Source organism: Podarcis cretensis (genome assembly GCF_951804945.1).
Source record: "Podarcis cretensis genome assembly, chromosome: 1".
NCBI classification, from domain to species: domain Eukaryota; kingdom Metazoa; phylum Chordata; class Lepidosauria; order Squamata; family Lacertidae; genus Podarcis; species Podarcis cretensis.
The window spans coordinates 61785345-61900566 of NC_137170.1; the positions used below are offsets into that span (position 1 = coordinate 61785345).

The 115222-nt window shown below is 41.8% G+C and overlaps 1 protein-coding gene across 1 annotated transcript; it reads left to right on the forward strand.

Annotated features, from left to right (window-relative positions):
• The first annotated feature begins 27579 nt into the window (after positions 1–27579).
• On the forward strand, positions 27580–92007 carry PRMT3 (protein arginine methyltransferase 3). Its single transcript, XM_079968051.1, has 16 exons — positions 27580–28139; positions 28228–28357; positions 29538–29620; positions 30448–30497; positions 31555–31657; positions 31975–32128; positions 35572–35701; positions 41642–41707; positions 45938–46059; positions 47986–48085; positions 55459–55537; positions 66379–66566; positions 70653–70739; positions 79332–79382; positions 79560–79647; positions 90973–92007. Exons 1-16 carry the CDS (start codon positions 28112–28114, stop codon positions 91080–91082), a joined length of 1569 nt encoding a protein of 522 aa, XP_079824177.1. The 5' UTR covers positions 27580–28111; the 3' UTR covers positions 91083–92007.
• Positions 92008–115222: the final 23215 nt, after the last annotated feature.

Here is a 115222-nt window from a genome sequence, read left to right on the forward strand (position 1 = left end):
CAGTCACAGCATTGTCTGATACTCCACTGCAGCCCCTATGAACATAGCCTTTCCGTATTCATGACTGGTACAATCCAGACTTGATCGCTGCTGTAGGCTGTCTGTGGATTTGCCCTTCTAACTATTCAGAAACTTCTGGTGGTTCAGAATATGGCAGTCAGATTATTGAGTGTCAGTGATTGCTGGCTAGGACCGGTGGGAGCTGTCACCGACAACATATGGAGGGCAGCACGTTAGGTAACTCTGTGCTAGCTCCTGTTCTAAACACACATATAACCAGGATAAAAGCCATTGAACTCCGGCGGGGGGGGGGGGGGTCCAAACCAAAGTATTGGATACTAAACACACAGCTGAGGGCAAACAACACATTTAAAACACATCCAATGCACATTTACAGCACACAACTTCTCCCCAAAAGTTATGATAACTGTAGTTTTTTAAGGATGCTGGGAATTTGTAACTTTCTGAAGGGGAAGCTGTGGTTCCCAGGATTCTTTAGGGGAAATCATGTGCTTTAAATGTCTGTTGGATGTGCTTTAAATGTATGGAGTGGGGGGGGGGATGAACAAAATTGAAAGTAGGATAAAGTGTATAAAGTTTAAAACATTTTTCTTGCTTTTTCTTGGGGTTTATTTAATCTTACCTTTAGCTATGAAAGGCAGAAAATGAAGTAGTATTCCTAGTGCAATGCAGTCGTGCTAATTAGAATTATAAAGTACAGAGCAAACTATGTCCACAAGCTTACAGTCAAAATTTTGCTGAAATGTATGCTCTAACTCTTTACATTAAGAACTTTATGTTTAAACTCGGTAAGTTTTGTATATCACAGTACCATAAATAGTCAGATTTGGCTTTGGGTTTTCTGACTGACCAAGTTTTACTACCAACATTACTGGAGTTGTATTGTTGATTGTAAGGGGGAAACAATGTTGTAATTTTTTCAATCATTCAGTCTTACAGCTGTACAAATAGCATAGGAATGTGTATTCTTTTCCCTCTTGGCCTTAAAATTATGCATGCCCAGCAAATGCTCGTAACAATTGCTTCTTAAGTCACTGAAATTTAAAACCATTCAGTTTCCCTGTAAAGAGCTCCCGGCGCCTTTTGATGTGAAACTTGGATAAGCTTAAATGTGGAGAACTAATAAAATAATAAAAAGACCCCAGAGGTGTTTATAGATTTCAATTATCTCTTGCTTTTCTATCCCAGGCCTGGACTAGGTCGGAATGTGTTGCTCTCTCAAGTACTACTTGAGTCTAGGCTGCATTTTTATGCTGGCTGGTTTCACATTCTCCTAGGCTGCTTCTTTGTAGCTGAATCGCCTTAGTGGGGTTAGTGTACAGAGGTGCTAAGGACTCCCCTAGACAAAGCAGGCATGCTTCACAAAAGCAAAGGAGCAAAAGGAAACAAAATTGAATCTCTAGCACCCAGCTCCTGAGCAAACAGACAAAACTAATGGATCCCCTCTTGCTCCTCCCATCCAATTACTGTGATCCAGTAGAGAGAATATGGCAACATCAGTTCACACAAATTCTAATGCTCTTAATCCCTTCCATACATATAAACCTCACATTCACCAACATTACTTCATTACCAAGCCACCCAGGCAGACTGAGTGTCGGAATGGACCCACCAGCTGCAAAAACCTGCCTCCTTCAGGTTTTAATCAGCTAATGAGGGATATGCAAATGACAAGCTTATGGGATTATGGCTTGTCTAACAGCAGTCCTCCCCACAGTGATACAGTACTAATACAGGTGTTAGTAAACTGGTTATTCGGCCCCAACTAATTTAGGTCCATTCATGCTGCGATTGTGCTTGCGGCCTTGTCATTTGTACCAATGTTTGCAGGCCCAGTGGGAGCTCTGTTAGTACTGTGATGGGTCCGACATGAACTCCTGGTTGTCAGATATGATGTTAATAAATCCTATTGGTTTGGTATTTATGATGTTTCTTTATGGCCCCCTGCCTCCTTTGCTTTGCCTGAACCAGTCCATGGGAAATAGCCATGGATCAGCCAAAGGGGAATTTAATTAAATGTTACTTACCATTTATATGGACTTTTCACATACTTCGTTGGGTAAAGGGTGAACCTTAGCAATAACTCATTTAACCTCCATTTTCTCTTGGCCACAAGGAGCCAGTTGTCTGAGAAGGGGAATATAGTTAAAGTGGCAACACTAAGGAGAAGAAATGTAAAGCAGCATTGGGTTAAAGAGGAATAACTAATTTAAAAAATGAGCAGCACTTTTGTAATACAACTTGGGCTGTTGATATCAATTGCAGAGCACAGCTATCATTCATTTTGTTTCCTTAAAAAAGTTGGTGGCAGTGCTTTATGGCACAGCTGTTTAAAAAACGACAACACTGGGAAATCATTGTGGAAAACACCAAAAAATTAGATGTCAGAGGAAGAAATCTAGAAAGGCATACAATATAGTATGAAAGTATGGACTGTTGTCCTTCAAGTCTCATATATCACAACTTGGACAAAATAGAATGAGGTGAAAGAGGGATGTTTGGTGATCAGTAGGCTAACTGCTTAAGTCTGCAACCCTCAGTGTAAGTCCACTGAAACATTAGCCTGTTGAAATATTTGTTCATTTGCTTATTTTTTAAGATTACTTAAACCCTGCACTTCAACCATAGAGGTCTTTAGAATCAATAAAAATAAAATAAAAGCAAAAAAGACTTTTCCGTCATTAAAAATAAAAGTAGCATCAAGAAAACCAGCACAAATTACAGATTAAACAGAATAACTAAAGAAACAGCAGATATCAAACTAGAAAAGGGTACTCATATTAGTGCAACACATTTTCATATCTGATATTGGAAACAGCTGATAATCCCCTACAAACTGGCAAAAAACTGAGTTAATTTCCTGGTGTATACAATTAATACATGTAACAGTATAGATGACTCATAGAAAGGTTAGTGGTTGAAATCTATGGTGAGGAGAGGTAAAAACACAAGGGTATGTGAACAAGAAAACTTGTATATTTTATAAAATAGAATACTTGGTCCCTTCAAATGTTAATCACTTAAAGGCCTCCACCCTATCACAGGGACAGTGAAGCATCACCTCTATTGCTAACTGAGTGGCTCCTAACTATGTCCCAACCAATGTCCACATGAAGCCTATGTATGTGGACCTCTATCAGAGCCGGAACTCTTTGTTCATAACTGGGAAAATTAGTACTTCACATTATTTTCCAGTGCAGCAAATAATTCCAATGAAAACCAGAGAACCTTTGGTTCTGCAGTTGCAGGACACCTCAATACATCCAAATGCTGACTTTGAACGCTGTTGCTGATTTTGTCTCATTGAACTCAAGAGGAATTATTTCCAAGTAGGCATGCATAAGATTGCACCATTAGGCATCTAACTTGCTTAGGTATAGTTGAGAAGAACAATTGTTATTGTTGTAAAGTAAAAAGTATGTGTTCTAAGCTACAGTTTAAGCAATGAGTTGAAATGGCAGAAAGGGAGAGTTACCTTTAGAAAACCTTGAGGTCAAATCAGACAACTAGCATACTTATTGTATGCCTTTCCCTAACAGAATCCCACATGCTGGTATAAAGGGTCAAAGGTTAACTACTGGCTAACTCTGAGGGCAAGGTATTATTCAAAATTAGGTCCTTAAAACATTTGCTGGAGGACTTATCTGTTAGCCTTGTTTGGAGTCAGTATGTTTGCCAACAGGGAAAGTATTTAGAAAGGGTAGGGGATGGGAGGAATTTGCAGAAGAGCATTCTACAGTCTCTTGTCACTGTAACAACTTAAAGGCACCAGTAGTTTGGGATCTTCTTCCTAAAAAACAAACAAACAAACAAACAAACAAACAAACAAAAACCACCACAGCAGTGCAATCCTAGACATGCCATCTCAGAAATGAATTCCATTAGGTTCAATAAAATTTGCTCCCAGGTAAGTTCATATACAGTTGCAGTCTTAAGGAGTAGGATTCCCTGTAAACAAAGTTTTAAAGGAAGTTTTCTGTTCTGCTTAATATTTTCTGAGCTTTAATAAAATAAGGGGTGGAAGGCATCTTCCATTAATAAAATCAGGAACTGAGAAGCAAGACCCAGAGCCGACAGGGCTGCTACAGCCTAGCTGTGAGGGACCATTGCTGCCCAAGTGTCTGAACAACTAAAAGGATGTAGGCAGTAGGGTGTTGCCTAATAGCCTTATGCTTGGCTATTAAGCTTGGCTATAGAAGCCAGATCAAGGAAATGGGCTTCCTACCAGTTACCATGAATTGGAATTGGGCACCCCAGCTGGAGTACTTAACTTTACCCTATTAGTCTTTATGCTTCTTAAAGGTAAAAGGTAAAGGTACCCCTGCCCATACGGGCCAGTCTTGACAGACTCTGGGGTTGTGCGCCCATCTCACTTAAGAGGCCAGGGGCCAGCGCTGTCCGGAGACACTTCCGGGTCACGTGGCCAGCGTGACATCGCTGCTCTGGCGAGCCAGAGTCGCACACGGAAACGCCGTTTACCTTCCCGCTGGTAAGCGGTCCCTATTTATCTACTTGCACTTTGAGGTGCTTTCGAACTGCTAGGTTGGCAGGCGCTGGGACCGAGCAGCGGGAGCACACCCCGCCGCAGGGATTCGAACCGCCGACCTTTCGATCGGCAAGTCCTAGGCACTGAGGCTTTAACCCACAGCGCCACCTGCGTCCCACAGCACCACCTGCGTCCCACAGCTTCTTGCATACCTGCAAATGGTAACCAGATTTCACTAATTAGCCTTTTTGTAAGCTTATTGTGCAATTTATGCTTTAGTATGCTTTATGCAGCTTAGTCCTGTGCTTTATGCTATGAGCTGGCTATGTGCATTTTGTGCTAATTCCTGCTGTATATGAAAAAAAGTGTGTGAATAAAGCCGAAGACATTTTGCCGCCTGAGGCAAACTATAGAATGCACCCCACTATCATGCCTCACTCCTTCAAAAAAAGAGGGGCTTGTCACATGCACTCAAGCGCGTGGGAAGAAAAGTCAGTGGCGTCCTACTACACTGGTCAACAACAAATTTGTTGTCTGCGTTTTTTCAGCTGATTTAGAACGAATCTGATGCGCTGAATCCAAAAATCACATTGGTTTTGCTCAATCAGGTCAAGTTTTTGAGTTATGGCCACATGTCATTTTTTAACATTTTTGTTCACATGTACGCTTGTGTGGAGCATTTTAGAAGAAGTTGGTGGGGGTAAAATGCCATGTCGAATAATTGTTTTGATTGGAAATGATTATTTTAATGACAAGAAGTATTCAGGTCCGATAGTTCTGGGTGATTATGTCGAAAAGGGATCAGTTTGAAATCATAAAACCTCGAAATCTTCCATAAATTGGTGCGGCAAAGCATAAAGTTGGGGGATCAAAACCCCTGGCTCACTCGAGTACACTGAAGGAGAACTATGTTCTGGAGAATATTGGTTATGATCAGCATAAGTGGTTTATTTGTGTTGACCTGAAGATGGTGAACTTTTTGTTGGAACAACAGTCTGGCTTCACCAAGTACCCATGTTTTCTGTGCATGTGGGATAGTAGGGACCGTGCTCAGCATTACATGAAGAAGGACTGGCCTGAATTGGTGCCTTGCAGAAAAAGGAACGTCATCAACGACCCTCTGGTGGACAGAGACAGAATACTCTTCCCACCGCTGCACATCAAGCTCGGCTTAATCAAGCAGTTCACCAAGGCTCTGGACAAGGATGGTGACTGCTTCACTTACTTGTGCCAGGCTTTTCCAGGATTGACCATGGAGAAGTTGAAAGCTGGCATCTTTGACGGTCCTCAGATCCGTCAGCTCATCAGAGATCCAGAGATCGGAAACTCAGTGAACGAAGTGGAACTGGAAGCGTGGAAGGCATTTGTTCTGGTAGTGAAGAACTTCCTTGGCAACAATAAGGCCAGAAACTATGCAGAACTTGTCAACAACATGCTGACTGCTTTCAGAAACCTGGGCTGCAACATGAGCGTCAAGATGCACTACCTATTTTCACATATGGACCGGTTTCCTGAGAACCTGGGTTCAATGAGTGACGAGCAGGGGGAGAGATTCCATCAGGACATGAAAGAGAATGGAGACCAGGTATCAGGGTTGCTGGGACGCAGTCATGATGGCTGACTACTGTTGGACTCTGAAGAGAGACTTCCCTGCAGCTGAGCATTCCAGGAGTTCCAAGAAACGGAAGTTCAAGCCCTGAAGTTTGAAAAATGGTGAAGCAACATGCAATTTACGTGCACTTACCTTTATCAATGCTCACCATTCAGTTTACAGTAATCAATGTTTCTATCAGGTAATCAATATATGTTGTTGGAAAAACATTTTTTTCTCTTAAAAACATATTTAGGATGATATGTGTTGACAAAAGTCAGCTGATAATGCCACAAAAATGTAATTGATTTTGTCACAAGATCTGATTTTTTTCAAATCAACATAGCACAAAAACCTGACCTGATGGAGAGTAACGGATGCCATTTCCTGATTCAGCAGTGCAAAAATACCCTAAATCAGTTGTAGAAATCTAGACAGCATTCAAAAAGTAAAAAATTGTTGCCCAGTGCTATGCATGCACTTACTTGGCTTATTTATTTGTCGTTTAGGACATGGGTAGGCAAACTAAGGCCTGGGGGCCGGATCCGGCCCAATCACCTTCTAAATCTGGCCCGCGGACGGTCTGGAAGTCAGCGTGTTTTTGTTAAATTCCTGCTCCATGATTGCAGTCATGGGTTTGCTGTCTTTCACATGACGGTATATGTTTTGACTCCACAAAGTGGGAAGTGATGGAGACAGGATGTTTGTGTTACTGTGTTCCATGCTGTCTGATGCTAGAGAGAGAGGGAACCATGTTGCAGTGCTCCATGTGTGTTTATATGTAAATAAAGTAGATTAGCCAAAATGCTGAGGTCTGTCATGCAAGTTGTGAAGACTCTGCGGATCCCTAAGCGTGCCGGTGTCTGTTGGCATCGGTCACTGTGATGTTCGGGCTGAAGAAAGCTTTTGAAGCTCCTGAACGATCGACCGGGGGGGAGAGAACATGCCAGTCATGCATGTGTCTCTGCCAGGGTCCTACTCGAGTGTAGGCTGAGTTCGTAACAGTTGTTACATGAGTAGAATGTGTCCTTTTATTTAAAATGCATCTCTGGGTTATTTGTGGGGCATAAGAATTCATTCTTTTCTTCTTCTTTCAAAATATAGTGCGGCCCCCCAACAAGGTCTGAGGGACAGTGGACTGACCCCCTGCTGAAAAAGTTTGCTGACCCCTGGTTTAGGAGAATGCACCACCAGCTCCACACACACACACCCATAGCCATAAATGCCCTCTTGGTTTACTGACCTAAATGCAATACGCCACACAATCGTGAGAAAGGGAGGGCAAGCGAGCACGAAAGCAAGACTAAGACACACAAAGCGAAGCTGTTCACCTCCACTCGATACATTCTGAGCAATAGTAACAGCAAAAAGTAGGGAAACCTGCTTATTCCCCCCTCTTTCTGGAACGTGTCACTTCCTTCACCTCTTTAAACCCCTAAGGAGAACCAAGAATGCAACCACACATTTACAACTAGGTTTCTTTGGATGTAAATCCCTGTCCCCCAGTGAGAAGGTCTTACTTCTACATCAGTGTGTGCAGCCAAACTTGGAAGCAAAACTCACTTTCTAAATAAATTCATACAGCACGATTAGCCCTCAGGAACTGCTTAGCCCGACTTCACTAGCCCATTTGCAAAGAGCGCTGCTTTGTTTTCCTGGCAGCGGCAGCGGCAGAGGTAGTGTATGTGTGTGATGGGGCAGAGAACTGGAGAAGAAACATAAAGGGCAGCCCAAGTGGAATCTCTGCAGCACTCCTCCAAGGTACTGTGGAAAATTAAGAATGTTGCCTCATAGCTGCCTACTCCTGCCATTAGGGAAGAGAGGCAGAACCAAGGGCACTTTGTCAAGGGCTCTCTCAGACCTGGAGCCAGCCCTGACTAGGCCTCAAAAACATCCTCTAGTGCAGCATGAGTAGCTACTTTTCAAGGAACAAAGGTGAGAAAGCCAGTGTGTGCACGCATTCACTTGTGTGAGCCTAAATGGGGTCTTTGGACTGGAGCCACAGAGTGCCAGTCAGGAATGCTTTTAACGTAACGTTGTAAGCATATGAAAAGTTTTGGAATTCGAACCTAAGCAGTCAGTGAAGTCTCTGAACAGAAGATAATAGGAAGCTTTTAAAAGGCAAACAGGATTCGAGGACTGACTAAACAGAGATAAATTGATCTGATCTTAACAAATAATTTAAGCTTTTCATCCTTCTTCTTTTTGCAATTATATTTTGCTTCCTAGAAAACAACTTCTATGGCAACAAGAGATCCTCTAAAGTACTTATTTCTGAAGAATCAAAACAAAGCTAGAACATAGAAAATGGAGTTTTAAAAAGTACACTTGAGGTTGGGATATACAAACCAACGCGCAGATGTTGCTCACTAGTGAACATTGGGATAGGGTTGTTCATACATAAGTAACATATATTTGGGATCAGTGTTATGTCCTATATTTCACATGAGCAGCACACAGCATAATTAGGAAAGACCTGTCAAATTTTTGATTTATTGATCTTGCTGTCAGCTGCATTGCAACCATTCCTTACTCCTGATCACATATTAAACTGGTGAATAAACAAAACACTATGGCTGCAATCTTTTGCTCACTTACATGGAAGTAAGTTGTGTTTAATTTAGGGGGATGTACTTCTGTGTAAACATGCTTAGGATTGTGCTGTAAGCTTTACTCAGTTTGCTGCTTCCAGAATGTACCTTCTTTTCCCCAAATTTTGAAATAAAATATGTTCAGATTTGCTTTTTAATGTTTTACAGTCATTTTGATGGGTTTAACAACTATAACCAACCATCTCTAGTCAGGGACAGGAGTGAGAATATAGAATTACACTTGCTCTTTCGGGGGGCGGATCCAAAAATCTATTTCAAAGTGACACATCATTATAAATAAAAGTATAACTATTCAGCCTAATCCTCAGCATCATCACTCAGAAGGAAATCCCAATGAGTTAAATGAAATTTGCTCTGCAGTAAGTGTGCTTATGATTGCTTATGATTACCTAAAAATGACTCCCAAAAACCCACTAGTTCAGGAGCCTCTTTAATTTGCCAAAATGAATAAACCATTCATGTGTGTTTGTTTTTTACAGAATCCGACCTCTGCCAATCACCATAAAACACGAATAGGAGGATTTCTAATATTTTTTTCAGTAATGAACAATTCTTCAACCTTTATATACACTGCCTTGTCAAAGCCAAATTACTATGTTAAGTAAGCAAATATATATCCATGTAATATTTTACATTTTATTAATATCCCATGGTCTCTAGTGCACCTTTGGTCGTTATCTGGAGGAAGATGGGTTTGAAATGAAAGGAAATAAATAAAAAATATCCAAATGGAAATACTGTTGCTCCTCAGAACGAACAGTTAAATAACAATTTATGTCATGTGCAGGAGTTGTAACCCGTCTCTCATTTCTCTCCACCTCTCTCCATAAACAAGAAGCTGGAAAATCTCTTCTCCCAATTCCCTTCTCTAAGTCCTAAGCTACTCAAATTGGGCATTTGTGACTACCTTCTAAGAAGATTATCAAGCCAGATGACCTCAAACAGCAGTGGCACCAATTAGCCACCATTCAATATTAATAAACAGTATGATGATAACAAATAAAAAGATTGATTCTTCAGATGCAGGAATCATTTTAATTAATTTAATCCTTGCTGAAAGATCAGCTGTGCACAGTGCTGCTTGCCAGCAGGCACCATTTGTCCCTACCTCTCCCCATCACCTAAAGCCAGCGAATATGATCAGTAGCCAGCACTTAGGGAACAATAAGAAACAGATTGTACTGTCAGGCTTCATTAAAGATCATCATTAGTATTCCAATTTGGAAACAGTCAATCTATCCCAACCTTTTAGCCATTCTTTGGGGTTGCTTTTGTGGAGTTTGGTTCAGCTGCTGAACGTAAAAGGTGGCGGGGGCGGAGAATACCACCAGCCCGAGATTTAGAGAGAAGGATGGATCTCCTTGATGCCTGTCAGTCAAAAGCTTAAAGGTAAAACTCTGGGGATAGAAATATTATGCAAGTGTTTTTTAAACGATATCATGTGCAGCTGCTTGTCACTGTGAGAGATTGTACGGGCAATGAAATTTTTCTTAAACAAACCCTTAATGATTACGTGTGGGAATGGAATTGACATGGGTGATGCTTTCTTTTATTCCACTGCTGAGTTCTTTCAGGGCTGGAGAGCCTGAGGTAGGCTGTGTGTATTTCATTTTGGTCTCCCAGCAATTGGCATTTTGAGTAAACTTTGAGAGGGAAAGAGAGAGAGCACAACTTGTGGTCAGAGGCAGTGCATGAAAAATGGGATGGCAAATCCTGATCCAATCAAAAATCTGTGGAGGGAGCTGAAGGTTCGAGTAGCTACATATCAGCCTCGAAATCTTACTGACTTGGAGAGGATCTGCAAAGAGGAGTGGGACAAAATACCTCCTGAGATGTGTGCAAACCTGGTGGCCACCTACAAGAAACGTCTGACCTCTGTAATTGCCAACAGGGGTTTTGCCACCAAGTACTAAGTCATCTTTTGCAAAGGGATCAAATACTTCTTTCACTCATTATAATGCACATCAATCATTGACTTTTCTCTTCTGGGTTTCTGGGGGTTTTCCTGTTGTTATTCTGTCTCTCACAGCTACAATAAACCTACCATTAAAATTATGGACTGGTCATTTCTTCATCAGAGGGTAAACGGGCAAATTTAGCAGGGGATCAAATACTTTCCCCCCTCACTGTAACTATTTTCAAGGACAACAATAAATATTAGATGAAAGGTAAATACTGGAAGCAAAGATGGTATTTTACTGCAATCCTGAGCTGTGTGCACCCCAAATATCTAAATTAAGGTAGCAATACTTACTTTGAACACAGACTTCTGAGTAAACATCTATAAGATTGTGCTGTAAGGGTAACACTCTGGGAAGCGAATAAAGGTTTGTTTCCTCCATGATTCACAAATTAGACCAGGGCAAGGTGAAGAAAATGTGTTGGATACAAATGGGACAAGTTAGTTATACTTAGATCCCATTGATTTCACTGAAAATTTAGTGCAGCTATCTTAACCTTGATCCAACCCAATAATAGGCATAAACCCACTTTTTATTCTTAAAAAAGAGAAATATATATGTATTGGTGGGACTCAGAGAAATACCAGTGGAATAAATTCTGGTGGAAGCGCTATTCTGTGAACTGTTATAGAAGATCTATTGAAAGACTTAGTGCAAGTGTGCATCACAAAATGTTTTGTGAGAGATTGTGCAAGGCCTTGTACTAACAGAAGACCATCACTGGATTTTCATTTTCTTCCCTCGAACAAGGAACCTGCAGTAATTCAGCAAGAGTCTTTCTGTTCATGGAATATATGTTCCGCTTACAGGACAGATCCGGAGTCAACCCATATGTAAACACATGTAAACACACACACAAGTATGCAAAAGATACTTGTCATTACCACTTTACATTTTGATTTTAATATTTTCACTGTTGTGCTAACATTATTGTAAGTCGTCTTGGAATTGTTAACAGAATGCATTTTTAATAATAATAATAATAATAATAATAATAATAATAATAATAATGATGATGATGATGATATTGCAAAGTATATAAGCAGTTTAAGCAGCTTTCTTAATTTTTTTAATCTTTTGCCATTTGCATTGATAACTGACTTTGAATATAAGGAGATCATTATTTAGTTTAAAGGCACTTGTGATGAAAATTAACCTGAGTTGGAAAAGTTGTTCTGTCTTTGAATTCTGGAAGGAGCTCCAGCTGATGATAGCCAGCTGTAAGACCAAGGCTGGATAAGCCCCACTGAAATCTGCAATGATGTCATCTGCAGTAGAAGTAATCTCTCTCTCTGGCTCAATTAAGGAGGTGCATGTCAACACAAATCTGGATTTTGCCTGGCTGCATAGCCTTTGGACCATTACTGTTGGGGAGAGCCAAGGGTAGGACCTTCTACTTGCTCAACAATGCCAAGCTCTTCTTGATACAGTGGTACCTTAGTTTATGAACTTAATCTATTCCAGAAGTCCATTCTTAAACCAAAGCGTTCTTAAACCAAGGTGTGCTTTACCATAGCAGCAGGGGACTCAATTTGCACTCAACAGAAAGCGGAACATGTTCTGCTTCCAAGGCAAGGTTCACAAACCAAAACACCTACTTCTGGGTTTGTAGCGTTCTTAATCCAAGTTGTTCATAAACTAAGCTGTTCTTAAACCAAGGTACCACTGTATTTTAATTTTTCTTCGATTTTCTGACATGGATGGGAATATGTCTGGGTGGTAGGCTCACTGGCTTAACAGTGTCAACAATGTGAAGTTTAATTGCTTTAAAAAAAAAGCTTTTCAATTCCTTGACACATTTTCCTTCATGAGTTTAGAGGGTTTGAGTCATCTGTCAACGGTCTGCTTAGGCCAGAGCATTCTGGAATCCTGGTCTGGATAAAGGAATGGATCTGCCATACACATTAGAACAGGGCTGCTCAGCTACAAAAGAGGACTGATTTTATTCCATTGGCTTCTGTGAAAAACACACTTGTTTGCAAATAAACACGACTGGGATCAGACTATGCGGCTAATAAACACAATTAGCCACATTGCCTTGAATCTAGGTATGTTTATTGCAATTCTTTCTTCTTTCTTTGGCTATCACTCCTAGCCGAGTAAGATTGTCTTCCATAAACATGGTTTTAACAATGAGTCCATGACTGTGGAGGCCAATTCTGGACCCACACGTCCTTCCACAGTGGGGACATTGGTTCCCGGGTAGGAGTTGATCATGGTGTGGATTTACCAAGCGTGCCTTCCTCTTAGCACGTTTCTCCCTTGTGTTCTGAATTTGAGTGTCTTCAAAGTCCATGACACCTTTGGTAAAGGCTGTTCTCCAACAGGAGCGCTCAGCCAGTGGTTCCCAGTTGTCGTTTATACTACTTTTTTTTTTAAGATTTGCCTTGAGACAGTCTTTAAACCTCTTTTGTTGACCACCAGCATTACGCTTTCCATTTTTAAGTTCGGAATAGAGTGGTTGCTTTGGAAGACAATAATCAGGCATCCACACAACATGACCAGTCCAACGAAGTTGATGTTGAAGAATCATTGCTTCAACACTGATGATCTTTGCTTCTTCCAGTACACTGATATTAGTTTGCCTGTCTTCCCAAGTGATGTGTAAGATTTTTTCGGAGACACTGTTGATGGAATCTTTTGAAAAGTTATTGCAATTAGCCCCACTGGCTTCAATGGTACTTAAGCTGCAGTCCTATGCATACTTACCTGGGATGCACATAAGCTCCACTGAAGACTCTCTTCCAAGTAAACGTGCATAGAATTGCACTGTTACTTCTTAATATGTTCACATAACTTTGAAGTCAAACTCAGACTACTTCTTCATTACTTGCTGTACGAAAAGGGTTCCATTAGGAGGCAGGAATTCTGCACAGCTACTCAGAAAGTTCATTTAAGTAAAAAAAAGGGGGGGGCAAAAATATAAATTTTCCTGTGTGTGAAATTGTGCTTTTCTGCCCTTCTAAGAGACGTTTTAAATTTTTGTTTTTGTAAAAAGCAGCAGGGATGCATTGGGAAGATCAGACAAAAGATCAGCAGAACATTACTGAGCTGAAAAGACAATGTAAAGTTTCAAGTCAGTAATTTCAAGACGCCTTATACGCAATACTTTTTTCTCTTTAGAAAAGGTTTGTCAGTTTCATTCAATGTAACTAAGACTGATGCCCTAATCCTAAATAGGTTTACTTAGAAGTAGGTACCATTGGTTCGGTGGGACTTACTTTTGAGTTGGAGCAACGAGGCTGTATTCTGAGACTTTTCTGAGAAAGAGTCCTTCCAGTTATAGTTGAAAATATATTTTCTCAGGTTAGAACTGCACTGCCCTCTTGTGCTTCTAATTGGAAATTGCAGGCAAACAATACTAAAGTGGAGTGCTACCATTTAAGAAGCGCAGGACTGCATCAGACTAAATTCTACTCAGAGCTCAGCAGACCCATTAAAATTCAGTAAGTTATGTCCAATAATTTTAGCTGGACTACTGTGAGTATGCCTAACGTTGGACACAACCCATGGCTTTGGAGCAGAGGGTGGTTCAAGACTGAAGTTCATTGTCGAATCTGTGCTGCTCATGCAAGCATGTTTCTCATGGCATGCACATGATGACATCATCATCAAAACGTCAGCTTGTATTTTTTTTAACATATAAATATGCAATAAGTAAAAATAATCAATGACACTTCCACAGTCACTGCTGGTGAGGAAGCTGATTTTTTGGCCATGGATGCTTTAGTTGAGATTCCTGCATTGCAGGGAGTTGGGCTAGATGAACCTCAGGGTCCCTTCCAACTCTAGAATTCTATGATTCTATGGTGGGCAGTTTGTAATGTATTTAGTAATGTTTTGGCGGGTGGTCTCTATTGCTAAACCCCTACCTGCATTTGCTCCTCACCTGAGCAAAAGATGGCCATTTCCCCCTCCTGGCAGCTCAAGAAATATGAGCATATCTATTTCCACCAATTCCTGTGTGCTGAAGGCATATCAGAATCTCAGCAACCCAGTATGGAAGAACTGCGCTCTCAAGATTTCCCCACAGTACATGCAAGAGATTACCTTGAAGGTGGTAATTACAGTACGTAGATCAAGGTTTTGTTTTGTTTTTTTAAAAAAATAATTAGGAAACTTGTGCAAGACCTTTTTATTACTCTTGTGCCAGTCTTTTACAAGTAAATATTCCTATTACATAATAATTCAGGGGCTCAGGAGCAGAAGCACAGGGAAGAGGGGAGATGGAGAGCGAAGGGGAAGAATCTGAGGGCAGCGTAGAAGAAGATGACAGTGGCCCGAGAGATTCCATGAGCCTCTCCAGCGAATCGGAAGATTCACAGAAGGGGGCGCCAGTGGCCAGGGCAAGGGGATTCCCAAGGGGGACACTCCAGGAGCAAGGGGCCAGCAGGGACTCCCAGAGTAGCAGTTGGAAATCAGGACCAGCTTCCCCACCAGAGCATAGTGGGGGGGAAGAGTCCCAGGTATCGAGGGCAGAGGATTCCACACCAGGGAGTGAAGATAAGTCAGGGGTGGCCACGCCTCCGTCGGAGAGCCAGACAACGGAGGGGAGGTCAGATCCGGGCAGTATCCCGGAAGAGGGAAGCAGTGACAGAAGCAGTGTGACGGTCAGGAGGAAGGTCACTGGGTTGGCGCGAGAGGCAAGTTCAAATGTACAGGAGCGCGGGACAGCAGAGAATGAGGATTGGGAACCGGGTCCTAAAGCCCGCCGGAGACAGGGGGAGGAGTCAGCCGACTCAGCGTCGGAAGAGTCCAGAAAGGGGAAAGCCCCGGCGGGCAGGAGGACCCAGAGGAGGAGAGAACAACGGAAAAGGTGGAGCAGGGCTAGGATCTTAAACTGGTGTCAGAGGGGAGGAGATTCAGATGGGACTTCGCCGGTCTAGGGTTTAAGACGTAGGGCTGCGCGCTGCGGCTTTGGAATGGAAGTTGAACTTCAATAAAGACTTTTGTACATAACGACGATCGGGCGTTGGTCCTCTGTGAGCTGGGACCTAGGGGCAGCTCTGACACTTGTGCAAGACCTTTTTATTACTCTTGTGCCAGTCTTTTACAAGTAAATATTCCTATTACATAATAATTCAGTTTTTAAAAAATAAAAATGGACTTGGATATGTGCATGCATGCCCAGAATGGAAATAGAGAGAGTGAAGGAAGAATGGCCGAGGGAAAGGACAAAAGAACATAATGCAGATACTTTTCATCAAGTTCTGCCCACTGGTGTTTACAGCAAGCAGTAGAAGATCAACAACTATCCATGACTGAACAAAAAAGGGGAATGGGGAGAAGCTAATGTGCTAAATGTGCACACAGAAAAATCAGAGCAGAATGACCCATTTGTGTTTTTAGGCCCCCATCTGGAAGCACCCATACAATGCTAAGTTTCTAAACAGAGAGGTGCTGCGGCTGAAGCCATGCCAGGAATCTTAAATATGATGAAACAGGCTGTGGCACAGGCTTAGATTCTATTCCAGCTACTCATCTCTAGAGTTGAAACAATTCTGGAATTAAGTCCCAGGTTCCTGAACACTGGAACAAATTAAGTCTTTGGGATATCCATCCTTGTAACAGGATCACAATCTTTGGAAATAAATCTATTTCTATTTGGTCGGGTTTTTGTGGTTGCTGGATGAATCATTCCTAAGTTTCAGAGAACTAAAAAGGACCTTCCTCTTAAATCATGAGCAAGACTCTACAAGAAAAGTATTAGGATCCAAGTAATTCAAGAGCTTTATAGGTTATTTGCAACACCTTGAATTCAGACCGGAAGCACATTGGAAGCCAGTACAGTGGTACTTCAGTTTACGAACTTAATCTGTTCTGGAACTCCGTTCTTAAACCAAAACAGTTCTTAGACCAAGGCACGCTTTCCCTAATTGAGGCCTCCCGCCTCTGGTGCCCTTCCACTGTTCAGCTTCTGTTCTTAGGTCAAGGTAAAGTTCGCTAACCGGAACACTACTTCTGGTTTTGTGGAGTTCTTAAACCGACTAATTCGTAAACAGGGCTGTTCTTAAACCGAGGTACCACTGTACAGTTCTTTCAGAGCAGGTTTAGTATGGTACCAACCAGTGACTCCTCTCAAGGACAGAGTAAGGATGGGGAAGAAGTTTGATACACAGGCATTGTCCTGGCCATCCCACTCAGAATGTCTGCCTCTGAAGGATCCCAGCAGCCCTTATTGAAAAAGGTGACACAAGGAGGGAGGAGGTAGAGAAGCTGCTGCTAGTGCTGACACTGCTAATGCGATAGTGAGACACATGGCCAATGGAGCTCATTTCGTTGAGGGAGCTGAGGTGGTTTCAATCCAGCACCTCATGGGCCCGGACCCAATGCAGCTTGTTCCTTTCTCCGCTTTTCAACATCACAATGTATCACTATATTGTGGTGTTTGGCTGGTGATACATCGCGATGTTGAAAAACTGGTATTTCCCAGCCCTAGTAAAGGTAAAGGTGACCCCTGACCATTAGGTTCAGTCGTGGCCGACTCTGGGGTTGCGGCACTCATCTTGCTTTATTGGCCGAGGGAGCTGGCATACAGCTTCCAGGTCATGTGGCCAGCATGACTAAGACGCTTCTGGCAAACAAAGCAGTGCACAGAAACGCTGTTTACCTTCCCGCCAGAGCGGTACCTATTTATCTACTTGCACTTTGACGTGCTTTCAAACTGCTAGGTTGGCAGGAGCAGGGACCGAGCAATGGGAGCTCACCTCAGTCGCAGGGATTCAAACCGCCGACCTTCTGATCAGCAAGTCCTAGGTTCTGTGGTTTAACCCACAGCGCCACCTGTGTCCCCTTTTCCCAGCCCTAGTCCTTTTCAAAATATTATAGGACTGTGATCCTATAGACACTAATTTGGATCTTAAGCTGCTTCTGTGTGGTGACTAGAATTGGGGGCAACTTCCACTACGTGAGAATCTTATGTCAAATTCCCAACAAAATGGAGCTGGGTGTCATCTGCATAACAGTGGCACTATGTTACAAAAACAAGTTCAGGTATCTTAGTTTCTTATTTTTCCCAACACAAACACAACTTTTCTGTTAGAGCAATTTTTTAAATGTGAAATCAACATATTAACTTTATTTGACCTATTTATACCTATTGCTGTCCATGGAGTGCAGGCCAGTTCTGTGTCCAGGGCAGCTGTTTACCAGCTCCACTTGCTACGCTGGCTGAGACCCTACCTGCCCACAGATTGTCTCGCCAGAGTGGTGCATGCTCTGGTTATCTCCTGCTTGGACAACTGCAGTGTGCTCTATGTGGGGCTACCTTAGAAGGTGACCCGGAAACTGCAACTAATCCAGAATGAGGCAGCTAGAATGGTGACTGGGAGTGGCCGCCTGGACCATATAACACTGGTCCTAAAGGATATTCATTGGCTCCTAGTGTGTTTTCAAGCACAATTCAAAGTGCTGGTGCTGACCTTTAAAGCCCTAAATGATCTCAGTTCAGTATACTTGAAGGAACATCTCTACCACCATCACTCAGCCCAGACACTGAGCTCCTCCAAGGGTCTTCTGTTGGTTCCCTCACTGCAATAAGCGAAGTAACAGGAAACCAAGCAGAGGGCCTTCTCGGTAGTGGCACCCTCCCTGTTGAATGCCCTCCCTTCAGATGTCAAGGAGATAAAGAATTACACAACTTTTAGAAGACATCGGAAGGCAGCCCTGTATTGGGAAGTTTTTAATGTTTGATGCTTTATTATGTTTTATATATTCTGTAAGCCACCCAAAGTGGCTTAGGACACCCAGCCAGATGGGTGGGCTAGAAATAATAAAAATGTTGTTGTTGTTGTTGCTGCTGCTGCTGGTGGTGGTTGGCTTGAAAACTAGTTATGCCTTGTGCAGCTCTAACTGCTTTGCATTTAACATGTGCCTCAGAGCACAAGGAAGCAGGTGGAAAGAATGGAAAGAGCTGTGCTGTGCAGGGACTGGCCACAAATTGCAGGGAAGTGTGCCTAAAAGAAGCTGCCAGTGGATAAGCTGCATCTCTACTAGGAGTACTCATAGCACTGGGTAGATACCCATGTTCCCATAAGACCACAGACTTGAAAAAAGATTATTTAGGCTGCAATTCAAACCTCCCGCTACCCACTGCTAGTGGGCCTTTGTGGAATAGAGGGGTCACCACCACATCTGCAGTCCTGCTGTGAACAGTGGCCAGGGAAGACAGTTGAGTGCAGTAAGACTGTAGCACCAACCAGGCCTAATGCTGTCACACAACAGCAGTGACACCAGCTTGAGATCCAAAGGACCCTGGGCTCACCCAGCCCTGCCTCCAGAATGCCCCGTGTTTGGGATTTCCACTGTCTACCAAGAAGCTCAGTGGGTGGAAACAGGAGTGCCACACTGATGAGAAGCCAGCCTAGCAGAGAGAGCTGTGTGGAAGGACATCTCCGCCCAGTTCAACCCCCCTCCAGTCCAGGACAAGGGGGTTTGGATTTCACTACCTAGCTGCAATCCAAGACTCACTTGTTTCAGAGAAAGCCCCAAGGAAGTCAATGGGAGTTACTTCTGAGCAGACATGTACAAGATTGCACCACTGACACAAGTATCTGGCCTAAACTAGTTTTGGATTATATCCTGTTTGTTTATACAGCTTCCTGTTACAATGTACACGAGCTCAGGTTTTATGCACTGCTCAACTTTGCCTTAGTGTTTCTCATTCTAACATTGAAAAAGAACTACGGTAGTAGCCAGATAATTTGCTGCCCCTGAAAACTGTCCTGAAGTAAGCAACATATGAAATTGCCTCATACTACCCAGCTCATCATGTTTCTAAAAGTTTTTGGACCCTTCCAAACCACTCCAAACTCTACCTGGAGACCTTTTGTTTTCAGAGCATGTTCTCCACCACTGAGCTATGGACCACCCCTGGCCATTGATGATGCCGTTATTCTAAATCTCTTTTTTTACATAATTTACCCTGTGACATTGAAGAGTTCTGGAGTAATCTCTCATGTTCACCTTGTTCCATTTATTGGTTTGTGCATTGGTTAAGTATAGCCAATATTTGAATATAGTTGATGTTTGAGTTCACTGTTTCTAACTATGTATTTTTTACACCTCCACATATAAAACTTGTTTTCAAAATGAATCTATAGTATAACAGACTTTCCATTTGCATTAATGGTAAGGATCATTTTGATGCTTCAGACCCCTTTAAGATAAATATGGAACTTTTCTCCAATTAGAAAGCCTTGCAAATAGAATCCTACTTTGCTGGCACTTGAAAAGACGGTGAGTTTGTATCAAAAGCCCTCCTTGCATTTGTTAAATCTTTGCTCCCATATCATGATATTCTATCTTCAAAGAAGTTACTTTTTCTGGTGCTCATTGGCAAAATGCAGCAATAAAGGGCAGCCTACCTTTCGTATTTGAAGCTTTCCTTTCCAGCTACAATGATCTGGGCATCGCATGGTGAGGAAAGAGAACAGAGGAAATAAACCAGCAGAAATTTAGCATCTTAAAAGAACAAATGTTTATAATCAGTTTGAGTGCTCAGTGGATTTGTGAAATTGTTTGGGATTAACAGGCTATTGATAGCTCATAAAACAATATTTAGCTTTGTCTGGGGAACAGCAGTGGAGAAAGGTGTGGGCACCTTGTCAAACGGGACCCATTGAGGAAGGATGATGGGTTAAGTGTGGGGGTCGACGTGGCAGCGTGGGTGCCCATTCTTCAAGGAGAGCTTGTCAGTTGTTAGTAAGACTAATGAAAAGAAGGACGCCAGCATCTGATGGCTGGGGTAGTATTGATGCAAGTTAGCTGACTAATCAGATTGAAAAAGTCCCATGGTATTTATGTCACTTTAATTTGCCTCAAACAATTGAAGACGACAGCACTCTATTAAGGAAAGCTTGATCCAGAACTAAAGCTAAATAAATTAGGGTCTCAGTTTAATCAAATTATCCTTTTACTGGCCTTGGATTAACTCAGAAAGACAGCGTCGGTCTAGGGACTTTTGATTGGCTGGCTAATTTTTAAGAAGCCAATATGAAGAATGAGAGATTTTACACACAACTACTACATATAATACTTCAAACAGTCCCCTCCTTTTTCTTTTAAAAACTGGAAATAATGCATGTGTAAAGAGAATTAGTATTTTTGTAAGGAAGAGAGAGGCTTCAGCTTTTTCTAAAGTATAATTTGCTTGAATTAATTCAATTTAGTTGAATTAAATAAGCTTAAGCTATAGCTTTCCCCACTTTTTGTAAGGAGCTGTTGCTTTCCCATTAAGGCAACAGGAATTCAGCAATTAATATAAAATGTATCCAGACTGCCACAATCCCAAGACTGTAACAAAAGTCTGGTGAAACTTGTTCTTCTCTTTACAGAAGGCTCTTTTACATTTAAAATGTAGTATGATTAAGAAAACAAAAAGTAACCACAAGAGATCAAAACTAAATGTTGTTGGTGTTTTCATAGTTCCTTTTACTGTAAGTTTTGCTTTAACATGATCAATTCATTCTGGGTTTTAAGAGCCATGCTTGCTAGATACTACAGTGACAGTGCAATCCTATACACCTCTAGTCAGAACTACCCTCCACTGAGATCCATGGGTCCTGCACTCATTTAAATTTATATAGGGTTGCAGTTCAATCCATCATTTATATAGAGTTCACTATCTGAGATATTATTTCTATGCCCATATGCCTATATAACACACTACAATATTCAGGAGACAGGGAAGAAAAGTCTCAAAGTAGCAATAAAGGTTAGATGTGAATTGCTCCACAGTCAACCCCAGGGCAATGGATAGCACCTATAATTAGACATTAAAACTAACTCAAAATGCTAAAACAAGTTAATAACTGCAAACCTCCAAAAATATATATTACACCATGAATATGAATTTGGAATACTATAGCAAACAACAAAACATTTGGCACAACTAATCAACTGCAAAAGAGAACCCAATCAATCTACACAAATCAACAGGCAGAGAATTAACACTTGTCTTCTCAGCACTACAGAACCAGTATCCACTAGGAACTTGATTATCACTGTTGGAACTGGTGCTGCACTCCCGCCCCCAGCAAGTAATGGAAGAAAAATTATTGGCTAGCAGGGGTGAGTGACATTTCAGAATAGGATCCAGGCACCTTCTCCATCCTTCCTTCAACCTCTCCCTTCTCAAAGAGATGGGAGTGCAATGTACTCAAATGCACACAACTATTGTGATTCTCCCATTTCTTCTCTGTGATTAATATGAACTCTGTGCTGGTTTGAAATGTAGGTAAATTCCTAGAATGTAATTGTGTATGGGGTGTTAGGAGAGGGGTAGTATGTCTAGCAGGAGACATGTCATGCTCCTTCTGGGGTAGTTTGTCCACCTTTGGTCCCCACCCTGCACTCAGCTCTCACCTGTGACTCCTAGAAGCTGTCAGCATGCAACAGCGGCCACCCTGAGAACAGCTTTGACTGGTCAGTTAAACCAGGTGTAAGTAGCCGATGGGTCTCAAACCCTTGGTGCATTAGGGACTTCCCCTGCATGTGAAGACAGGCTCCAGGGGATTGAGAGGATGAGACCAATAGTGGACCCAACAGTCAAGAAGGCAGTTTCTGCACATGCTGTAGAGAGGGAAGTGAGGGGCAGATGGGACTTGTCAACCTGGGAAGGTAGCCCATCTAAGAGAAGGAAAACTCTGATCCTATACCTCTGCTGCTTTCTGGGATATCTTTGGGAGAAGAAAAGGCTACAGAGTAAACCCTACAAAAATCTGGAGTGGACTCCCTAAGATGGTTGGATGGCGTATTGAACACCTCCTTTCTGCAACTCCCGAAGCCTAGCTGGTGCCAAACATATTGCTCTGCTTTCCTTTGGACCATACCAGCGAGGTTGAGAGTGGGATCTTAGCAGACCAGAACCTCCATACCCACTGCCCAGGCTTGCACCCAGGGAGGTCACTTCAGTACTGCTAACACAGTGATTTGGCTTCACCCCTGGAGATGTACTCCATTGTCTCTTGAGACATAAGGATACCATCAACAACAAACCCTGTGATGACAATGGCAGGATAATCACATTCTTGCATACTTGCAACACAATTCCTCAACTGGACAGGCCACCACTGTGGCAGGAAAGTTTATTTTCTAACACAGACATCAGAACCACCAACACCCCGGTACTGAGAGGGAGAAACTGGGGAGTACACAATGAAATAGCATCTGGATTGATAACACTTCTTTTTAATCACTCACCACCAACCCACAATAAAAACCTAGTTACCATCTGTAAGTACTATCCCTGTTTCCTTTGTCTCTCCACAGACAAGCAGGCATTCAATAAACACAGGAGAAAAGATTCTTTCTGCTCACCACCAATAGAGCCTACATAAATAAATACCAAATCAACACATTAACAATAGTGTTATAGAAATCTACAGCTGTTACTTCACTGTATGTCATGCAGCTTTCCCAATCACATCCAGAACAAGAAAGTTGCCTACTCCATTCCTTTGTGTTTTCAAAATTCATTCCACTACTGCATTTTTATAAATGTTGATAGTTTCACCTGTCTTTTTGTTCTAATTAAGATTTAACACAAATGTCCCCTGCTTCTCACCTGTAACTCACCTCAGAAGTCTTTACAATAGGCACTCCAAAGGGATGGACTTCACCGCAGCACATTAAACTAGGGTTAAGAATCTGCATCTTTTCCACAATTGTACCTCTGGAGCTCTAACAAATAAAAAGGAAAGATACAGGAGTGTGTTCTAAGCCACATTCTCAGTTCATGTGGGGGTAACAATGTGGTCCAGCACTCATTCAGGCTCTACATCCTGGAACTTGACCCAACATTTTCTAGAGTTTCATACATCCTGTATTTTAAAGCACTTTTGAAGCACATTGTTTCCTCAAAGAATTATGGGCACTGCAATTAGTTATGGGTTGCTGGGAACTGTAACTCCTTAACCACAGTACCTGGAATTCTTTGAAGGGGGGATGTGCTTTAAAGGAATCTTTGGCAGACAACACATGTGCAAAACAATTTTGAAACCCTGACCAACAGAATTTCCAAACTTCAGTCAGTAAATCTGAGAGGCCAAACAGATAAGTGGACCAAGCCTCAGACAGGTCAAAAGCACACCGTCTTACAGCCTGCAAGGAAAAGATACAGTACCTATTCTCATACAGACAAACACAAATGACCCTGGGTTTGGGGTTCATTTCTACTTGGTTCTGAGTTAACCGAAGTGTGTTTGCTACACTGTGTTGTCTGATCTACTTTATATTCTTTCTGTACTATAGTATTTGTTGCCAGAACCAGTGATGTCATAGATTCATATCCATCATCTTTGTCTTTCTCAGTAGCTTTTGCTTTGCATGTTGGCTAGATTTTCAACACTTTCTAGTCTTATCAGTAGTGCTTGTCACTTCTATCATATTTGCTTCTTTCCAGGTCCCGAATGCTTTCATTTTTTTGTTTCTACTTTCTTTTGCAAAGGCCCTGAAATAAAAAACACAAAATGTGTTTTAATAGTGTACGCTTGTGAAAAAGCTAATGGAAAGGGTTGATCCAAATTTAATTTAGAAAGAATTAATTCAGCGTGTTTGCTGTTTTCTCAGATTGGAAACGACCCCAACACTTCTTTTGAAAGTGATGCCAAGTTATAACAGAATTGTCTTGAGTTTAAAACTGAGAAGATAAGATTTATCCCAAAGAATTGGGGTGTGGACTGTAGGTTAAGGGGACCAGTGTATTAAAAGGGGATCCCAACTGAATCAATGAAAAAAATAAAATAATTGGATAACATTTTTATTATATTATTATACTACCGCAATTTATTTTTTCTGGAAGAGCACTCTCCAGAGTTCACTCAGCCACTGAGCCTATGTTTCAGCAAAAACTAAACCTTGTTCAGAGCAAAGGTTGAAAGGAGTCATTATGATGTGAGGAAGCAAGAATGACTGGCTAAGTTCATTTGAAAAATCTGTAGATGCCAGCCCAAACATAGTGTCATCTCGTGGCCCTTTTGGAAAATGTCAGATTTCCAGGTACTCCTTATTGGTCTGTGATCCGTAGCAGCTGAAAAGCCCTGGCTACAACTCTGCCTACACAACAGCAAGCCTGGGAAGCTCCGAGGGAACAGCCGGAGATAGACTGGCTCCATTTGAGATATCTTAATATGTATCTCATTTCCCAGAATGCTTTTAGAACCTTACAGGTCTACCACATATGAAAGAAGGTGCCTTCCTTTTGCTTCCATTTCCAGCAGATATTTGCACTTGTCTTATACATTTTTGCAAGCTTGCTAGGAGTCAAATACCACCGGTACATCATTTCTATATAATTTTCTTTCAGCATACAACATGCTGAGAATTTCACCACCACCCAAGCCTCCATTACCTGGATTGTGCAGCAGTGCCTGGCAGCAATAATGGCAGATTCTGGTGAGATCTTGTGAGATCTCACTGAGCTCTTGCAAGATCTTACAGAGCTCAGGAGATCTTGTGAGATTTCAGGAAGATCTCACAAGACCTTGCTAGCCTAATACTGCTATTAAATCAACTAGATTTAGTAGGATTATGCATAGGGTTTCCATGTTGGGTTGCAGCTAGCACTGTCAGCAGGGTAAGGTCCTGGCACTTACATGACCTCCCACTACTGACATTGCTGGTGCTGGCAGGGTTGAGTAAGGTTGGTACAGTGCAAACACACCGGTGCAGCCAAACTGGTGCTCATGCCAGTGTGTTCACACCACATCAACCTCACCTCCTTCCTCCTCTACCTTCTTATAAGCCACAGTGATGTCAACATTGGGAGATATGCTAAGTGCCTCCCCCCACCAAATGCTACTGGTTGTGGGTGGCCTATGATTTTAAAAGATTCCATCTTCTGCCCAAGTAGTGTTTTCAAGTGGCCATTGTAGCTGTGCTTTTAACAGCAGCTCAACATGCAGACATAGGGTGATATTTCAATCACCTTGGCGTTGGAGTCTGGGGAAGAGCCGCTGACAGTCAAGCGGAGCGGAGCCCGTCGGAGCGCTGCAGGCAGCTCTTCCCCGGACTCCAACGCTCGCCCCCGAACTCGCACCAAGCCGTAACAGCAGAAGAGCCCACGGTACTCCAACAGGCTCGGCTCCGATCAGCTGTTGGCTCTTGCCCCAGCTGCATGGCAGCTAACTGTTTTGGTGCCGTGCCCAGAGCACTGTGTAATGTTGTGGTGGGATCCGCCACACGCTGACAGCACCGAAGGCAGCAACAAAACCCGACGAATAGGAGCACACGGATCCTGTCCGGAGATGTTGCCTCTGATGCCGCTTGCATTCCCCATCGTTCTGCACTGGCACCCCACGTTGGATGGCGCTGGGAGTGTGCACTGACAGTGGAAAAGCCAGCAAAGGAACCCGCAGCTTGGCGCATGCAACAGGATGCGTCGCACAGTGCCCACAACATTACACGGCGCTCCGGGTGCTGTGTGCGCAGCCGAAACAGTTAACCGCCATGTGGGGGGATGCAGTGGTGGACAGCACGGCGACTGTGCGTGCTGCCCAACATTTTGTCCACCCCCCCTGCATGGAACCCACACCCTTTGTACAACCCTGTGCATGGGACGCTGGCACCCCTTTTGGTTGACACTGTGAGTCCGTGTCCCACAACCGTTCTAAAGGTAAACAACTATTTCCTTTTAAAAAAGCCAACAACTTTGGGGTCCCCCCCCCAAAGAAAGGTCAACAACTCTGGGCAACCTAGGGGCGCCGGGTGGATCTTTGCACCCCAACGCCACATATGATTAAGACAGTCCTGTGAATGAGCTCAGTAGAAGTCAGTTCTCTCCTCCTGTTCTGCTTAGAATGTCTCCTTCTTTCCTCTTTACAGACTGTAGTTTCAAGGATGGGACTGGGGCAATGACAAGAAGATCGTCACCTTCACTTGAGTTGACTGTGTGCTATAAGACTGGTCTCATACTGCAGGGTCTTCCATTTTACAGAGTGTACATTCAAGAAGGGGAGGGGAGAGAAAGTGCCCTGCTGCAGGAATTCCTTTCTTCTTCTTAGATTACATTTTTGAGGGATGGGCAAGGACAGTGCCATCCTGTTTTGTCCCCCGATATGAATGGGAAGGTGCCGCCCCAACTCAAGCCTACCCTTTTTTACATATATAATTATTTTTTATTATTTTACAAATACAGAATTATAACAATCCAAATTACATATCCCTATTTAGAGATTTCTCCAGCTCTCTGGACTTCCCACCTTCCCCTCCATGGATCCTATTGTCCACCTTCTCAAGTGCATATTATTTCATAGTCCATATTTTATATCTTTCCATATTATCCATAATATTCGCTACATTACAAGTGTTATTAAAATCCTACTAAGGTTTTCATCTGCTTACAGTAGTCTCCTAGATAAATTATAATTTTTTCTCATTCTTCGTTGAAGTTTTGGTCTTCTTGGTTTCTGAGCCTTCCGGTCAGTTTTGTCATTTTGGCATAGTCCAACAGCTTGGTTTGCCATGCCTCTCTGGTATGGACTTTTGTCTTCTAGTAGCATCTGCATTGCTGTTGTCACATACATGAAGCCTTTTCTGTTCCTTTGGAATAATAATAATTCCTAATAGTTCCTAATAAAAGGCTTCTGGGTTTGTTTGTTTTTACAAAAGTTATTTTAAACATTTTCTTTCAATTCATTATGTTTCTAGTTTTGCTGTACGCCACAAACCAATCATAAAGCACCAAACAAGTCACAGGAACCAGCACTGCAGATTAACACTGATTTATTAACCATAGCTGTCAACGTTTCCCTTTTTTTAAGGGAAATTCCCTTATTTCGAATAGGATTCCTCGCAAGAAAAGGGAAAAGTTGACAGCTATGTTATTAACAGCAACAGAAAACCCTAAGGTATTTGTTTCTGCCACACAGTTTTAAAATGAAGTCGTAGCATATTTATATAGAGTATATAAAGGATTTTGTTTTGTGATGTTTACCAGACGAAAAGCCGACATCGTTCATTGGACGAGCTCTTTCAAGCCGCTGTTTGCGGTTCACTGTTATTTAACCGCAAGCTAGTTAAAGGCTTGGAGCGGGGAAATCGTTTATTAACCCGCTAAATTTTAGCAATTTATGCGTGAGATTGGCCGCCTCAGGCTTTCAACGGTCATCTCTCTCGTCGTGGACTTAAACCATGGAAACAGCCCCCTCCGCTGCCCGCCTGACTTCATAATCCTCAAGAGTTCGGGATGCAGGGCAGTTGATCGACGCCTCCCCTCAAATCCCGCCGCGGATACAAAAACAAAGCAAACACTCGCGCACTTATGAAGTTTGGCTCACTAGGCCCGCCGTAGACTCCCCGTTTCCTCCCCCCCCCCTCCGCACACGCCTTCTAGCTGCCGGAAGCGCCAACCCGGAAGTTTGGGTGCTTTCTGTAGCCGCATGTGCTCCAGTCCGCCTCGCGGGAAAGAGGGGCGGAGTTCCAAGGACCCTCCCGGCCGGCCATGAGCTCCCGGGCAGCTGTGGTGATTGGTAGGTTCCTTCTTTCCTCCGTCCGAAGGTTCCGGCGGGGCTGAACCTCCAAGCCCCGCGGCTCATCCCTCCTCTCGTTTCATCGCAGGCGAGATGCAGGCAGGGGATGGTCCGGACAGCGAGCCTTGCTCGTCTGACGACGGCGGCAGCGACGGCGCCTGGGAGGAAGACGACGAGTCGAAGGCGCCCGCGCTGGCTTCGTGCCTCTTCTGCGACAGGTTCGGTTCCGTTTGCCTCGTACCCCCGGGTCGGAGAGGAGTCTCCACCCCGACAAGCCTCTCAGCTCTTGCTTTGATCTCAGCAGTGGCTCCATCAGCTCCCGTCGCCTAGTATATCTGCATCTTTTTCTCATTCCCTTCCCCTGCATTAGTGGAGCCCACCCGCCCGCAGCAGCAGCTTCCAACAACAGTAATTATATAGGATGCGGAGCAAGCTGCCCTTACACTGACTCGGACCATTGGCCCATCCAGCTTTGTCCGCACTGATTGGCAGCAGCTCTCCAGGGGTTTCGTGCAGGAGTCGTTCCCCCAGCCTTGCCTGGAGATCCATTGGGTGGAATCCGGGATCTTGTGCATGCAAAGCAGGTGCTTTGCCACGGAGCGACATCCCTTGCAAATCCGAATAGTTGTTAAAACTGGCAAGCAAGACGACATCTTACAAAATGCCTTCAGCTCCCAAAGATGTAAGAGATGTCAAAGCACCCTGTTGTATTTTTTTTAAGCCGCCCCCCTTTTTTAGTAGAGAGGTGCTGGTGCTGTCTAAGTCAGTACAAAAGAATCCAAGGAGTGCAAAGTTCTAAGTTATATACTTGTTGCTATAATGTGGATGGGAGGCTGAAGTTGTTGGGGATGATGGGAGTTACACTGCAGTAACATCTGAAGGGGCACAGGTACCTCCATCCCTGATATAAAGGCAAACTGGTCAGCTTCTCTGTTCACTTTCATGGTAACTGCCACCATTATAACTCTCTAATGACTTCCACAAAGTTGGATGGGTTTGTGCAGGGGAATAGCTGTTTAACAGTAAAAATGGGAATAACGATTACTCTGGGAAGGGTTTGTCAAGCAAGAGAGGAGCACAGGCAGCAGCCAGCTGCTGAACTGTATTGTTCTTAAATGCCGCTAGTTTCCATCCATCTCTCCTTGCTTTTTTCCTGTTAATTTTTGAAGTTTTTACTGCAATACAATAATATGTTTCCAGTTTCTATTCAACATTTATTATTCACTTTTATACTCCTGGGCGCAATCTACTGATAATTGCCCAAACCACTATCTACTCAGATTTTTTTTCACTTTTCGGGAGCTTGTAGTTTGTTTTCTATTGCTGTCAAAGTCATATTTTAAAAGCTTAACATAACATATGAACAATTTCTGCAACATTTGAACTGTGTTTTCCAAGATTTTTCAGTTCAGCTGAAGATGCTTTTTGCCATTGTACATCGGATCATGGGTTCAATATTGGAAATCTGGCTCATAAACACAGTAAGTTTATTTCTGCATTTTGCTGCAAGTTTACATTTTACAAATTGATGAATGGGTCTTAACCTGTGAAATAAAACCCAGATTTCAGAGCACTGGGAAACGATTTTACGTATACTTTAAGTGTCTTTAGTTAAACTGTTTTAAGTGCTTGTATGAATGTCTTATTGTGTTCTGTTTCAGTATGATTTAAATAATTCTGTCCAGTGAAGCAGAAAGAGAGAATAAGCGGAGCTGAATAGCATTATTTGAAGCTTCTTAATCTACATAAAAGATTGGTTCATTAGCACTACAGTATAAGTTGCCAAACACAGAAACATGCAAAATCTACCATGTTGGGTGTGACAAGCAAGATTGTTGGTGTTAGACACTCAACAGATCTTGGAGGCTAAAGATAAGCAGTCTACAGTTCCATGTACACGAATGGGTGTGTCATCAAGTCTAATGTGGATTAGCTCTGTATACATACTGGAACTTTTGAGCCAGAGAGAGATGTCTGGATCTGGACTACAAGAAAATTGCTTAATACTATAGTAAATGGTATCTGTGAGCTATGAAATACCGTTTGTGTGGTGGCAAACTGCCTGCTATTACAACAGAAAACACTCAAATGTATTGTAAGTGTGAGCCAGTAAGAGAGATGGCATATTCTTGGCAGTCTTCTATAGGGTGATATTAAAAAAAAAAAACAGACTAGAGGTCATAATATGGAATAAAATAGTTCAGCAGAAAGAAACAACCATGTCTGAATTCCAGTGGTAAATAGATTAAAATGTTGACTGACTTTTCAGCTTGACCAAATACGCTACTTGTTTTCCTCTCTTTTCTAGAACTCGATTTCTATGGTTACATCAAGCTAGTGAACTTTATTAGGCTGGAAGTAAGTTACCAAGTATTATCTGACTAAAGTTAAGTTATACTATGCTATGTCTCTTCAAGGGGACGCGGCTGGTGCTGTGGGTTAAACCACAGAGCCTAGGACTTCCCGATCAGAAGGTCGGCAGTTCAAATCCCCGCGATGGGGTGAGCTCCTGTTGCTCGGTCCCTGCTCCTGCCAACCTAGCAGTTCGAAAGCACGGCAAAGTGCAAGTAGATAAATAGGTACCACTCCGGCGGGAAGGTAAACGGTGTTTCCGTGCGCTGCTCTGGTTTTCCAGAAGCGGCTTAGTCATGCTGGCCACATGACCCGGAAGCTGTACACCAGCTCCCTCAGCCAATAAAGCGAGATGAGCGCCGCAACCCCAGAGTCGTCTGCGACTGGACCTAATGGTCAGGGGTCCCTTTACCTTTACCTTTATGTCTCTTCAAAGCCATGCTAGTCAGCATTGGTTTAAAGTTTAGTAATAGGTTTATGAGGAAAAGGGTGCACTTTTTTCTAAACATGCAATTACTATCCATTGTTTTCATTCTTACAATTTGTCTAGTTAAATTTGTACATGTAAAATATATTGAGGCTGCAGATTTGGGTATAGTAAGATGTGCAATTGGGAGAGAGAAAGGTTCTGTTCAGATGTAGAATGTATGGCAAATGTGTATCATATATACTTTTTTTGTCATTTTATGCTACTGGTAGGGCTTGAATACAATTTTAAGAACCCTCAAGGACAGCAGATTCTGATGTCAATTTCCACATATCCCCTTATTCCTGCTGTAGGTCTTCCCTCACCAAAATGGGGGGCACCATTTTGGGATCTACCTCAGGTGGGTGCCAAAATGGATTGGGCTGGTCTAGCGTACAAATAGCAAGAAAGATTCAGCATTTTGGAACGGTACAGTTACTTGCCCAAGCTCTCAGTTAATACTTGTTAGAGTTAAGGTCTGATACCAGACTTTTTCATTATTTTCCTTCTGTGGTGACCATAAGGATATTTTTACAACATTAAGCATAGTTTAAACATGTTAAGAATGTTATACAGAATATTCATTTTTTATTTCAGAAACCAACTGTAGAGTATTTTAGTTCAATCAGTACCCCTTTTCCTTGGGAGGAAGAGAAATATCTGAAGCCTGTCCTGGAAGATGACCTCTTACTCCAGTTTGGTAGGGTTCTTTTTAATTTTAAATGTGTATACTTATAGATGATGAAAATGTGCAACTTTATATACTGATGGTTTAAAGGGCGGATATATTCTAGGCCAAGAAAAACCTCTCATATCTTCAGATGAACACAGATGGCATTCTATGTTTAGATTGAGCACCTTAGAGGAAAGATGGGATATAAATAGACTTACAAAATGTAGTAATAAATATAGCCTTATTGGCGTACAGACCAAGCCATGCAGTTATTTGGATCCCAAACACTCAGTAACTCTTAATATTTGCACACTGTGTGATAAATTCTCTTGGTTCATTTCCAGATATAGAAGATCTCCTTGACTCCACTGACATCTTTTGTTCTAATGGACTAACTGAGACTTTGTCTCCCATTGAGCGTTTGAAACATGCAGAGCACAAAGCAAAGCTGGCAGAAGCAGCATTGGCCAGAGCCCAAGAAGATCTTCAAAAAATGAGGTATTGGCCAGAGAGCCTTTTACTCTAGTATCTATTAGACTGAAGCATCTTTTAGCGCTTAGGCCACTAGAAACTCAGCAGGATGGTGCTTCATCTGAATGGATTAGAAAGAGGTTAGTACGTTCCTTATGAAATTCAGATATATGTGTTGACAGAGAGACCGAGTCTCCGGCTAAGTTGTTGGGAAGCAGGATTCTGCAAACAAATAATACAGCTGCCATTCCTATTCCACAGTGTAGGGATGTCACAGACATGGCAGTTCCTGCAGTACTCTTTCTATTTTGAAAGTTAAAAATTCTTATAAATGGGGGATTTGGAAGTAACGTTTGGTGCTTGCTGTTAGAGAAGAAGAAGAAGGCGAGTGAAAGCGCTTGCGCGAAATTAAAAATAAAGTATAAATAAATAAATGAGGGATTTACACATCATGTTTCCTGAGGTGTTATGTGGAGGGGAAAGATGCATTTTACTTTATTTTTAGTTTTTAAAAGATCTACCTCTCTTGTTTATCCAAGGAGAGCCAAGGCAGCTAAGATAAAGTAGAAGAAATGGAGCAACAGGTATAATCCCTAAAAGCCAATTCAGCAAAATTAACACAAGTAGGGAAATACCGTTTTTGTAGAAAAAGACCAGGCCTTCACCTGCTGCCTGAAGCAGTATAGTGTTGGGGCCTGATAGATTTTCTTGGCAAGGTGTTCCATAGGGTAGGAGCCACAACAGTCCCTACCTTTAGCTGGCCTACCAGCCTTGTCTTCCAAGTTTGAGGGATTTGCAGCAGGACCCCAGATGACAATTGGTACATGCGGGAAAGAAGGCAGTTCCCAAGTTGTTACGGGGTTTAAAAATTTAGACCAGTGCTTTTAACCAAGCCTATAGAAATGGCATGATAGAATCAAAACACCTAGCTCATGCCAGCATTTTGACTTTTGTGATTTTGCAGTAATTGAAGTGCCAAATGCTTTTTCAAGAATAGCCTCGCATAGACTGTCAGAATTACATGTGTCTAAACTGCCGGTCACTAGAGCATGAATGATGAAGGCAAAGCCTGTTTTGTCTGGAAGGACTATACCTGGCACAGCAGCCAAAGCTTGAAAAACGACACCCTTAGTAACCAACACCATGTGTAACAAATGTGAGATCTGGATTGAGGAATACCTCCCTATCTTCCAACTATGCATACCTGGTCATTCAGAGAAAAAACTTCATGCAGAATTGGCTGTGAACTCAGTCCTGAGTCACACAGTCAACCTACAAATAGTTCTGTTTTGTCTGCATTAAGTTTCAGCTTCTTTGCAGCCTATCCAGTCCTTCAGAGTTACAGCACAATTCAGCCTTTCAGCTCCTTCCCTAGGATCAGATGAAAATGAGAGGGCGAGCTGGGTGTATGCTGAAGCCTTTGCAACCCAAATCTCTGGATTTGTCACACCAGGCCTGCCAGACAGATTCCTTACTCTGGAATCTGGCAAACTGGAGTCCAAGTCAAAATGGATATGAACAATTTTATCTGCAAAGTTCTTCACAGACAGATCACAGTGGGCTTCCATGGCTTCTTGTAACTTTCTGACGACCATGATGTGAAAGGCTCTGCTAGATGGCACTGAGCAAGATCAACCAGGCACCATAAACATAGCTCGTCAGTAAGCCAAGGAACTTTTGGGAATCATTCGTAGGGGGGGGGAGGCCTTAGGAGCACCTGCGTTAATCCGTGGAGCACCGAAGTGATCAGGCCATCAGCAGAATGGCCAGCTATGTGAGTTAGAAAATCCCTCAGAGGCATCAGAAATCCCTTTCAATCCATCAGTCTCTAGGGGTTGACCATTTTAATTGGCCTCCCACCTCTGTGGTTAACCAGATTCTAAACCAGCATGTCTGCTTTACACCACTGGAAGAAGCTGTTTAAAAACGTTCTACTTGAAACTCCAAAATTAAGTGTTTTGATGAGGTATTTCCTAGTGAAAGGTGTAGTTGCTGTTCCTACAACCCATGGTTTCAATTCATAATGCACTGATCACAGCTACTCTAGTCTCTTCTTCAACTTATTGCCCCCTTCCCTTGAAAAAAACCTGGAACTTAATGGAGAAATTAATTCTACAAAGTAATTATATTCACCAACACAGAGGAATTGTTGGAGATTTAGAGCTCCACTGGCAGACTTTATACACATATATAGGGAATATCTGATTATTTAGAACACATCCCAGAATCTAATCAGGAAAAGTAGTAGATATTTATTATTTCCACAACCTAAAAAAGTTCTATTAGGCTATTTAAAACCTTTCATTTTAGGCATTGATTTGGAAGTGGTAGCAGATCTTCTCACTGCTTTCAGATTTGTTCAGCAAATAAACTGGGGGGCAAGGGGAGTATTGCCACATCAGGTTCAGAATGGCTTTACAGAATCTGGACTGCTGCAGTAATGTCTAAACGTATTATAGAAAAATGAACAATGAAAAAGCAAATAAGCATTTAGAGTGATGGACTGTCCATCCCTAAAATGTGGACCTTCTCTCTCTCTACGGAGAGGGAGGTCCATGGATGGTGAATGAGATTCACTTTTACACGCCTTCACGTGGTGGGCATGGAAATGTTAACCATACTGTCATTAGTTCTCCAGTGGTGGTGACAGCAAAAAGGTGTTTTGGAGTAGATCAGGGGGACCTTGGGGACCCCAAGCCCTCCCGTGTTCTTTGGATCCAAAGACCTCGGGCAACATTCTCTTGGGATTGGGGTATGCCAGTCCCGCCCCCTTGCCATCATCTGTCATAGCTGCATAAAGCCAGCAGGGCTTTGAATTTGGCACTTTTTCTGCCGCAGATCCTTTGTCCCCTGCTGCTGTAGGATTGTGCTGTGAAAGTGAGTGAGCTGTTCTTCCAGCTGCATACTACAGTCACTTTGAAAACATGGTACTTTTTATGGCTGCCTTTTCTTTTCCTATAGCTGATTGCTTGTCCTTGAAAGATCATTTTCTGTTTTATTGCTAATTATTTTCAATTATACGTAATAAGGACATCTTGTACTATACCATTTGGGTAATTGGGGGGATCTGTATCCCTGGCTTCTCCGCTTGTTTGCCTGCCTTTTAAGAACACCTTCAAAAGTGCGTCCTCCTTGGTATAGTTGTGGCTTTTAAGGTTAACGATAGCATCTACTTTGTTGAAGGCTTTTTATCTTGAAGGTATCTTGTGAAAATAGCAAGTCAGGATTCCAAATCATGAGTTCTAGGGAATCTGAAATGTGGAAAAATACTGAGGCTAGCATGCAAAGAGAATACAAATTTTGTACGCTGCAGCGTCTTGCACAGCAGCCAGCAGGGGGAGCTTCAGCATGCTTCAGATCCACGATAGCCCCGTGAAACTTGCATGCTTTCTATCTTCACACACCCTCCCCGCATTCCTTTTTATGGTCTCCTTAATGTGTCTCAAGGGTCTGTTCCAAATTGATTACAGACAATTTGCCCAGGATTTCGTGATGAACACAGAAGTCAGAAGTGGCGCCATTGCGGACCTAAAAGAGGATGAGGAAGATGGTTACTTCAGCTCATATGGCCACTACGGGATCCATGAAGAGATGATAAAGGTCAGCAAACCAGTAGAAGCATGTCTTTCTCGCCATAAAGATGGAAGCCATGGGGGTTTCTCCATAAGTACACTGCAGCATAGTTAGCTGCATTTTTAACCCTCACATTACTTCCTGGTTGTTGCTCTGTTGAAAGCAAAGGTAAAAAAATAAAATTAAAAACTCACAATAAAAGCATGAAGGGGAAAACACTATGGAAGAATAAGCACCCAGGCTCAAGATGCAAAGGGACATGCACAGTCTAGCCTTCCTTTACACTGTCCAGAAAGCCACTCGTAAAGGTTTGTGGATTCCCTGTAGAGGGATGCAGTGCAGCACCAAAACAATTTGGCCAGGAATGAAAACAGTCAATTCTGTTTATCTCCATAATGGAAGATACTTTGGATATAATTACTTTGGATATGGTAGATCCTGGTGGCTATAAAAGTAGGTGGTTGAAACAGAAAAATGAAAGTACTGCTGGCCTGAAATGTACTTTGTTCATGAGAACAATCCAGAACTTTGTCAGAAATGTTTTTGTTCAAGAGATTAAAAAACAACAACCCGTGTGTGTTATACCACTGTTATCAGAATTTTATTTCGTGGGGGTTTTACAATAAGATACAACAACACATTTATTCTATATAATTGTAATGTAGAAAAATCCACGTAGGATTAGGTAGCAGGTGAAACTTGTGGGATGTAACCCACTGACACCAGTCAAGTACAACATTCCTTGTTTTCCTAGAGTGGACATTCAAGGGAATTTTTGGTCCAGCCAGTCGAAACTTCCTGTTCCTCCCGGCCTGGAGCGCCCTTCCTTGCATGTGACTAGTGGGTGGCCGTGACCTTTCCAGACCTGGTAAAAGGCCAAGGCATGCTGCCAATCTCTCTCCTCTTTTCCATCTTCCTTTTGTCCTGCAAACTTCCTGGGCTGCTAACTGCAGTCATTAGGTCAACCCACATATGGGTTAAACCTGTTTGTATATGCTTGTAACTTTAAGCCTTAAGCCTGCCTTCAGGGATCACTCTGTGCTCTGCCTGATCGTGAGTAAACTTTCATTTTATTGCTTATGAATAAGATGGCGTTGTCTTTATTCTTTTAGGAGGGATTCAAGGGGTCTTGCCAGGAAATTAGAACACATTTCAATCTGGACAAGCCAGATTGAATTGCGTATTGTCTTAAGAAACTTGCGTGAGTTTGCAACTACTTTTCTGCTCTTTAAAGGGGAATGCACTCTGCTAAGTAAAGGAACTTGCTAGCGCAAGTTAGGAAGGATATTAATAAATAATATATTCTCTCCTGCCACCCTGAACATTCCCACAAAACTGAAAGCACTTAGAAGAAGAAGAAGAGTTTTGGATTTGATATCCCGCTTTATCACTACCCGAAGGAGTCTCAAAGCGGCTAACAATCTCCTTTCCCTTCCTCTCCCACAACAAACACTCTGTGAGGTGAGTGGGGCTGAGAGACTTCAGAGAAGTGTGACCAGCCCAAGGTCACCCAGCAGTTGCATGTGGAGGAGCGGACATGCGAACCCGGTTCACCAGATTACGAGTCTACCGCTCTTAACCACTACACCACACTGGCTCACAGACTTAACATGCTAGGTTTTGTTAAGTCACTGGAACTCTAGATTCTAATCTATGTTATTCTTTGCTCTTATACTACTCAGTTGTTACAATTGAAAATATTCTATCTCTTCCTTCTGGGTGTTGTAGATCCCTGCTTACACAATTCATTTATGTGCAGGGCCTATTGTAGGTTTAGATCTTCAATATATACGAAAAAGATTGGGGTAGTGGAACCTGTCACTCTCTAGGTGCTGTTGAACTCGATCTTCCATCACTCCCAGTCAACATTGCCCGTGGTCAGGGGTGATGAGGAGTGCAGAGCAGCAACATCTGGAGGACCCAGGTTCCCGGCTAATTATTGTAGATCAGGGAATGCTTGAAAGCAAGTTAGCATAGGATCAACATTCCAGAAGTCTGAGCTGAGGTTGTCATCTGTATGTGGATGACATGCAGCTCTTTTTCATCTGTCAGTACCAAGACAGTGGAAGAAGCCCTGAGCAGATGTTTTGGGCACCTTGGAGATAGATGGTGGTAAACAAATGTACAAGACAAAGACATCATGGGTCAAGAAATCTGCTAATCTGGGTGGAAGAACAGAAATGATTCTGGACAGGCTTGCAGTCCTCCTAAAGGGCTAACTTACATAACCTGGAAGGCTATTGGATAGACCACCTGCACTCACATGCCCAAGCCTTAAGGCTGGCATCAGAGGCCCCAATATCAAATCCATCGGCGAGAGCTGCTAGGCTGGCCCTGCAACTCTGGAATATCCTTCCTGAGAAACATGTTCAGTACCCTTACTTGCAAGTCTTTGGAAGAGCTCTGAAGTCCTACAGTAGTACCTCGGGTTAAGAACTTAATTCATTCCGGAGGTCCGTTCTTAACCTGAGGTACCACTTTAGCTAAAGGGGCCTCCTGCTGCTGTTGCCGTGCAATTTCTGTTCTCACCCTGAAGCAAAGTTCTTAACCCGAGGTACTATTTCTGGGTTAGCAGAGTCTGTAACCTGAGGTACCACTGTATTTATTACAGTCTGCATATAGATAACTTTATGTTGCCATCTTTTAAAAACTGTTCAGTTTGGTGTTGAAGTATTAATCTGTTGGTTTATCTGATGGTTATTTTTGCTACTTCTGTTTTGTTTATTATGTTTTAGTGTTTTGCAATCTTACTGGATTTTTTAAAAAATAGACTATATATAATACCTCAAAAACTGCCTCTCCCCATATAAACCTGCCTAGACTCTATGGTCATCCTCTGAGGCTGTTCTTCATGTGCCTCCTCCATGTGAGGTCCAATAACACGGGAACTGGCCTTTTATGCAGTTCTCCCCATTTTTTGAATGCTGTTCCCAGAGAGGTACACCTGGTGCTTTCATTATATATCATGTGCCAGGCAAAAATGTTCCTCCTCAACCAGGCCTTTGGCTGATTAATATTTTACATGTGTGTGGGAAGGGGAAGCTATTGTTTTTGTTTTAATTACTTGTGTTTTTATCTTGTGAACAACCCTGCGATCTTTTGATAAAATGCAGTATATAAATCTAATAAATAATATGCAAACCGCTTTACGAAGATGACTTAGCCTGAAAGGCGATTCAAAATATCCATTCTATATAGCCCTTTATATAGCTTCTGAGGACTGAACATAGGATCTTTTTCATGCAAAGCCTGTGGTCTGCCATTGAGCTACAGCCTTTCATGTGCAATTAAGGGGTGATTAAGCTCCACATGGTCTCAGATGCGTTAATTTAGATGTGTTAACTCAGTGTTAATTTTTTTTTATATCTTGGAGGGGAAAGCAGGATGAAATGTTTATACATGCCTTTTCCATTGTTGGGGAGGGCGGACTTGTTAACACTGGATTTGTCAGACTATCGTTTATATGTTTGAAATGGAAAATATTGTTTATGTTTTAAGCACTTCCCTATTTGTTCTGCACAAGGACCCAGGTTTGCCAGTTTTTTTGCTGTTGCAGCATTGCAAATAGTCTGTTTTTCTACTTGAATTTGGGCTTTAACATATATAATGGATTCCCTGTCTTTCCCCCTCCCCCTTTTTACTCTGTAGAAATATTATTCCTACACAGAAGCAGAGGGGGCAGTGGTTGATGGGGGGGGGAGAGGAGTTAACAGTGCCCCAAAATAAATGACTAGAGGTTTCCTGAGCAGCCGTGCATGTAGTGAAGACAGCAGTTGGAAATCTATTGATTAAGTTCAGGTAGCAAAAAGTAGTGAGGGTGGAAGTCTGAGAGATTCACAGTTGACTGCTCTTGTGACAGACAAAGAGAATTTTAATCTTAGGCAGTCTCACGTAATAGAGCGTCAGAGTAGTGGACACAAATAAATAAATAGCTCCTAATCCTCAAAAATGAGCATTAAAAGAAACCCAAATGAATCACTTCATTTCAGATGTTTGCAGTAAACAATACTGAAATGCTGTTTTGTTTTGTTTTGTTTTGTTTTGTTTTGTTTTGTTTTGTTTTGTTTTGTTTTGTTTATAACTTGCACCTTCCACCCAAGTTGAATCCTCAAGATGTCTTGCAATCAGTGATGCGAAACAATAATTAAACAACAATTTGAAATTGGCAAGGACCATAATTAAGTGGCATAGCTTAGTTATGGGACTGTTTGCACACAGTACCTGGCTTCTGCAGGTCGGACTGGGAAAATGTCTTACCCAGTCCTTGAGGAGCTGCTGCCAGGCAGCATAGACTCTTGAACTAGATTGCCTTATACCAGGTCAGGCAACTGGTCAATTTTCCAGCAATAGTATAAAGTAAATAGCATCAAGAACACCACAAAGTGCTATAAAATGCACATTCAACCAAGGTTCTTTTTACTTGCTATCTGCATATGTCCAGTGAGATAGATATCATAGGGCAGCAAGTTCCATAAACCTTGCACTGCTGATGGGAAGGACCAGTCCCACGTTTCCATTCTCTGCATCTCACATGGCACAGAGATGCATAGCATGGCCTTTCCTGATGGCTTCAGCTCTTGACAACACCTGGGTTCATGCAAGAGGTGGTCCTTTTAAATATCTAAAGCCCTGAATAGGGTGTTGGGAACCTGTGGCTCTCCAGATGTTGCAGAACTACAACTTCCATGAGCTCTAGCAACTGTGGCCAATGGTCAGTGATGATGGGAGTTGTAGTTCAGCAACTTTTGGAAGAACGAGTTCTCCATACCTACCATAGAAGATTTGGAACCTAAAGGTTGCTTGTTTTTTCAGTATGTTAAAATCTTTATAAACAGCCATTTCATGTTGCATTCACAAATTCTTATTTATAAATTTACAGAAGCTTACAGATATGGTAGTCTAGCTCTAGTTGTTATTTTGCTTTTACAAACTCAAGCTCTGGAATATTGGTTGCTGCAGAGAATTGTACTTTCAGCGTTTTAGCATTGCATCTAGTGCTGCAGTGTCCAATTTGTATGCAAGCAAAGGTTCTTGCCTTTTTTTAGCTGTTCTCTGCGCACTTTATACTCCCTTCTCTTCTTTTTTTGACCGCTGTCATAAGGAGCTAAAAATAAAAACCTTTGCTTGGCTGATTGGTTCTCTAGCCATTTGCAGGGATAGTAAAGCATATGGCTTGCTGGCAGTCTTTTCCCCTGCCTACGCATATTAAAAGGAGTGATGTTAGTTGGTTGCAGAGACAAGCTACATAGCCAGATCACGTACCGATGTACTACATCAATTCAGGTGCGCGAACTGGAAAAACACCAGTATATCTCTAGTCACGCTGAGTGGGCACTGGAGCCTTTTTCTGAGCTTGGCATTTTGTAGAGTGACTTGCACAGCTTCTGAGATTCACTTGGCTATGTACCTTTCTTGGTTTATATGCATTTGCTGAAAATAAGATTTCTCCTAGAACAGCATGCTTTGCTACCTAGAGCTGACCAGTGGCCTTATTTACAAATAGAAGCAGTATATTACTTTTCTCATTTAATATGACTTCAATCATTCATACCCCAGGTATTCAATAAGATTTGTGTTGGACTGCACTCAAGAAGCAATGTGCTTGATTCCTGGTACGGTGCTTTAAAAACAGGGGGAAGATATATATGAACCATACATTAAATATTTCCTTATGAGTAAAAGGGACGGGTTATATCTTGGAACAACAAAACTTCAGTATTTCATTTATACCCACTAACTTTGCCAATGTTGCCATAAGAGGCTAGACATGAATTTGCTACTTCCTGATTATTATTATTTTTTAAAGGACCGTTAAACATGTCTCTGCTTTGAAAATTCCAAAACTTGGTTTGTTTGTTTTTTAAAAATGGAATACGGTAGGGAACATTGGAAAGGTGACAAAAGCATTTTATTCCACTGTAGTAAACTGTAAGTGTGCTCTGAACACATCTTTTTTATTTTAAACAGGATAAAGTACGCACAGAAAGCTATCGTGACTTCATATATCAAAACGCCCACATCTTTAGAGATAAGGTAAGTGGGCCAGCTTTAAAGCTCTTAATGTTCTTGCGGTATGGGACTCTCTGCGGTAATAAAAGCCTCTTGGATTGTATTCTTTCTAGAATTGGGAGACTGATGCTTTGACAGGGCTTTGATTCAATGTACTTGGGTTCTATTACACAGAGAGTATTATTATACTGCTGGAGGGTGCAGAGCACTGATAAGAGAAATTGCTGATCAGCATTGTCATTGTTCAGTGTGCTGTCTTTGAGTGTTCATTAATTATGATGGCATCGTTTTGTTAAACCTTTCCTTGTCTACTGTTCTTTAAGTGGCATCTGAAATAGGCCACATATACACTTATTTACAGTAATTCAAGGTAATTTCTAACCTGTATCTTGCATGATAAAGGCGTCATGGCCATCCCTAAGGAATTGGGTTCTGGAAATAGTTCAGATTCCATTGTTTTCCTGTGACTGATACCCACATAAATTAGGCTTTCCTGGGCAGTGTATAAAAATCTATTGTTGCTGTTATCTGTCTTTGCTGGGGACTGTATTCTGCTGTTATATGGTGCTACCAAGGAACAAGGATAAGTGCATGAAAGAGAAGAATGCTCTAAATACATGGCACAATCTGTTCCCCCTAAACACATACAGCAGGGACCCACTGCTGGGCCTTTTCCATTGTCTCCTTCATTGGCCCTTGGCAGAGCATATATAATGTCAGTGCATTGTGACGTGCCCTCATTGAAATGCCTGTCCATATATTCCATACAGATACATGTTGGCACTACACTTCTATGCCCCAGTTAAAATATGTTAAAGAACAGATTCCTGATTTTTTTTTTTATTATAATGCAAGTTAATTTATTTGGGAACATTTCAACAACATATTTATTCTGCGTTCACAGTTTTTGCCTGGCCTTGTTTAGCAACCAGAGTCGTTGAATGGGGAGCAGTGTGTTGTCCCCGGTCTTGTGCTTTGCCTCTTTGAGAAGTCTGCTCCTGTCCTCTGCCTTGGAGCTGGAGAGGGAGCAAGGTTCATCCCCATAGTTGTGTGAATTTCTAGGGACCATCTGTGTTTACTTCTCTAACTATAAGCATTTTAATTTTGCCAATGTTGGAAAACTGGCAGAAGGAAGTAAGCAGACCAGTTCCAGCAGCCACCCATTCTACTTTATCTGCCACTTCCATAAAAAAAATATACTGAGTAAGTTTCAGGTGAATTAAGAAACATAGAAGTAGCAGTGCCAGCTATCTTGGGGCTGACCAAAGGTGTGAAGAACAGCTTGCCTACCCATTGGTTTAAAGACTGTCCTTTTGTTGTTGTTGTTGTTGAGAGAGGTTTTTTTGATACCTGTCAGAACAAAAACCTGGAACACCAGTTTCTCTGTCAAGACCCTGTTGATGTTTTGTCACTGACCCTACGTAAAAAATCATTAACATTACCATATTTGAGGGTAGCCTTGCATTCAGAAATGTGACGCTAAATGTTCAGGGATTTCATGCATTTAACAGGATGAAATTGAATGTAATTTTGAACCTTTCAACAACGGTCTCCCTTTATTCTCCCCAAAGCCAGTCTTTATATACTTGACTGACAGATGACAAGGTGAAATGGGTTGCTTTACCTTTTACATGATGATGCATCCAGTTGCAGTATCATTCTCATGATTCTTAATGCAGTGTATCATCAGCTACCATTAGCTGTTGTAAAAAAACAAACATAAAGGATTGAATGAGATACTGTGCTATACAGTGGTACCTCAGGTTAAGAACTTAATTAGTTCCAGAGGTCCATTCTTAACCTGAAACTGTTCTTAAACTGAAGCATCACTTTAGGTAATTGGGCCTCCTGCAGCTGCCGCGCCGCCAGAGCACAATTTCTGTTCTCATCCTGAAGCAAAGTTCTTAACCTGAAGCACTATTTCTGGGTTAGTGGAGTCTGTAACCTGAAGCATATGTAACCCGAGGTATCACTGTATATTGATACATGTTGTATTTATATTTATAATGGAGTGTGTAAAGGACAAAGCAGTATATAAGCAGGAAGCTAAACTAGCCAGAGTGCTGCGGTCATAATACCTAACCTAAATATCTAGGTACTTCTTCAGATCTTTAATCTACACTTGGAAGTTCACTGCGGTAAGCAAACTGCTGCTTTATGCCTAACCCAAATGATCTTCCTCTCTGATTTTTTGTGATTATTTAAAAAAACAAAAACAAAACACCTCATCATAGCGTTTGCTATTCAGCTTGGAAATCTCTCTGGTGAAAAATCAGTGAAGGGTCTATAATGAAAAAAAGCTGACAGGCCTTTAATTACAGACCTGTAAATGGCACCACTATTAGGGATGCAGGTGGCGCTGTGGGTGAAAGCCTCAGCGCCTAGGACTTGCCGATTGAAAGGTCGGCGGTTCGAATCCCTGCGGCGGGGTGCGCTCCCGCTGCTCGGTCCCAGCGCCTGCCAACCTAGCAGTTCGAAAGCACCTCCGGGTGCAAGTAGATAAATAGGGACCGCTTACCAGCGGGAAGGTAAACGGCGTTTCCGTGTGCGGCTCTGGCTCGCCAGAGCAGCGATGTCACGTTGGCCACGTGACCCGGAAGTGTCTCCAGACAGCGCTGGCCCCTGGCCTCTTAAGTGAGATGGGCGCACAACCCCAGAGTCTGTCAAGACTGGCCCGTACGGGCAGGGGTACCTTTACCTTTACCTAAATGGCACCACTGGAATACAGTCAGAGCCCTCCATCAGATGTTGGCAGTCTGAATAATTATCTGGTGGCTGAACACTTGTGTGTCCAGTTATCTGTATTCCCCCCCCCCATGCTCACCAGCTCAGCTTATTTTCAAATGAATATAGGTGGGTGTTCTGTGGGAGGAATTCAGTGTTGCGCTCTTCTAATTGTTTCATCAGCACAAGCATTTCTCCTTTGCCAGGCAGAACAATCCTCCCTCTCCTACATGTTATTCTGGGGGGTTTTCTGGCTCTCCAGAGCATATTTGGGGGAGGCACATGGGAGGGAGTAAACCCCATTGCACTAGCAGGAGCCCTTACATTGGTATCTCCTAATGTGCCAGGTTAGTTGAATTTAGGCCTGTGTGTGCACATGCACATACATATGTATGATACACAGACATGTTAACTCAGTATTGGACCACATATTCTACATAGATGGCTTGAATTTATCATAGGAATGATATGCTTTATTGTACTGTCCCAGTATGTTGGACAAGTAACATTCTTACCTAGCTGCACTGTGGTGCTGGTATTGCTGATTTTGAATGTTTTGGAATTGCAACGAGATTTCAGAGGCACCATAAGTATATTATTTGCCTGGGGGTTGCGTGGGTTCAACCTGTGAGACATTGAGATGTGTTTTTTGAATATTGTTTAATGCCAAGTTGTTCAGATTTCTCAGTATAGCTTGCGACACTCTGCAAAAATTGTTTTAATAGCTGCATGCGACCTGTGTGGCAGGAAGTGAAGAACCTGTAGATATCTGAATGTTGCGAGACTAAAATTCCCATTATCCCTGACTGCTGTCCATGCTGGTTGGGGCTGATGGGAGTTGGGAGTCCACTTGGAGGAGTACAGGTTCTCTATCTCTGCTATGAGGTGTACAGTGGACGCTCGGGTTGTGAACGTGATCTGGGCGGGAGGCACGTTCACAACCCGCAGCTCATGTCTGCGCACGTGCAGGTCGCAATTCGGCACTTCTGCACATGCGCAAAGCACGATTTAGCGCTTCTGCGCGAGCGCTGAAACCCAGAAGTAGCCCATTCCGGTACTTCCGGGTTTGGTGCGGTGCACAACCCAAAACCACACAGTCTGGAGCGTCTGTAACCCAAGGTATGACTGTATTCTTTGCTCTCCTGAGAATTCAATCCATTGTGTTTCTTATTTACTTTTTACTGGAAACTTGCAAACTTTCACAAATAGGATTTGGGGCTCCAGTATAATGGCTTTGTAGCATCGCCAAGTATTGCCACACTAATTACAAGAAAACTACAAGAAAAAAGATTCCACCTAAACATTAGGAAGAACTTCCTGACAGTAAGAGCTGTTTGACAGTGGAATTTGCTGCCAAGGAGTGTGGTGGAGTCTCCTTCTTTGGAGGTCTTTAAGCAGAGGCTTGACAACCATATGTCAGGAGTGCTCTGATGGTGTTTCCTGCTTGACAGGGGGTTGGACTCGATGGCCCTTGTGGTCTCTTCCAACTCTATGATTCTATGATAATTCTTTCTTTCTTTTTTCTGTTAGATTGTCCTGGATGTTGGTTGTGGAACTGGAATCCTTTCCATGTTTGCTGCCAAAGCAGGTGCAAAGAAGGTGATAGGAGTAGACCAGTCTGAAATTATCTATCAAGCTATGGACATCATTAGGTAAGAGAATTTTAGAAACTTGAATTCCCTGCATTAATATTCTGTGGGAGGAATTCAGTGTTGCGCTCTTCTAATTGTTTCATCAGCGCAAGCATTTCTCCTTTGCCAGGCAGAACAATCCTCCCTCTCCTACATGTTATTCTGGCTCTCCAGAGCATATTTGGGGGAGGCACATGGGAGGGAGTAAACCCCATTGCACTAGCAGGAGCCCTTACATTGGTTTCTCCTAATGTGCCAGGTTAGTTGAATTTAGGCCTGTGTGTGCACATGCACATACATATGTATGATACACAGACATGTTAACTCAGTATTTATGCACCCATTTTTGGGTGCCCATCTGCATTTAAGAGTGTGGCACTTTATATTTTTAAGTAACACTAATTGTCCCCTGTACATTGCCTGGCTTACTGGCAAGGGATGCTGTTGCATAGTTCACTTTCTGTACTGTCAGCAAAGCCTTTATTTAAATTCACCACTAGGTCAAGGACAGCAAATTATGGGATCCAAGGACATGGCCCAATGTTTAGGAGCCTCTAGCGCTCACTGTTAATGAGAACAGGAAAACAACATTTGCACCTAAAGTGGCAAGACAGCTGCCTTTCACAACATTGCAATTAGATTTCAACACTGTTTTTTATATTGCTTGTATTCTATACCCACTTTGGGATATTATAAAGACCTTGGCAAATAAGCTCATATATGGACATCTGATTGGGTATATTTCTAGCTCTTAAGGTGCAAGATGTAGAAAGGACTACCATTGCAGTTAAGGCAATTAATTTTTTCAGATCCTGCTCAAATTGGCGGGTTTGAGCACGTTACAACATGATGTCTGCAATACCTGTATCATGGAACTGCAGTTTCTACAAAGAGCAGTTATCTAGGCTTATCCTTTTTCTGAAGTGCTGCAGGCAGCTGTTGCATTAAGAAACTGCCATTTGGACTAATTTTTTATTCCTTCATTACGGAGTACAGGAAGACCTTGCTACACTTTGTATCTGAGATAATTATGAAAATACCTGTCAGCGCAACAGTTTTGGAGTTGTTTGATTTGCATGCCATGGTAGGGGCAAAAGTGGGATTAAAAGAACTAATCTTATGACAGTGATGAATGATTTCTAGGAGTACCCAGTGAACAGTTGCTCTAAGGTTACATCTGCTGATCGTAAAATTGTTTCATTTGTCTCTAATTCACATTAAAACAATTTGTAAGAGTCTTGTTACAGACTTTCAGAGTAGCTGTCACAGCCACCCATTTTGAATACATAGTATGCATTCAGATGATCTTATCGTGGCTTAAGTTGAGATATATGAGTGCACCTTCCATGCCCCCATTGAATCACCACACTTTCCCTATTGTGTTCGTGAGTGAACAAGCCCAGAAATATTCAATCCATACTGGGAAACTATGGTTAATGGCTTCAGAGCAAGCCACAATATGAAGCCATTGTTAAATTGTTTTCATATCCTGGCTTGTTCCAGGGCTGTTGGCCATGATTTTCTTGTTCAAACTGAGGATTTCCTGGAATGTCTGCCTAAGCTTAGAAGTGACTGGTAGTGAAGGTTGGTCAATCCCCATTGATCAGTAATCAGTCACCAGAGGCCAAAGTGCCTTGAGTGCCGCCATGAATGTACTTTAATTTACATGGAGGGCAGAGACTGGGTTCATAGTTTTGCATGTACAGTCCTCCTAGGTGCTGTATCATTGTTCACTTCTGCGATGCCCTATGTCATTGGCTATGTGTAAAATAAATCATTTTGATATCTCACGTGGTAAAAAGTCCATTGCTAAATTCCTGAGCATCATCACTGCCATTCCCCCCCCCCCCATCATTCTTTTGTGGGTCTGTTAGGGTAATGCTATTGTTGGAGCACTTGTGAATCTTGATCAGAAGGCGTGTAACATTCTCGACGTTGTGCTTGCAGACTCAATGGACTGGGAGATACTATTTCTTTGATCAAAGGAAGAATTGAAGAAGTTGATTTGCCCATTGACAAAGTGGATGTTGTCATATCTGAGTGGATGGTGAGTGCACAAATATGTTCTCTTAGATTTTATCAGCAATACTTGATCTGATTTTAGTGAACTTTGTCACTGTGTGTTTAAATTATATATATTGTCAGATGTTTCGGCATTATGTGTGGGTATGCCAAGGGGAGGGCATTACTGTGGAGGCAGTAATGCTTCTGAATACACAAGGCAAGAGTACTCTTCTGCTCTTCTCCTGCCTGGCCACTGTGAAAATAGGATCCTGGACCAGATAAGCCACTGGCTTCATGCAGCAAAATAGTCTTATGTTCTTAATGAACAGCCAATATTTTAATTGTCTGTTCATATGTGTTCAGCTTCTACTTATACAAATTAGCCTGAGAAACTGATGCAAATTATGCGTGATTTTTGTGTGTGTAAACAATCCAGGAAGTGTGGCTTTGTGGACCCACACACAAATTCATGTTCTAGAGCTTTCTATTAACATGACATGATAGTGTATCTTTCAAAATGCCGCATTTCCATAACACAACGGGTAATGCAGTATAAAAGGAACACTAGAAACCGGGACAGAAGTGCTGTGATTGGGGTGGGGTGGATACCAAATTGCATCATAGTTGTTCCATATAACTTTCTTGTTTGAACAGCCTGATAATTATAATTGTGATGGCATATACATCTGGAAAAACTTCTCTGAAATAGAAATAGTCGGTGAGTGTTAGAAAAGAAGTCTTGCTATTTTTATAGATATGTTTGTGCATCAGATCAGCTTCTCTAATGGTATTGCAGCATGGAAATTTGAGACTTGCATAAAGCCAAATATCCTTGGGAAAATAGAGAAGACTTGTGGTAGCAGGCAATGTTCTGATCCATTTATTTGAGGAAGATGTTCCTTCAAAACAGTGGAATGAAGTGGTGCATCATAATGAAAAGGTCAGAAGTATTTGGGTGGGTGGGTGTGCAGAAGATGTACTTGCTTCCTTCTTCAAACTTAAAAGTGAATGAATGAATAGTCACTTGCCAGCAAATGTATTTATGGTTCTTGGATGGCTAGCAGCCCCGTGATGATAAATATTGTAGGCTGATTCCATTTTTCATACCATACATAATTTATGGAAGTCTAATAAAAACGTACGTGACCTACTTTAAAACCTAACATCTTTTGAAGAAACTGTGTTGATATACTCCAGTAGAGCTTTCCTGCAGAAATTTAGGGAATAAGGCTGCTTTTTAAACATAAGATTCTGTGTTGTAACAACATTAGACTGGAATAGACACCTGCTTATGTATTTGATTATTAACTGTTTGACTTCTGTGCTATTCTAGCTCTTCTGTTTTACTTAAATATGTCAGCATTGCCCTTGAGCCAGTGTCACCAACTGGACTCATCCACTTCAGCCCTGACTGGGCCAGGGGAGCTGGGTAGCACTTCCAGAGACCACCTTCTGCACAGGAACAGGTCAAAGTGCTGTGGACTCACAGCTTAGAGTTGTGAGCACCGGATTCACTCCCACAATAAGACAGTCGTCGCACAGCAGAGTACAGCAGAGTCTAGCAGAGTATAAACAACTCGGAGAGCAGCTCTGTAGAATATCTTCTTTATTCTATCTACAACTATACAAACTATATACAGAGCTAAATGGGTCTTCGCATAAAGAAATGCTGAACCGCACTGAATGTCTGCAGCTGCTCCTAGCAGCAACCTTATCTATACACACAATCTCTAACACTCAGTCTCTCTCTCTCTCCCGGACACACTGACTGACTAACTCTTTGATGTGGTGCTGGAGTAGAATAAGTAGAGAGCAGAACACCGCCCCCTCCTCTCTGGAGAATCAGCAGAGACATCAGGAGATTCTTGGATATGGGAGGGGTGAAATCTCCTCAAAATACTCCCGTTGCACACTTGTACTTGAATATACATCCTTTGTTTGCTGGCAAGATCTCAGTGATTGTGTTCAGATGTACTGCTAAATGTTGGTTTAGCACTATCCTCCTCTCTAGTTCATGCACTCTCTCTACCCTCATGGCCGAGAGGAGAAGTTTGGAAGCTTTTGCTATTTTAGCTAACTACAGCCTATTACCTCCAAACCAGAAAACATTGTTTAACACTGTGATTGGTCTCATAACCCATGGTTTGAAGCAGGCTTCTTCAGAAATTGACCACAGTTGGTTTTGAACTTTGTTTTCTGGTTTGAAGGAAGCAACAAGCCATAGCTAAGCAAAATCTGAACTTTTCCGAACCGTACTGGCAAGAGTTCAGGAACCTTGAAAGGAAGAAAGACTTACATAGCACTAAACTATGGTATAGATTTTTGTCTATCTTGGTGCTAACAGAGGTACTTTAAATATCTTAAGTTACTTGTACTGTATGTGAGAATCTAGACAACATGAACCTTGTTGGATGAAATCCTTTCCACAATTATTTGGGAATTAAAGGTAAAGAGCCCCCTGACCATTGGGTCCAGTCGTGGCCAACTCTAGGGTTGCGGCACTCATCTTGCTTTATTGGCCGAGGGAGCCAGTGTACCACTTCCTGGTCATGTGGCCAGCATGACTAAGCCGCTTCTGGCGAACCAGAACAGCACACGGAAACGCTATTCAGTACCTATTTATCTACTTGCACTTTGACATGCTTTCGAACTGCTAGGTTGGCAGGAGCAGGGACCAAGCAACGGGAGTTCACCCCGTCGCGGGGATTCAAACTGCCGACCTTCTGATCGGCAAGCCCTAGGCTCTGTGGTTTAACCCACAGCGCCACCCGCGTAATCCTATTTGGGAATTAGTCCTGTTGGAAATAGGACTTTTTACATGCAAAGGATTGTACTGTTAAGCAGCCATGTTAGCAAATGAAGAATAATGTTAAAAATCTGCTGCTTTTAGAATACACTGCAACAATACTGTTAGGAAGACAGATATGAAATAATTGGGGCTAATATTGTAGCAATAGTTTCAAAGGCTTTACTCGTGCACTAGAATGGCATTTAGAAGCGCTTAGAAGCATGTGTCAGTGTTTACACACAATGCGTATATTTTTGTGCTAGTTGGAAGCTAAGAAATGTGTCTTGGGTATCGTTCATATTGCAGGAGCAGTGGACTATATATCTTAGGTGAGCAGGCTTTGTGAACAAGGCTGCTTTGTATGCAGTCAGAATTGTGCTTCTGTTCCCTCGAGGTACTGAATTTTAAGAGGTAATGCTGTTTTACAGTAATTAGGGTAATTCTACATTCAGTAGTTAACTGAAATGAGAACGGCTGTGCAATATGCTGGTGCTAGTGTCTCTGAACATTCATTTTATCAGTTGAGGGAGATGATTCCATGTGTGTGTACACCTGGGAGGAAGCTTTTCAGCACAGGCTTCACATTTCACCCCATGTTTAGTTTCCTTAAATGTTCCTACTGGAAATAATGAGTGCAGATAGCAGAACAAGCAGAATGCCTTAGGGTTATGGGCTGATTCCCCCCCCCCCAATTATCATGCTAGTCTGGAAAGGGGAGACCTTACCTTTGGAAGCATGTTGTAGAATCTAGGACAGTTTGCACCTATGTTTGATGCATCTCTCAGGAGGGCATAGAGCTGGCAGTGCCCAGGACTATTGTCATATTTGAGGTAGACCTCCTCAAGCAAGTTTTCCAGTGGCAAAGGGGTAGGCAGTGCCAGGCAGCAACAGCGATGGGCAGTGGCACTTCTCCATCCTCTTGGTACATCTTCAGTCCAGCCTGACAACGAGAACTACTGTACAAGTCATAAGAACATAACCAAAGACCTGCTGGATCAGATGAAATGAAAGCTACCCAGCATCCTATTTCCCACTGTGTCCAAACAGATGCTAATGGGAAGCCCACAAGGAGAAGGGCAAATAGGGCTCTACCACTGTTACTCCCAGCAACCAAGCATTCAAAAACTTGATACCTCTGGTCCTGGAGGTTGAAATAGCCATCAACTGCATCTTTGTTTCCTCAGGGTATATGTGGCCTTTGAGGCAGTTGCTGTCTTTTAAGATGGAGATGACTAACATAGCCCTTCAGCGAATAGCCAGGGAAGATGGGAATTAGTTCAACATCATCTGGATGGGCGCAGGACGACCACCCTTGCTTTAAGAGTGGCATATGTTTCCCTCGTGGCTTTTGTTACCACTGCAGCATTGTTTCAACTAGGATGGAGGTGGGGAACCTAAAGTTGTTGGACTCCAACTCCCATCAGCCCCAACCCAGTATATCAGTGGTCAGGAATTAAGGGAGTTGGTTTCCAGCAACTATTTAGAGGGCCGTGGGTTCCCCATCCCTGAACTTGGAACAAATAAGCAGGAGAAGTAGGTTAAAACTAATTGAAACTGATTTGAGCTAAACAGTCCTTGGGATGTGGATTTCTTATATAGACAGTGTTAAAATGATGACCTTCAATATATTTCAGCTTCTGATAATTTCGGGTGTAACCAGTTTCTTTTGAGAGATGTGATTTCTTGTAAATTGTTATAGCCTACTTCAATTTTGCCTATTGTGTCTTTTATGACATGAGCTTTCATTTGAAGCAAGAGGCTTTCCTTCCTTGACAAAAAGACCCCCTCCGAATTCTATTTAAAAGTCAAATTGGGCACAGTAACCTTTTTTTCCACCAGCCAGGACAGTCTAATTTGATTTAAATTTTCCTGCTTCTTGATGTAGAACAATTTATAACTACAGGAATACGCCTCAAACAATCCTTTTTATTGCTTACAATAGTGTGCTTCTATAAAGAGAAAATGATTTCCTCCTTTTAGTTCATCTGATTGGATGATATTCTGCTAAGTCATACTTCATAACTTACATCCATAGATTTCATTGGCTCTACTGGAATAGGAATGAGTTGAATATCACCCAGAGTGAACATGTCAATTGCATGCCATGGTTTTGCTGCTCACCTAAGTCATTAATATTCTGCTCACATATCTGTGCAGTTCAGAACCCTTTGCTGTAATTAATTTTGAAGGTGCTAATGTGAGGTTTTTATTTTTTTTAAAATCCTGAACCTTGTCAGTGTAGAAACAGGAGAGTCCCTGAGTATCATAGGAGAAAATGTCAGGTATAATTCTCTTTCCAGATGGCACCCCTACAGGTGAGGCAGCAGCCTGTGAAATTACATTCTAAATTATACCAGAGATGAGCACCACACATAGAGCAATGCATTCAGAGATTAGTAATAAATGACTTGATTCAATATGAGGGATAGTTTGTTAGTGAGATGCAAGGATGTGATATTTCATGAGAAGTAAAACTTGCAGGACCAAATGCCAGTGAGAGAACACAATGTTTATTGAAAACCAGCATAGCTGTAGTTTGACTCACCTTTTCATACAGCACATGACAGCATAAAAACATTGTGTTGCAGCCAGTAGTGGTTTTAGGCTAGTGGGTAAAGAAGATCAGTAGGTGATCTGAGAGGCCAAAAATATATGTGGTGGGAGAGATGGTGGTTCATTACTCCTGCCATAGATTATAACAATAAAAGTCAGAATCAGTTAAAAAAAAACCCAAAACAAATGAGCAACAAAAGATCTCTCAATGCAATAGCCATAAAACCTCAGTCATTTAACCAATTAAAGATCATTTGTGCTTGTGTGCATTCTTGCTGGGTCGGATAAAGTGAAGCACAATTGGTCAAAAATCCTAATTTTGCATATATGCTCACATAGTATGAACTGATGGTGACTGACCAGGAATGAGACCTTGGAAATGTAGAGGATAGCTTCATGAAGATGTAGATCTGGATCATTAGGAAATTCAATCATTAGGGATTGAAAATAAAATAGCCAAGACCAATGCCATTTCACAAACCTATGGTGGAAATAAGTTCTGATCACCTCCCCTGAAAATCATAGAATAATAGAGTTGGCAGGGATCCTGGGGGTCATCTAGTCCAACTCCCTGCAATGCTGGAATCTCAACATGCCGTCTCCCATCCAATATAATACCATACCAACCCCTGCTTAGCTTTGCCAATGTGCAAGCAGTTTTATTGCTGCACTGAGTGAGTACTGTAGAGCTGAAAAGGGTTTAGAAAAGGGCAACCAAAATGATCAAGAAGACGTTTGAATAACTCCCCTACAACATTTGGGGCTCTTTCGTTTAAAGAAAAATTGTTGGGGGGCACAGAAGACATGATCAGAGAGGGATTTAAGATGATGCCTCGCATAGAGAAAGTAGATAGGGATAACTTTTTCTTTCTCTCCCATGATCCTGGAACTCTGGGACATTCAATGATGCTGATTATCTGAATATTCAGTGTGTAGTTATGGAATTAAGGGACGCAGGTGGCGCTGTGGGTTAAAGCCTCAGCGCCTAGGGCTTGCCGATCGAAAGGTCGGCGGTTCGAATCCCTGCGGCGGGGTGCGCTCCCGCTGCTCGGTCCCAGCGCCTGCCAACCTAGCAGTTCGAAAGCACCTCCGGGTGCAAGTAGATAAATAGGGACCGCTTACCAGCGGGAAGGTAAACGGCGTTTCCGTGTGCGGCTCTGCCTCTGGCTCTGGCTCTGGCCAGAGCAGCGATGTCATGCTGGCCACGTGACCCGGAAGTGTCTCCGGACAGCGCTGGCCCCTGGCCTCTTAAGTGAGATGGGCGCACAACCCCAGAGTCTGTCAAGACTGGCCCGTACGGGCAGGGGTACCTTTACCTTTACCTAGTTATGGAATTTGCTTCCACGAGAGGCAGTGGTTGCCCAATGGCTTTAAAAGAGGATTAGACAAATTCATGCCTACTGATGGCTGTGTTCTGTCCCCACTTTTAGAGCCGCTATGCCTCTGAATGCTAGCTCAGTTGTCGGGAATAACTCGTGGGAAGAGCACTGTTGCACACAGGTCCTGCGTGCAGGCTTCCCACAGGCGATCTGGTTGGCCACTGGAAGAACAAAATGCTGGACTAGATGAGCCTTTGGGCTCATCCAGCAGGACTGTTCTTACACTAGCTGAGGGCTAGTGTTGGCTCTATGCAGCAAGTAATTCTTTCTGACAGCATAAACATTGTGCACACTCACAGTCCTCTGACCTGCCACTTTGAGGGGAACAAGAGGGAACATATACTGAGCCTCTGTTCTGCAAAGGCAGGGATCTCTTCAGAGACCTACAATTTTACTGCAATTTGGAATGTGGATGGGGAAACCTAGGCAATAGTGGTGGGAATTTATTTCACAACACTGTGTATTGCACAGCACTAACTGTTAAAGTGCTTGTGGAAGTAATTGTTAAATTACAGCAGGCATCTGCAGTAGAGAGAGAACAGAATAACTTTCGAATGATCCTCCAGTACTTGTGCTTTGAAAAACAAATTTTAAACTGAAAAATGTATTCAAACATGGAACCTGATTAAATTGATACGTAGCACTGTCTTCTTTTCATTGTGATGCCTTTTTCTCTCCTTCCTCTCATTTTCCCAGGGTTATTTCCTTCTTTTTGAGTCAATGCTGGATTCTGTCATTTACGCAAGGGACAAGTACCTGGCAAAAGGAGGCTCAGGTTAGTTCTAGAATTCTAATAAATAATCAAGCTCTGGGGAAACCTAAAAGATTTAGATTCTGCTATGCATGACTAAGAAAGTTCTTACCTGCGATGAAAAATGTTTCCATTAGCGGAAGCTCCAAGGCATTCATTTCATAGTATGGGTAATACAAAAGCATTAATGGGATACTTGGGCCTTAAACGAAATAGCGTTTTCAAGAGCACTTCGACTTCTTCAAGATATTGAAGTATAAACCTTGAAAGTTTATTTTTAAAAATCAGTAAATAGCACGGCAATAAGGTAGTCAGAAACTGAGCATTGAAATAGCTGCATTTATCTAACTCAGCTGGGTAGCTAACTAATCTGGCTAATTTCTAAAGGTTCATTAAAATACTGGCTATTCTGAGCATGTAATGTTAAACCCTGGTTTAGCACTCCTCCCATACATTTGGGAGGAGGAGTTTGGCAGTGTTTGTTTCACTTTTACTGAAGCTTGGCTTGTGATTGTCTGAACCAGTATACCTCTGAATACCAGTTGTGGGTAGGGAGAGCTCTGTTGCACAAAGTGCTGGACTAGAAGAAACTTTGGCCTGATCCAGCCTGGTTTTATTTCTAAAACCAACTCTAGTAATTTCAAACCATGGTTTATGAAGCTGCCATGTTAAATTTGCCAGAGTTCATTCTAAACTAGGATCCCTGGTTCAAGCATAACAAGTGAAACTAAACTCATACAAAGCCTAGTCTTCCGAACACATGAGAGAGTGTCAGGAGTATAATGTACCGTATGCAATCTCTATACTTAGGTTTTGCTCATAGCAGCTCATCCACAGGACACTAAACTGTGCTTTTGGCATTGCATGTAGATGCAGCTACTGTATGACTACAGAAGCCCACTTTGCCTTTGAAAGGATGACACCATTTACCATGTTGACTAGTTGCCTGGGTTAAGAAAGAATTAGAGGAGTACTAGGGATCTCATGCTTGGTAATCTGCTTTGGTTATCTTTTCCATTCATAAAACAGTCTTGTGTGCCTTAAAAGTGCCACATAATACTCTTGTTGCTCTTGCTGTGAGAGGCTAACACTGTGACCCCTCTGGAAGTTCACTTGTTTGAATAAAGACCCGATTTTCCTTCTGTGGTGTATTCAAGGAAGTGGGAACCAGAGATGATTGTATGGTGTGGTGTTGCTGTTTTATGTATCTCTTTAATTCTGGGTTTGTGTTTACCTTTTTATGCCACCCTGGAAATGGAAAGATGAATTAATACATACATATGCAGGGTTTTTGTTCTAAATTGCACATTGCTACAGAATCACCTGCCGTAGTCATATAATAAATTTGATAAATTATAGAAACCTAGGCATGCCATTCTGTAGCAATGGTAATCTATGGGTGTTCTAATATATTTCTTCCCTTCTAGTTTTTAGAGTCCCATGCATTCATCACATTTTATTTTACACTAGTCTTTTTTTCATTGCCTAATATGCAGGCTTTTATGAAATTGAAATCTGAGTATATTTTAGATTTTGTTCCTTTTTCCTGTACACTTCTCCAGAACTCCAAAAAACTGTCAGTGCTTGTTTCATGCTGCAAAACCACTGGCTAGCTTTCTCTTCCTAGTTTATCTATAGAAACTGTTCGAAACAAGCTGAAAATCTGACCTGTGAGTTTCTCCTTTGAAATACCTACATTCTTTACTGCTGTTTCAACTGTTCTTCTCCATGACTAGGTCAAGGACTCAGGCAGAATTTTATGTCCTTTCAAGTTGGAGCAAACACCTGTTTGAGTTGTTTCTTGGTGGGAAATTGGTTTCGTATTAGAGACCTGATAAGCACTTAGATGAGACGCGGGTGGCGCTGTGGGTTAAATCACAGAGCCTAGGACTTGCTAATCAGAAAGTCGGCGGTTCGAATCCCCGCGACGGGGTGAGCTGCCGTTGCTTGGTCCCTGCTCCTGCCAACCTAGCAGTTTGAAAGCACGTCAAAGTGTAAGTAGATAAATAGGTACCGCTCCGGCGGGAAGGTAAACGGCGTTTCCGTGCGCTGCTCTGGTTCGCCAGAAGCGGCTTAGTCATGCTGGCCACATGACCCAGAAGCTGTACGCCGGCTCCCTTGGCCAGTAAAGCGAGACGAGCGTCACAACCCCAGAGTCGGCCACGACTGGACCTAATGGTCAGGGGTCCCTTTACCTTTTTAAGCACTTGGATATAGTTTGGCCCAAACCAAAACCCGCTTCATATGTATTTTCATTCCTTCTTCCTGCTTATAGAGTTAGATTGTGGAACATCTAATTCTGACTTTCTGCAATAGGAATTGTTGAGTCATCTGTGCTCACTGATCCACCTACTAGCAATGTGCACAGCTGTATGGCTTAATTAAAAATGGTGCTTAGCCAGGGGAAATATTTTCAAGGCAGACTGCAGCATTTCAAGCATCCTGGGAATTTGGACCTTTGCCCATCTTGTAGTATTATAAAGCTGCCAAATATTGCTGCTTCATGTGTTATATTTGGCATGTCTCTGTCCAAAATAATAAGAGAGTTGCTCTTTTACTCTACTGTCAAACCATGGGAAATATTAGTGGGGAAAGCACTGTGTCTGTAACTAAGCGCAGAGGGGAAATAGTAATTTGAGTTGCTTGAGAGAAACACGGATGGTACAACAGGTTGAGGTTCAATAAAATTGAATTATTTTCTACAGCCTGCTTGCTTTTCCTCTTGGGTGAATATATAGTTTGAATATATAGTTTTGCAGAACCTGAAGAAAACAATCCTTACTTGAGTTGCAAATGGTACAGCTGTGCATTTTGAAGTTTTTCCACCTCCAGTTCATAGCACTAAGCACTAAGGGGAATATTGCTGGGCCAGCATAATGAAGGTTATCTCTGTCCCCTTCTTTGTAGTTAGCTGCCAATGCAGTGTATAATGATGTAAATTGGTTGGTAAGAACTATGTTCCCTCTTCTAGTGAGCTGAAAAACTGTTGGTTTTTCTGTTCAGTAGAAACATAAGAATAGTGGAATGGATGAGAATTCACTTGACGCAGGAGCTGTCTGGGTATTACTGATTGTCTGGCAGGATATTTGTGAGCTGTTATTGATATAGGTTAAGTAGAAATGATATTGCCGATGTCTCAGTATTTGATGCAACAAATTTTATGACTGCATTTTTGGATTATACAAATGCTTGTGATGCATAGTATGATATGAGTCAACAAAATTTCTATACAGGGAATTAATAGATTTAACAGAATTTGTTAGAGATGTCAAAAAACAGGTAAGAAGGCCTGTCGGTTTATAGTGAAGCAGGACTTCAAGAAATCCCTTATCCGAAGTTACTAAGAAAGCGGTTGACTGGTTTTAGGAAGTCACTTGAGTTGAAGTAGTTTCTTGTAGCAAAAAGGGAAATGGTAGCAGATCTTTGGGAAAGGATAAGTAAATACACTATGGATTGATAATGTAATAGATGCATAATATCCCAGTACTTTTGAAGCAGTGGCTTGAACTGAATACTAACGTTGACATAAAAAAAATTGAATGACATTCAGGTATGGCTAGAAAACAGTTCTTTGCTGCCAGACCTTCCTTTTTATTATGAGGCGGTTTGTTTGTGTTGGCTAAGGGAATGGATTGTATTGAAAAATGGTCACATTTTAGATTTGGAAGGCCATGATATTAAATTCAGCTGGCATGCATGTCTTTGGTATGGGAAAGCTAAAATCTATAAGAGTTATGTGAACCATATTATTAGGAGGAATTTGTACAGAGTGGGGGAAATATTAAAACCTGTTAGAAGGAAAAACACTCCTATGGTGTTTTTTTTTATAAGATTTTTATTGGGTTTTCACATTTTATAAACACAGACACACACACACGGACAAAGACAACACATATAAAATTTCGTATCCTTACTTTCCTAACCCCAGTTCTTGACCTCCCCCCACCCCCCCTTCATACATCCTAATTCAATTAAGTTAGTTCTTGGTATGAGCTTTCGTGTGCATGCACACTTCTTCAGATACACAGACTTCTTCAGATACACTGTGTATCTGAAGAAGTGTGCATGCACACGAAAGCTCATACCAAGAACTAACTTAGTTGGTCTTTAAGGTGCTACTGGAAGGGATTTTTTTTGTTTTGACTATGGCAGACCAACACGGCTACCTATCTGTAACTAATTCAATTAAATTAGCTCAGCAAGTTCATATCTCTCATCCTTTACATATTATTATTATATATATATATATTTAAAGAAATACTTAATTCTTATTACTTGGCCAAATTTTACTTATCCAGTTTCCTTATAAACATTAAATCCTTTTCTAAGGTCGACTCGAATTCCTTCCACGAATTTCCCTTTTATCTTAAAAATAGGTCATAATAATCAAACACAAAGGTCATAAACATATTTTTAAAAATTCTTTCCCCCCCCCCCGCCCGGTTTCTGTCCCTTCCCATGTCCACAAAAACAGTCTTTAGCCTGGATTCCTCACATCTGAGGCCTTTAAATCTCTGTCAGTCTCTCTCTGCCGATTTTGTTGGTAGCCCTCTTTGTTGGTCCTCGGGTCTCGAAAGAGTTCTAGCTCAGTCTCATCAGATTTTCTTCCATCCAAAGTACTTGACACCAGCTGCTGCGAAAGGTCAGCCAATCCATGCTCAAAGAGGAAGCCCCAATCATATTTCTTATTTCTTTTAAATTCAAATATTCCAAGTGTTCCAGGGGCTTCCTCCCTCCTCTTTCGCATCTCTCGCAAGTTTGTAATCCAAAGGTCTTCTTCTTTATGTTCTGACAATGTAGGCTTGTGGTTGGTACTCTCCATCTGTACTGGCCCTTGTTCCCTCTCCTCCTGATCCGAAGTTATCTCTTCTAATTCAGCTGCAGATTTTTTCCCGGTCAAGTCCATTGTGCATTCAGCAGAGTCACTTATTTTAGAGTTCAAGGTTATAAGTTGTTTACTCATAGCCGTAGTCTGCTCCTGCAACTTTCCCACAAGAAAAAACATTCTTTCTATCTCTGCCTGTAATTTTCCATCTGCAGCCATTGTAGTATTTCAATGTTTCCCCTAGGGGGATTCTGGTTACTTAATAGTCTTTTCCCAACAGTCCGTTACTTTGTTATTTCACTGCTTTGTTCCCAACCATTTTAATTCAAATATAACAAATTTAGTCCAGAAAGGTGTTAAATAATAAGATTTTTAACTTTCACTGCCCGTTTGACAGCTCCTTTGACAGCTGTCAAACTCCTTGTTCCTTTTTCTCCAGCTCACATACAGGACACTCCCGGGTCTGGGGGGGTTTAAACAAAAACTTCTAAAATTCCAGTCTTACTCTCCAGCACAAATCTTCTTGTGTCAAATTCATGAAGATATTATCTTTTAAAAAACACCAAAAAGAAAAAACTCTCCACCTTAGTTCTCTGATCCTTGCTTTAAATCTTCTGTAAGCAGGGGGGTGCGGACTTCCCTTTAGCACATCCCCCGATCGTACCGAATTCAAGGATAAAAATTTTAAAGTCCAAATTCCATTCTACTCACGGATTAATTAAAGTCCAAATTTCAGGGAAGAAAGTCAGTGGTCTCCGGCCATTGCTCGCGGCTTCGCTCCACTGCAGTAGCGGTCCACTCACAGCACCACGCCGCTCCCCGTACCCTCTCCGCAGCCTTTAAAAAGGCTCTTCGTGGGTCGGGGGGCGCTTTAGGTGCCCGCCGAGTCACCAAGTCCGCAGGCTTCCGCGCCTGCGGTTTCTGAGGGTCCCCGCGTCGCCGTCGCGGTAGAACCCTTCTCCAGCGGAGCCGATTCCCTCCGGAGCTCGGAGGGAATCCGCCATTAACCAGATCGCGCTAACCCGGAAGTCCAAAACACTCCTATGGTTATTGCCAACTGAAGCAATTACAATCAAGAGCATCAACATGGATAAACAGTGGGCATCCTATAGATACTTGCTAGATTTCACAGGGAATGAACCCAGATTGAAACCTATGGAAGAACTAAGGAGCCATGTTACTGATTGGTTACAATATTATCAACTTTATATGTTTAAATTAGATAAGAAAAAAGTTTTTAGACCAAAGCTCACAATTTGAAAGGGTTATTGCAGAATAAGGAAAATCTGTTGTCTAAAATGTACAAACTTTTATTGGAATAGGAAACAAAAGACAAGCTGGTTAAAGCCTCAATGACCCACTGGGCAATTGATATAGGGTATAATATAGAACTAAACCTCTGGGAGAATCTTTGGCAGAAAGAGTTGAAATTCACAGCATGCTATATGTTGAAAGAGAACTACAAGAAAATGATTCATAGATGGTATCCAACCACAAGTAGACTAGCTAATATGTATAAATTGGAATCGGATTTGTGTTGGAAATGTAAAGAAATAGAAGGAACTTTTTTCCATATGTGGTGGGCATGCAAAATAGTTAAAGAATATTGGGAAATGATATATAATGAGATTGAGGGAAATGCTTAAAACAAGGTTCCCCCCAAAACCAGAGGCATTATTGTTAGGAATGGTGCAGACAGAGGTGCCCAGGTCTCAGAAAAACTTAGTTATGTATGCAACAATGGCGGCTCAGATCTTGCTAGCCCCAAAATGGAAGGTGAGAGAGGTTCCTAGTAAGGAAGATTGGCAACTTAAGATGTTAGAATATGCAGAGTTATCAAGTCTAACAAGTGTAATAAGAGAGCAAGAAGAACAGATATTTAAAGAGGAGTGGAATTTTTGCTGAGTATGTAGAAAATACGTACACAGTTGAAAACGTTCACAATATTATGGTAAATTCAACAGTATAATATATTTCACTGGGATATAAGATTGGAGAACTTAATTAGATGGGTATACAATATATGCAGGAACAGTGGGTAAATTAAAAGGGGAGAGGGAAGGAGAGGGAGGGAAGTCATTGAATGTATGGTTATAATGAAAGATGTTCATTTTGAAATGCATAATCTGAAAATGTAATAAAAATTATTTTAGAAAGAAAACAGTTCTTCACTTTGGGGACAGAAAAGATTGATGAGTGAAAATAGATGTTAAGCGCTTAATATTTATACTCCTTTCTCACTCCCAATAAAATACATTAATAGTTCTCTAGCCTGATAGTCCAGTTCATTTAGCAGTATTTTAAACAGAGCTCTTACACCTTCAGGCACTTGTATCTGATGCTCTAATGCCAACTAGTTTAGAAGGTTAATGGAGGCTTTATAGATTGTTTCATTTGTTCCTCTATAAATCAGCCAGCAGGTGGGGTTGAAACAGCAGAACGTCCACCGTAGATGCAATTTACTTTTGCATCATGTGTAGCAACAGACCGATAATTCTGTCAGACACCATTGAGATAAAAATATGCTACATTAATTTTAGGGTGGAACTTTTTCAAGAGTTAGGCTAGAGGTCCAGTAACCTCCTTGCCTGATGGAAGGAAAGATGGAGATTTATAAGGAATATGCTTCGATATAGTCTAGTGCAGGTTATTATAATCCATGGGATTTGACACAACAACAGTGTGTGTGTGTGTAACCTGATTAATGGGAGTGGTACAGTGGTGCCCCGCAAGACGAATGCCTTGCAAGACGAAAAACTCGCTAGACGAAAGAGTTTTCCGTCTTTTGAGGTGCTTCGCAAGACGAATTTCCCTATGGGCTTGCTTCGCAGGACGAAAATGTCTTGCGAGTTTTTCCCTTTCCCCCCCTTTTTCTAAGCTGCTAAGCCGCTAATAGCCGCTTAGCTGCTAATAGCCGCTAAGCTGCTAATAGCGCTAATCCACTAAGCCGCTAATAGGGGTGCTTCGCAAGACGAAAAAACCGCAAGACGAAGAGACTCGCGGAATTAATTAATTTCGTCTTGCGAGGCACCACTGTACTGGCATGGCTTCTTTTTATTTTTGTTATTGTTAGTTATTAATGGCCTTCCATATATCTAGGGCATTTACAAAATATAATAAAAACTAAAAGCAAGTAAAACACAAAAAGGGGTATCACTTTAAAAAAAAAAAAAGCTTTTCTTCATTGCCCTTTAATTTCTGTATCTCATTTCTGTTCTCCAAGACATAAGCATAGGCTGCCTTCAAACTGAAAAGAAAGGAAGAAATGCCTAGAAACTTCTCAAATGGTCAGTGTGGCCAAAATGGTGAAAGTTCTGCCAAAACAGAATATGTTGGGGCTGGGGAACATGATACTCAAAATTACCTAGCTGTCAGATATACATGCATTTATCAGCTTTCCTTGTTCAATACAATGCCACTAGCTTAACTCTACAGCTCATTTAGCAGAATTTTAAATAGGACACTTCCTCCTTTGGGCAGTTGTAGCTCGTGAGCTATTTTGCCAACTAGTTTAAAACAGTTCACAATACCTTTCATCGTAGTGTTTCATATATTCCAGAGAAGTTAAAAGTTTACATTGCACCTTTGGGGTAAAATAGATACTGCAACCTTAGTGTACAAGTTGTGCTGGCTGAAGAATATTTAGGTTTCATTTATGCTTGGAAGGTACAGCAGATGTGTGCAACTTTATTAAGACCCCAGAACAAAGAAAAGTATCAATACTTCCCACCTGTGTTTCTGTGATCATCTTTTTGTTATCGCTTTAACTTAGCCAAGTGCTAATCATTTATTCCAGCCATAGTTTCATTTGACTTAACTTTGTTGTCACAGTGTGGGCTAATGGTTGGTTGCTGTGTCATCTTCTACCTCAAGCTTTCCAAAAGCCTGATCCCTAAAATAGGGGGCTTTCAGGTTGGAGCTAAAAGTATTATATGAGAAAGGTGATTTGTTATATTTGCTTTTCCACCTTCAAATGATAATCATTTACAGATATGCCTCTAGCCCTGCAGTTACTACGATCGTACCCTTTTAATGTCCTTACATTTGTGAGGCATTGCTGAGGGATAAAAGATTTCCCATCTTGCTTTGCTCCCCATGTGAGCTGTTACTAATGACAAATGATTTGGGGGCAGTGAGTCGAGAAGGACACAGATGACAAACCTATGAATTTCTAAAGTGCGCTTCTCTAAGAGATGTCTGATCAGCAGTTTAATATTACGTGTGGTGAGAAATAATTCAATCAGATTAAAAACTAAGTAATGGAATATGTATGAAATAAAAGGTTCTTGCATGGGAGTGGTTTTACTTTCGTAAGTAGCATGGGGTTTAAAAAAACCAAAAGGACCCATCACGGAAGTGGATTATTCAAAATATATTGGCTCCTTTTCCTATTGTGTTTTTAGATGGGTAAGATAAATAATAATTTTAATACTTCTTAGGCTGGAACTTTTCTGCTAAAGACAATTTTTTTAAAAGCAAGCTTTTCATGGAAGCATTGTAAAACCATAATGATCATCTAAATAATGGCCTGAATGCCATAAGCCACAAGCAGAGAAAGCTCCATGCCTACTGCTGAACTGAATTCTGAAAGTTGGCTGTCAAGCAAGACGTGAGTTGATGAATGGGTGGACCTAGTGGTAGTGTTAAAGCAGGATCACCAACCTCTTACAAAATGGGGCATACTGGGCTGCACTTAAAAGGGTGGGAATTGGGAAAAGGTGAGATATCTCCCGTGTTGTGCTAATAGAACTGCCTCAGCTCACATAAATAAATGAAAACATCTCCCGTTTCTATTGGACGTTAATTTCATAGTGTTATGTTTTTCTTCACTTTATGCTTGCAAAGTACTTACTTTAAAAGAGTATTCTTGGATTTAATTTAATAAGCTTCACATTTCAAAACAAGAAGTGCTGATGTAAGTTTTCTGTGACTAATGTGTTTCTTGGTCAGGAGCATTAAGGGCACAGGCCAGATCACAGCTTCTGAGCATGCTTATAGTGGTCTGATTCGTACCCTTAACGCTCTGTTTGGTTTTGTGACCCAGGGACCCATTGGCCGCAGTGGGCATGTATTGGGGCAGAGTTTGGTTGCTTTACTTTTGAACAACTGCTATTTAAGTAGCCTTGCATCTGAATAAAATTGTTTAGTGTAGCTGCTGAACAAGAAACACAAAGAAATTCTGGCGGATATGTTTAATTGGTGCTTGTATACCTTTTGGTCCACTCCACTTGCCTGTTGCATTTTAATTTTTGTAACTAGCCTTCAGTTTCATGTCTCTTTTAAAAGCTGGATATACTGTCATGTAAACTCATCCTAGTTCGGATTTTTACACATACAAAGCAGCACATCATCTGATAGGCCTCATTTGTTTGGTCATTATGTTATCTAAAATATGAATGTTATAAAAGGGTGGTATATTTCTTAGACATTGCCCTGCTTTTTGGAATTTTTCATCGCTAGGAAGCTTACAATATAAATCAGATAAAATGCATCACTCCATTACCTTCCTCTGCTAATGCGGTGAGACATTTCTGGTGCTACTTAGCGAGTTTTCCTGCGTTCCCCTGCTTACCAAATACAGCACTGTCATTTTGGAAAGAGATTGTTGACTTAACAGTGCTTTGTCTACTGTAGCACAGAGATACTGCTGATAGTCCAGGAACAAGCCTAATATATAGCAAGGGAAGACCTAAAAATAAAATAAAATTCAGCAATATTGACTGAAACAGCAGTCACTGTATACTCCATGTGCCCATTTGTGTGACAGCTGTCATGTATGCAGAGCCATTGATCTGTCTCAGGTTCTGCTTATCACCAGTTCCCCGAGTTGTTGCCATGCCTTTGTTTCTACCAAGACAACAACAATGAATCCTATGAAATGGATTTTTTAAAAATAGGTTTTTCCTCAAAACAGTAGATTTGTCTGTTTTTGCTTGTGGTAAATTTCCTTGTATATTTCAAATTAAAGTCAAATCTAATATAAAAGGGAACTTGTACCATTGTTTGTTGTCAATAAATTATTTGCAATGTCTCTTTGCAGTGTATCCTGACATCTGCACCATCAGCCTGGTGGCTGTCAGTGACCTCAAGAAGCATGCAGACAGGTTATCTTTCTGGGATGATGTGTATGGCTTCAACATGTCCTGCATGAAGAAGGCTGTCATTCCAGAAGCTGTTGTGGAAGTGTTAGATTCAGGCACGCTAATATCTGAAGCTTGTGTCATCAAGGTACTTTAACAAATAATGTAAATTTCTAGAAAGGAATGTATAATTATTAACCCAGTGCAGTATGTAAGCTGTTCTTACATAGAAGATGTTTTGTTTCCCCCGGCCGTTCAGTGTTAATAAAATATGGAGTCCGTGATACTAATATTTTGGAATTTGTGCACACCTTTATGGATTTTGCAGCCTTCTCGTAGTAGTTTTTCTCTATTCTTTCCCCCCACAAAACTAATAAAGACAGAAATAAAATAAGGAGATGTAATGGCTACCTGCCCATTGTTCATTCAACATCCATACGTCAAAAGTGATGTGCAGTTCTCTGTTGGTTCCATCTGGAACTTGTTAAATGTCTCAAGAGGCTGTCTTTAAAACTTAACTCCAATTTCTGTTTGTCTCCCCATCTTTTATTTTCTCCGCCTGGTCATGCTCTGTCTCTGGTATGCTTAATTGTAGGCTTTGGAGCTGCATTAATTATATTGTAATTAATTATGCTATAATTATTAGTTATATTGTTTGCTAAAATCCTTGAATATTTGCATATTCAGTGTTATGAACGAAGTCTGAGTGCTAAAGAGTATTTTCATTTCATTTATTACACCTTTCCTCAAAGGACTTCAGAGTGACATACATAATTTTTCCTCACAATACCCTGAGAGTTGGACTGGGCTTAGAGGCAATGACTGACTGATCTGAACCCTGGTCTTCAGGTCCTAGTGCAACACTAACAAGTACACTACACCATTAATGGTAGAAGAAACGAGATGATTGGTTAAGAAGTATATTGCTTTCCATGTAAACATATATTGTAGCACCTCTGTAGCTAAATATTAGAGAAAATCACACAAACATTGCTGCATGTACCACTTAGGTGTGCTTAACTGAAGCAATTGGGGGAAAGTTCCTTTCTAATCCCCTCCCCTTTCTAACTATTATCTGAAAAGGCAATCTTATATTTTCATAAGAACAGCATTGTTGCTGTGTGAAATTGAATGCATTCAATTCTCTGATAATGTACAACCCTAGACTAACGGCCTCAAGTTTCCCCCTCCCATCTAGAGCACAATAGGCTACATTCCTCTTAAAAAGAGAGAATATTTATTACACAAAATTATTCAACCACAATTTTAATTTGTAACACCTCCCTCTAAATGTTGTACAGTGGTACCTTGGTTCTCAAACTTAATCCATTCTGGAAGTCCGTTCCAAAACCAAGGTGCACTTTCCCACAGAAAGTAATGCAAAATGGATTAATCTGTTCCAGACTTTTAAAAACAACTCCTAAAACAGCAATTTAACATGAATTTTGCTATCTAACGACACAATTGATCCATAAAATGAAAGCAGTAAACAATGTACTGCAGTCACACAATCAATCAGTAGCTGAACTGGCTTCCACACGGTCACAAAAACGAAACAAAAAAGCTGCAAAAACAAAAATGCAAAATAAATAGGAAAAACAGACAGCGTAATAGTCAAAACGTAATACTCAAAACGTAATACTCAATACCTCAGCGTAATACTCAAAATGGAAGTGTGGCACTCAAAACAGAGCACATTCAGCTTCTGAAAAAGGTTCGCAAACCGGAACACTTACTTCCGGGTTTGCAGTGTTTGGGTTCCAAGTTGTTTGAGTACCAAGGTACCACTGTATAGTAGCCCTCATTGCCTTAGATTTGTTCCTAGAGAAAAATAGGGATCCTGTAGTTCAGGCTCCCTGTGCATCTTTAACAGATTTAAAAGAGTGACAAGCCTGTTTTGGTTATGACTACTTTGAGATGCTGTTGTTGCTTAACAACCTACTTTTACATTGCAGGCTGGAAAATAATTTCTTGAGTGGAATTGATAGATAAAACTTCCAAATAAGACTTTAAATGTTGACTATTCATTTTTCTGTATAACATGTAGTAAAATTAATGAATTCACCAAGAATGTCTTCCTGAGTAAACAACCAAAATCAATAATTGTTCCATAAAGCTGATGATTTTCAGATATTGAGGAAATTATAAAAATGTACCTAGTTAATCATATGATGACTAAGAATGTATATGTTTCACCTCTGAATCTGGCATTTATTACCCTGAGTAATGGTTTTGTCATACTCCACTCAGCCTCATGAAAATCTGACAGCTTCTGTGTCAGATTTTGACTTTTGTGTATTTTAAAGGGATTTCTTTTCTGTAAGACGAGCAGTTACTAATAGTCCTAGTCAGTAACCTCTTTGTTTAGAAAAATCACATCCCAGTTTCAAGAATTTCCCATAAGGCATCAAAAATAATATAAAGTTGAGCGAACATATAGCAGTAATGTATTAAATGTTCCAGAGTAACACAGAAATTCATGCAAAATAGTTATAGATGTAATAGTGTGAACCAGCAACTAATAAAACATACAGCTAGCCCAAAATTACTAAGGTAGTCAATAGTAGGAAACAAGCCCATATATGAGCCATTCTTTTAAAAAAATATGCAAGCCTTCAGACATTTCCAAGAACTCTGTAGTGTTGTGACCTGACAGTCCAGTTGGCAATGAATTCCATAGCCGTGGGGCTGCCACGGAGAATGCTCTCAGCTTTGTAGCCACTGGATTTCACCACTCCTGATGGTGGACAAACAAGAATGGCTGAGCAACAGAAGGTGTTTAAATGTCCCTCATTGGCTGACATGATTATGACACCATAGCTATGCAGTATTCCTTTGTTTGCCATTTCCAAGGTTAGTAAAACGATGGAGTTGCCTTTCATATCCCTACCATTATCCAGGATATGGAACATACATTATATTTGCATATTATTCAGTTGGCCAAGATACCAATTTTGATTTTTAACAAAAGAAGGTGTGTGTGTGTGTGTGTGTGTGAGAGAGAGAGAGAGAGAGAGAGAGAGAGAGAGAGAGAGAGAGAGATGTCCAGTCATAAAAGGACTTGTGAGTCCTGCTGGGAGCCCAGTTGCTGTTCACGAGTCTTTTTCAAATAAAACAAGTATCCAAATAAAAGGATGGGTATCCAACAAATAGGGGATGCGGGTGGCGCTGTGGGTTAAACCACAGAGCCTAGGACTTGCTGATAAGAAGGTCGGTGGTTCAAATCCCCGCGATGGGGTGAGCTGCCGTTGCTCGGTCCCTGCTCCTGTCAACCTAGCAGTTCGAAAGCAGATCAAAGTGCAAGTAGATAAATAGGTGGGAAGGTAAACGGCATTTCCGTGCGCTGCTCTGGTTTGCCAGAAGCGGCTTAGTCATGCTGGCCACATGACCCAGAAGCTGTACGGCGGCTCCCTCGGCCAATAAAGTGAGATGAGCACCACAACCCCAGAGTCGGCCACGACTGGACCTAATGGTCAGGGGTCCCTTTACCTTTACCTACCCAACAAATATGTGTGAAAACACTATGTGGGAATTTGTAGGGATTAAGGCTAGACTGCTGTAGTAAATCTGAGGATTGTCCCTCACCTTGATTTGATTTTCATGTGCCCTATTATTAGGACTCTGATGATGCCATATATAAGACTCATCAAGCCATGAAATATGCTAATCCACCTTCAGCTTAGAATTGCTTTACATGTGATATATCTTCAATAAATATCAGTTTTATCTAGGAACTTGTATGTACTTGACATAGAGAGCTCATTTTTCTGCCGCTTCACATATAAGCCCATTTTTTTCTGAATGGAAGCATTATCCCTATGAGAAACATATCTGTAAAAGAAAGCATCCTGACAATTTTAACTTTCTGGTCGTAGGCTGAAGAACATAGAGTCTAACTGCATCCTAGTGAGACTTCAGAGTCCTACCCCCAGTTCATCTTCTGCAAACAGCATTGCAAGCAACTTTTGAACCTTAAGAGTTTCATTTATCATGTGATTTTAGAAGACTGCAGTTATAAAGCCAGTGGGAGTCCTGAGCTTGCACTTAGAGGCTAAACTTTCCAGTTTTTTGCCATATACACCTGGTAGGCAACTAGTTTCCATGTAGGTTGCTTTTGAGAATAAGCTTTATTTCAGGTCTATTATACAGAGATGATTAAAACAGTCTCCATAGATTCCACGCAGATACTAGGCTTCTGCTTTGTTCTCACACAAGACTCTGCACTTTCTTGCAGCGGATCGATTGCCATGTTGTATCGGTTTCAGAACTGAATTTTTCATCAGACTTCACTCTGAGAGTAACAAAGACTTCCGTGTGTACGGTAAATATTTTATTTCAGCATTTCTGGGGGTTTGATTGCCGCGCTTTTGAAATCTTTGGTCAAAGCCTTCATTTGCAAACTAGCTAGCTATGGACCATGGCTACGGGATTAAATGTTGGCATTACCTGATAGCCATTGGTGTATTGCAATCTTGTCAAGCAGTGTCTCCCATCTTGTATAAAGTGTTCCTTACACCAGCAGCTATGCCATTCCTCTTAAGTCCTCTCTCTTCGGGGTCAGCCATGTAGAACGTTATTCCCCCTTTATTCCTGATGTAGATCTTCACTCAACCCTTCTGCGCTGGCAGAAGAGGGGCACCAATTTGTGGTCGCCTTGGGTACCAAAGTGTCTTGGGTTGTCCCTGTTTCTCTTTCATCTCCCTTATTTTTTTTACATTCTAATACTTTTTTACTCTTTTTCCTGTGTAAGCTTGTTTCACCATTCCTTCCTTTCCACTTGTCATAAGCTTATCTGCTATCTCCTTTTAACAATTTATCCTCCAACCACCTTCTGAACTCTTTGTGACCCCTTTCATATGGAGTTTCTCCCTTTCTCACTATGAATTGTAATTTTTACACCCACTTTTCCAGTAAAGCGGTTTCTGCATGTTGCCTTCACATATATCATTGCTTGTATCTTCCTGTTTATTTGTGTGGGTTTGGGGTATGGGTTGTAACTTCATTTCCGAACTAAAGCATGCATTTGTTGCTTTTCCCCAGCCTTAAAAATATAGTGATACAGGTGAAATGTTTGGTTTGGAAGTTTCTGGTTTTGGATCAGAGATTTGTGGTGTTGCGCAAAAAAACAAAACACTTTGTCAAGTATTGCGTACTTCATCATGTAAGATTATTGACATCTTATGACCAGAATTTCCACTCCTTTTGTGATGGAGTATAGCAGTTTAGTTAGAGGCTGACAGTCCATCCATCACATCAGGCTGCCTAACCTTGCAGTAAATGAACAATAAATCCATTATATGTATTGGAGATTTTGAAGATGCTTTAAAAGTGTATTTCTTCAGCTGGACAAATATTCACCCTTGATTTTCTGTATGTAGAATTTTAGTTTGGGTTAAGATACAAGAATAAAGGTTTAATGTCATAACATTTTTGGTCTTAAAACTAATGTGGCTGTTTTTCCCCTTTGAAGAAAGATGGGTTAGAGTCTCAGTTCAGAGTCAAACTACATCAACAGAAGTATAGTGTCCAGATCAAGCGAAGTAATAGTTCCACTCTATTATGCCTTGCTCAGGCCACACTTGGAATACTGTGTCTAGTTACTGACACCACAATGTGTGTTTTCTATTTGATTTAGTCCAGAAACTTAAGGGAAGAGGAAGTTGAGCGTTGTTCTTCAAGGCAATATTTCTATTTTTAGAACCATTTGGGGAGAGTTCCAATCAATCCATGTTGCAACTATAAATTCCTTAGCTTTACATCGGGATATTTATGGGTCAGGCACAGTCTACAACATTGGAAAGTAGACTTTGGCATATATCTAGAGATTCATGTTCAGCCACTCTTAGAACTTTAATATACAGTCACTGACCCAGGTTTGCAGGTCACTGTGAAATTCCTACCCATCTTGGAACAGGCAGCTATTAACATTTTAACACTCCCTCCCTCTTCATAAATCTGCCTGTTCTCCTCTACCCCCTGCTTTCTCATGACCCAAACACCTGCCATGTGCAATGGAGCTCTAGGCCGCCATTATTGCGGGCCTAATCCTCTGTGCCATTCCCCAATCCTTATATGTCAACTTCCCATCTCTATCATAGATACAAGCAAAGTGTAAGGTGTGTGTTTAGGCAAAGTGGGTTGTGAAGCCTGTGAACAATTTTACTCAAAATAACCATTTCAGATTTCCATAAATAATTGTATTTTGGCTGTTCGAGCCATACAACCATTTTATTCTTCAGTGTCTTTTTGGCAATTCATTTCGGACCAAGCTGACCATGTGTTTGCATGTTCTCACCATAGGCCAATTTGAAATTTCACATATATAAGGAAACGTGCAGCCCATCCCATTTCACCACCTGAGGTGAAACGGGAATGTGCCTCTCCCTGCCCCCCTGCCACACCACGCCTCACATGAGAGGAGGAGCATTCCTCAATGCTTTAATACTCATCTTCTTTGCCCTGGGGCAGAGAAGATGAGCGGCACTGTCATGCGCTGGAATGCTCCCGGCAAGAGGGAGCATTCTGCAAGCAGTTGAACAGGCAGGGCACCGCCTCTTGTGCTTCCACCACTTTACCCAACCTCATGGGCTCTGTAAGCAAAGAGCAGAAATACAAGCGCATCATGTGCATGGATATCTGGTTCCCCCCCCCAATAGGTACTCTTAAAATGTCTGATAATCAGCTTTAATATATTGCTACATTCACAGAGCTTTTGGGATTAAGCAGGCTAAAAAACTAAATTAAATTGCCCAGGTTTACTTGATTGAAATCACAGTATACATACTAAAATTAATGCGCTTGATAGATGGTTTCCTCCCTAGCACAAAACAGGTATTGTGAGAAGCTTTTAGTTAATATCAGTTATTAAATTCAGTTAGGGACGCGGGTGGCGCTGTGGGTAAAACCTCAGCGCCTAGGACTTGCCGATCGTCAGGTTGGTGGTTCGAATCCCCGCGGCGGGGTGCGCTCTCGTCGTTTGGTCCCAGCGCCTGCCAACCTAGCAGTTCGAAAGCACCCTCGGGTGCAAGTAGATAAATAGGGACCGCTTACCAGCGGGAAGGTAAACGCCATTTCCGTGTGCTGCGCTGGCTCGTCAGATGCAGCTTGTCACGCTGGCCACATGACCCGGAAGTGTCTCCGGACAGCGCTGGCCCCCGGCCTCTTAAGTGAGATGGGCGCGCAACCCCAGAGTCGGACACGACTGGCCCGTACGGGCAGGGTACCTTTACCTTTACCTTTATTAAGTTCAGTATCAATTGCTGCTGATAGGTTCTTGGTGGTGTTAGCGGTGATCTAAAATGTTACTTATTAAGTTTTGCTATATGGCTAAGAATTCAGTCCTCCACCCACTTACCTGGCAGTAAGGCTTGTTGAATATGATGAGACTTACTTCTGAGTGGACATGGTGGGTTCGCCCTAAAAGCATGGAATCTGCCTTTGAGGGCCCTTTAAAGACTGCTGAGAGTTCTGCCACACGATTGGCTGGTTTCGGGGTTGGGAGCAGTAAGAATAGGCAATGCAAATTTTAACCCTGCTTTCCCCCTTCTGATTCATACTCGGGTGGCTCCACACATAACTTCTGGCTCACCCACAGAGGAGGTGGTAGATTGGATAACTCCCCATATATGCAGGAACTTATTTGTTTGTAATTTTAAAAGCTAAGGACTGCCATGCTCATTGCTGTCTTGGATGCATTAAATGTTGTTGTGTTAGCTAGAGGGAAACGGTGGTGGTGGCGTGAAGAAAACAGGATTAAGCATATATTGACCTCGTTCACCCCCTGACAACTTAACGTTATCCTGGGGGTGGAGTGTTGGCATCAGGGGACGCATGGCACATACTTATGCTGACCCAATTTTGCACCCAAATTCTCATATACTCTCCAATGGGAGGAAAAATACCCTCCTACCTCAATCTGTATTGTTGAAATTGTGCGAGCCAGGCAGCTACTAATAGACCCAAATCTCAGGTATCACCACTATAGGTCAATTAAAGGTAAAGGGACCCCTGACCATTAGGTCCAGTCGTGGCTGACTCTGGGGTTGCGGCGCTCATCTCGCTTTATTGGCCGAGGGAGCCGGCATACAGCTTCTGGGTCATGTGGCCAGCATGACTAAGCCGCTTCTGGCGAACCAGAGCAACACACAGAAACGCAGTTTACCTTCCCACTGGAGCGGTACCTATTTATCTACTTGCACTTTGACGCGCTTTCGAACTGCTAGGTGGAGAGGAGCAGGGACCGAGCAACGGGAGCTCACCCCATTGCAGGGATGCGAACCGCCAACCTTCTGATCGGCAACTCCTACGTTCTGTGGTTTAACCCACAGCGCCACCCGTGTCCCTATAGGTCAATTAGGTTATAGCAATAGACTGCTGAGATTTAGAGCTAGGTGAGCAAGAATCTATTATCTGGCTGCAAAGTTCAGCAATTCACTACTATACTAGGGTGGAGAGAATTTCTCCGCCATTTATTTCCCCTCCATGATCTTTGCAGACCCCAACTCGGAAGTGATGAATGAAAGAGGAACTGCTTTCATCAAGGAATAAAAAGCTAACGCTTTGCCATATGAGAAGCAGTTTTACAAGGCTGAAGATGATTTAATTTTCAGACAGTATCAAACTTTGAATAGTATGGTACAAAGACTACTTGAATAATACCTAATGTGCTCAGTTATTCTACTTTTGAGATGGAATGAGGCTTTGTACAGGGTACAATAAACGAAGTAAATTTTATTCAGTACCCCCCTCCCCCTTTGAAGAGTAAGGATCATTCAGTAATCTTGAGGTACTGAGTTGTTTTCATTTAAGAAATATCATTTTTAAAACAAAAGTGGTATTTCTGCACCAAGAACATAGTGATTGTCTGTCTCCCTCTCCCTCTCTGCTGCATGGCTTACAAGCATTTCATCTCCATGCTTGGATAAACTCCATCAAAAGCACATTATCCTCCTACTTCTGTGGCCAGCTGCCTAATTGTATCTGCTCTAGCTGCATGCTGTTGGAACACGATACTGACGAGGAACAAAAATGATAAATTACTCCCTGCAGCTGATAGCGATGATGGTAACTTTTAATTTCCTCTCTCCTAAGTGAATTGGTCAAATTGCTTTTAACTGGTTTCACAGGGGTTTGTATAAATCAGACAGGGATTTACAATTGGGAACAGAAGTGTTTTCCTAGAGAAGCGGCACAGGTAAATGAAGAAGCAGATTTGAGATTTGCTCAAATCTGCGCTTTGCTCTGTTCTTAAAAAAATAAAAATGAGCCTGAAATACAGGATAACGAATGAGTAAACTGTGGGTGTTTGACCATCTTCAACAGACACTGGGTTTTTTTTGAGAGAGAGACTGCTTATTTTGTGGTTTTTGTGAATAAAATTGTGCCCCGCTGTGGCAACAGAACAAGTAATTAAGGCACAGAGCTGCAATATATTTGATTTGTGTGAGAAATCATGCACACACAGAGAGAGACACCTTGTACTTGCAGTTCCCAGATTGGTTACCTTATGGCTACCGATGTCTGATTATTTACATGTTCCCAGTAATATATTTGGGAGAATTTCTACATTAAGGCAAACTAGCCTGGCTTATATTTCAATGTCAGCTTGGTCTGTGAATTGATTTCACAGGTCTGCATACAGGCTTAATGATCACATTTGCAGCTCTGGTGCTCCTCCTTTCCCCCTCTGCATAGCTGACTTGGTTTATGAGCAGGAGAAATTTGGTGTGGGGTTTTTTTTTTTTTTTTTTTGGTGAATTTCTACATCTCATTAACCTCCTTGCTCTTTTTTGCTTGCCTACTTTTCAAAACAACCACCTTCCCTTCAACATGCAGAGCGGTTCTGTCTGTTGATGGGATGTTGAGAACAGAAGGCAGAATAATTACTCTACTGCAGTGTATCTTTAACAAAAAGCATCCTTTCGCAGTGCTCAATAGGCCAGATCTTCAGTTATATATGACAAATCCCATTGTGTTTGCTTTCAATTTCCTACTGGTTACTGTTCAGAGAATAGAGTTTGAATGACTCTAGTGGAGATGCTGGAGTCTATTGTGATTATTTCTCTGGGGGCCTATATATCTGTTGTCAGACGAAGTGCTGTGGTGGGGAAGGAGGTAAAAGCAAGCATAAGTCACTTGCATGTAAAACAAAATAATGCCTGAAGTAACTGTTTCTAAGAGCCAACACCATTTTCAGTTTTATTGCAGTTTTTATCTTTATATTCTATTTTCTACGCTGACCTTTCTGCTTTAACTTAAAAAATATATTTTGTATCTTGTCTCAAAGCTGTTTGTATAATGTTGGATAAAAGGTCAAATAAATAAAAATGATTGCTCCGCTAAATTACGAAGCTATCTAATCTCTCAAATGTATATAGCAAGTCTCAGTTAGAATGGTTCTGCAGAAGATGAACTGTGAGGAAGTACACTGGTCTTTCGTTCGACAGCCAGTCTGTAATATTAAGAGATAAAAGATATATGCAACTTTTAAGAAGGAAGACAGAAAACTAAAGTGGGAGGAATGGCGTAACATTAGTTGTTCAAGCAAGCCTTCCCCTTTAATAAAAAACCCCCGAAAAATATTTGTGTCTCCGACTGTGGCTTTGATATACATCAGACAGTTCCACAACCAGGAAGAAACAGAATATAAAATATCATAGAATCCAGCAATTTGCACAGAAAGGGGAAACATGAATAGCAGACATTCAACCAAGTTTTACTCAAAGTAGACCTGTTGAAATCAGTGGGCCTAACTTAGTCATGTTCATTAATTTCAGTGCGTCTACTCTAAGTAAAATATAGTTGAATAACTCTCAATGTGTTTTAAAATTGCCCACTCATGTGGTAGGAAAATTAAAACACAGGAGTGTATGCAGCGTTTCATGAACAGAAGACAGCTTGCACAATGTATATTTTCCCCTAGAGTCCCCTCCTAGCCTTTCCAGAGACTTGGGAAGACCTAACAGACATTGTGGATGGTGATGTGAAAAGTGCAAGACCTCTGTGCCAGATTTGGGGGAATTCCCTTGCCCCCTGCAGCCCTGTGGAACACAGCCCACAATGTGGGGTGACTCTCTGGAGAGGCTTTTTAGGGGTGGTGGGGAGAGGGAAAGATCTGTTGCATGACGTGATATAAGGGAGCTTCCCAGCTTCCTGTATGACAGTAGAGAGCACTTTGCTAATAATGCAAAGGAGGGGAATGCATTTGTTCCATTGCCTGGGGTGATGAGGAAAGAAACCCAAATAGTTAAAAAACATAATTTGCTTATTCAGTATTTCTCCACTCACACGATGCCCCTGCTGGATGGAGAAAAGGGAGGAGTCTGCAGCCCTCTGAAAAACTGCAGTGCAAGGCTGAGGAACCCTCCAGGGCCATGAGATGGGTGGGGTAGGGAGATGGAAAGGGAAGGGGAAAACAGGTGAAAATTGTCTCCCCACCCTTTCTTCAGTGGGAGGCTCTGCTGAATCTGGGCCTCTTTCACTTCATGGGAATCCGGCCTGTGGAATATAGAAGCACTGCAGTTGCTTCGTTAGGATTTAGCATTCTGTTAGGTAAGGTACTGGCTAAAGTTGAATAGAGTCTAAAGGGCAGGTTTTCGTCCCCTTGTGCTCTGAAATGGATGCATCATCCATTTGGATTGGGTAGTGCTAGAACATGACTGACACACTAGAACCATTCCAGATCGTTGTATTCACTTATTGATGTATTCTTGAAGGACCTTGTCACCGTTTGGTGCTTATCAATACCAATTACAATTTAAAACTTCCTAGTTATTGAGGAAAACTCGTGAAGGATGCTTCATTCTTGGTGGCGGTGGGGTGTTTGACAGATGTCCTTCATGAGCGGCCTTTCATCCATGTTCTTGTACAGAGAATGCTGCCCACATGCAGATGCAGATTTCTGTTTGAAAGTTGCATCAGTCAGCAGCAGACAGTGGGGAAAGGAACTATGTGGGGCTCACTAGCCATGGTTACTTGAGGGAACATTTTAGAGTTTGTATCTATTGAATCCATGCTTATTGGCTGGGGTGGGATTGAGAGCATAATTAGGCTTTGTGGGTGTTTAGCAATATGTAGGCCACTTTCCATTGTTCTTGCAACTGGAAGATGGTCTTAACTGGACTTGTATGTAGCATTTAGCTTCTTGTGGTTTAGGCATGTAGCAAAAACTAGGGAGTGTGCTGTCACAAGAGGTAGTGAGGTTTTTAGAAGAGGATTAGACCAATTCATGGAAGATAACGCCATCAGTGACTACTAACCCTGATGGCTGTGTTCCACTTCCACTGTTGAAGGCAGTATGCCTCTGAAAGCCAGTTGCTGGGATCACAAGTGAGGAGATCTCTGTTGCACTCAGGTTCTGCCATGGGCATCTGGTTGTTGGACTAGAAGGGCCTTTGGCCTGATCTTATCCAGAAGCTCTTCTTACTTCCTTCTGATGATCTGATGCATTTTCTGCAACACAGTTTGATGCACCAGAAGCAAGAGCCCTCTTAAAGTAACCAGACAAATGAATGCATGCTTTGGACAGTTTTGGTTGGCTTTGGTATTCTTTTCATTTGTACTTTGATTCTGAGCAGTGTATTTGCAGTAGCTCCCCATTCTCCATACCCTGGAAACACAACAATATTGCTTCTATTACAGTAATGAAAATGGAAGGACAAACCTTAACTGAATAAAGGCCACAGCTTTAACCCTTCATACTTGCTGGCCTTAAACAACATGTTAAGGAGCCATTGTATTTGCTGAATGATATCAAGGTGGTTGAGTTTTCAGTTTGTTTTGAATGCCCGTGCCCAAGCAAGAACTTGGTATTACTCAATATATTATTTCCAGCAATTATATTGATGATATCAAGAAACACTTCAAGGATAATGAATGTGAAGATTGCTGATGTTTGTTTATTTCTAAATTGCAGGCAGTTGCTGGATATTTTGATATATATTTTGAGAAGAATTGCAGTAAAACAGTGAGTACATGTTCAAAATTAATTTAAAGATATATATTTTGTCAGCTTTTTGCCTTAAGGTGTTTTGAAATAAGTCTGTTTTGCTGTTGCAAGCATTTAATGTATGTGTGCTAGATTAATGTAGCATGATATTAAGTCTTGTATGTCATCACAGATTTTTGAACTCTGTCACTGCAGGTATTGTTCTCAACTAGTCCCTGCTGTACCAAAACACACTGGAAGCAAACAGCATTTTTTTTGGAGAACCCAATTTCTGTGGTAGAAGGTACAGTATTTTTTTCTTAGCTAAATATAATTTCTATAATACTAGATTCTTCTTGACACACTTTCAGATTTGTTTCAAAAGCTGAAAGTAAACACTTGGGAATTTCCTGCACAACATCCAATAATAATTTCCCTCCTGCCTTATACTATATGTGAAAGTTCTTGCTTTTAGTTCACCAAAATAATGTGACTAGAGGCTTACAATGACTTTGCCTCATGCAGTATTGCATTATGAATTCTCTTTCACTAGATAGATGAATACACATACTCTGTACATAGGCAAGTAGAACAAAAGAAAGAGGACTAGGTAAAAATATTTCTCCCCCATATACTAGCTTTCTACATGCAGGGACTTTTTACATGACAACAATCAAAACTGCAACCCCTGTCATCTAGCCAGGAGTTGTAAGAGTCCAAGAAAGACTTTGGTACCTTATTTCCCCAGTGAGTAGTGATGTTTACATACCATGCCATAATGACTTGTTCGCACTACATGTGCAGAGCAAGTCACTGTTTGCTTAAATCAAATTTTACCAGCATATTACGTAACGTGTTTCTAGGTTGAGCATACACTTCATGTACAAGTAGTGTATATTTACAGAATCTACCCGCATTCATATGCAGGGAAGAGTATGTTGGGCCATAACTTCCCAAGGGAGAGAAGGAAAATGCATTCATATGCAATGGCTTCAGGGGTGGTGAAATACACAATATGCACACACACAGTTGTTCTCCATGTGTAGCTTCTGCAGTGGAACTGTGCTTCTGGCCACGCCCCTGATGGTACTGGTTGCGTGGCTGGGAAAGCAGCGTAGGAGCAGCTGTTCATATGTAGACTTGTCTGATTTTATTAAAATTCCCCTCCCTTCCTGCAGAGAGCACTGCAACCAAATGTGGCATGACCAGTGCAGTATTCAGGGTCAGGAGCAGGGCCAGCGGTAGACATCCACTGCCCACTTGTCCACATGTAGAAGCCGTGCATGAAGAAAGAATTAATAAGGCCACTGTAGCCTCTTAGTGAAGCAGGCCTTAGTTGCTTTTGATCTATGTGTAGTCCAGGGTTAGACAACATGGTACCCTCCAGATGCTCCTGGACCACAGTTCCCATGATGCCTGACCATTCACCATGCTGGTTGGGGCAAACGGGAATTGGAATCCAACGACACCTGGAGGGTACCTGATCTAACCTGAAGAATACAAGACTCCCTTTGAATGTAGTCTCTTGGGCTGCTGAAATGGAGCAAACAGTCCAGGAAGATGCACTTTCATGTATTGAGGCAGGCATACATGAAACTTTCTTTGCCCAGTGTCTCAACTCCAAATGTGTGTGCTTGAGTTGGATTTGACGGTCTTAGGCTTCTAATCAACCTTTTTCCACAGGTCATTTTAGCTGACGTTTCTTGCTTGTTCTACATTAATAAATGTGCAGTGGCATTTGTCAGAACACGCTTAACATTAAAAAATAGGTATCTGTCTAATCTACTATAAGAACTCTGTTAACTAAGGTCCAGTGACTTTAAGAACAATCTTAGACCCTGAGCATATGGACCTAATAAGTGCATGATCTTTCTATACCAGTGATCACAGTAAATCTGGTTATCAGTATTTCCTTGTCACGTGTTCCAGAATCCATACATAATTTACTCTCCACCAGAACTTCTGCTTTTGTTTAACCCTTCAGGGTGGAGTTGAAAAGGGAGTGAAGGGGGAAATGGGGGCACAAAGAGGGTTGCAAAAAAAGCGGGTGTAGGAGAAAGGGATTGAAGATGAAAGCAGCCATTTCCTCAAAGTCTAATTTCTTCTGGTTTTCACCTAAAAACATTCCCAAAACCTCACTAGCCAAACTTCCCTGATAACCTCCCCTTTTCCTTCTGCAAACAAGCAACTTCATTCATTTTTGTACTGTGATACCACTTTCACTCTTCAACCCAATGTCCTTACCCAATTAACCCAAAGCCTCTCTTTTTCACTGACCAACGTCCTAGTTTTCCTGTTGGTTCCTAGGAATGCTTCTAAGAACAATTTGTGTACTGGTTTTAGTGTTCCTAAGCTCAAACTGGTATTAGTGTGCTGTTTATAGATTTTCAGTAAATGTGCTAATTTCCTTTTGAGATAGTAAGCTAGTTTCAAATATTATAAGAAATTAATTCTGATTTATCTCTCTGATTTATCTCTCTGGTCCCTCTTGGGGTGCCAAACATGGGGATATGTCCAAATCTCAATGTCAAAAGCTCCCTCATATTGCAGGCTTGCATGTAAGCAGCACACTTCATTACCAGCCCATTCATCAGTAAAGTGTATATGTCTTTAAAATTTAAAAACAGTGGATGGCATTCATTAATTTCAGTGGGTCTACTCAGAGTAGGACTTAGCTGAACACAACCCATAGGGAAGAAGAGTTTCAAGGCTAATTCACATATGACTTTTGCAGTAGTTGCCCATTTGACAGAATAAATGACGTGACATATACATTAAAAATGTCCATCGGTGTACATGTCCAATGTGTGCATATTTTCTCCTACCTAGAATATTAAACTACCAAGGCTGAACTGGTCTTCAGAAAAGTGTTTTCCTCTGACGAGTTTTGGCTGCACTGCTCTGCTGTGTACAACCTTTTAAATTGCTGTGGAAAACAACAAACATTTTATTTTCACTGCAAGGCATTATCAAGAACATAAAATGCAACCATGTGCTGTTTTATTGCTAATGGGTTTTGTGTGGTTTCCCCCCCTTTTTTTTGGTTCAAGTTAATGGTTTTTCTCCCGTTCAGAGTAAGTCAGTACAAAATCTTTTTTTTTAAGATTTCAAGAAAAGTTATATTAAACATTAGGTTGAGATCGCAGCCTGGTAAGTCAGAGATGCTCTCAAGCATATCCTTTCTATTTTGGCGAGAAATAAAAAACTTTTAAGAGCTGGAAAACTTCTAATTTGTGGTAGGCTTCAAAGCGAAAGACAGTTCTTGCATAAAAACACCATTGAGCATTCATGAGGTAGCCTTGTGAAATCTATGGGGCATATCTATGTCAGTCAAGAATGTACTTCAAAAATGCCCTTCAAAGTGGATAGCTCCCCTTGTCTATAACATATTAAGGCTGCCCTTTCTTCTGTCATTTAGCTATGCAGCAAGGTATTACGAACAAATGGAGCATGGTGACAGCATTCTGTTGTACCTCACTGTGAATCGCCATCATATTCTGGAACATCACTCATTCATATCAGTTCCTACCACTCTAGTTAGAAAAATCTTACTTTGCAAATCTTACTTTGCACTATGCAGACCAAATCTTGGCTGCTTTAATGAAGTTCAGTGGGACTTGCATCCTTTCTTTTTTTTTTTATAAAAATTTTATTGGGTTTTCACATTTTATAAACACAGACACACACAGACAAAGACAACACGTATAAGGTTTCATGTCCTTACATTCCTAACCCCAGTTCTTGACCTCCCCCCACCCCCCTTCATACATCGTAATTCAATTGAATTAGCTCAGCAAGCTCATATCTCTCATCCTTTACATATTGTTGTTATATATATATATTTTTTAAAAAAATACTTGATTCTTATTACTTGGCCAAATTTTACTTATCCAATTTTCTTATAAATATTAAATCCTTTTCTAAGGTCGACCCAAATTCCTTCCACGAATTTCCCTTTTATCTTAAAAATAGGTCATAATAATCAAACACAAAGGTCATAAACATTTTTAAAATTCTTTCCTCCCCCCCCCCGCCCCGGTTTCTGTCCCTTCCCAATGTCTCGATGTCCACAAAAACAATTTTTAGCCTGGATTCCTCACATCTGAGGCCTTCAAGTCTCTGTCAGTCTCTCTCTGCCGATTTTGTTGGTAGCCCTCTTTGTTGGTCATCGGGTCTCGAAGGAGTTCTAGCTCAGTCTCATCAGATTTTCTTCCATCCAAAGTACTTGGTACCAGCTGCTGCGAAAGGTCAACTGATCTTCCATACTCAAAGAGGAAGCCCCAATCATATTTCTTGTTTCTTTTAAATTCAAATATTCCAAGTGTTCCAGGGGCTTCCTCCCTCCTCTTTCGCATCTTTCGCAGATTTGTAATCCAAAGGTCTTCTTCTTCATGTTCTAACAATGTAGGCTTCTGGTTGGTACTCTCCATCTGTACTGGCTCCACTCCTTGTTCCCTCTCCTCCTGTTCCAAAGTTATCTCTTCTAATTCAGCTGCAGATTTTTTTCCGGTCAAGTCCATTGTGCATTCAGCAGAGTCACTTATTTTAGAGTTCAAGGTTATAAGTTGTTTATTCATAGCCGTAGTCTGCTCCTGCAACATTCCCACGAGAAAGAACATTCTTTCTATCTCTGCCTGTAATTTTCCATCTGCAGCCATTGTAGTGTTTCAATGTTTCCCCTAGGGGGATTCTGGTTACTTAATAGTCCTTTCCCAACAGTCCGTTACTTTGTTATTTCACTACTTTGTTCCCAACCACTTTAATTCAAATATAACAAATTTAGTCCAGAAAGGTGTTAAATAATAAGATTTTTAACTTTCACTGCCCGTTTGACAGCTCCTTTGACAGCTGTCAAACTCCTTGTTCCTTTTTCTCCAGCTCACATACAGGACACTCCCGGGTCTGGGGGGGGGGGGGTTAGACAAAGCTTCTAAAATTCCACTCTTACTCTCCAGCGCAAATCTTCTTCTGTCAAACTCATGAAAATATTATCTTTTAAAAAACACCAAAAAGAAAAAACTCTCCACCTTAGTTCTCCGATCCTTGCTTTAAATCTTCTGTAAATAGGAGGGGGTGTGGACTTCCCTTTAGCACATCCCCCGATCGTACCGAATTCAAAGGTAGAAATTTTAAAGTCCCAATTCCATTCTACTCACGGATTAATTAAAGTCCGAATTTCAGGGAAGAAAGTCAGCGGTCTCCGGCCATGGCTCGCGGCTTCGCTCCACTGCAGTAGCGGTCCACTCACAGCACCACGCCGCTCCCCGTACCCTCTCCGCAGCCTTTAAAAAGGCTCTTCGTGGGTCGGGGGGGTGCCTAAGGTGCCCGCCGAGTCACCAAGTCCGCAGGCTTCAGCGCCTGCGGTTTCTGAGGGTCCCCGCGTTGCCGTCACGGTAGAACCCTTCTCCAGCGGAGCCGATTCCCTCCGGAGCTCGGAGGGAATCCGCCATTAACCAGATCGCGCTAACCCGGAAGTAGGGACTTGCATCCTTTCTGGACAAAACTCTCCCCCCCCCCTTTAAGGTCACGGCCTCTGTAATGTGCAAGAGATGCCTTTTTAACTTAACACACACACCCCAGCAAAGATAATACGTAATATACAATACTAGAAGCTTCTCCTTTGCTTGTCAGCTCCCCTACCATTCCTCCATTAACCCCCTTCCCACCCCATGCCACCAGCTTTCCCAACCCCATTTCTGGAGCCACTTCTCTCTTCTAGTCTGCAGCCCCCCTTTGCACCCATTTTCACCATCATCCTCATGTCCTTGCCACTGCCTCCCCCACCTTTTGTGCCACCCCACCCCACCTTACTTACTAACCACCCCCTAGTAACCTCCCGTATCCTCTTCCTTCTCCTCCTGCACATTGCACCTAGTAAGCATACTTTTCACCTCCTATTTTGGGGTGAGACAACCATTTTGTTTATTTTTCTGGTCCTCATACATTTTGAAGTTCAAATCGGTTATAGTTTGTTTTTTGCAGTATTTGGATGTGCCTTTTTTCATTTGATTCTGCTTCACTGATAAGCTCCTTTGAAGATTTCTATAGCAGCTGTACTTAGAAGGGACGCGGGTGGCGCTGTGGGTTAAACCACAGAGCCTAGGACTTGCCAATCAGAAGGTCAGCGGTTCGAATCCCCACGACTGGGTGAGCTCCTGTTGCTTGGTCCCTGCTCCTGCCAACTTAGCAGTTTGAAAGCACGTCAAAGTGCAAGTAGATAAATAGGTACCGCTCCGGCGGGAAGGTAAACTAGCCCCATGACCCGGAAGCTGTACGCCAGCTCCCTCGGCCACTAAAGCGAGATGAGCACCGCCACCCCAGAGCTGGCCACGACTGGACCTAATGGTCAGGGGTCCCTTTACCTTTACCTTACTGTTGTCCCATTGGTTTTTTGCTACTGTGTGCTTCACGTTGGGGCCGTTTCCATGATCCCTTGGATTTCACAGGCCATAACATTTGAAAAGGCGACTATAGCCAATCTTTTTTGCTCAAGGCAGAGGAGCTCCTCTGGATCCCCAATGCCATTTTCTAGCCTTTTATTGTTGGGTACAGTGAAATGTAGTCATTCCAATCTATTTTCTCCATTTGAGTACAGTTTCTGTACTTGCATGATAATCCCACAAACTTTCTGTCTTGTCTGAGAGCTATAATTGAGTCCTAATTGTTGTAATTGGAGCTGGTCTTCTCTTTTCCCCCTTTGTTTGCACTGGGAATGGTTGAATCATCTTGTGCATCCCCAAAGAGTCTGTTAATTAGGTGTCTAATAAATATTATAAACAAATAATATCACATCATATGAATAGTTTGTCCCATAAGTATGTTGTAGTGTCACTGAGTAGCCCTTCGGTTTAAGCAAGAGGCTCAATGATACATGAGCAGAAATGCTAAAACATACTCAGCCATAGAGTGGTGCCTTTTTAAGAGGAAAAAAACCTACTAATTTTGTATGCTGCAGAAACAGCACACTTCTTGTTCCGTTCCTGTTTGCTGTACTTTTTACTATGCAAAGCCAACTTAAGTGTTCTCCAAGGGAAGAATGACAGTACTGCAGTAGAAAGATAATGCATTCAGTCTTGATCAAACCATGACATGACTTGTGCCTTCCTTGCATCTTATTGAGCAAAGGTGATGCAGCTCAGTCTCTGGAAGCGTTTTTTGCAGGGCATAAGAGCAGTAGAGCTGTTGAAAGCACATCAGTCATTTTATATCTATATGGCATTGATTAATTGGTCTGATCTTCCTCTCTGTTATGATTACACAGCCATTGCTTTAGTTTAGCAACGGAAATGGCTGGGCACAAAAGATTTAACGTGGCCTGTTGGGGCGAGGAAAAGGAGAACATCTTCCTCATGACAATGAATTAAACTGATTGTCTGGGTTGCTTAATGCAATTAACATGGTTATAAATAACTGGGGGCTGCCTTTAATGAAAGCTGTGGTAGGTTGTTATAGAAATGTTGCCTCTTACAGCTTGCCTCAAGGTATGCATCACTAGAGCTGCTTAAATAGCAAATTTAATTCATTTTTATGCAATTAAACTTAGACTGTGTGTTCTGATAAACCCCCCCAGGGGGTAGAATTATAACTCTACAGTAGGATCTGGTTGTCCACCTTCTTAGGGACATTTTGGCTGGCTTTTGTGTGCTGCTGTCAGACATAGGATATTTTTGTGAGCAGATTGGCGCATATTGGGCATATTAATCAATTCTATACATGTGTATGTGTGTTTTAGACCAGCCTCTTTTATGTATACACCAAATGATTGTGAAATCTTGTCTATACTGTCAAAATTATTTTGAGTTAGATTTTGCATCATTCAAATTAATTTTTTATGAACTAGTACACCTTCAGTTCTCAGCTATCATTAGTTTTCTGCTGCCTTTGGGGTGTGGGGGATAGAAAGGGTTGGTTTTTTTAGGGCCTCAATTCTTCTGCTGCTCTTTTCTTTTGGAATTGTTTTTTTTAAAAAGGCCTCAGTTCTTCACTGTTGCATAACTGGTCATACACAACAATGAATAAGATTAATCCCATCAGCTCAATGGGTTCAGATGTGCCTTGCATTCCGACGCATGTATGGTCTTGCTGTTCTTGAATGCTTATGATGACTTCACAAAAGGCCCCTGTCAGCAATATTAACTAGCACAGAGATTTAATTCTGTATTTATGCAGTTATTGAATGTGCTTCTCAGAGCTTCTGACAAAGGAAACAATGGTGCTCCATAGAGCTAAAAAGGTCAGATTAGTTATATTCTTGAATTTATGAAGACTCCAAGTACAAAGAGTGTCTGCTACTCAAGATAATACTATAATAAAGCAATCCTGCAACTTTAAAGGCAATTATTTTAAAAGGCGGGGGGGGGGGGCTGGAAAACATCACATGTGGTACCAAATAGGCTTTCCCCCTTCTTCTTACTTTTTCTCATCAAACCAATCTCTAGTCCTGTTCACATGACATTAATAGAAGATTCTTACTTAGGAGCTGATATTTTAATACATGAAAGAGTCACCCAGTTCCAGAACAGGGATAGCTCTTCTAAGGAGATACTCCCACCCATTACATGTATGCATATTTTTGTTTTACACTAACAATTCAGATCAAACCATGATTTACGTGGGCTTTCTCCAGTCACTCAAAAAGTGGAGAGCACATACCGTATGTTTTTATGCCAAATGTACATTACCTATTTTCATAACAAATTACTGGACTATTTGTGAACAGAATTAAAAAATCAAACCATGTCTGCTGCGTTAGTTAATCTGGCATAAATTATGAAACTATTGATTATACTTTGCCAACATGCTGATTTTTTCATGCATCTGTCCCTTATGAAGACACATGAGGTATCTGGATGGGATATTTTAAGGTCTGTTAATTTAAAATAGCCATCAGTAATCATTCCTCCTGCAGTGATTTTAGTAAAGCTTCCCCTTTCACTATGCAGTTTTTTGAACTTCATACAAATAGCAATGTTATAAAGGTAACAGAGTATGCATCAATGTATTCACAAAATCTCCAGGCTCAATTTGCAAAATTATGTTTTGTGACATAAGGAGACACAAAGATTCATTTCTCTACCTGCTCTCTCAGAAGAAGGAAAGAGTTACGAGAAAGGGTTGGATTGGCTGCAGAAGGAAAAGACAGGATTTCCTATGGACCAAATGCTTTGGAGTAAAAGTTCTAGAATACGTTTTTTTATTGCATTTATATTTCAAATTTAAAAACGCAATTTAAAAAAAAGATACAAGGAGGGGTGTTGCTTTATATAAAGGGAATAGATCGAACTGCTACACTATTAGAAGAAAAATAAATGGGACAAATAAATTAGTCAGTGCTGACAGTCTTCAGTGCCTGAGCACAGATAAGACTTTGCTAATTTTTCTATACAAGGAGAGGCATAAAATATGCAGGAAGTTGCACTTCCTGGTTTGAAGAGTGAATAGGAAAGCCACTTTGGGGGAAAGCCAATATGTGCCTTAATTCAGGCTGCTTTAAGCTTAGTGCCACCATTCCATAGAATATATCTATACAATTGCATACATATGTCATTTCAGAATTAATTTCTGCTGAGTTGAATGGAGTTAAAACCTTTCATTTCATTGCTCATCTAGACTTCTGTCATACATGTTGTAGAATTAATGTGTTTGGTTATAAAAACAAGTTTCCCTCATCCCTTGAAGGTACAGTGGCTATCCATTTTGTACAGTCTGCTATAGTTCCTCTAACGCCAAGTAAACACTTGCTCTTACATAAAATGTGCTGGTGCTGTCTTCAAAATTTATACTAAACTACTTCTCTCTCTTTTTTATACTAGCAGCTATATGTTCATCCCCTAAATTAATAAAACAATTGAAAACCTCTAAAGATACATAAAAGGTGGTAATGATGATTTTGCTCGCTGCTGAAGCACATTTGTCTCTGGGGTGGAATATAAGCAACTGCTTAATAGCAAATTAAACACACTTCGAAGGATTGGGACAAACAAATTCGGCTGAAACATCTAGGGATAATATTTAAATAAGCAGGATCTTTTTGATACATTGCCAAAATATCTGCACTAAACACCTACAGAAAGAGCTGGCAAATCTTAAACAAAAACAGCCAGCAATTTACTTTGTAATATAAAATAAATGGGACGCGGGTGGCGCTGTGGGTTAAAGCCTCAGCGCCTAGGACTTGCTGATCGAAAGGTCGCGGTTCGAATCCCTGCGGCGGGGTGCGCTCCCGTCGCTCGGTCCCAGCGCTTGCCAGCCTAGCAGTTCGAAAGCACCCTCGGGTGCAAGTAGATAAATAGGGACCGCTTACTAGCGGGAAGGTAAACAGTGTTCCGTGTGCTGCGCTGGCTCATCAGATGCAGCTTGTCACGCTGGCCACGTGACCCGGAAGTGTCTCCGGACAGCGCTGGCTCCCGGCCTCTAGAGTGAGATGGGCGCACAACCCTAGAGTCTGTCAAGACTGGCCCGTACGGGCAGGGGTACCTTTACCCAGTGGCGTAGCCTGGGTTGTCAGCACCCTGGGCAAGGCAAGTAATTTGCACCCCCTAACCTGTGGATTTGCACCCCCTAACCCGTGGATTTGCACCCCCTAACCCTAACCCTAACCCCCAGATGTTGCGCCCGGTGCGGCCGGCCCCCCCTGCACCCCCCACTCTACGCCACTGCCTTTACCTTTTTATAAAATAAATACATTTGGTTCTTTCTTAAATACAGGCAGTTCTTCAAAATACCCTTTAGCCAAATCCTTTAAAGTCCATTTCCAAGTACTCATGCAATTACAAAGCATAGGACAGACTACTGCAAACAGATGGATTTACCTATCTAATGCTGTGATGTTTTGGCTGTGGTTTTTTTTTTTAAAAAAAAAAAAGCATGGTCATTAAAACCTTCAGTTTGTTAAAGTACCTGTGCCTCCATCTCCCATTAGATAACCTGACAGAGACTTCACAGAAGGTTATCAAGCGTGATTGCTTTTTGTCTCCTTGACAAAGGTTTTAGGATGGTTGCTAGGTGCCAATTTGGATATCATGCGTTTATGTTTTAAAGGTCAAAGGCAGCATAAAAGTATGTAGCCACTTAGCTGCCTTCCTACCTGCTGTCTCTGCCCATCCCTTAGCCCCGTCTCTGTTTTAAAATCATTGGAAAGCTGTAAAACAACATATGTCATGGTTTCCAACAACTGAAGGGATATCAAAGCAATGGTGTTGCATTAAGTATATTCCCTAAACCTATCTCTGAGCAGGAAAGAACCAACTTTATGGTTTTATGTGAGTGTGTGCAGAATTCTCATTAGGGAAATCTTTTGGAAGTGGTGGGTTTCAGTCTGATAAACAAAAGGCAGAAGGACTTTTCCAGAGTCACTGGGGGCAGAATTCAGTGCTCTAGTGTTTTAAGGGTGACTCTTTTCTTCCTACTGTTGCATTAATAGGATGGTGAAGTTTTCAAAAATATGCCCCCCAGATATTCAAAAACATGCCACCCAAATGTGATCTCAATTGTCATGACTTTTTACCATATTACAAGAAGTGGCTTCAATGAAGCAGGTGCCACTGTGCATGCAAATTTAGTAACAGTGTGTGTAACCATTTCCTTGGTAAACTAATAAAAGTTGCTTCATTTGTGCATTGTTTTGCAGGTGAAGAACTGAAAGGAAAGATAACAGTCCACAAAAACAGAAAAGATCCACGTTCCCTCATCATAACACTTTCACTGAAAAATGTGAAGCAGACATACAGTCTTCAGTGAGGACTACTCCACAGCTAGCTTTGAAATGTATAAAATGAATAAAAACAATGGTTGTTTGGATCAACAACTTCAAAATACGTTTTTCTGGAAATGATAGTGCTAGAAAGTGTGTTCCCATAGACTGTTGGTTCTTCTCTGCAGGCTATTTCATACAATCTGAAGCAGTTAGTAGAAGAAACCACGAGGGAATTAAGTTTATTGCAAGACTGCTATCGTGAGCGTGAGCAGTGCAACTTTAAAAAATACTTTTGACCTGTTAATGAAATCATACTAAGTTGTACTCAGAGTAGAGTCAATGAAATAAATGAATTGAAGATATGCATGACTAAGTCAGTTGATTTCAATGGGTCTACTCTGAACATGGCATTGTTGGATACCGTTCTTTGATAGTTAAGTATTTTGAAACATAGCCAAGGTTCTTGACAAGGAGTCTGCTGGGATTTACTAATTGCAATTTCCCCCCCAGTTTTGGCCTCCTTTAGATGGGCAAAACATTATTTTTCCTCAAGTATTTTTATATTACAACTGAAAAAAATAAAGTTTTATTATGTGTATTATAAATTTATTATGTGGACTATGAGATTTTTGTATTGAGCCACCTGTTGAGACTTTGAGGTATCAGTCTTGTCAATTCTTTGTTTTGCTAACTTGTCACACTTGGTATTATATGCCCTTCTACATACAGGATAAAATCCCATCACCCATTAAGATTGTCATACTTTAAATCTGTAAACTGTAACAAGACATGCACAATACATCATGACATACTATTGCCTATCTGATGACAATCCAACAGATTCAGAATACCGCAATTGCCATTCGTAATCAGTACTGCTGCTTACGGTACATTGATTTGAGTTAAAGACCGATCTGGTTTTAACATACACCTGGATTCTTTGGCTACCTGAAATAAAGAATAGCACAAATAGGCACATAGGTTTTGTTTTTTTAAAAGTCATGTGCAATCTGCTGCAATACCATGAAAGATAGGTGAGCATTCTGTAACTCTTTAGAAAAATATTCTTTTCCCCTTCACTACTAGATGTTTGAGGCTATGCGCGTGTCTTTACAACAAATGGTGCAGAGGGCAAGATGGCAGCATGAAACAGTAGACACCTAAATAGGTTTAGTGTGAATTTATCTAATGCATTTTCTGCCCTCCAGCATGCAGTCAGAAGGAGTGACTGCCCCTAGCCTTTTAGTAATTATCCTTGTCACCTTAAGGACACTTGGCTATCCATTTTGTCACTTTCTCCTTGATTCTCTATGTATTGCAGAGAATTCAAGTGAGGTACTTGAGTGTGTTTTGAGATGAACTTTAGAGCAGGCTGGAGGTTCTGTCTATTTCAAAGATCTGCATGTGACCTGCCCTCCACCTTGACATGTACACAGAACTGGGGAGTAGGGAAATGCTAGTCGTAGCCAAAGGGGTACACACGCTCATTTAAAGTGTTCTTGTCTGTGATGGAGGGAACTGCAAAGGTCATCTTATTTAGCAGAAAATCCACTACTGCAGTACACCCAACAGGAGATTCCTTTAAGCAGAATCTGCTGCATGCCCACTTAGAAATGAGAGACCACCACTGCCATCTTCAGAGATAGTCTTCTCCACTGTCAACACAGCCAGTGCAGTTGGGAACATTCTTACTAATGTTTAATCTAAATCATTTTCTGTTTTAATGTGAATCCGTTGGTTTAGATCCTACCCTCTGGAGCAAAAGAAAACCAGTTTTGCACATTTATGTAATAGCCCTTCAAATATTGGAAGAAAACTGTCATGTTGCCTTTTAAATATGGTAATCTCTTCTCCAGGCTAAACAGCTCCAGCTCTTCACATCCTTGTTCTCTATCCCCAAACCATCTGTGTTGTCATCCTCTAAATATATTCCAGTTTGCGGATCATCTCTATGCATTTGCAGTCATTGCTGTATAGAACACTTCTTTCCCTCCTGTCTCCATAAGGCTATAGCCTGGGCCATATTGGGAATTAACACTGCAAACTGATTCTGCATGAAGTTCAGTCACCAGGGAAAATTTTGTGATGTTCCACCAAGAGTGCTTAACTGCCCTTTCATTTCCCTCAAAGATTGTTCTGTCAAGGGTGTGGGCCAATACATTTTTTGCTAACAAATTGTCACTAACTCCCCCATTTTTAGAACTTGCTTTTGCAGCCAAAATCATTGCCCCTTAATTTACCAACCTCTTTCCCGTCAGTGCATTACTAAAGAAAACGGTTCTTTTAATAAATTCTTACAAGTGGTGCTAATACTTAAAAATAAGATCTCGAATTAATCACATCACTAAATAGTTTATTAATGATGCAAAGCCACATGGGCTATTAAAGCTAAGAGGTTTGTCATTAGCTGATGTAACTACAGTTTGTGCAGACTGTTTTTATATTTAATGATTCCTTTAACTATTTAAGGCAATGATATGACTAGCCATTGAAGATGGAACGTTTGCTGTATATAGGCACCAGGTCTGGGAATCATGAAGAGTGCTATAGGGTAAACTCCTGTAGCTAATAATTAAAAGTTATTCAGAATGGGCAAATACTCCAGTATAATAATCATAAATCCCATTATTATTTTCATCTACTACCATTTTGCAATTGGCTATACGAAAATAATTTTCAAAGCTGTTTTTGGAGACATTTTCCAAAAGCTAGCTATGTTACACTGGGGAGAACACAGGAGCCCTATCACAGATAAGAAGCAAGAAAAAACTCTTGGACTGTGAGGTAAGCTATTACTCATCAGATTCCTTTTTAGTTGTTCCTGGATAAATTAGAATCGGTTGTATACATGTGGAGTTTCCAGAAATTCAGAAGTATTATCCAGAACTGAGTTTGACCCAACCTTTCCTGGTTATTTTTGCTAAAGTATAAAATAGGATTTATTTCTGGGTGTCAAGTGTATATAAAGAAATAAAACACGCTTCTATGGAACTGGAAAACAGTATTATCCCCACAAGGGAACTTTTCCATTTATAATACGCCACCAGATTATTTCGGAGTGTGTCAGCAACTGAGCTGCAAAACTGAGCATAGCTTTGTCATTGGACAAGGGAAAGCCATTAATATGGCGGCTGCTCTGGGTCTTTTCTTAAGAAATGAGCCTCCTATTGGGGCCTTTAATAGATTTGGGGTTTTCCCCCATCTCACACTTTCTTGGTTGTCCTTTGTTTTTAATTCTCTAGGACATAGTGTGTTTACTTTAATGAGATGCAGGGCCTGTGATCCAGCAGGAAGAGTGCTTAATCTTAAACTCGACAATGTTCTAATGGGTAAAGGAATGCAGAGAAGCATGACAGATCGTTTCATACAATCGCTGTAGCCGCCTGATTCAGATCCTTTAAAAAGAGGGTTATCCTTATTCCCAGACGATGTCGAAGTGGCATGATTATATAAGAGTGCTTACTGATGGAGAAGTTGGACTGCGTGGTGGGGGGGGGCATACTGAAGAACACAAGGCTACCTGGGCAATCCTAAAATGTGGGGAGAGGGGAAATCCCACAGCTGAAGAACTTCCTAATCGTTGCTGCCTCTATCTGGCTAGCATGGAAGAAGGTGGAATTATCTTGTTTGCTCTGTCCACCACCCCTGATTTATTTATTTCTGTTGCTAATGTTCCCTTTGATATTAACATAATGGATAGAAAATCACTACACTCTCTCCAGGACTGGTGTAGGATTCTGCCCCCCTTTTCAGGATTGTTTCGGGAACAAGTATTTGGGATCCTGCAGGACCACATCCACCCTTTCTTAACCCTGTGAAAAACTGCTGATGGTACAATTACACCAGCTGAGCTTTATGGGGCCTCCTTAAGAGCATAAGTGCTGCCTCCACCTGCAGAGTAATACTTACACCATCTCCCAATACGTACTCCTTAGGCAGACTTTGACCTGCTTTAGAAGTGCAGCCTCTAGTATCATTCATAAACAAGGGACACTTGAAATACATAGGGCCTACAGATGCTACCAAATGAGAAAATTGGGATCAAGTGTGAGAAGTCATGTCATCTCGGCCTACTTTCCTTGCTACAGGAGGTATCGAGCAAAACAGGGAAGCAGAAAAGGAAGTTGATAAACTCCCATGGACCGGTCAGTGTCTTGGACTAGGTCAAATCCCAGCAAAAGCAATAGTCACCAAACATTGTCCTTCGCTCACATGTGAGTACTGCAAGGCTGCCTCTGCAAATAGGCAGAGTGATCAGCTGCTTCAGGCAGCAAACCCTACTTTGTGTGTGCTGCTGCTTCCTGCCATTCTTCCTGAGCACCCTAGTTTGCATTGCACCACGTGAGCTGAAATGCTCATGTCACAGAATCATAGAACTGTAGAGTTGGAAGGGGCCACAAGGGTCTAGTCCAACCCCTTGCAATGCAGGAATCTTTTTGTCCAACCTGATGCTCGAACCCACAGCCCTGAGATTAAGAGTCTCATGCTCTACCAATTGAGTCTTCTGTCAGTTTTGAAGCAAGAGGCAACTTCTACTCCAGTCTGCTTCTGTATGTAAAATGGAGGACAAATCAACTTGACCTTCATCTTGGGCAACAAAGGGTTGTATCCAATGTAGTGCTAAGCTGAAGTCACTTAGCAATATACTTTTTCTGCTAGCAAAACATTTTGCACCATCAGGACATGGTTGCACAAGAGAATGCATACGCAAGTTGCTGCTAACTATGTTGCACAATAGATTGTGCAATCTGTTACACAATTCATTTCTGCTAGCAGAATTGTTGTGTTGGATTCCTTGGTTGTGCAACATTAAAGAACCTTTGCACTAGCAGAGAACATTGGATGCAGCCCAAAATGTCCTCAGCTGGTCCTAGGGAAAATAGCAATAAATTAAGTTCCAGATTTGGGGACTTTATTCAAGATAATCTGCACCATGGGTTGGAAAACCTAATGGCATTCTGCCATGCTAAGATAAACTTGCCTAAGCAGCTGGGAAAAGTGAAGGAGATGCTGTTAAGGTTTTTACTAAACACTTCCAACCATCTCAGATAGATGCTGGTAACAGTGGCAGCACATGAAATGATCCATTATAGCAACTAAATGCAAGTACCATGGAATGAGCTCAGTGCTGCTTTTGACTTTCCACTGCTGCTGTTCCTACGGCTGTTGGCAGTGGGTAACCAAAGCTAAACACACAAAAAAAACCCCAAGCCACTTAATGGGGCCCATACAAATTAAAGAGGAATAAAAATTACTCAACAAGTTAATTTGATTTTCCACTTGGGTATGACTCAAACTCCCATGGAAATGTGTATAATGTAGTGGAATAAAGCTCTAGAGAACAAAATAGGGTTGGTGCACCCAGATAGTTGACTAATATATCCAAAAATGGATTCCATTGTGTTTTATAGTAGCGTCACCAATATTCAGACACTGACATTTGTTTTAAGATGCTTTACACTGATCATTTTTATGTGGTTGGTGCAACTGAGCATTAAGGATACTGTTCTGTCGGCACAAGCATTTCTGCATGTCTGGTGGAATGATCTCCACTATTCTCTCATCCCTCCAGAGCAGATTTGAGAAGGGGCAGGAGGTGTGAAAAGGGGAAGTCCCATTGCACTGATTTCCTGTAGCTCAACTATCTAGAAGAAATTGGCCAATTATTGAAATATACATTTGTTAAAAAACCAGAAGCTTTTCTACTAGGTATTGTAGGTATGGACATTAATAGACAAGATAACAAGTTATTTTTATAACGGCTGTGAGAATATTGTTGGCACAGAAATGGAAACAAGAATTGCTGACAAAGGAGGACTGGCAGATAAAACTGATGGACTACGCAGAATTGGATAAAGTGACAGGAAGGATTCGTAACCAGCGGGACCAGAAGTTCTTGAAAGACTGGAGTATATATGCGAAATATTTGAAAGACAATTGTAGTAATTTGACTACGCTTGTAGGACTACAAGAAGTTGTGTAAGGAGAATAATACAAAATATTACAAAAAAGGATTTAGGAAACAGTTTTTATTGAAGATTTGAACTGTTAAAGTAATATGGACAATAACAAAGTGCAGAATTAAGACGTAAAGTTTGAAAATCATTGGTTGTGGTTGATGGAAGTAGTAGGCTAAAACATAGCCAAATGGGCATACAAATTGAGAAGACATGTTGTGTTTTTATCTTTTGTTTGTTTGTGTAAAAATCAATAAAAATATTAAAAAAGAAATTGGCCAATTGTATTTTTTTTACTAAGGATTACACCTATAGTAAACTCACAACATGGCTACTAAATTGTAAAGGTGTTCAAAACCTGAAGAGCTGGCAACCAGGAGAGGGGGTAGAAAGAAAGCTTAAGTCTACTGGTTCTTGGGCTAACAATGATCTTTCACTCTTCATTTAAATGGATTTTTCCCTGTTGCTGCCCCAGGAAGACTGGCAATTTGGAAGCACACTCACTCTGAAATGCCAAACCAAATTTCTTAACTTCTTCTCCATCCCGGCTTCCTGATGTTCTGTGGCAGTGATTCTCTTTAGGAGAGGGGGTGGACAGACTCACATGCTAGATACATGGACCGTAAGATATGATCATATGGGGCAGGCCAATTATGGGTCTCTCCTGGCATCTGGGAATAACGGGGGGAAGGCTAATGTTGCATCATGGTTATTGAACTTAACAAAGTTCAGTTGTATATACAATTGAGCTTTTATTGAACCTCTCGATGAAGTGTGCAATGAACTAGTAATGAGCAACTTAGGTGGGGGAGGATCTCTTAATAGCATTGACCTTTGTCACATTACTGGATAGCCTTAACCCACTGTCCATTCAGCTGGAAAATTGGATTGGGGGAGTGCATGTGGTGGAACTTCTCTGCTATTCAGGAACTGTAGTAAAGCTATGCTTTCCCCATGTGAGTGAATTGATTCCTGCATTGGAAACAGAAACATAAGGAAACTACTAGTGGTGGTTCATTCCTTTTGTCTGTAAGCCACCTAACCAAAACTTTAAAAGACAGATTTTCTAAGGTATTCATACCTCCAAATTTTCCCAAAACAACTGTAAAACCTCAGATTCATTACCTTATAAGATGACCTTTCCTCAAGCAGCAGTGAGGAACTGATCTGGAGCAACCAATGTCCCCTTCCCCAGTGAAACAAGTTGTAGGTTAAGCATCCACCATCCCTATTCCCTTGCTCCCCATCATCCCTTATGATGCTGCTTTTCAAACATAAATCAATTCAAACCAGTTAAGTGCCTTTAAAAAGGCAAAGGACCCCTGACAGTTAAGTCTAGTCGCAAACGACTCTGGGGTTGCGGCGCTCAACTCGCTTTACTGGCCAAGGGAGCCGACGTTTGTTCGCAGACAGTTTTTCCGGGTCATGTGGCCAGCATGACTACGCCACTTCTGGCACAATGGAACACAGAAACCAGAGCAGTGCATGGAAATGGCGTTTACCTTCCCGCCGGAGCGGTACCTATTTATCTACTTGCACTTTTTTGGCATGCTTTCGAACTGTTAGGTTGGCAGGAGCAGAGACCGAGCAATGGGAGCTCACCCCATCGTGGGGATTCAGACCATCAACCTTCTGATCAGCAAGCCCTAGGCTCAGTGGTTTAGACCACAGCACTACCCGCCATCAATATATATGTGGGATATGTGCAAAAAGGAATAAATATATGACCTTTAAAAGTATTTCATAATCAATTATCAAATTGGAATAAAAGGTGATGGAATTGATTATTTCATCAGTAGACTATTAAAATATGGTGTTGTTTTTCTCAGTGTTCTTCAGTGATACTCTTGCTAGGCAAAAATTCTTAGACAGCACAATTCTAACCATGTGGAATTCAGTAGGACTTAATTCCACGTAAGTGGGGTTGGGATTGCAGCCTCGATCATATAAATCAGATGCTTACTTAGAAAATCCAGATCTGCTGGTTGGAACCACCTTATTCCCAGTGGCATAGTGTGGGTTGCCAGTGCCCGGGGCAAGGCAAGTATCCTTGGCACTGTCCACCGATAGGCTAGAATGAAGGGGCAATAGCTCAGCAACCTACCCGAGTGGCAACTGCAGTGCTCCATGAGCGGCGAGTACAGCAGAGAGTGGGATGGGGGATTGGTCAGGAGTGGGTATCTTTCTAAAGCCCTCCAGAAGGTGCCCTAGCAACCAGCCATCTCCCAAATCCACTCCGCAATCCACCCAGACAAATATTGGGAGATTTTCTGTGTGAGGGAGAGGCTGTGCTATTTTTAAAATTTATTATTACTACTTTATTCTTTTTTCTTTTGAAATTTTGCGCCCCTAAGAATTTTGCCCCCAGGGCAACTGGCCCTGGGGCCCCCCCAAAACTATGCCAATGCTTCTTCCTGTTCCCCCATATTTTAAACCCCAGATTTTATGCTGGCATTCATATGGCCCTGTTGTTACGTTCCATTATTTAGAAATGCTTTCCATTATTATACCACAACGTCAGTTTTCCAGGGTAAGCAGAGACATAAGGCTAATTTACCTTATTTTCTGCTTCTGAATCAAGCTGCTAGCACTTTTCTCCCTGCTATCGCTATTTAATAAAGGTTGCCCTGATCGCCTCTTGAAGTTCAAATTTTAAAAGCCTTGGTGTGGCAGGCTGTTTTCTTTCAGCATTTCAAATCACTAAAATGTGATACAATTCAACAGTTAATATTAAACCTGCCTGAGAGAAGGTTGTTTTAGAAGTCTCTCTGAGCAGATCCAGCGCTTTGGGAAGGGCAGAGGACCAAACATCAATCCTGCCATTGCTGCTGAAATGATTCTCTGCTACTCCCCGATTGTGCAGGCATGAATCAATGGACAGACAAGAAGATAGTCTTGCCAGACATACAGTATCTAGGATTGGTAGCAGATACACAGGACTGTCTCAGGTAAATCCAGATGTGTGGAGAGTGAGCATGCTCATGAAATAATCTTGTTGGCTTTTTTTATATTTAAGGGGGTTCAAGCAAGCATCTAGATAACCGAAAAGGATATGTGCTGTTGTAGCCAATGATCTCTTAATCAATTTCACCATCATTGCAATCCTGTGAACCATCTGCCCCTTGGGAATCTGCCAGCATATTAAGCATTATGTCAGACTGACTTATCTGGATGGCCAAGCAGTGGAAGAGCAGAATGAGAGAACCAAGATAAGAGGCCTTAACAGCCTATGTATTGTAGATGCAATGGAGGAGAAATATTCTGTTTTCTTTCACTAGGCCTGTGCTGTGCTGTTTGCATCTCTAGTGGGGAGAATAACTGAAGAGCATGTGTCCAGATTTTTTCCTGCATTTTCTCTACCTTTGCAAGTAGCTTCTGTATTTTAAGAAGGTTCCTCCCGCTTATGGTTTACACTTCCGCTTTTGTACTAAGATGCATGGAAATTAATTTAGCCAAGGACATGGGAGTGCAAGTCCAGGTATATCTCACTAGATAGCCTTCATCAAGAGATACCTAAATGTCAGAACATACACACAGAAATATATAATTAACATTCTGATTAATTAACATTTTACTGTTTTAACCATAGTATGTTATTTGATCAGTATCTTGAATGTTGGGCTACTGAGGTATCTGCACAATAGATACAGAAAGAAGTTGGTTTAAATATTTATAATTCTGATATACTTCCTTTCAAAATGTCGTAATTTTTGAAAAGTTGTATGATATTTTCCAGGCTTAACTATATTTTGTCTGCACTTACCCTCCTTATGCTATATTTCTGTATGTATATTCTTCATTTTATATCTCCCATGATAAAGGACATATTTTATATTATGCCTTTTTCCCTGATGGGACTCAAGGTGGCTTACAGATAAAAACAAGAATCAATAAAAACATAGAAAAACAACAACATAAAAAACTATTAAACATTGATAGAATTAAATCTGTGTGTGTGTGTGTGTGTGTGTGTGTGTGTGGGTGTGTGTGGTGTGTGTGTGTGTGTGTGTGTGTGAAATATCTATTTAAAAATACACATAATTACAATAAAAACAGCCTGGGACCAGCCCCTCCATTCAGTGGCATAGCGTGGGGGGTGCAGGGGGGGCCGGCCGCACCGGGTGCAACATCTGGGGGGGGCACTCGCACTCGCAGCTCTCTGCCCCTACTAAAATCCACGGGTTAGGGAGCGCAAATTACTTGCCTTGCCCTGGGTGCTGACAACCCACGCTACGCCACTGCCTCCATTAAAAGCAGCTCCCAAAAGCCTGGTTGCAACAAGAGTGTCTTTGTCTGTTGGCGGAAGCACAGGAAGGAGGGAGCCAGTGTAGCTTCTCCAGGGAGGAAATTCCAGAGTCTGGGAGCAGCCACCAAGAAGGCCCACTCCCACATCCCCACCAAGCATGCCTTTGAGAGTGGTGGGACCAAGAAAAGGTCCTATTTTAACTTGAAAAACATTGCAGTTCAATCAATTACCTCCAAGATTTTGCATTTATTGCTTAACTCTTTGCGCCCATTGTTGATTGGGTGCTGCCCTCTTACTGTGCTTTTTCACATATGTAAGAAGCAACTATTAAGGTGGCAGTCTTGTTTCCTCCTACCTGGGTATATATAACCCCAATTCAACTCAATGGGACTTACTTCTGGGTAGACATCCTTAGGATTGCACAAAAACTAACCAGACCCACCAAGAAGTGGCTTCTCTGAATTCATCCCTTGCTCTTTCTTCATCTAAATGCCTCTGTCCTCCTCACTCTTACTTGGAAAATGGTCCATTGTGGAGATATTCCAGAATTATACCTTTAATGTCCTGCTGCTGTCTGAGAAATATGCTAGTGAAGTGGATGGCAGTTGCAGGATCTGTATTCAATTGCTTTAACTTCAGAATAATAGGTCCTTTGTGCTCGCTTTTTCAAAAATTGCGCTTGCACAATGGAGGAAAAAATCCTGCCCAAAATAAATTTGACAGTAGCCAAAAAGCTCAGCACTACAAATTATTCGCCATTGTTGAGAAATCAAACTCCTTTCTGTTGGAAAATGTGTGTGTGTGTGTGTGTGTGTGTGTGTGTGTGTGTGTGTGTGTGTCCCCTACTGAATTTCAGTCTTAAGGACTTATTTCTTTCACGTTCCACATATTGAGGAATGAAACCTGTCAGTGTAAAATAGGTCAGCACTTGTTCTGCTGCAAGATAAACCACACTTCAAAGTGAACCAAGCAAACTATTTTCCTCAGGAGGACCAGGCTGAACTTATTGGTACTTGGAGATAACTTCGTTCTCAGTAAATTTCTGGGGCAGAGACTATTGCTTGTCAAGGCGAATCCGGATTTTAGTGGTCATATAGCTGGTCAAGAAAACTGCAGGTGAGGTTTGTTTCCAAGGGTTCACCTTGTTTTACAGCAGCGGTGAGCAATCTTTGCCCACCACGGTTGTTGGATTCCATGTCCCATCAGTCCCAGTCAGCATGCCCAATGGTCAGGGATGTTGGGAGCTGCAGTCCAGTAACACCTAAGGGAGACTTACAGCGCCTGCTGTGGCTGTAGAGACCAATATAGGAGAGACATGTTTTGTTGCAGCTGGGGCAGATGAAGGCATCTGTAGGTGTTGATGCTGATGTAGGTGTGTCACGGCATTTATTCTTTCTGTGCTTCTCCCAGCGGTCATTCCTCCTCTCGTCACTGCTGTGGATGCACAGCTGGACTGATTGTCTCCAGGCTCTGCAGCCATCTGCAAGGAATTCCCACACAGTGGGGTTGATGTTGCCAGCCTTCATGTCACGTAGCCTTCATGTAGGTTAAAAAACCCCCCTTGTATTCTACTGCCCCGCAGTTCAGTGCACCAGTACACCATTATTACTGTTTATTACTGAGATTTGTTTATTTAGATAAACCCTTATTCTGAGCTTTTACTTGAACTTAGATTCAGTTTCAGCCTTGAGGGGAGATGTGGAATAAGGGTTCAGTTTAGTTTGACACCCTGACTGACATTTTTTTTGCTGAAACCATAGATGTCTATAAGGTGTGTATTCTAGAAATATGATACAGTGGTACCTCAGGTTAAGTACTTAATTCGTTCCGGAGGTCCGTTCTTAACCTGAAACCGTTCTTAACCTGAAGCACCACTTTAGCTAATGGGGCCTCCTGCTGCTGCTGCGCCGCCGGAGCACGATTTCTGTTCTCATCCTGAAGCAAAGTTCTTAACCTGAAGCACTATTTCTGGGTTAGTGGAGTCTGTGACCTGAAGCGTATGTAACCTGAAGCGTATGTAACCCGAGGTACCACTGTATAGTGGGCAGCAGAAATCCTTGGTGGCATAGAGGGTACATGGTCAGGGGACAATAGATGTTAGCAGCGTGACTGCCTGGCCAGTGATGCAGAAACTTCCTCCAGATGCATCTGTCCCTCTCACAACCGTGCACCCGATCCCCTTGAGCTCCCAACTTCCAATATTATTAAATGAAACTTCCCTGACAGAAGCCAAGTCCCCTATTCACAGTCTTCTTACTGTCTAGATTCATAGCTGTGTCAGAATTCAGAATGTGTATTTGAACATTCCAGCAGCTGCTGTGTAAATAAATTAAAGCAATTGGAGACAAGAACACAAGGCTAGGTGCACATCCTGCTTCCACCGCTTGATGAGTTAACACAAGCTGCCACAGAGAAGCCTAACCGCACAAGCAATTAATGCTTTAAAGATTTACCAGACCCTTCATTATCTGGGGATAATTTCAACTGAAATGAGAGAGAACTTTTATCAGAGAGCTCTTATAAAGGTAATGATTTCCCTGTCCAAGAGACTTGGCTCTTTATTAACTGAAAGGACCTACGCTAGGAAATTCTGTACAGTTACAGAAGAAGGGGGCACTCATATTCCAGCCAGCCAGCAATATTTAAAACCGTGATTAGAACACCACCAGTAGCAAATCAAAATTAAATTCAACCAATCTAACCTGCAGCTTACTGTGGCAGGCAACACAATCATGTGCTATATACTTTATATCACATATAATAAATTGCAGAAAGTTAATTTTAACAGGAAATTGGTAGGTCATAATAATCTGATGTAATTCAGGAAAAAAGATTAAATTAATGGACTTTCATAAGCCAGCGTGCATTATTTCTTAATATGAGCATTACATTAAAAACAGGTTAATAATTTGTTTCCATATCTAAGAAAAGTTTTAAAATATAGCTTTTCATTTTAAAAAGAGAGAGAGCAGGGAAAGTACAAAGAAATGTGTCACCTTTAGCAAAGTCTGTTTTATCTCCCCATGCTTTGATGGCTTTGTTCTGCAGTAAAAGGAGCTACAGAAATCCAAGAAACAGCCTTGCGTGACTGATTGCATGCTAGTCTTATTTCCCTTTTTATAATCTAAATGGTAAAACAAGCCAGTCATTTAAAACATGCAAGAGGAGAAATGTTCATGCACCTCTGTTTGTTTATTATTTTATTTATTCAATTTAATGTTCATCAGAAGTAGATTTTGCTTAACATACAATTGGCTGAGATTAGTCCTGAAAATGATCAGCCAGAATGAGAGAGAGAACGCAAGAGATGAGCTGTAACCTCAGCCATGCAATATTTCCTAATTCCTGGGATGTGCAGTATTGAAATCATCTAATGGCCCAGCTGTATGACTGGCAGCTGCCATTGCTGGACCTTGTTCACAGCTGCCATCTGTGGTGCGGCAGCACCTGCCTTTGGCATGGCTGGTTCCATTGTCTGCCCTTCACTTCAGTCAAGCTTCTTAAGAGCCATGCAATGACACTTGTGTGGCATTGGTGAGAGATGGCGCCATTACATTCTGAAGGGCCATTAACAAAACCTTAGGACAACCACGCACTTGGTATTTTCGGGGGGGAATTATGCTGCAGCTGAAGCTATGTGGTCAGTGTGGCATGCAGGGCAAAGTGATTCAACTAGCTAGCAACCCATCTTCCTTGAAAATGAAGTTACATGGTAGTAGGGACCGTTTGTGGGCTTATCTAACTGTTCTGGCTCCATTCACAGCAGAACCATGTAGGCCCCTGGTGTGCTAAGAGCTGCAGTTCATTCTCTTGCTTGCGCTGAAAAGTTTGATTCTTTAGAACAGGTGTGGGTGGAAATCTGTCATTGGCCTCCAACTTCCATCAATCTTAGTGAGCATAGTTGTGGGAACGTTGAGGAAGGCAGGAGAGGATGTATTGATTAAATATTATTCCTCCTCACTCATGCTAGTGAGCAAGCAGCAGAGCACATTCCCTTACAGATTGCTGGAAGCAAGTTGATGATTCGTTAGAATCCTTTAATTTAAGCAATCCAATCTGGATTGTCCAGTCTGGATTGTTCCTGGTAAATTTCCCCTTTATTTCCCTCTTAAAATAAGAATTACATGACAGTCTTCTTTAAAAGTAAGAGTAAAGTGTACTTACATTCAGTTCACAGCAGTAATCTGAAGGCAGGCTTTATCTTGTGGTTACAGTTACTTTTGTAGAGAAAAGAAGTCTGAGCTACGCCTCAGATTTTCCACATTGTCCATCATCCGTAAGGATGAGCCATGTGCTGGCTAAGAGCCAAAAGAGGAGGTCCAAGAGAGAAGTCTGAAATGAGAAAATGGAAAAGGGAAGATGGCTGCATGGCTAGCCCTTTTACATGGTCAGCTAGGGTCACACCCATCTACCTGGTCACACACAGGGGGACGAGGCACCAGAATAAGTATGACAGGAAGTCCTCCCTGTCTGGGGCCACATCCCCCTGTGTGTCCACTCTAGGCAACAGGAAAATGTTGTACTTGACTGCTTCAGTGATGATACATCCCACAATAGTCAATGGCCAAGGGCAGCATCTGAAGGTCCACAGGTTCCCCATCTCTGCGCTCGCACTCTCACTGTAGTCTGCCCTTCGAGAATGCTCAGGAATGAAGAAAATGAGAGCACTAAGAAGAGAGCGAGAGAAAGAAGAGAAAGACCTGTAGAAAATAAGCTAACAAATAATGTTGTGTTTGTTTAATCCAATATCAGATACAGTATTTCTGGATGCAAAGAAAAACTGCTTTTCAAGAGACAAGAAAACAATTCCAGGAGAACTTTGCTGTTACTGCCCAATGTTTCAGAAATCCTGCCTAATGGGTTACTATCGAAAGCCTCTTATGGTGATCATGTGTAGTATGCTAAATACTGACAAAGTGAGTCAGATGGTCGGACCTGAAACAAGCAGTGAGGCACATGGTTTTCACTAAATAATTGAGGCTGATCAATCTGCACTAGTTTTTGAACATCAGATTTGTAGATCAACATTCTAATAGGATGCTGCTTCAGCTGCATCTAAAAAGGGCGTTTAGGTTTGGGCTATACAAATATTTAAAATGCCCTTATGCATGTTTGACTTGCCATTCTAAATGCACATACACAATTGATGCAGTCAATCCATTAAATCATTTCTGGGTTATTTGATTTAGTACATCATCATCATGATTATTAAAAAGTCTATACAGTGGTACTTGGGGTTTACAAACACTTCGGGTTACAAACACAGGGTTACAAACTCCGCTAACCCAGAAGTAGTACCTCGGGTTGTGAAGTTTCCCCAGGATGAGAACGGAAATTGTGCGCCGGCGGCCCGGCGGCAGTGAAGGGCCCATTAGCAAAAGTGTGCCTCAAGTTAAAAGTGGTTTCGAGTTAAGAATGCACCTCCAGAACAAATTAAGTTCATAACCCGAGGTACCACTGTACTTCCCTTCATCTGAGGATGACAGGGTAGTATACATTTTAAAAATCTGTTGAAGCTTAAGCACATCACTTTTTATACGTATGTGTTATTAGCAGTGTACATTTTTATATGTCCTCTTAATTTCAGTTGGAGACAGCTAAGCATGTACAAAGGGACGCAGGTGGCGCTGTGGGTTAAAGCCTCAGCGCCTAGGGCTTGCCGATCGAAAGGTCGGCGGTTCGAATCCCTGCGGCGGGGTGCGCTCCCGCTGCTCGGTCCCAGCGCCTGCCAACCTAGCAGTTCGAAAGCACCTCCGGGTGCAAGTAGATAAATAGGGACCGCTTACCAGCGGGAAGGTAAACGGCGTTTCCGTGTGCGGCTCTGGCTCGCCAGAGCAGCGATGTCACGCTGGCCACGTGACCCGGAAGTGTCTCCGGACAGCGCTGGCCCCCGGCCTCTTAAGTGAGATGGGCGCACAACCCCAGAGTCTGTCAAGACTGGCCCGTACGGGCAGGGGTACCTTTACCTTTACCTTTAAGCATGTACAATCCTTGATCTTATTAGCATTTAAGCATGTTTAATTCTGGTTGGATAATGCCCTAATTGTTTTTGCTTCTGCCTTTTCAGCAGTTCTCTCATATCATCATAAAACTTGAAGGAATCAAAAGACCAGCTAGTTTTAGAATCCCATTTTCTACTATTCACTCCCAAATGCCATTCAGTCCAGATTAAAGCATGCCAACATCACAGAGCAGGTGTGCTGCCGTACAGTGCCAAAACAGTGAGCCAAGCCATATGCTAAAGCAGGGGTGGGGAGGAGATTGTGTGGTCCTCCAGGGTGACTTGACTACATCAGCTCTTGATCATGGGCTATGGGCCTAGGGCTGACAGGAGTTGGAATTGACTGGGACTGACATCAGGAGGGTCAGTTCGCCACCCTTGAGATAAAGTGAAGTTTGTGAGTGTGTGAGTTATAGGGTTAGTTTTCACCCTCCCAGTATCTTAAGGCTATTGATCAATGATTCTCCCTGTTTACCTCCACTCCTGAACTATTAGGCCTCCCCCTGCAGTTTTGCATTTTGAAATCTGAGCTTTCCTTTCCATAACTCCAACATTCATACGATTAGGATTCTTTCCCCCTGCATTTATTTATTTATTTATTTATTTGCTTATCTGCAAGGACTTGGAGTGGGGGGCAAGGTACCGATGGGAGAGGAGGGGGAGATGCGAGCTGATCCAGGACAAGATCAATTACTATTTTTCATCTTTGACAAAGTAATTAAGGCTGTAGTGACTTGTTAATTCAATCCGAATGGCTGCTGTGGTGATAGATGCAGATTTACAATCAGTTCTGCTTCAGCGTAGGGAAATGATTATCCACTGCAAGCAGGAGGCCTGAGAGCAGGGAATCACTCCAGGGAGACGTGTTTCCTTTTTTAAAGAGACTGCAGGCTGCGCTACAGAGACAGAAAAAAGCACATATGAAGGGAGGGGTGAGAGAGAGCTGCCCTCATCTTCTCTAACACCCATATTAACACTTACATATACAGTGGGTTGGAAACCATGTATGCAAAGGATTACTGCGCATACAGCTCTCACAACTGGATCCCTGAAGCCAATATGTGAGATGATGTGTGTGCAGTGCCCAATGCTGGATTGGGGCCATGTGCGCCATGCCAGACAGATGGTCAGCGCTATCAGCTTTGACAGGACTTGTTCCTGCATCCTTTCATCCCCTCATCCCAATCACAACCAATAGCACTAGCCTTCTGACTGGTGAGGCTCAGTGTGCAGAGATACAGCAATTTCCTTATAGAATGAAAGCTTGATCCATTTACTACAGAGAGCAAATCCATATGGCCAATCTGGCAAGTTGAGGCTTGAGGGCAGATTGAGTTTGTCTGTGCAGCATTCTACCCAAGGGTAAAATGGTGATGTTATTTGCTGCTTCTTGAACACAACACACATTTAAGCTTTATTCACACTATAAATGTATGTTGGCTTTAGATCACTTAATTGTCATGGCTTCCCCAAAGGAACCCTAGGAATCATCGTATGGAAAGGGTCTGATTAATCTGTTCCCATTCTGATTCCCTAGCCCTGCCCCTTTCATGATACAATTCTCAGGACTGTCTTATAGAAGGAGTGATTTTTCAACCAGGATAAGTTCATAATATATATTCTGAATGTTTAACCAGATTTGGGGCAGATTTACTTCAGTAACTATTCACCTGTGCTGTGAGCTGGAAATATTCTGAACTCACGGCAGGTCCAACAACCTCAATACCACAGAGAGCATGCAAATCCTTCAGAGATCTACTCAGCCTATATGTCAAGCATGTGAATTTACACTGTGACACGAAGTCATGCAAATCTACACAAAGTTTGTCAAATACAAACAGCTGTTTCTTAAAATGGCATCAAAGCAGTGCATGATAGCATGGGTGCCTGTTTCCAAATTTTACTTCTTACATAATCTCTGTAGAATAAAATAGACCACGGCACCCTGTTTTAAACGCCTTTTGATCAGGCAGCTTTCTATGTACCACACACTTAGGAAAACACAGCAGATTTCTGTGCAGCCAGTTTGAGGAACATCAGTGACCGAGTGCACCGCATGGGCTGCCTCAAAGATGGAACTTCTCAAAGCTAACTGATGTCAAGGTAGCCCCAAGGTCAAATTTGTGATGGAATAATAAGAAATGCTTTCATACATTTTTGATGGGAATATCGGAAGTCTCAGGATTTCTGGTGGTTTGTGTATGCTACATGCTCAAGTATGCTGTGCCAAGAGGCCAACATGGTAACATGGATCCAGCGTTAGCCTTTTAAATCTTTGTTTTGTGGGAGGAATAAGGCCATTTTGTTTGAAACTTTGACAACTCACCTCCTTGTTGCAGCTCTCATGGAAGTTGCACACTTTGGGGGACGTGACAGGCAGTTTGATAAAGGGAGGTGGTGTGGCAGGATATGGCAGCTAGCATTGGCTGACAAATTAACACAGCAATGCAAACTGTCTGGGGGTGAAATTGAGTGGGACACTTATTCTGAAGGCTGGATGCGCCTACATTAATTCTAACCCTAGGGAATCCAGATCCAGCCTGCCTGCCAGCCAGCTCAGTGTTCCTTTTGGACAGACACCTTGGTATAGCTGGGAATTTATGCCCTTGGTCAATGTTGTATTGTTTATTCTTTCTGCTTATTTGAAGAAAAAAAATGATGTTTGCTTACATGGTAGTCATGGGTCTTTTCTTCTACAACTGGATGGGATGTGCATGTTTGTGATCTTATTCTTACTGTTGAGGTTGCAATTGTTACTGTCTTTCAATTCAAGGGAAAAAAAGGCATGGAGATGTTCAGGGTGTCAGGAGAGGATATATTGTTTATTAATATCCTTCCTAACTTGCGATAGAGTTTACATCATAAGCAGAGTTTACATTCCCCTTCTCACATACAGCAGAAAGCTGGTTGCAGGCTCGTTAGAACCTCTTACTATTATGCAGTTTAATCTGCCTCAGATTGAATTGTATATTCCTGGTAAAATCCCCTGTAAAAATCCCTCCTAAAAGAATAAAGACAACGCCATCTTATTCATAAGCAATAAAAAGAAAGTTTACTCATGATCAGGCAGAGCACAGTGTGATTCTTGTAGGCAGGCTTTAGGCTTAAAGATACAAATTTATACTAACAGGTTTATCCCATAAGGGAGATGACCTGGGCGACTGCTTGGCTGGCAGCCAGCAGTTCATTCCAGGAAGTTCGTAGGATGGAAGGAAAATGGAAAAGAGAGAGAGTGGCAGCATGCCTTGGCCTTTTACCGGGTCTGGAAAGATCATGGCCACCCACTAGTCACATGCAAGGAAGGATGCTGCAGGCCAGGAGGAACAGGAAGTTTTGACTGGCTGGACCAAACATTCTCTTGCATGTCCACTCTAGGAAAACAAGGAATGTTGTATCTGACTGCTCCCAGTGGATTACATCCCACAACAAGAAGGACCCTTTAGTCTGCAACTTATTTTGCCAGGAAACATGTTTCTGATGGAGTGGGGGGACGGGGCTGGCACATGGGCACTCATGTGATTGTTTCCAGGGAGGGCAAAGGAAACAAACAAATATAACTAGCATCAACTAACAGATGTGTCATTTATGGGAAATCTGGTGATTCAGTGGTAGAGAGGCCTGGGTAGATCTGGCCTCTGACAAACTTGCAACCCAGATTCATCCTTCCACTGTTTTGCTGTATATCTGTGGGTAGCCTTAGTATCCAGACAATATTTAACACTTATTGCACTTATATCTTTTTTTATTATTCAATGAGTTTAAGATGTTATACTGGAGATGGTTCTCCTCTCCCTCATTTAATCCTCGCAACCTTGTGACTACTGAAACCCTCAGTCCATTCTCTGGCATCCTTCACTCCCTCCCCCCTTAATTAATTGCAGATATCTGGAATTTTAACATAAAAACAAAAGGTAGATTCAAAGGAAGGAGTGCTTTCTAACAAGGGTATATGGAAAAACGTCTTCCTGAATGCTGGAGAACTGTATGTTTAACCTTAGGAAGTGTGATGTCTGAGTTCCATGAATTTCAAGTCTCCAGGTCAAATTCTTACTCTTATTTCAAATATGTTCTCTTAAGTAGGCCTCCCAGTGTGGTTTCCCATCCAGGTATATTATCATATTCACCCAGTTTCAGGAAGGCTGCAGCATCAAGGTTCCAATTCTGGGCCCAAATTCTGGGAATTCTAAAGGCACAAAGAAATGAAAAGATTGAACATCAGCCAAATAGACACTGAAGGCAGGGATTGAATTTTTTTTTAAATTTTTTTTTTGCTGCCTCTTTTCTTCTAAGGAGGATCTCTGACCCTCTTCATGTCATCAAAACAGAAGCAGCGCCCATCTCTTCCAGGAACCTGCCTCCCATGGTGGCCAACTTTCAGCCAGAATTTCTATAAGCAATCTGTACAGGGTTGCCTTCACAGCACAAAGCCACTGCTGCTTCATTGGCCAACTTCCCATGCTCTTTCTAGCTCCCTGTTAACAAAGAGGAAACAAATACCAGCAGTGTTGGTGCAGATCTCCCATAAGTTTATGGAGGGATTTTTTAAAGCGACGTAGATTATGTAGAGGGGTAGTTCACCTGCCCCCCCACTCATTTCCGGGCCAGGACCCTTTCAAGCTGGCACAGTGATCTATCTAGCCCTGCAATAAAAAAAGAAAACCGTCCATCCCACGAGGGTTAAAAGAAAAATAAAAAGCCCCCCCTCCACCTCTTTCCCCTTTTTCTTCCTAAGGTCTCAACAAATGAAACTGATTTGTAAAAATGTTACATGGGGGGAAAATACGAGAGAGACATTACACACACTTCTGTGAATCAAGAAAATCTTTAATAAAACAAAAAAGATGGAAATTGACACTTTGTAGCTGGGACGCAGAGTTTACTAGAAATTGGCCCTCTAGCCGCCGTCTCCCCTTCTTCCACTTCTACCCGCCTCTACTGCACCAAAGAGCATGTACAGATTGCTCTCTCCTCTTCGAGGCGCAACTGCGGCTGGGGTGCAAGGGGAAAGGCTCCAGTCCTGGTTTTGCTGCTCCCTTGTGTATCGGATGGGGTCGTGCAGATGTAGACGCCTCCTTCGGTGGTAGCAAAACGGCACGACTTTGACTCGCTTTTGTTTGCAGGAATTTACGCTGTGCGCTTCAAACTTCAATTGCTTCGGTTTAAATCCGCAGGATTCTGAGTCACTGATGCGCCAGTCCCTAAATCTCTGCTGCTCCTCCTCCTCCTCCTCTAACTCCCGTTGCGAACAGTCCCGCTCGTGAACTTGACTGGAAAGAGGCAAATCCCAGATAGGCAGCCCTCTTCGTTCTGCAGCAACGCGGAAACAAAAGGCTCCCTGGACGCAGGAGGCGCTTTGAGCACAGACCAAGCGCTGAGAGTTCCTTCTTGCCGCGGTCTTTGCTCTGAAGCTCCTCTCTGCAGCGGGCTGGGATGACGCGGGTTCCAGGCCCTCCTCGGCAACGCAGTTGCCCGCCCTTCTTGCCCTCAAAAGGAAGAAAGGTTTAAATAAAGAGGGAGGGGGGGAGCTGATGAGCAACGGGCAAAGGTTGTGGAGAGTTAAAGAAGGGGAGGGAGCGCTTACCAGGTTTAGCTATTTATAACATCCCTTCAAATCAAGAAGATCAATGAGTACGAAATTGTTGGCGCCTGATGTGCGCTTTATTAAATATGACGCCAGTAGACGCGCATTGGACCACCTTAGAGAGTGCGGAGAAAGGGGCTTGGGATACTCCCCGTTAACTCTTCCTCGTGTAGAAAATAATCTGATGAATAATACACTGGATGTCTCCGCACAAATGAAAGCTAATTAGATTACATTGGAGACAAAATGAATCTATTTCCATCTACATTTATTTAAGCGCTACAACCATTCCTTGCTTTGGTTCTCTTGTGGAACCAGCGCATTGTAGTTGGGTGAGTTTGGGCGCTGCGAAGATTAGTTTTGAGAATACTGAGAGAGGGGAGGCTCGGGGGGTATAATTTAACCACTACCGAGATCTTCTTGCATAGGAAAACTAGCTCTGTATTATTCTTCAGCCAACTTCTAATGAGGTTAATGGACTTGTTTGACTTCGGTAAAAGTGTGTGAGAGAGGGGCGGGATGAAGCTCTGAAAAGTTAAATGTTATGAGCTTGGAAAGCACCCTGAAACTCTCTTCCTAGTTCACTTAGTTAATCACCCATTTGCAATTATGTGAGTTTCCACTTCCAATTCATCGATGTGGCTAACAAAATTCTGCTGGTGTGTTTTTCACTGAAGATAAAGATGTCCGGTTGTTGTTACTACTTTATTGTTCCACTTTCAAATTTAATAAATTAACAGTGCGCTAAAACGGCCAGAAATTTATCAGCAGATTCCTGTAGTTCGAACCCTACCTTATTTATCGAAGTCTCCTGCTCCGGACAGTGAAACTGTGGCAAACAACACTAGTCCTTTAAGACGGATGGTTTGTCTCTTTTAATTTAGTTCATGTATTTTAAAGGGATTACTCTAATTTGGGGGGGTCTGGGTGACACCAAAAGTAAAAAAACAAATCTGTTCTGTAACCCACAGCTGTATCTGCAATTGAATTGAAACCTTGGGCACGATTCAGCTACAGCTTGGTGCTTTTAAATGGCGTTGATTTCAATAGGATAGTTAAGCTATCAACAGCGTGACTCTGTCACATCTACTTAGAGGCAAATAACATTGAATTCAATGGGACTTACTCTTGCTGAAAGCTGAAGTCCTATACACTCTTACCTAGGAGTAAGCCCCACTGAACGCACTTCTGAGTGAGTACAAGACTGCGCTGTAAGAAACACAGTAAGGAAAACATTTCAAAGCAAGATGCAAATTATTTTATTTATGTTCTGATAAATACTCCCACCACCACCGGTGTTATATGCGTGCGCGGTACACATCTTTCTTAATTTTTTTTTAAATCGTATATTTTGATTCACGATTTTTATTTTCTTTTAAGCACACAGCAATGCCTTCGGAAATAAGTCCTACTGTGTTCAGTGCGGTTGAGTCTCAAGTGTGCCTGACTCCTAAAAAGCCAAGAGAGCTGCCGGCCCAACTTTTTAGTAGCATATCTGATGCTGCAGCACTGAGATAATGTGGGTTAATAGAAGTTTGCTAATGTCTTCAGTTGGAATCCGTGCTAGACATCTGAAGGGCATCGAACGAAGCAGGATATTGCTTGTATTTTTAAATTGCAAGTGTGCATTTCATAATTGTATACACAGAGATACATAAAAGGCGGGTGGAATATTCTTTTCCACAATGTGCACAAGGCCACTATACATACGTACATATATGTTCAAAACTCACGCTGATCCTAAATGCGTTTGCTTGAAATAATGCTGCATTGATTTTAAGGGAAATTGTTTCCTCATAAGAGTGACTGGTTAGGATCGCAGCATGTACCCTGTACTGTCCAGTTTGGGAAGCGTGCAAAAAATATAATCGTGTTCCTTTTACGGCTGCTGTTCTGTAACTAAAGCTTTTACTTACACATCGAAGCTACATGGGAAACAATGAGCCAGAGCTGCTTAGAGAATCTCGGGAATTCTCTAGGATGCGCAGAGTTGTCCAAAGGGCGCTTCAACTTTGCGCTCGAAGATTGGATCCAACAGTTCCTCCTTACCTGCTCAACCTCAAGCATTTTTTAAACGCATCAAATATGCTCAGCATGTCTTTTTCTCTTCACCCCACTGCCCTAAAGATGACCTCGATGGATATTAACACATTCCTGAGCTGCTTGGGTTGATTTCGTCTGTGTTATGTCTCCAGTTGCGTTTTGTGGACAGAAGCCGGGAGAGGGGAGATTCCTCCCCTTTCCTGAAGATCTGTTACATTAAATCAAAACGCTGCCGTGGCCAGCCTGCAGCTGAAAGGCAGGGAGAAGAAGGCGCACGGGCTGAAGCGTCTAAAAAAAAAGTCGAAAGACGTGGTGGAATGGGGTGTGTCCATTGCAGAGGTTCTGGCTTGAAGCGT

Coding starts and splice junctions, on each gene's coding strand:
- PRMT3 (XM_079968051.1), top strand. CDS start 28,112: ATGAGCTCCCGGGCAGCTGTGGTGATTG. Junction 30,498..31,554: donor TGAACTTTATTAGGCTGGAA/GTAAGTTACCAA, acceptor TTTTTATTTCAG/AAACCAACTGTAGAGTATTT. Junction 70,740..79,331: donor CAAAGACTTCCGTGTGTACG/GTAAATATTTTA, acceptor TCTAAATTGCAG/GCAGTTGCTGGATATTTTGA.